This window comes from Stegodyphus dumicola, chromosome 11 (genome assembly GCF_044657685.1).
Source record: "Stegodyphus dumicola isolate Sdum_Otavi_A_Nest chromosome 11, ASM4465768v1".
Lineage (NCBI taxonomy): Eukaryota > Metazoa > Arthropoda > Arachnida > Araneae > Eresidae > Stegodyphus > Stegodyphus dumicola.
Genome location: NC_140778.1, coordinates 153390027 through 153534205, shown reverse-complemented (window position 1 = coordinate 153534205; position 144179 = coordinate 153390027). Strand labels below are relative to the sequence as shown.

Below are 144179 nucleotides of genomic sequence, written 5' to 3'. Positions count from 1 at the left end.
CTCTCCAGGACTCCCATTGGACCACGTGACCAGTAGCTCCTCCCACTCAACCATGGACCTGCCCTGCTACCCATTTCTTACTCATTTGAGCGCCGGACGTCGAAGCAGTGACAGTTACGCCTATCTCTCCTGACGAACGTTCTGACTTTACGATTCGTGTATACGCAAGGCTCAAGATTTTTAAATATCGTCAATTGCTTACCTTCCCTTATGCCATACATCAACAATAACTGACCTCTCCTGAGGAAAAATTATTCTTCCTCTTTTATCCGCTACTACATGTTATGCCAGGAAAGATATGCTTATCAGAAATGTATTATGCACAGGATTTGACTGTCCCAGCCTAGGAGCCTGCTGAAGTGCCCAGCACCTGAGCCTTCAATTGTCATTGCTTTCTAGCGTCATGCGCCCTTTGGGCCTATGTGTCATGAGCCGGAAACATTGCGTAAAAACAGCAATATGCCGGCAATATCGATGATGATGTCTTTCTCTTATAATTGAAAACAAATTATATGGAATCAAAGTTAAAAACATAGGCAGCAAATAAATAACGCTGAAGAGAATATCTTACTTAATCTTTCGCTATTTGTATTCCAGCACAATACAGAGATTTGTTTTCCTTCAAGGTCAAGCATGTGTAAGTTCACTTAGTTATATCAATTAAATTACATCAAACATATGCATCAGTTAAATAACACTGAAGGAAATATGTCACTCACTCCATTCGATGTTTGCATCATAGTGTGGCCGAGAAATTGTTGTTTCCTCATGGTGAAGCATGTATCAGTTTACTTAGTTCGCAAAGCTTAACCCAGACTCTGCTTCAATACATAGAATTACGTTTGGGATGTAAAGAAAGTAACCAAAACATGTGAATGAAGTTGGATACGCGAATTTATTAACTAATCATTCAGGTACTCAGTATTGGTAAACATGACACTGAGTTTAAATATCTCACTACTATGTAAGTCTCATACACAAAATGAAGATTATGATAAAAAATGATTTAAAATGAGAAATTTTTCAATTTTAGACGTAAAATAGCAGTAAAATGAAAAATAAATGTAAAATTAAATCACAGTTATGTATGAAAACTACATAAATTCATTAAAAAAATAGTCAGTTATTTTATCTGGTTGTAAAGGGTTTTCCGCCAAAAACGTATTGGTTTGTATAATTCTGACACAACGGTTTAGCACAATTTGCCACTTCCCACTAGGTATAATAGCAAATTAACAAATCAAATCAAACTGTTGATGCAACGAATGTAAAAAAACGCCAAGAACTAACGACTGTCACCCATGGACCTTATAAGAATTAATGTATACGTATAGCAAATGTGTAACCTAAGAATCTTCTTTGTGTGTAGCAGAATGCGAGCGCCACCTAGTGATGAACTTCGCGAAAGCCACTGAAAACTTGGAACCGGAATTTCGTTCACTCTGGCAGGCCCTGAGTATAAGTTGGCCTTGGCTATACTTTCTCTAATTGTAACGTGGCTCGTTATTAACAGGAAGTGTATTTTATTAAAACGTAACGCTGTAACTAATAGTAACATATGATGGTATATTGTGGCGTGCTATACGCAAAGTTTTCTTCCCCCCCAAAAAATTACGATTGTTTTTAAATAATTATTCACAACATATAACTGTTAGAAGCATTTCCATTTATTTCATGCAATACAGATTTAATACAAATACATAATACAAAATTTCTTAAACGAAAGCAATCATCACGTAAAATTTTAAAGTTTTAAAATTCTTTTCATATGTTTCTTTCGCTCAGCTTTTGTATATAAACAAGCTTCTTAATATGTGTGTTAAGCTTCATGTTACGTTTTCGTCTTCCTGAAATAAAAATATCATATTTTTTTTAATCATTCTAGAGATAATCTCTGTTTTCTGCATAAATGATATTTTAACTTTTCATATATATATATATTAATTTAATGCAATTAAAATTTAAGAATGCATTCACGTATATATTTTATAAGAAATGCTAATTGCGTTACCTTTTTTACGAAATTTATTACTTTTTAGCTCCCATATTCGTTATCTTTGATCCAGAAACATTTGAATGCAGTCTGTATTAGCTTCAAAACTTTAAAGCGCAAATCTCATTTTAATTAGTGTGATGCTGTGCAGGAATTTCTGTCTACCTGGTTGAGTGTTATGTGGTTGCACTTGAAGAAGTAGAGATTCATGTCGAATCCATAGATATATGTAATTAATAGAGGTAATACTTTTTGTTTTAGGGAATATGGTTTTATTTTTTAAAATATGCTGTCAATGATATTGAAATTAGCAGTCTCAAAATTGTTTTTTCCCTTCGTCCCAAACTAGTTGCTACTCTTCGGTCGAAAGTTTTGTCTCAAATTGGATGCTCCATTTCAAGTAGGTGAAGTCATAAATAACTTTCGATGCAGTTTAGTAGATGGACATCAGTAAAATTATAAGGTGTACTACAAGGAATGTAATGCTTGCATACTAGGTTTTCATTCTCAGCTCTTACTTTCCACAAACGTAAGCACTTATTTTGGGACAATTTTAGCCACGCAAATTTAGAGGGTTCGCACGCTCTTAAGCCACACCCCCAAGGTTCTTTAATATACTAAGGTTAGGCCAGGAACGGAAAAAGCGTGCCATTGGTTGCTGGTAGTGACGTCACCCGGGAGACAAGACGCATCGGCCGACGCGTCTGCTACATGATTTTGGTAATGGAAAAAATGTAAACTAAAGCAAAATGATCATTTTATATGTGGTAGATACACCGGAAATACCGGGTATATACTTTCCGATTAAGCATTTTGTTAAAGAAAATGTTTATTTTATGCACAGAATTCGTACGAATGGTGAAAATAATTGTAAACATTAAATTCTTTTCGTAAAGGATAGCATTAGAAAATGAAAAACGATATTTAAGTTAATTAAGGGAAATAAATATTGTAAAACAAGGTATTTTTCAATATATTTTCGTAGTATTGTTTGCACTAAATAAATCTTGTTGAACAGAACACATGATGGCATACCTGCTAAGACCATGGTAAAAACATAATCAAAAAGTATTATTCTATTTATTTTCATTGCTCATGCACTTTTTTTAATACAAATGAACTTTGACATTCCATGAGAAATATATGATCGTGATTTTCAGTTTAAATTACATATCTCAAGCAAAAATATATATAAAAAGATTTGACTTAAGAAATTCATATTTAAATACCATAAAATTCTACAAATTTCTTAATATCCGTCATTATACTTTTAAATAGTATACTTATCACATTCTTGTTAAAGTGAAAAGTCACTTCATACTGATTCACTTCAGATTTTAGCAGAAGTACGTATATTTTCAGTATAATCTAAAAGTACTCTTATAATCCCTTACACTCCCAAGATTTCTACATAACATTTATCCTGACGTGATTATTTGCTATAATAAATAATCTTTGATATTTGCATCCTATTCTTCCTTCCATACATTAAAAATGGAACAATTAAAATACATTTTCTTACACATATACGCACAATAATAATAATAATAAACTTGCCCTACATCTTAGTTTCGGCCCACCAGCGGCCGAGCGGTAAAGTCGCTGAACACTGGTAGTTCGGTCCGAATCCCGCGAACGGGCTGGCTGCATGGGTGTTTTCGTGGTTTTCCTCATGTGTAACGTGTATACGAGCCAGTTTCCCTGAGAAAGTCCTCCACGAAGGCATCACAATTATTACGCAGATAGCCCTAGTGCGCTTTGCCATAATTAAATAAACCACCACATCTTAATTTCAATTCAACCTATACACAAATTAAATATTTTTAATTACTAATGTTTTTTTATCATGTTGTTTCTTAAAATACTTTTGTTATACTCGAAATATGTGTTTAATATTGAATTATTTTTCTTTCTCTTATAATTAAGAACAAGTTATATGAAATCAAAATTAAAACATATGCAGCAGTTAAATAACACTGAACAGAATATCTTACTTACTCTTTCGCTATTTGTATTCTAGCATTATACACAGATTTGTTTTCCTTCAGGTTCAAGCATGTGTAAGTTATATCAATTAAATTACATCACACATACCTGTATGCATCAGTTAAAGAACACTGAAGGAAATATGTCACTCACTCATTCGATGTTTGCATCTTAGTGTGGTCGAGAAATTGTTCTTTCCTCACGGTGAGGCATGTATCAGTTTACTTAGTTCGCAAAGCTTAACCCAGACTCTGCTTCAATACATAGAATTACGTTTGGGATGTAAAGAAAGTAACCAAAACATGTGAATGAAGTTGGATACGCGAATTTATTAACTAATCATTCAGGTACTCAGTATTGGTAAACATGACACTGAGTTTAAATATCTCACTACGATGTAAGTCTCATACACAAAATGAAGATTATGATAAAAAATGATTTAAAATGAGAAATTTTTCAATTTAAATGTAAAATAGCAGTAAAATGATAAATAAATGTAAAATTACATCACAGTTATGCATGAAAACTACATAAATTCATTAAAAAAATAGTTATTTTATCTGGTTGTAAAGAGTGTTTTCCGCCAAAAAACGTATTAACGTGTATAATTCTGACACAACGCTATAGCACAATTTGCCACTTCCGCCTAGGTATAATAGCAAATTAACAACACAAATCAAATCAAACCGTTGATGCAACGAAAGTAAACAAACGCCAAGAACTAACGCTGTCACCCACATGACGTCATGCGTATGTGGCATAACTTTCTCCCTGCATTGCGCATCGCTCTTGGGCCCCCCCCTGGCCACACCCCATTTTGTAAGGACTATACCGCCCGCATATTTCACAAGTGCACATCAGCGCAGCCACTGAGGGAGGGGTTTCGAAAATGGACCATTGAGCTGCTATTGCTCTTGTGACGCTAAATCTTCATGCATGTAAGCGTGTGTTGTTTACGTTTTAATTTACATTTGTTTCCCAGTTATAAATATATGGCGTAATAGTAGAAATCTTGTAGTGCTTTCATTTTCTGAGTTTAATTAATTGCTGACATTTCACTTACGCGATTTTTATTACGCATTAATATTTGGATTGATGTTCACGGCATATTATGTGGCTTAAGATAATTCAAGTGTATATTTTTTTAATTGAGATGAGAATGACTGAAAGTGATTACTATGAATCTAGTGTTTTCTTAATTCAGTGTATGCATTCTTTTGATTTTTAAAGTGTGAGATTCAGAATACATATGATCTGATTATATTCATTGTTAAAATTAAAGTTATATGTGAATAAATTGAATATACTCGTTGTAAATAAGATAAATTCACTCTGCTTGATGAGTATTTCTTGTGTAGACAGTACATGTATAGCAGCTATTAAATGTGAACACACTAAATGTATACGAATGCAAATTAGTAAATTTCACTTTGAATAAAATTCTACATTGGTTAATATTATAGACATTTTTTTCCATATAGACTGCAATAAAAAGTGCTGACTTCTATTTACATATATAATTGGTGTAAATATTTTTCTGATACGCATAGTTTTATGTAAACATTGCATTTGCGCTCAGGTGTTTATCATATATTTCTTTCTTTATCTTATTTACCACTTATTAAGTAATATCGATATTTTTGCGAAGTATCCAACGTGTCTTTGTATTCTTCATAATTGCCTATATATGATCTAACTTTGCAATGAAAAGTTTCAGAAGCAGTCGACGATGCTTTAATCATTTTTTACAGAAAATTGCCTGGCAGAGTATTTTCAGCCATCTTGCTTAAATCTTAAAGCACATGAAAGGTCAGGTGACATGACAGAAATATTACTGTATGCTCATTGGTCCATCCTAGAAGCCACTCCCTCGGTGGCTACACAGATGTGCACTTGGGAAATATGCATACCGCCCATATTTCAGAAAGATTGTGTTTCTGTGATTATGGCAAAGCATCGAGGGCTGTCTGCCTAAAGTGATGGATGCCATTGTGGAAGAAATTCTAAGGGGAACTCGTATAGAAATACAGATAATTGAATTTACATTTAATGAGCCTGAAGATTTTAAGCGATTACTGATGGAAGAATCCCTACAAAATGGGGCGTGGCTTAAGGGTGTGCCAAAGCCGGATTTTTGAAACTAATTTGGTATTGATTTAAGGAGGGAATGCTTGGTAAATAAAGTTGTTGTTGATTGATAACGTAGCACCCTGAAATTTCTGGAAAATGTGCAAACAAAATCATAAAATCTTCAGTATCAATAATCAGTACTCAAATGTAGCAATTAATTTGGGACAGAGGGATTATATGATTCATTGTGATTAATGTCATACATGTTATTAATATATGCTGTAAAAAATTCCAGCCATAGAAGAATGGTGCGCTAAGTGGAGAATTGCGATTAACGGACAAAAATCCCAATTGATAATCATCGGTAAAAAACATTCCAGAATCCCATTGGACAGAAAAATTAATATCTTTAATGAAGAAGTGCCACTTGTTAAAAAGGCTACTTATCTTGGAATAGTTTTGAATCACTATTCCGAATGCGAAGGCCGAATGACTAGCATCATAAAACGTATGCAGAGAAATGTTTTGTCTACTTGGATCAATTGAAAAACACCGTGATACGGTCACTTCCTTCAGCAGATGAAGTTCTGAAAACCAGCTCATAAATTCTTCTTTTATAGTAGCGTTGACTTCAGAGTCCCAAGGTACGTTTTCTTTCCACATCTTTTGCAATAACAATTTGGGTTTGAGCAAAACAGGACATAATAAACCAACTGGATCGAACACCTTATGAGTGACAGAAAGAATTATTCTTTTGGGCAAAGTTTCAAATTTATAGCTGTCTAACCAGTCCAGATTTATCATCAGCATATCCTTTTTTCTATCCCATAAAAGTCCTAATACAGAAGTAAACGGTTGAGAACCATTATCATTAATGTACTGCCAGCCTTTCAAATTGAATTTTCCTTCACTCAGTATGGCTTGAGATGTCTCAATGATGGGTAATATATTACATGTATCATTTAAGCTCGTTACTAAATTATCACCATAGAAACTCGAAAGAAGAATCTTAACATAATCTTGATTATATCTGGCATCATTCAAATATTTTCCCAAATGATAATCTAAGACTGCTCCCAAAAGAAAAGCGCTGCTCTTTACACCAAAGGCCAATCTGTTGTTTTGCATTACCTTAATTTCTTTACATTCTCTATCATTCCACCAGAAGAATCTCAAATAGTTTCGTTCTTCCGGCCGAACGCTCACTTGCAAAAAGGCCTTTTCAATATCCGCAATAACGCCATATTTAAATTCTCTAAATCTCAGAAGGAGAATGAGTTCTTGGAATGAGTTCCAATAAATTGGAACCGGATTCTAGACACTGGTTCAAAGATGGAGATCCAATTTGCCTAGTAGACGCATCGAACACTGCACGTACTTTGGTAGTACCATGTTCCTTGACTACAAGTCGGTGAGGAAGAAAGTGCTGGTGTGAAACATGCACATCTGTGACATCATCTATTATTCTCAATTCAGTCAAAGTCAGCTTAAAGACATCATCATAGGTATCAAATAATTTTTCTGAATTCAGCTTTTTTGTTGAGACTTCAAGTCTTCTTATCGCTATATCTTTGCTGGTTGGGAGAGGCAAATGATCGTCTTTCCACGGTAAGGCAACTTCGTACCGCCCATCATCATTGATTCGTAGAGTCTTTTGAAAATATTTTTTCGTAAGAAATTCCTTTTCCTTTCGTGATTTTACTTCGAGTGGATCAGATATTCCTAAGATGTCTAAGGAAAAAAGGTCAGAAATATTGGTATCTTTCACAAACATTGTTACAATCGTCATCGCCGTATCTTCCCTTTCAGCATTCACTGAGGTTTTACCAATCAATGTCCAGCCCAGGTAAGTTTCTATGGCTACAATACCACTAGAAAGTACTATTTTTCTGTCCGTGAAAAGTCGACCAGCAACATCTGCACCAATTAAAAGATCAATAGGCCCTGATGAATCTTCAAGTGTCATAAAATGATATATTCATGGACTGGAGCTCTTTAATCCATGGCCCATTTAAGGCAGAAGGTGCAGCATCACAAATTGTATCTTGCTCATAAATATCAAAAGTACAAGTAAAATTATCGTCTAAACTCTTTAGCTTTATTTTGTAGACATTATGCCCATTTTTAGGTTTTCGTTTTCCTCCAAAAACGGCGTGTCTCAAAAATCTCTTGTCTAGAAGATATTAGGCTCAGAGTAGAAATTAAATCCTTCCTTAAATACGATTTTTGCGATCCTGTGTCATATAAAGCTCGAAAACAAAATGTACAATTATTTCCAATTATTTTAACTCTAAGGGTTTGCAAAAGTACTTGTGGTGTGTTGCTAATACTAGAAAGATTTACAGAATTTTCTTCCTTGCTAGTTTCTTTTTCACTGCTGTTTAACATAGGCTTCTTAACATTTGTTTTATTTTTAAGCAATTCTAAACACATAATTACGCTGTGATTTTTATGGCAAATTGCATATTTAATAGAACTCCTGCATTTATTTGTACAATGCCCAGCCTTTAAACAGCGAAAGCAGTGCCCTTTATCTTTTAAGAGTTTTTGCCTCTCCGAAAATGGCATTTTTTTTAGCCTTAAAACAATTAAATGAATCATGTTTTCCGCAGCAAAGCACGCACTTCTTAGCTGGAGAATCAGTACTTGCTGTCTTGCTGCAAACTTGCTGTCGTTGATGGTCGATCGTGAACAGTTTTAATAGATTTAATCCCACAGGTCACTTCGTTCTTCAAACCAAAACCAGCCATAGCTAAACTTATGCGTTCTTCGGATTCTACTTCTGATTTAAAAAAAATTTAATAAACTGTCCAGTCTACATTTTGGGTCTGGACCACGGTCAACTTATTTGATAGGCTCTTAAAAAATCCTCAGGCAAACAAGATTCAACTAAAGGATAAAGTAATGCTGCACTTTTATCTGTAGTGACGTCAAGGGTTTCCAGAGCCCAAATTTGTTGTTCAAAATTATCATATAATGTACATAAGTTACTACAGGAATTACTAGAATTTGCATTTCTCAGGACCAATTTCAACAATTCTCTCACATAAACTTCCACTTGCAAGTCATTTCGACCAAAACGAGCCTTCAGACATTCTATGGCCTTGGGATAATTAGCAGATGTAGGGGGAAAACTTTCTATAACCTCTCTTGCACGCGAACCCTCAACAGTCGCTTGTAATAAATATTGAAATTTATCACTATCATAAATCGTAGTATCTTTGTTAATGTTTTCAAACTGACTCCAAAAAAAATAACCATTCCTTAATTTCACTATCAAATTTTCGTAATTCAGGCTTTGGAAGTTTAAATGTACGTTTACATACATTCTCATTAACAGATTCATTCAAAATTAAATTTGAAGTACTTACATTTTGTAGAATATCTTTCACTTTAGTTTCGATTCTAACGGCCTTGTCACGATAATCTTCAATAACATCGAATTCTGCTTCAATTTCGTTTCCGGACAGTGTGCTAAGATAACGTACATGCGTATCTTCCAAACGTTGAACTTTCGAAACAAAAACATTAAGCTCCGACTGCAATTCAGAAGAATTTATCTCACTTTTCTTTAAAATTTCTTCTAAAACATTGAAGGATTTTGTAAAAGCAGCTCTGTGAATCTTCTTTTCAAGTTTAAAAACAGTTATGTGATACAAACGCCATAGGTTTTAGTGCTAAAGTAAACCAGATCGTCCCTACTCTTTCTTGCCGACATGTCTGTGACGCGCGCCCCGCCCACTGGGTTAGTCTATCTTTTATAAGGTCCATGATAATGTGCATGCGAAATTAGAGTAGTAATAAAGAAGCTTTCAGTGCATACTAAACCTGAAGAAATATTAGAAGAACTCCAACAAATAAAAATTCCAGTTAAAACGGTTAGACAGATAACCAAAAAGATTGACAATGAAACTGTCAAATTGCCAACTTTTCTTGTAGAAGTCCCACGGACTGTTGAAGGAAAAACGATATCTCAGGTAACACATATCTTGGACCTTGCGGTAAAAATTACCTCTTTCCAACCAACCCCAGGGCACAAACAGTGCCATAACTGTCAGAGATATGGACATAGTCGCTCCCACTGCAAACATAAGCCAAGATGCTTAAAGTGCGGATTAAACCATATCACCACTAGCTGTACAAAAGATAGAAATCTCCCAGGAATGTGTTGCCTTTGTGGGGGTTTCGAAATGCACCCTGACAATATTAAACGTAAGATTGCTGAAAAAGAAAATCAAAGAGATGCCTGGAGAAAGACAAGAACAAATCATCCAGAAAACAATTTGGAGAACTTCCCCCCATTACCGAGTAGGAGAAACACTAACGAAAATGTTAATGAAACCAGTCCCTCATCAGCCAACCAGAATGAAGCTCACGAAAGAGAACAATCAGGCTCCGTCCCGGATTTCCTGAAATGGATAAAAAATCTATTTATTTAAGGCAAAGCGCTATTTGAACGCTTTTTTAAAGCCAAATCAATAATGGAAAAGGTCCAAATAGGGTGGGAAGCCTTTGAACTTTCAGCAAATTTAAATTATGAATGTTAATATTGTAAATAACTATGCAAGCATCCAACTTACTGCCTCCAGCAGTTTAAATTTCGCCTTCTTTAATGCCAACGGAGTTCGCGGCAAGAACACTGAGATCATACACTTTCTTGATTGCCATGACATTGATATTTTCTTAATTAACGAGACACATTTTCGAGATAGTGATAAATTTAACATCCAAGGTTATAGAACCTTTAGAAAAGACAGAGAAAATAACAGGGGCGGTGGCACCCTGATTCTCATCAGAAGATACTTGAAGGCCACCTATTTTAATCTCCCAAGTTCTAGTAATATTGAAACTACTGCCATCATAGCTCACTCTCGCACTAATGAACATATTGTGATTATTTCTGCTTATAATCCCCCGGGACATAATATCAGCAACAGTGACATGAGCATCTTTAGCGGCATTATGCTTAACACTATACTAGCCGGAGACTTAAACGCGAAGCATCACTCTTGGAACTCTCCACGTGCAAATGCAAACGGGAACTTCCTTCATAATTATGCCCTTACAAATGATTTAAGTATCTTTGGACCAACGGATCCCACCAGATACAGCCATATTGGCAGTGCTGAAGTTCTTGATATTGTTATCACAAAAAATATTGCACAAATCCCCTTCCTACAAGTTTCACACCAGCTAACTTCCGATCATCTGCCTGTCAGGTTTACTTATTACGGCTTTGAAAAAGAAAAAAATATTCCACTTAGAAGAATCACAAACTGGGATAAATTCATTCATTCTATGGAAAAACTACCAGCGCATCCTGCTTTAGCCGATATTACTGACATTGAGTATCAAATCACTAAGTTCAATAATTGTATAAAAAGTGCTTTTGACAAATCTACTAAATATGAAGAATATAAAAAAGAAAAACTTCCGGATAACATTATTGACAAAATTAAGGACAAAAATCGCACCGCTAAAATTTGGCGCCGATCCTAATATCAAAAAGCTGCTGATCCTAATATCAAACGAATTCTTAACAGAAAAAATAGGAATATTAAAAATCTTCTAAGTGAATACAGATCGGATAGTTGGAATAATTTATTAGACTCAATGGACTTCAACCCTGATACAGTGTGGCGTATTGGGAAAGCGCTCAGAAAGACTCATAGCGACAACATTGGACCGTTGCACACCGATACTGGAATTGCATATTCTGAAAAAGATACGGCAGAAGTTCTTGCAACATATCTTGAAAAAACCTTCTCGACAAATAACTCACAAGATGAAGATACAGAAGAAGAAGTTTTTAATTTCATTATTCACCTTCCTGATAGAACAGATGAACAGCATATTGGTTACACCTCGCCCATTGAAATTCAAAACATTATAAAAAATCTAAAAAATAGAAAGGCCCCCGGCTACGACGGGATAACAAATAAAGTGCTCAAAATTCTCCCCACGAGATATATTGTCCTAATTACCAACATAATTAATGCCTGCATAAAGCTTAACTATTTTCCGCAGCAATGGAAAATGGCACATATCATTACTTTTGTTAAACCCGACAAAGATCCAAAAAATGTTAACTCTTATCGCCCAATTAGCCTGCTTCCAAGCCTTAGCAAAGTTTTTGAGCGAGTTCTACAGAAACGGCTGACCAGACACTTGGAAGATAGAGGGATAATTCAAAATGAACAGTTTGGTTTTCGCCCACAGCATAGCACAGTACATCAACTTCTCAATGTTACTGAATTTATTGCCGATTCTTTTTCCAAAAAGAATACTATTGCAAGCTGTTTCCTAGATTTAGAAAAGGCATTTGACAAGGTGTGGCATGAGGGACTCCTCTTTAAGCTACACCTTGCTCATCTGCCTATAAATTTTATCAAACTAATGCAAAGTTATCTAAAAAATCGCAATTTTCATGTCAAAATTAATAATACTTTATCCTCAAGAAAAAGAATCAAAAGCGGCGTCGCCCAGGGAAGTGTTTTGCGGCCAATTCTCTTTAATATCTTTACTAATGATATGCCAATCCCACTAAATTCAAAACTTGTGAAATATGCAGATGACACCGCTATTTTTCCAAAATCTTTAAAACCACAATTTGCTGTAGACAAATTAGAAGAAGCAGTTAGCATCATCGCACATTACCTCAAATCTTTGAAACTTAAAGTCAATCCGGCTAAATGTCAAATTCTGCTCTTTAGAAGGTATAGAAAATTTACTCCAGTAAACGTAAATATAAAGATAGAAGATCAGCCACTCTCCGTCGTCAATAGTACTAAATACCTGGGTGTCATTTTCGATTCACAACTCCTCTTACATGCATATGCCTTATGGAAAGCTACAGCCGCAAAAATGGCTCTGTACCCTCTCATCAAAAGAGACTCAAAATTAAACATTCAATTAAAGAAAAGAGTTTACATGATGCTGATTGGACCGACACTACTTTACGCAATTCCCATATGGACTACAGTGTTCAAAACGTACAGACACAAATTACAAGTCTTTCAAAACAAGATTCTAAGAGAAATAGTTAATTCTCCTTGGTTCGTTAGAAGTTTGCAGATACACAAAGAATTAAAAATCAGACCAATTGCAAATTATTTCAACCTGCCACAACTTTTATAGTAAAATTGAACAGTCTCAATATGATCATATTAAGGAACTAATCAATTATGATCCAACACTTGAAAATGCTGCTAAGCGTCCTAGGAGCCTTTTTCATAATCCAAGATGGTGAAACTTGTAAATAGCTGTACATACTGTAAATATTTCTCCACTAGAGACTTTTGTGTTTTTTTTTTCAACTTATTTAGGACTTAAAAAAGCTCAGTGGATTACTACTTTGTATCATTATTTTCATTATTTTAAGAATTTTATATATTATTAGTGTTCCTATAAAGAGACTTTGTTAGAACTATTGAACTTTGGACTTATAAACTCTTTCAGGACACACAAACTGAATTAATTATGTGTGTTTCACCATCCCGCCTTCTAAACTATGACTTATGCTGAAATATTGTGTCTTTTAAAATTACAAGTGTTTCTTAAAAAGTGTGTTTATTCCAGAACTTCGTACAGTGTGAACTATTTGTGAATACTGTTAATTTATATGACTTTAACATTTCTCATACGAGAACTCTTGAAATTGACTGTTGACTTATCTGAGACACTCCCACCAGTATAATTACGATCCATTTCATTCCGAACCTGTTTCAGAACCATACTTAATTTAAATTACTTAATGTTTATTTTTTCAAATGCTTTATTAGGCAAACCTTTCAGTTAGTTATATCTTTTGTCACAGCTCAAACCGCTCCCAGATGCTTTTTCACTCTGCATACCTTTGTGTTTGCTTCAGCTTCTCCTAATGGGCGCGGCGTTACACGCCCATTTTTCAATTACATATACCAACACCTAAGGGTTTTTTTTCCAAAAGCGGTGGTTAAAGCAGCAGAGGCTGCTAATTGCCTCCTAACCATTCAAAAGACAAAAACAGATGCAATGCGAAAACAGAAGAGGCAGCTTGTCCGACGCCTGTCGGAGAATTGAGAAGCTCCGCCAGCGAGTTAAAGTGTGAAGAATTTTTAGCCGTCGAGTGCTTGCGAGTGCCATCTTCGTTAACGTCTCTGATAGTGTCACTACCCTCGGATATCTCGTAACAGTTTTCTATATTTATTAATTAAATATTGTATCTGTGGCTGGTGTTGTAAATAAAAAAGTGATGTATCACCAATACCAGTGTTACTTCCCTTACAACTGGAGCATCCACGAAGTCACAATATTTAGAAATTGATAATTTATATAACATCAGAGATCACATTAGCTGAATTATCCGTTACATTAATTAAATTATTACTTAATTATATCTGGATTTTATTTATCATCATTTGATTGGAAAAAAAAAAAAACTTTAGTTTCCTCTTCTGTTTTTATATGTTTGTAAAAAATGAATATCGTCGGCAACGCTTACTATCGACAATATAGAGAGAATACTTAGTTCAACGCACGCGAGTTGCAGAAGCAATCTTTTATTGTTTGAATTCACGCCCTAAACTTAAGGGGTATTGGAACCCCAAAATCTTCAAAAAATTTTTATTTCGGATTTTTGCATTTTCAAATTCTCCACACTTTTATCTTTCTAAAGATACCATTCTTTAATCTCTGTGAAAATTAGAACTATAAAAAAATCTAGTTTTAATTTGTCATCTACTGCTTTGATCAACGAGGATTTTTACATAAAAACGCGTTTTCCTCCAAACGTGATTTTTTTTTATGCTCGATGTACCTTTTCTCAGAAACTACTGCTCACAGATATCTAAACTTTTTATAGCTTATTTATTAGGTTTCCTAATATTTACTGAAATGAGCTTTTTGTAGTAAACTTAGAACAAAATTTTTTTAAAAATTTTTGTGTGAGAAAAGTGCTAAATTTTACTATACCTAACAAAATATTCTGTAATTTACTCTAAAATTAAAAATGCTTCAAAAGCTCATTTCAATATAACCAGATAGGTATACTTTAATTACAGAAAATACTTCAAGCTTGTATCTACAGCAGATTTTGAGAAAAGATACATCGAAAAGGGCCAATTTAACATTGTCGGTATAGGGGTTTCTGATACCCCTTAAAGACTATTTTATGTAACTATATTTTCTGTTTTGATCGTTTTCTGTATGTTAATGATAGCTGTTAATAAAATGTTATTTAAAATTCACTCCTGATTCTTAAGGATTAATACAAGAAAGTGGCGCCCAACTCACGGCAGTAGTACAGAGTTGCAGGACGCGTCGAATTTAGTTTTGTTTCAAAACACTTCATATAGATGTTGTGATAACCATTTTGTTGTCTAACAAGAAAAGAATAGATCTTCTTACACCAGAAGTGCATTGATTATTTGTAGTATTATAATTTTAAATAATACTGTCCCTGTTGCAATCCAAGCAGATTAATTTGAAAATAAGCCCCTCATGCCAAATGTGGTCGAAGGCTTTTGCCACGTCTAGCATGAGTAAGGCGACATTTTGGTGATTTCGAAGAGCCGATCCAATGCATTCGTTCAGACGGACAAGTTGCTTGGTAGTAGGCAGTGATTTTCTAAACCCGAACTGTACGGGCGGCAGTTTAGCCAAGTAGGGATTCATTCTTCTTGATATAATTCTCTCGTGGATTTTTCCTAAACCTGGCAACAGGCTAATTGGTCTAAAGCCCTCGGGTTTGGTAATGTCTTTACCTGGTTTAGGTAGTAATATGACTTTAGCAACTTTCCCTTTTCTGGGAACGTAGTTGTTCATGATGCACACATTTAGGATACTGGTGTATTTCGTAACAATACATAAAGGTAGATATTTGATCGCGATACTCGTAATAGCGTCATAACCTGGCGCTTTTCTATTTTTTAATTTCTTTATAATATCCTTCGCCAGAAGTAGTGAAACCAGGTTTACTTCTTGGACTGGGACTATGAATCCAGTCGTGTATGAAGTATCTCATATTATAAGAAAATGTGAGGTTGCAGGGGTCCATGTTTGGCATGAACTGTTTTTCAAGATGCTCTGCCATTATATTGACTTTGTCCTTATTTGACACAGCTATTTTATTTTCTCCGTAAATGGGCTTATTCACGGTAGGCCTCGTTTTCAGATTTCTGACAAACGACCAAAAAGCATTCTTTGGCTCGTTAAAGCTGGCAACTTTGTCATTCCATTTTTCATCTCTAAACTTATAAATGTTACCTTCCATAATTCTGTTAAGCTTATTGAGTTCTCTTTTGATATTTGAGTCCCAGGGAATGTACCACCTCTTTCTGAGCTTATTTCTCTCTTTGATCTGATCACGTATATACCTTGGGAGCCTTTCTGCATTCTTATTAGTCGGGAATTTTTTCTTCGTACTATTCGGTTTTGAGGGCCGTAAAAAAATTGCAGCGAAAATGTATGCGCAAAAGCGCCAAATCTAGCAAACGCGTCCATTTAACAGCGCTCCAAATCTAGCGTACGTGTTATTTCAGATTGCGTAAGTTTATATAGTTCTATATTTGAGACGCCATTGACATACTAGTTTAATTTTTAAATCCTTTTTTGATATCCAATTTGGGAATTGTCCATGACGAAAAGTCGGCAATAGAATTTTGGGTAAAGTGCAGAATCACCCACTGCTTGACGGGTTTTTAAGAATTGCACATATTCGGTACCCATGTGCACATCGACCTATTTTCACTTAAAAAAAATCCTAGAATCGCACAAAAATGGCACTGCGCACACCCTTGACTTTATCTAGGTACACATCGACCTATTTTCATTTAAAAAGTAAAAGAAAATTGACAAATATTCAATTGTTTTTACCCTTATAAAAAGCGGCAAACAAATCAGTGAGCGATTCTGCACTTTACCGAGAATATTTAAAAAAAAAAAAAAAAAAAAAAAAAAAAAAAAAAAAAGGCATCGTTCATTATAGAAAATTACGTTTGAACAACCAACGAGATGAAATTATGCTTTAGCGATAAGTCGGTAGCGAAATAGCAATGCAGGCATTCATTCAGTTATATTTAACAATTTTAATATAAATTATAATAATGATCTGAAATAGTTATTTACTCTCATTCTTCCATTCAGTCATGTTAAGCCTTTACCATATAAATTATAATAATAAAAAGTATTATATGAAATTAACCCTTTCATCTAAATTAAAACATCAATCTTAGATAGTTATTTACTATTATACTTCCTTTCTTGCCGCAATTATTTTTGGCAGCATTGGCAACAACAATAGTTTGGCGATTTTTTACGGCCCTCGAAACCGAATAGTACCTTTTCCTTAATATAAGCAGCCAGAATACTATTCGTGAAAATCTCTATTGCAAGGTGAATGTCACAGCTATTTCTAAGATTGCCAAAATTAGGAATTTTACTAAGGTACTCATTAAACATATCCCAATCCGTAGATTTTCTGTACTTAGTATCATTACATTGATTAATGCCTAATGTGGCAATAAATGGGGCGTGGTCAGAGGTGAGCTCTACATTAACTTCCAGATACATAGGTATCGAGGCAGTAGCAAGAATGACATCTAAAATATCTCCTTTTCTGGAATTCTCTGGTAAATACGTATGTTCATTTGGGGCGAAAAAATAAATAGCATTGTGGTTAATGAAGTCATAAAGTTGTAAACTATTTTTATTCGATCTGCGACAACCCCTTTCCACATTCGTACATTTAAACAACGCAGTTCTACGTAGGATGAGGCAACTGCCTACCCACCAGAACATTTGACTGATTTTTTTTCTATAAGCTCTCCTAAAATCCTTCTTTGGAAATATCACGCCTAGACGAAACATAGTTAGCAAACAAAAACCCTTGAAACTAACGAGATAGTGAACACCTTAAATTCTTACATTATTAGATAACGCAGCTGCAGAATACAGCAACGTTTCTCTCGATTCTGAGTCTGATATACTAAACTTAAATAACATAGGTACATTTCGTAAATGAAATTTTAGGAAATCTTTATACAATATGAAAAGTGGTGGTGAAAGAAAATCATTTTTGAAAACCTTACACTTAAGCCGAATTGAAATATTTAAGAAATATAACATATTTCAGTACAGAATAATGAAGGTACAATGTAGATTAATACTATAAAATATATTTGCCTTCGAATCTCTTACCTCTGCATTTACGGATTGTCATACTGTCACAAGAAGGAGCAAGCGCCATAAAATGCAGTACTGCAAATGAGCTGGTAACACCGCTCTTTGCGCTGCATATCAGCGATAATTCAGTATTGGTTGATATTTATTTGTGGCATTTTATGAAGTTTATCAGAATTTTCCACGCAATGTAGTTTATTTCGTAGATAGAAAAACAAATAACAAGAAATGGAAGTTGATATTTGGAGTGGTGCAACAGATTAATATTATTTAAATATATCTCAGTGTGAAACATAGTTTCAGGTAGATCGGTTGCTGAGTTAACTGCAGAACAAATTACACACATCAAGTGACATTGTATTCAAATAACTAATGTTTTCTGTGTCGCAGTTTATTTAAAACGATTATGTTAACCTAATTTATGGAACGAACCTGAAAATATGTCATCTCTCCTGTTACTGATTATTCCAAAACATTCTCACACCACGAAAAAACAAAAATTGAACAAATTTGGACAACTGCACTTACTAAAATTTACAACCAGCAGCCAAAATCGTCAGTTGGGAACATTAACATCCGCGAGAAACTTTAAATAAGAATTTTTCTGAATTTATATCCATCGCATACAGTACAGTTAATATTCGTCGCTCTCATTTCTTGATTTCATTTGAATATTGGATACTTCGCTTCGAAAATATAATTTTTTGGTTTATTTCACTCTCCTCCTAAGTTCACGTATTCACCTTATATGCTATAATTCCTCTATCAAATTCATCGATTTTTTTTTATGACTTTTCCAGCTCTTCCCCACGTTATGTTCACATTTCAACGCAGTGCTGCATAGGATGGGGCAACCAGCTATGCACCAGAACATTGGGACTGAGTTTCTCTACAAACCATCCCGTTTAAACTAATGCTATCAGGATCCCGGAATTATCCCACCTAAACGAAACGTCGTCCCGCCTAACCAAACCCTTTGGATACGAAATAACTTAACCGCTTACATTACAGGTAACGCAGCTGCTCCATACAGCAACGTTTCGCAAGACAGACTTCTCGTTGTAAACTTAGTGCAGACTAAAACAACATGTCTATGTCTATGTCTTATCACTTAGTAAGAGGCAATCGACCATTAACGGCCTTTACCAATATATGATACTTGACTTTTAAATGCTTGAAGAATCGAGTAAGCTGTATCCAATAATATGGAAGTACTTACACATGCTGTGGTAGAACTCAGAGATTACTAGCGACGGAGGCTCCTGTGTCGCCGTCCGTAGAATAAGTAAACTTTGAACAAAAGTGGTGCTCGTGTGGCGCCATCTATTAGTAGTGATCAAAAGCATTTTAGTTGACTGGAGCCCTGGTTGCGCCATCTCTTGCAGGATGAATTGTAAGGCATTTTTAAAATTTCATAAAAATTGTTCTTTTGATAAGCAATAATTAGCAAGTAAAATGAGGAAAAACACAATTTGCAGTACATTGAAACGTTTCACAAGAGTAAAAACTATTTACACACAAAGTCTACCTGCTTTGGCAGAAACAAAGTCCATAGTGCTTTGTAATTTGATAAGTAAATCTATAAGTAAAGAAAATGAAGTAAAATCTTGGCTAACTAAGAAGAAAACGAAAATATATACATTACCACCGACTATTATGGTGAATAGTGCGGGGCTTCTTGTGGCGTTGTTCAATTGTGAAATCATAATTTCCTAGTTTTTTGATGATATTCTTAGGATGACTGTCACATTTCATAAAAAAGTTATGAGAAGCTTTTAGAATTTCAGAATCTGTGGGTTTAATTTCTAAATCATTGTGAAGAATGGTGTTTCGTACGAACCAATGCGCATTTGTAATTATTCGGATGGTCTTGTTTTGAATTATTTGTATTTTTTCACGATGCAGTTGCAGCCGACGCTGGGGAAGTATACAGTAAAATCGGGCGGATAGCTTGTAGATAGACAACTCTTTTTGTAGCGAGACCAAGTCTTGTTGATAAATTAGAATACAATCAGACATAAGATTCTATTTTTAGCTGCAAAGTAGAGGTAAGCATAATATTTGATAAAATAAATGTAATATTCTGTTATTCAATTCCATTTTAACGTTTAACATAGTGATTATGCTATTGTAATAGAGATACAGTAGACTTCGAATTTTTTTTCGAGGAAATTCATTTTAATGCGTAATGAAGTTTTCAAATTCTTCTTAACAGATATTTCTTATCTTTTTTCTATTGTTTATTCTCTATTTGAAGTCTTAAATGTCATCCGCCCAGCCGGTATAGTGGTTAGTGACAATAATTGCCAGAGCCATGGGCGGGTTCGAATTCCAGAGAGAGCAAAGTTGTAACTGTCCGTCTCCTCATAGAAGGGGCCCACCAGCGGCCGAGCGGTAAAGTCGCTGAACACGGGTAGTTCGGTCCGAAGTTCGAATCCCGCGAACGGGCTGGCTACATGGGCGTTTTCGTGGTTTTCCCCATGTGTAACGTGTATACGAGCCAATTTCCCTTAGAAAGTCCTCCACGAAGGCATCCCTCCTCTTAGGCAGATAGCCCTCGAGGCTTTGCCATACTCACAAACACACACACACCTCATAGAAGGCTAAAATTTGAAAAATGTTGACCCACAGGGGCATACAGCAAAATCAGTGTACAATATACATCTAGACCAGCAGCACTATTTATTCTAGAGTCATTTGTAAATACACGTATCCATTCTTGTTTAAGTGTCCAATATTATAGTTATTGTCCAATAGTGACAAGGCATTTATTCTTAGAATAATATCTAGTGTGCCTTTTGGTTCTATTATATTAACGTTTGGAAAATTAAAATCAATGAAAGCAAATCCACTACAATTTATTTCCAAAAGAACCCTATCTCAACAATATCACAATTAATAATATCTCCATCCCAAATGAAAAATGTGTTAAATATTTAGGCTTTTATCTCGATCAAAAACTAACCTTCAAAAACCATATCGAAAATATCTGTAAAAAAGCCAACCAAGCAACAGGCAGTATTTATGCACTCATAGGGAAAAATTCTAAACTTGGTCTCGCTACAAAAAGAGTTATCTATCTACAAGCTATCCGCCCGATTTTACTGTATGCTTCCCCAGCGTCGGCTGCAACTGCATCGCGAAAAAATACAAAGAATTCAAAACAAGACCATCTGAATAATTAAAAATGCGCCTTGGTTCGTACGAAACAGCATTCTTCACAATGATTTAGAAATTAAACCCACAGATTCTGAAATTCTAAAAGCTTCTCATAACTTTTTTATGAAATGTGACAGTCATCCTAAGAATATCATCAAAAAACTAGGAAATTATGATTTCACAATTGAACAACGCCACAAGAAGCCCCGCGCTATTCACCATAATAGTCGGTGGTAATGTATATATTTTCGTTTTCTTCTTAGTTAGCCAAGATTTTACTTCATTTTCTTTACTTATAGATTTACTTATCAAATTACAAAGCACTATGGACTTTGTTTCTGCCAAAGCAAGTAGACTTTGTGTGTAAATAGTTTTTACTCTTGTGAAACGTTTCAATGTACTGCAAATTGTGTTTTTCCTCATTTTACTTGCCAATTATCGCTTATCAAAAGAACAATTTTTATGAAATTTTAAAAATGCCTTACAATTCATCCTGCAAGAGATGGTGCAACCAGAGCTCCAGTCAACTAAAATGCTTTTGATCACTACTAATAGATAGCGCCACACGAGCACCTCATTTGTTCAAAGTTTACTTATTCTACGGACGGCGGCACAGGAGCCTCCGTCGGTAGTAATCTCTGAGTTGTAGCGCAGCATGTGTAGAAGTACTTCCCTATTATTGGATACAACTTACTCGATTCTTCAAGCATTTAAAAGTCAAGACTCATATATTGGTAAAGGCCGTTAATGGTCGATTGCCTCTTACTAAGTGATAAGACATAGAGATACATAGACATCGCTAAATCTTTGTCGCTTATGTCATCATTTCGCGCACACTGTCCCTGTCCAGTAGGCGGACAGTTAAGTGTATGCAAAAATTTTACTGAGTCCTTACAAATTTTCAGGTAACCCCGGGTACAACAAAAATGTCCTCTTTTAGGACACAGGAAGACTCCTCTCATGACGACGTAATGGAATCGGATAGATCCAGAATGTCTACAAATGCAATGCCTATGAAGATATCGGGCTTCGTAAAATCCTCGAAGAGGAAAATGAAAAATTCGATTACCGATAGAGTCGAGAAAAACCCAAAAATGTACCGGGAATTCACGACAGAAGAAAAGACTCAGATGCGAAAAGAAATGGAATGGCAGGAACATGCAAAATGGTTATATGGCAATCAAGAAGCAGCTCTGACCCTAGAAGAATTAAGGGATGCAAGGAACTTCTGTGCTACTACGAAAACCATGAGTAATAATACCCAACCCACCGCAAAAGTTAATGAAACAATAACGAATGCTGAACCCTGGGTTTCACAGCGTAAGACGGCGAAAAGACCTAAAGAACAAGAACAGATGGAAATCACGACTGATAATCGATTCGAGAAATTAGGGGGAAATTCGACGGTGGAAATCCCACCTCCCATAGTTTTCAGCAGGCAAAAGTGGAATGGCTCATGATTGAAAACGAACCCAGGAAAATCCGGAACGAAGAAATAGAAGCAAATATGAAAGCTAATTCAATTTTCGTGAACGTGAAAACAATAGATGACTATAAGAATGCTACGAAACGACTACAACTAAGAGGAATTCCTTTTCATACATTCCAAATGAGTGCAGAAAAACCGCTCAGAGTTATATTAAAGAATCTGCCAACTCATATTAAGGAAGAAGACATCTTCGAGACCTCGAACGAAGGAAATTTCCTAAAAAAATGGTGAAGCAATTTAACAGAAGCGCAAAATATAACTTTGAGAAACTACCGATTTGGCTGTTAGAACTGAACAAAAATAAAAATGGATATGCAATACATTCACTAAACAATATGTTTAGTTTGACATGCAGATTTCACATGGAAAAAGAAGATTTTCCTGCCTTAGTTTCCGAGAAAAGTGTAGAAAACACAAGATCCCTAAGACCTACTACTAACGATAAACCGAAGAGCCAGTTAAGAAAAATCCCAGACGAAATGACAGAAGCCTTCTCCTGGTTAAAAGATGAAAAAATTCAAGAATTACTCAGCAACATTATTGATCACGTAGAAAACATAAGAAAAGCAAAAAGAACGGCAGAAAAACTTACAGCCGGTTTCAAGGCAATCATGTATATGATGAAAATAGCTGAAGAGAAAAATTAATCTATTACGATTACTCGCAGAACTAATGGAAAACATGGACTTTATTTTATATCTCAAAAACCAAACCTTCCTGTTTCAAGATGCAGCATTCGGGGTCAGTACTTGGGTGGGTGACGTGACTGGCCTCGACAAATCAACTGCAAGAGAGGAGGATCCTTAAAGGCCCGTTCACACTAGCGGAACTTTGGTCCCAAGAAACGTACGCTAACGCTAAGTTGTTACTCCCAAGGATCCCACCCGTTTACACTTGTAAGTCTCAAAGCCTAAGAATTACTACCCCCAACCAATCAAGTCGCTTTGATTTGCGCATGGGCAATATTTCCTATTTTGGGGTACAATGTCGAAAGTTTGCGGTAGAATGTCTAAAGTTAAAAAAGCTGAAGAAAGAAAGCGCGTTATGCATTTGAGAAGTAATTTAATATGTATGTATTTGCTGTACAAAAGCGATTGTGTTCCAAGGCGGGAATGGGTTCGGTCAATTTTTCAAGAGCGAGATACGTATTCCGCTCATGCAGCATTGTTTCCATCACTGAGGCAGAAGTACCCAGAATTATTTTTCAATTATACTCGAATGACGGCAAGTTATTTTTATTTTTTAGCAAAACCTGAAAGTAAAAATTGAAGGAAAGACTGTCAAATATTTCTTTTTATATATCAGTAAATTAGTAATTTTTTCCCTTAGTAATTTATACTAAGGAAATAGGATTAATGATTACATTGCGATTTAATTACCGACAAAATGAATTATTTCAATGTTTATTTTGGTTAATCTTTGTATTATGGTAACTCGGCAATTTTTTGGCGACCAACCCTGCTACAGCAACCTGCTAGTTTTTTTTTGGGGGGACGCCATTTTGTTTTCACGAAGTAAAGGCTTTTTTTTTTTTTTTTTAACTCAACATTTTATTCCAACAATCTGCTAACCGAATTACGCTTATGCTAGAATTTTTATGACACAAAAGTGCTTAATCATGACGAAGAGTAGGTGCGAAATTGGGAGAAAGTGCAGAACCGCCCACTGCTTGCCGCATTTTTAAGAATTGCACATACACGGTATCATCCATGTACACGTCGACCTATTTTCACTTGAAAAAACATCTCAGAATTGCACAAAAATGGCATTGCGCACACTCTTGACTTTATCCATGTACACTGCTAAAGTCCTAGCTAGTAACCTTTATCGCCTTACCAAAATGTCGCCAAACTACCTGTTACCATATTCCAAAGATTAGCCTTTATTTTTTATATAATTATGGACTAGCATTAGTTATAACTAATTAGTTTAATTGGTTTATTAAGCGCATTATTAATGAAGGTTGTTTATAATTCGATTACCTTAATGAAACATAATATCAGATGGAGTATAATGTAAAATTACTAGATGTGCCAGATGTTGGACAGTCAACATTTTAATGGACTATCGTGTATTAGGATATGTTCCTCTGTTAGAAAATACCCAGCATTCTGTATCCGTAGATTTTTTAATTATTACTGTCATAAATTTTATTAGTATTGCTTCACTTTGTCATGAAAATACTTTTGTAGAACCAGAAATATAAAATAATTAGGCTTTTAAATAATATATTCTAGAGAATTTGGGAGATCCATAAAAAGACTTGCTTTTAAAAGATTTTCTGCATTCCTGTTCCACCTGTGTTTTATATTTGACAAATGAGCAATAAAATTAAATCATGTCAATATTTTAAAAAATCATTTTTGGAGAATATTGTAGTAATATGATGAAAAACACTTTACAAAGAATCCAAAAGAATGTAAGAATAATTGTATCAAAATAGATTACTTAATGAAATTCTACTACCTGAAAAATTAAGCAATTATAAGAGTGAAATTGAAATGGAGAGTAATTTTCCTTTTAATCAGAATTATCATATTTTATTTTTTCAAATTTGTAAGATAAATAACTGAATATTTTTCACTGATCATAGTTGCAGCAACACAGTATATATTTCGGCAATATAGTATATAGTGATGCCCCTCATGTTGAGCACCTTCAATAGTCAAAAGTATTCCTGAGAATATAAACAAACATTGGTAATGACAATCACAGATAACCATATTCTCTGAAGGTTGCTATAATATCTCGTCGGTGGCTAAATAAATAAAAACACTGAACATTAATTGTTCAATACCTGATGAAAGGGTTTAGAACATAAGCATTTTGTGCATATCTGTCCAAGATATGAATGTAAATTAGTTTACCTTAAAAAATCTTCCTGATGACATTATTTAGGTTAGTAGGGTTACCTTTAGGCAGGTAACTCTAGTGTGTGGTGCATAATCAAATAATCATGTTGAAGGTAATCATCTTCACAGAAGGCTGAAATCATTTCTAATTATGGAGTTTATGTTATTTTTGTTAATAACATGCGATTAATCGCTAAAAGTGTTAATTGTTAGAAATAGTAAGATTATACTTCAAGCAATTTTTCAAGACAAAATTATTTTCTCTTACTTTGGCTAATCATTTTAGCACAATATAAACTATTTCGTATTTGTTTTTATATTAATTAGATAATTAAATATAGTTCTGGTGTTCAATTTACTCATAAGTATAATATTATTGAATTTACATGTAGGGAGAACAATATGATCATCTTCTACATTTACTGCAAGATAAACTACAGAAGCAAGAAACACGTTTTAGGAAATCAATTTCAGCATCTGAGACTTGCCATCTGTTTAAGGTAAATATAAATATATACATTTGTTTTGAAAGCAGTGTCGACGCTAGACAATTTACCGCCTGGTGCAAACTCCACAAATCCAAAATTCTTCCACCTGATTCCTTCCTAAATTCTAATAATTTTGCCATCTGGTGTGGTCACCCTGGTTGCATATGCTCTGGCACCAGCTCTATTTGAAAGTCTTTATTACATCTAATTCCAGTTTTGTGTAGTATATATAATTGAAAATTAATGTTCTTGTCAGAACATTTTATACTTCTGTCTAATTGAACTTTTTAAAATTCATATTTTTTTTTTTAATTTGTAATGCATTTAAAAAATTATGAATAGGAACATAATTTTATCAAAATAAGTTACATAAATAAAGCATTTATTTTCTGTGGTTTAATAATAAGAAAGAAAATTGCAATCTCTTTGAAACTGAGCTCCCCCCAAAAAAAGAACCTTTTTTAAAACTTGCATACTGCTACAGATTGCCCTTTCTTCATTTTTATACAAGTTTTTAAAACTGCAAAAATTTAATTATTGATTCAGAATGTTTTTGTAGATTTCTAGCATCTGGAACTAATTATACAGACCTGGCATACACTTTCCATGTTTCTAAATCTTCAGTTTCACATATTATTCGCGAGACCTGTGATGTCATATGGCAAGTCTTACAGCCACTGGTTATGCCTATACCAGCATCATCAGATGAATGGGCTCTAATAGCAGAAGGTTTTGAATATAAATGGAATTTTCCCAACTGTGTTGGTGCAATCGATGGTATGTATTATGTCTTGCATTCCATATTTATTTGTCAGTGAGCACTTTTGAAATACAAAAATTGCATTATATTAAAATTAGGCAAATGAAGATTCTTTTTAAAGATAAATATAAAATATTGCAGAATCATCTAACTTGATATATGAGCTGTCTTAAAATATCAAAAGACTGGAATTGTTTCATAATAAATAAATGAAAGTGTGAAATGAAAAACAAACTTTAATATAAAAAGGAATTTTTTTGCAAGTTTCTAATTTAAGAACTGAATTTATTATTGGAAAAAGTATTTATATTAATTTTTATCATTAAAATGTATATTATTTTTCTTTAGGCAATTAATAATTGTTGCTTTTTTTTTTTTCTTGTAGGTAAGCATATCAGAATACAAGCTCCACCGTCAGCTGAATCAACATATTATAATTATAAGGGCTATAACAGCATAGTCCTAATGGCAGTGGCAGATGCTAGTTACACTTTCCTTTATGTTGATTCAGGCAACTATGGACACATCAGTGATGGTGGAATTTTCAGTAACTGTTCACTAGGTAAAGCTTTGGTTAGTGAAACTTTGTTTTCATTTCCAAATCCAACACCATTATTAAATAGTCATCGAGTTTTGCCTTTTGTATTTGTTGGAGATGAGGCTTTTCCACTCAGGAAAAATATTTTATGCCCTTATCCTGGCAAATTTCTGTCGAATGAAAGAAAAATTTTTAATTACAGACTTTCTCGAGCAAGGAGGTGCGTTGAAAATGCTTTCGGCATATTGGCGTCTAGGTGGAGAGTACTTCGTACTGAAATTGCCCTGAACCCAGAGCATGCTAATAAAGTAGTTTTGGCATGCTGTTGCCTTCATAATTACTTAATGAAAAATGAATTGGGAAAGGCAGCTAAGAAATACTGTCTAGTGAACTTTGCTGATTCTCTTCTTTCAAATGCCACCATTAAAGAAGGTATGTGGAGAACAGAAGAATTTACATGGCAACCTCTTGGCCGTCTAGGGGCCAATAATTCATCCCGTGCTGCATCTGCAGTTCGAGATAATTTTTGTGAATATTTTTCTGCAGAAGGAGCAGTACCATGGCAAGAAAGGAAAGCATTTATTGTGTAAATTTATTTTTTGAAAATATTTATGAAATATGTAAATAAAACAATAAAACAACTGATTAGTGTTATGTACAAATAATTTTATTTATTTCTTGCCATAATTTGTAAAAATTGTATTTTCGTTTCCAATTTTTTTCATCAGTCATTTTTTTCATATCACTATGGAGACTCAATAAAAATAGTTTATCATCATCATCATCATCATTTTCACATCGATGGTGATTTTTTAAATATTTATTTGTTTCATCAATAACAGAAAGCAATGAACTTTCAATTGTTTCTCTCTTTTTTCTTTTCTTCCCTCTAGGAGTATTTTCATCATTATTATTTGAATTAGTGTTATCTAAGATTTGTCTGGAGCTTAATGCAGGTGATAAAGGTGATTCACATGAGGGCATAACGTGAATAGCAGATGGCTCCACATATTCAGGTTCTGTCGGATATTCAATATTATCTGAAGACTCGGAGACAACAGATTCTACTGTGAAATTAAGCTCCTCGAATTCTTTGTTTCCTTGAAAGTTTGTCTGTGTCCTGTTTAGAAGGAAAACAAGGAAAAAAAATCAAATGCATATGAAAAATATTTTTAATACATTAATGATTATTTTGTGATATAAAGTAATTAGGTAGTGAAATAAGCAAATTTAGAATCTTATTTGTTACTGCATTAAATAGCTCATTTTTTAATTTCTATTACTTATGAACTGCAGACAATTTAAATAGATCTTAAAATTTAGCATGAAAAATAATGTAAACCAAGAGTCTTCTTGCTTCAGTGTGATTACCTGCAACTAAAAAGCTTTTTTTGTTAATTTGAATTATAACATCCCATTGGATTCTTTTCTTACATAATCTTTTGTGTTTATTAATATTTGCAAGAATAATTTCTAAAAAAATACAGTTTGTTACATCCAGTTGTATGGGGTAATTCCTAGTCATTACATTCTTGGAGCAGTGCTGGATCACATTTTGCTTTTAATTAAAATAATATTTTATCAAATATGGGGAGGGGTGAAATCATCCTCATTCTTTGAATCTTTTGTACTGCAATATACAACCAAATTGTCATATTTACTCACTAATAATTTTATCGTACAAATATGGAGAAGGCAAAATGACATGAATAATTTATTTTCCGAAGTATGGTCAAAATAAATAAGGTGTATTAGATACATTTAATTAAATTACATACATTACTGCAATAATTTATTATATGCATTAAATCTGTCATTGTATTAACAAGGGCTGAAATTTAAAACATTCTTAATTTATCCACAAAATATCTGGATAAAAAAAAGGCAGCACTAAACAATCTCGTGAAATAACAAAGCTCAGAAAATACAACAACGTGAATCATGAACTTGAACAAAGAGTGAATCGTCTATTGAACTTGAACAAAGAGTGAATCGTCTGCTTTTTTACCTCGATGCAGATTAGAAGGAAAAAAACTTACCTTTTTTCTTAAACTTTTTATGTCAATAATTTTGTATTTCCATTATGACTCATTATTATTCAGTTATTATGACGTCATTATTCGGTATGTATTTTTTCTTCGATATTTCGTACTCAATGTTGCGGTTTCCGAAACCAAGAAACTCAGAATATAAACTGAATGCTTATATTCTGAGAGGCAACGCAGATTTTCGGTATTTGACTGTATTTGTAGACATTAAGACGAAAAAATGGAACAGATTATTGGACGTAGAATCGCATCTCAGATTAAAATTATGACAATCTGTCATCTCAGCACAAACAGTTTCATCCTTCTCATTAATCCAAATAAATGTTATTTATAATGTAACATTTATTTATATTAATGCCATAGAAAATCAAATTTATAGTAGTGAAGATCAGCGGGATTATGAGTTAAATAACATGGATGTAAATATTACTATTGGAGGCTGCAATTTAACAGTTGTGATGACAGTAGTGTTTTTGACAGTAACAATAATGTAGTATGCCCTAAATAGAGATTACTTTAAATGACTTATAAAGAGTATAGTAATTATAAAGTATATAGTATATATAGTAATTATAAAGAAATCAATATTTTAGATGAAAAAGAAGAATCTCTTGCCTTCATTGAAAAAATTTTGAATATGCATACAAAGCCCTTACATAATAAATGAAAATATTGAGCCACTAATAACTCTTATTTCTTTTTATAGAAACACAATCACAAGAGAATTTTATCAAATTTTTTGTATCTTACAGTTTAAGACAAATTTTATCTAATCTTGGCTTACACATTTCACATTCTATAAATAAAAAAAGATCACTATACTTTGGAGACTGTTTTGAAAAATTTCATGCCATGAAAGATTTTAACAGTTAATTCAGTAATAAAGTATTACAACTTCATTTTTTAATTCAGTTTCATATATATTTTTGTATTTATTTTCATTATGAATTAATGTAATAATTTAAGCACAACTCCTTGATCTGATGGTATATATTATGATAATTAATCCCAGGCTTTATGTGTTAAGTGCAAAGTAACTTCATAAAATTAAAGCAGGTATGCATAATCTCAAACACTAACTTCTGAACATCAAAATGGTCAGTAACACATCAGTTTTGAGCTGTGTGAGTACAGAAATATGTGCATCAACTATAGAGGGATAAACTATAAAAAGAAATTGGCCACAAAAAGAAAAAAATATATATACAGACGAGTCCTCATTAAAATATTTAGAAACTCAGCTTTCAAAGGAAAGAGCAAGTGCTTTGTTTATATTATGCATATGCTGTACTTTGTTAATAAGTTTACATTGCAAAAATATTGGCCTATTTTTAATTGGGAAGATTAAAAAAGTACAGAACAGCAAAGTTTCTACAACATTTTTTATGGGTAAGAACTTCAGTTGGCCCAAACACGTTAGAAAAAAACTATAATGTGTAATACAGTTTTATTATAACACATTTACAAGGTGTTAAACCATTCATAACGAGTGATGAGGCAATAAATGGTAAAAAAAAATTGTGTAGAAGTTTTTGTTTTCCAGAGCATAAATATTTGGATAGAATTTGAGTTACGGCAAAGCATATAAGGTCTATCTGCCTAAGGGGAGGAATTTCTTAAGTAAATTGGTTTATATCCACATATGTGACTATCTAACATATTTAATAAATTTATATCAATAAAGTTACAATTTTTGATTGCTAGTCAACCTAGGATAACTCCAAATAATCCATTTATGCTTTATAATATTACAGACTACTAACAAGTAAGATTGTATTTTGTTAATATGAAAATTTATCATTTTATATTTAACATAACTAAATAATTTGGTTCTGAATATTTACCTTCGATGGCGGATACATGGATCCAAAAATGACATTTGGGGCATCAGATGCCATTGCTGCTCTGCAGACTCTGCACTAGCTCCACTTTTGCATTTTGTTTTTCTTCGGCTATATTGCTTACGCAGATTCTGCCACCCACCGGTAAGTAACCTCTTCAACTGTGAAATTAAAAAAAATATAGCCGAAATTTTAATTCAACCACTGTAATTAATTACTGTTTAATTATTAATACTTTATGCAATTATATTAATTATATGAGATTCAAAATGTATCCATACGAAAATGAAATATGGATCTTATATATTTTTATATATGGATATTTATATATTTAGGGATTTTTTATGTATTTCGGAATAAACATTTGCATGAGAAATGAAGAAAATGTATTTCTGAAAATTGAGGAGGAAAACTTTAATCAAATTTTTACTACTGTTGATCTTCACACTTACTACTTTTACTTTCTTCTTCTCATAAGCCTTTAGTAACATGTTGCAAAAAAGAAGAGCAAACTAATGTAAAGACAATAGCTGAAATTATGTAATCATTTGAATTGCTATAATTTGGGAAAAATTTTAAATATATATAATTGAAGGTTGCTGCATATAATTTTCATAGAACAGTGTACATTTAGATACAGTTTAAAGCAGTTAATAAACTTTAATTTTAAAAAAATCCATCTACTGAGCTTATTTAAATTTTATAAAACTCAGATTTTTCAGAAATGTTCCAAAATGCTATAATTTAATATATGTCAACAAATTTTTATCGTGTAATCGTTAATAAACCTGTTTTGTACTTGAACAATTGCGTTAGTCGAAAGAGAACTAGAATAAAAGAGAGCACATTGCAATCTGAAAGGAGCAAAAAAATAAATAAATGGATACATACCATCTCGGTTCAGTCTTTCGGCAACTAGTAGCCAAGCAACGTCTTGTCCTCTTTTCATTCGATATTCTTTTTTTCTATTATCCCATAAAATCGGATGTTGTTGTACTTCTGCAATTAATTTGCAGTCAGACGTAGTCAAATCTTCCGCCATGTTTTTCGCTTAAAGCATCAACAAAACCCTCGTGATAGTTTGTACGTCTGTGATTGGCCAAAGCTTTCATCTCATAGGTTCGGAGTTAAAATTTTCCATCTCTTGGGTTTACGTCAATTCCCTTTGAAGATTAACCGCTCGACTTAGGTTACGTTTCTTAGGACGTTAGCTTACGCTTCTTGGGACCAAAGTTCCGCTATTGTAAACGGGCCTTTACAGAGGAGAAGAAACGTCTCGCCTGACTTCGAGGCATTTGCCTTCACGACCACGACTCTCTCGCCTGCGGGCGGGGTGCTAATGCACCTTTGATTATTTAACTAAAAGCGAACGGCCTTCGGCCTCATATGAACTATACGTAAAACTCGTTTGTAGTTAAGACCTAGCTTTGAAAGGACGATTTTCATTTTCATTTTCAACGTATCGTTATCGCTGGACAGAAAGATATGAAAGGCGGATTGGAAAAAAAGAAAGTCCGACGAGAAGAAATAGATGTTGGCTGAGAAATGGTGTGAGAGCAAATCCAGCGGGTGAAAGCGGAGCTTACGGAAGAAACTGGAACCATAGAAAACGGTGGTGGAAATGAGAGAAGTGGCGTCAGAAGAATCAAAGGATGAAGCATCTGATGGTAGTAAAGAAAATACGAAGAAATGGAAGACGGGAAAGAAGCTTTTGATTCTCGAGTGAAGTGGAAGAAAGTGAAAGTGCGACTGTTAAGTTCGTCGAAACTGATAGTGCAGTTACGAAGTCGCAGGCAGTAAGCGTTGAACCATCTGAAAGTGCATGTGATGCAGGGATGGGAGGAGCTGATGTGCAGCTTAAGCAATGCCCTCCAATATTGCAAGAAAATTCACCCACTTCGCAAACTGGGTGTGTGCCTTATAGTGCAGGTTGTGCAGAAAAACCTGGTTACTTCTGCTTGTAAAGGATCGAATTATATTCACGACCCTGGTGCAAACATCGGAACTGGCTTTCAGGAAATAGAGGTAAATAAGCATGTACCATCTGCTAAAAGTATCTAGGTGAACTGTACACATGATGCGAACAAACTACAGAATGGTGAACAAACTGTCTCAGAGATTCCTGCAAATGAAAAGTCTGAAAGAAATTAATCTTCAGACTGATAATGTGATATGCAAAACAGAAATGCATCTGAGAACTGCAGTGGAAAATTATTTAACCGTGTATAACTTAATGAATAGACTGAGACTGAATTCATTCTGAACTTCAATTTCTATAGTTTAAATTTGTGATGTGATTAATTTGTGTATATACCTTTTACATAGTGTGAATAATTGTTTCTTTACTTATTTTATTGATCTATTTTAGAACGTTTTGATTGTATCGAATTTGGCTTCTGACCAAGTGTTGTACTGCCCGAGACATGCAGTCCTTGGCAGGGCACAGTGTTACGAAATGTCAAGGCGTGATAAGACAGCTTCTTCGCAAAGTAGGTTTAGAGTTGCCGACTGGGACGTTCCGTCCTTGGGAGGGGACAGTGTTACGAAATGTCCAGACGTGGTAAGATAGCTTCCCCACAAAGTAGGTTTAAGGTTGCCATAAAATGGCAAGGTTGCCACATTCGGTGAGAAATCGCCCATTTGGAGAAAAATTGGCGATATGCCATAGAGGGATGGAGAACCTTCTGGAACGAATTCTTACCGGTTTAGTCCAGAATGTTCTCGAACACAAGCCGAAAGCTATATAATCCCTGCTGGACGCGGAGGGTCAGCCAATTAGTCGTCAGTGTCTCATCTAGTTAATCCGTGCGGAGTCGATCGAGTTGACAGCCGGGCAGTGACTGCCGAGTGGGTGGTCGAGTACATCGAAAGAGCCTCAGTGTATTGCGTTGTCGAGAGAGTGTGTTGAGCTCCAGGAACGACTGAACCGAAGAGTTGGGAGCTGGACTCTTGTGTTTCCTCGAGTGCCTCTCGTGTTGTAGCGCGGAAAGTCTCAAGAGAACGTGGAGCTCCGACAACGACCAAGCAGAGTCGGGATCTGTACTGTGGTGCTTTGCAATGAAGCTGTCTGCCCCGTTATAGCCTGGTAACCTGAAGGCTGTGTCGCTGATTCTTCCAGCGAGTTTATAATAGATCTTCGACAACTCTAAAATGCGACTTTGGAGCTGTCCTGATTAATATTGGTAAATAAAGTGTGTTTCTATACTTCATCAAGTGTTGTCATTATTCCCTCCAAATCTGCACGAACCCCGTACGAACGGGAAGTGAAGGAAGGAAGGAAATAGCGTAACAATATCTAAAACTGGAGGTAATAAATTTATAGTGCGATATATGTCTTAATCAAAGGTTTAAAGATGCAGGTTTTGGTTCTTTTATATGTGCTAATGTCAATAAATAAAAAACCTCAATTAAAATTTTTAGGCTAACATTAATTGTTTTGTTTGGCAATATTTATACGAGAACAGTGGAAAATTAAGAAGCAAAAAAAAAAAAAAAAAAAACTCGATTAACCGATGAACTACTAAAATCCATCATGAGGATAATTTCTAGCAATTCTCCTCTAAGATTAGGAACTTATTGAGAATCGAAATCCCATGAAATATGAAATGGTAAGTGATGAAAAAGTTTATTATTATTTAAATAGAAACGTATCATTTTCTAGATTAGAAAACGTTTTGTAAATAACAGAGAGAGGCTAGGTTGTCTTCGCGGATTCTTAAATTTTGTCCACTTGGAAAATTTCTACAAGAACTTAGAAAGTTTCCTTTTTTTTTTCTTTTTAGTTTACATAAAAGCAACAGTATACAATGTGTTAAGTACTGTATGGGACTTGATATATCAGTTTCGTTATTCCATCAATCTGCTAATGAAGGCCCCTATTGCTTGATGTCTCAAGTTTTTCAAATCTGACCTCTCGAAATTTAAACCAGCTGCCAAATCTTCTCTTATACTCAGTTTAAAAAATCACTTTCTTGACCTATTGCTAACTGTGCCAGATTTTATGTTGTCTCAAAAGTCCACAAAAGTGAATATTCCTTTTCAGCGTATAGGTTTCACTTTGAAAGCACATTATATATTTTCGACATATAATTAGTTACCCCATTTTTTCTTTTAGGCTCTAATCTTATACGCACTGTAAAATATTCTTTTGAAGTTGTCGGTATACTGAGAGATATTTCTTCCTTATTCTCCATTATGCCTTTCATTTGATGTTAAATCACTGTTTACTAGTGTTCCAATCGAAAGAACACTATATAGACTTGAAACTAGGCTTCGAGAATTCCTTTTCACATATATTGAAATTGAAATGTTAATACATCTTACTAAAGTCTTGTTTCCCAAAAGAATATTATCGGCAAACTGAAATGTTAGTTATAGGTAATCCTTTCAGTCTAGTATTTGCTGACATTTATATGCCTCATTTTCAGGTCAACTTGTTTGAAAAACTCGGTTATCGTCTCTGGATTCGCTACGTAGTACAAGCATTCACTCTTTTAATCTTAATTTAGAAGATTTATGCCAGGTTTTATCTATTATAAATTCGATTGATGCAGGCACCCAGTTCACTTTCGAAACAGAATGTGACAGTTTCTTTTCCTTCTTTTACATTCTTATAATCAACGGTGAATCTGATTTCAGCACTAATCTTCACCGGAAGCACTTTCCTCCCCATCCCAAGTCACGTATCTTGGCTCTGCTTAAGTAAAAATTCACAGTATTATGTTATTCTTGCTCTCTAAGTTTATTCTAAGTTATTGTTTGCTAATAACTCAATTATTTGAGAGGAGTTGCCACTGACAGAGTATTTTCTCGCGTGGTCTTTTATAAAACCTTTAAGAAATTTTCATCTTGACATCAAAAAAGATATTCCGTTGTTGAAGTAACATTAAAAATCTTCTACGTCTTCAGTTTCGTCCTTTTATCAGTTACAAAATTTTAAAATCCTTTTCTTGCTTATGATCGAAATCCATGTTTCGATCCTTAAAGATTCCACATCTGGCCTTAATTCTTGGGGAATTTAACATTATAACTTTATAATAATCAGAAATCGTTCGGTATAGTGCTGTTTTGAATATGTGAATGAGTTGGCTGTATTTGTGTAATATGCTCTGTACATCTTGGATTATTTCTCGTCTCAGTACATTGATGTTTGTGCATCATTGATCAATTTCTTTTTCGTCATTTCCGATGTAATATACTTGCAGAAATTTATAGTTTTCGTTGGGTAGCGGTAGTAAGGATCACATTTTGTGATAGATTTGTCCTTGAATGTAAAAAACATAAATCTTTGTTACTGTTGATCAAAAAAACACCGAAAACATTCATTTGGCAGTACGCTATGTACTCTTTTATATTTTGGAGAAAGTGTTTTGATTCTGAAGTTACACCAGTAATGTATTGTAGAAATTCTTGCGGAGGGCTTCCAGAGAAGATAATCGAATCTTTTCATACATGCTACAAATTCTGGGTGTATCTCTACTGAATTTTTTCGCTGTGCACAATTGGCAGATGTTATCCATTATTCCGATTAGGACGTGCTTGTGTTTGTTATATTCTCTCGCAAGGTCGTAGCGGAATGATTCATTTATTATGTTGCACTGTTTTCTTGCCTTTGTCCGCGCTTCTCGTACGATAATGTTTTCATGGGTGGCTAGCGTTCCAAGTCTTTTATTATAAGATTGTGTCGCAATTTTTGATTCGTTCATTTCTTTGTTCTTCCGTTTCTCTGCTTCTTACGGTGCCCATTCTCATTTGTTGGGAATGTAAATATGGTTTGCGCTCTTCGAATGTTGAGATTTTTCGCTGTTCCTTTTGTTTTCACCTTTTTGCTTCAGAACAGGCGAGATCTCCTCCTCTTTTACTCTTCAACCAAACGTTCAACTTTCATATCTGCTTTTTATTACGAAATACACTTAGTACACTTTACACACATTATTTTCGATTTAGATTATCACTGTATCGCTTCGATTAATCACACTTCACTGTTTGTTTTTATTCACTCACTGCACTTCACTGATAAGTGACTTCACTTCACGACGTTCACTTCACGACGGATCGGGCTTTATATTCCCTTACCAATGTGTTGCCTCACCCATCCATGAAAGGCGTTAGATGGACCACAATGTTCCAGAGCATTTTACAGTACTCGATAGTGTTCTGGAATGTTCGACAAGGCCTGGGGTTTTCCTGAACGTTCCAGACTATTCATGAACATCGTACAACATACCAGAATGTTCCGAAATGTTCTGGAACGTTGTAGAATGCCCTCGAATGTTTTAGGTACTGTTTTAGCTCTTTCTAGAGGGCGAAACGTCCAGCTCTTATATCTTTAAAAGCCCGCCGTTCAGGTAAAAACGGGAATATTCTTCAGGGATGGGACATACTGGACTGAAATGCCATATAACTCCTTTGATCGTACCGTGACTCGTTTCTGAGTTTTAGCGGTACGCACATTGCACACTTACTTTTATAATATACATTGATTATGCTTACTTCTTGCTTGCTGCTAAGGAACAAAAACCGATATTTGCCGAAATTGACAATTGTTTGTTCAAAATTTTCACTACAATATAGCTTCATTTTACACAAAAAAAGTTCTTTCTTTTTCGCCACTAGTTTATGTCTTGTATAAAGTCTACCTAAAATTTCTTATAACGTTGCCAAGTTTCGCCTAGTTGGCGCGGCGTATATCGCCTTAATTAAAAACTTAAGTACCAACGCCTTAGGGCAATTTACCAACAGAGACGGTTAAAGTAGCGGTTGGCTACTAATTGCCGCCTAGCCATTGACTCGATTTTGATTTCGAAGAATAGGTTAATTATGAGGTCTAGAAAATGGTTGCTGAGAGATGCGGTAGGTTGGTTTGTGATCAAAGTTCTTTAACCGCTTGCCAGATTATCCCGAGTTATCCCGGGTTCGTATATATTGCAGTTAATTATTATCCCGAGAAAACTCGGGCAAAGCAGAATTTGTCAGTACGATTTGTTTTATCACGGTTTCACTCGGCTTGGAGGAAACGAAAGGAAATATTCATCTTTTATTGGCAATTCGCCAAGTTTTGATGGTTTCGCGGTTCTTTTGGCGGGACTGGTCACGTGTTTTCCCTATTGTCTAGTATACGTCGGCTTGTGGATTAGTAATGTATAAAGAATGATAGTTGCGTTGAAAAAAGTAAAATAATGGCGATAATGCAAGATAGCGAAAGCGATGATTTTTCAGATAGTGATTATAACCTCAAGGCATTTTCCAGATGTTATTCTTGCTACTTAAAAAAAAAATCAAATCGTATGAGACAGTGTCCTCTGTGCTCCCGCAAAAGAGATTCCAGGGGTAAACCAGTAAGAAAAGAGACCAGATACCAGTGTATAGAATGTTAGATATCACTTTGTGTTGTCCCTTGTTTCAAAAACTCTCATACTACGACTAATATTTAATTTTTTTTATTTGCCCGAGATAACTCGGGATAGTAAACTAATAGAAAAACTAAATGCTTTCACACCTGTAAAAAATTAAAAATTCAACTTAAAAACCTATATATTTTGTTTTGTTTCGTTTCCTAGTATTTAATAATAAAATAAAAAAATGTTATGATTATTTGCAATTTTTTTCAAAAAAATGTGTAAGGGAAGCGGTTAATATTAAAAGGTAGGCCTGAAACGAAAAACGTGGCTTTGGTTGCTGGTAGTGGCGGCATCTGGGTGATAAGACACATGCGTCGCCGCGTCTGCTACATGTTTTTTGGTAATGAACTTTGGAACTTTGTGGTTATACTGGCTTTCAGCAGGAAATTAAAGTCCTGCTCTTCCTGATGTGATCCCATGTGGGGCCTGACAGAGTAGAAACCTGAAAGAAATTTTCTCTCGTGGAGGTAGAAGTGTGCTGGAGAGAGAAAAAGAAGCACTTTGCTCCTGTACTGCTACATCTTGGATGGAATCCGCCAAGCAGGGGCCGGAGAAAGAAACTTCGGATGACCTGTGTAAGATACCCCGAATACTAACTGTTCATTCGTCGGAGCCAGTCACGTGGGAGGTCACCCTCCCAGAAACTGACCCCGATCGATGCTGCTTGAAAGAATTCTGAACTCAAGAGGTGGGCGGCGAATGGGCGGAGGTTTCTGTCTTCAGTCAGGATTTTGTAGATAAGAACGTCCGTGAAATTAGCGGGATTCACATTGATAATGTTATTAAAAACGTTGTTGTTTATTCTGCTGAGGTAATCCTGAATAGTATCTATTTTCAAGTCGGAGTGGAGAGTCCTATTCCGAACATAGTAAGGAGCTTTTGTGATGATTCTTAGCACCTTATTTTGGAGCACTTGGAGTTTGCTAATTTCGCGTGCTTTGTAGTTTGCCCAGGCTGGGGAAGAATACGTGAGAATGGGTCGGATTACAGTTTCATAAATCCTCTTTTTCAGTCTGAGGGGGAGGTTTTCATTCTTTAGGAGAGGGAAAAGCCTGAAAATGATCCCGTGTGCTTTTCCGCTTACTCTAAGCATATGATCTTTCCAATTGTAGTTCTTGTTAAGGGTAACTCCCAGGTAATTAGCTTTATCAACTGTAGGGATGATTTTGCCAAAAGGTTTAACCTCAGTTCTGACCCGTTTCCTCTGTCTGCGATTTCGAATGAGTAGAATCTTGGACTTTTCTGGCTGAATGCACGTTTTCCAGCGACTGCACCACCCCTCAATAGCAGGGATTTTGGCCTGAATTCTTGACAAGACATACTCTGGGTTTAGAGACTTGGTGGCTATCGCTGTATCATCAGCGTAGCTGGCTGCGAGAACATTTGTATCCTCAGAAAAGCAAGGGAAATCGTTGGTATAGATGATGTAAAAAAGCGGGCTTAAAATTGACCCTTGAGGAATACCTGCGTAAATATTTTTGACACATGAAGTTGCTTTTCCAACTCCAACGGTGTAAGTTCTATTTTCAAGGAAGGACTTGATAATGAGTATCAGATTTCTGGGGAAACCGAGATGAATTAGCTTATAGATTAGCCCTGGATGCCAGACGCAGTCAAAAGCCTTTGCCACGTCTAGCATCAGGATAGCAACACTCATTCTGTTGTGCATAGCCGCGCCGATGAACTCCGTGAACCTGACTAACTGCGTTGTGGTCGAAAGTCCTTTCCGGAAACCGTGCTGGTGATCAACGAGAAAGTCCAAGTTTCCTTGCATTCTGAGATAAATAATACGTTCCAGGATCTTGCTTATGGAGGACAGCAGGCTGATGGGTCTAAAGTTTGCCGGGTAATCCTGTGTTTTCCCTGGCTTAGGAATCATCAGGATGCTTGCTTGCTTCCAGAAAAGCGGGAAATAATTTTGACACAAACATGCATTGAGAATGCCTGTTAATTTGCATACGGTCTTAAAAGGCATGTTTTTCAGCATCTGGTTCGTGATCTTGTCCTTTCCTGGAGCTTTCTTTAATTTAAGTCCCTTAATAATGTTCTGCACTTCGTGCGGCGTGGTTAGTTTGATAGAAGGTTCCGTAGAAGGGGAGTGCAGCCATTGATCGTTAAGGTAATGAACTTGAATGTCCGAACTATGATCTGAGGGGAAGGAATTTGTAATGAACTGTTTAGAAAGTAAGCAAATCCGTTATCGCATTTAAGCGGTTTTTTGGAAGAGCAGGGGCGTTTTAGTGTCCTTGTATGACGCCAGGTTCGTCTTTGATCTTTTCCATCTTATCCTGCCATAAGCTAGAACGATGGTCCTGAATCTTTTGCTTGATCTTCCTATTAAGCCTGTTAATTTGAGTTTTGATAGCAGGATCCCAGGTGAAATTAAATTCCTTTCGGAGATGATTTCGAAAGCAGATTATTTCGCCAATATTGGCAGGAAGCGTGTGCTCATGTCTGACACGGTCAACCACAGTCGTAGCTAGGGACTTAGCAGAATGCAGGTACGAAGTAAAGTCTGTTATAGCACGTTCAATATCCGTAGTGCTTTGTAACGAGTCACAATTAAAATCAGTGGTCATCAAAGTATTATGATAAAGATTCCAATCAGTATGCTTAATTGGCGGTAGGTTCTTAGCATTTTCCACTCCAAGGTAAGCAAGCACAGGTACATGATCAGAAGACATGTCACATGTTACCGTAATAGCCATAGGAATATTGAACGTCGTAATAAAAATATCCAGAATGTCAGGCCGATGGTTGAGTATATTTGGCCTATAGGTAGGCTCATCAGGCACATGCAGAAAGACAGGGTAATTACACACAAAATCATGCACTATGTGTCCATTATAATTCGAGTTGCGGCATTCCCAGTCGAGATGCTTTTGGTAATGAATGCCAATGCCAATGATTTAAAAATTTCGGAGTTCCTATGGTTCAAAACCATCTACCTCCACATCAGAATTACTAAAAGCGAGCAGAAATAAGAAAAATTTGGCATAAGTGATTTACTTGATGCACATTAGAGGGAGCCACAGGCTCGAGAAAGTTTAGGGATAGAGATGAAAAAAATAAAAACTTAAGTTTCATAATTTTTTTTATAAGTTTTTAGGTTTTTAAAATTTTTTTTGTATTTTATATTTTATACTTTTTTTGGTTTTTTATAATTTTTTTATACACAGTACAAACACTAAAGCAAAAAGTGGATAGGAAAGATTTTACGATTAATAGGCTCATTGGCATGTGGCTTGTGTTAGGGAGTGCAAATAATTATTGAGATCCCGATGAAAATATTCATAGGCAGATTTGAAATCTGCGGGAGATGTGATTCTTAAGTAAACAGATTGATAACTTTGCTTGAAGATCTTGATAGTAGTAGCAGAGGATGAAATAAGCAATTATATGGCAGCTCGCTGAAGAGACGTCCTTCCTATGTGGCGCGGGAGCTGGAACTGATGTTGAGAGGGCGTGTCTTGCCCTTTTGAATGGGGGGTAGATGCCGAACTCTCGGCCAATCACAGCTCTTGGTCTCTTCTGTGAGCTGCGAATAGCAGGATCGTATGCTGGAATCTGCTGAAGTGCTCGGTTATCAATCTGTTCAATTTTGAGGAATAAATTTTGACTAAGCTTTTTGATAAGATAATCCACAGGTTTAATATATAGGTCCGAATGAATCACATCTGTACGGACGTACCAGGCTGCATTCAGGGCCATACGTAAGGTTTTACTTTGAAAAGATTGAAGTTTTTTCACATGAGTTTTTGCAGCAGTACCCCAGATTGTACATGCATACATAAAGACAGGTCTTATAATGGATGTATAGAGAAGGATTTTGTTTTTAATTGACAGATTGCTCTTTCGAGCTAAAAATGGGTAAAGTTGGGCTCTAGCAACCTTTCGCTTTGTTGAGAACATTTTCAATGTGAAGGCGCCAGGTTAATTTTGAATCAAGTACAACTCCTAGGTACTTGTAAGAATTTGACCAGGGAACATAGTCATCAAAGAATTTAATATTAATGGAAGGGTACGGGAGGGGGCTACGTTTGAATATCATAGCAGCACATTTAGCAACATTAATTTTGATTTTCCAAGTGATGAGCCAGTGTTCAAGGCTAGAGAGATAACTCTGAATGGTTTGGACCAAGTTTTCGAGGCGTTTGTGTTGAGCTAGGATGGCCGTATCATCTGCATAGAGTGCAAGAGTGATACTAGGTGATTTTGGTATGTCATTTATGAAAATGTTGAACAAAATTGGGCCTAAAAGTGACCCTTGGGGGACGCCGCTTAGTATAGGACGGGGTGCCGAAATGAAAGAATTAACTCGTACAGAAAAAGATCTATTAGTGAGGTACGAATTAATTATATGAATTAAATGGGCCGAAACGTCAAAAAAGCAAAATTATTTTTTTATATGTCCTAATTATAATAACATACTTCTGATTAAGCATTTTGTTAAAGCAAATGTTTATTTTATGCACAGAATTCGTACAAATGCTAAAAATAATTGTAAATATTACATCCTTTTCTTAAAGGAAAGCATTAGAAAATGAAAAAAGGTATATTATATTAGTTAATTAAGGGAAATAAATGTTGTAAAACAAGGTATTTCAATATTTTTGTGTTGTATTGTCTGCATTAAATAAATCTTGTTGACTAGAACACATGAAGGCATAATTGCTAAAACAATGGTAATAACATAATTAAAAAGTAATTTCCTATTTATTTTCATTGCTCATGCATATTTTTAATACAAATGAACTTTGACATTCCATCAGAAATATATGATCGTGATTTTCAGCTTAAATTACATAACACAAGCAAAACTATACATAAAAATATTTAAATCAAGAAATTCATATTTAATTACCCTAAAATTCTCCAAATTTCTTAATATCACATCCTTATACTTTTAAATAGACATATCACATTCTCTTAAAGTCACTTAACTTATACTGATTCACTTCAGATGTCAGCAGAGGTGCATATATATTCAGTATTATCTAAATAGCACTCTTATAATCCCTTACACTCCTAAGATTTCTATATAACATTTATCCTGGCGTGTTTATTTGCTATAGCAAATAATCTTCGATTTTCACACCCTATTCATCCCTCCATACATTAAAAATGGAATAATTAAAATACATTTCTTACACATAAGTGCACAATAATAATAATAATAATAAACTTGCCTACATCTTAATTTCAATTCAGCCTGTATTCAAATTAAATATTTTTAATCACCAATATATTTATATCAGGTTGTTTCTTAAACTCTTTTGTTATTATTAGGATCTATTCTTGGCCCAATTTTGTATACCTTTTATGTTTATGATCTACCCAATAGTTCCGATCTCAATACGTACCTCGGATGTTATGCAGATGATACCGCCCTTGCCGTGAAGTCGCATAGTAAAACTTCAAGAAAAAATTCCAGCCATAGAAGAATGGTGCGCTAAGTGGAGAATTGCGATTAACGGACAAAAATCCCAATTGATAATCATCGGTAAAAAACATTCCAGAATCCCATTGGACAGAAAAATTAATATCTTTAATGAAGAAGTGCCACTTGTTAAAAAGGCTACTTATCTTGGAATAGTTTTGAATCACAGATTTACCTGGAAAGACCATATTCACAGTATTAAATGGAAGACCTCCTATACTATTAAAAAATCTCCTCCCTCTAATATTTAAAAACTCTAGACTTGATCTCAAACGGAAACGACACATCTATACTGCAATTATCAGACCAATTTTCTGTTACGCATCACCTGCCTGGGCGACCTACACTCAAAGTGACATGAAAAAACTCCAAATTACGCAAAACAAACTTCTCAGAATAATTACTAATGCACACTTTTATGTTTCAAATGAGACCTTACATAGAGACCTACGTATAGACAGAGTTGAAGAGTTCCTTCATAAAACTAATAGAAAATTCTTTGAAAAAGCAAAAAATTGTCCTCATATGAAACACTTCAAAGTATTTGATTACCAGATTTTTGCAGAAGACGCATGTATTCGACCGCTTGCGGCCTTCACCGCTCGAGATTCGAACTTCCCTACATAACTTTATCACGAGTGCAACGTCGCTGTATATATGTATATAGACTTTTTGCCGTATTTTATTTTATACTCTTTTCTTTTTATTTGTATGTATTTTATTATTCTAATAAATTGTATTTGTTTCAGCATATTTGTATAACTTTATTATGACATGTACCTATCATGAACAACAGAACAAGTCTGATTTTCACCCTGTCTTTGCCTCTCCTGGTTCTGAGCTTCGTCTGTGTGTTTAAATGGACTTGTGATGTCATGCTGTCACCCCCTCTTCGCACTACTGACGCCTCCTTTCAATTGTCAGCCGCAAGGAAGTTTGCTTTCGCCCACACTATTTTCTATTTATACGAACGACATCCCTCACCACCCTCTCACAACACTGGCACTCTATGCAGACGACACTGCGATCCTCTATCAAGCTGCGTCTATGGCCGCAGTCGTACAGGCATTACAAGAACACATCCATGCACTAGAGTCCTGGATGATTAAGTGGAAAATCAAGATCAACGTTGAAAAGTCGGAAGCTGTCTATTTCACGAGAGAGAGAGAGAGAGAGAAGATCATATGCTTTGTAATAGTGTCAGAGCGCGAAGCGCTCTTTTACTATGTTTCATATTAAAAATATCAGGAGTTAGAGTTCGTTAATGAGCTGTCCGAGACTGGTGTTTGAGCATAGAATTGAGGTGAGCCGTTCTTCAACCGGCGAGGCGGTGGTGGCGGGGCCACAGTAGTCTAGCAGTGACGTGAAAGGTAATGTAGTGCTTTTGTATAGTGGTAGCTGTAGTGACGGTGTCAGTATTAAAGCCTGTGTTATGGGGCAAGTATATGTGCTGGGTACCTGTGTTTTTCAACAGGGATTGGAGTATATCGAAGGTTTGATATTTCTGGATTATGATGAAATTGGACTGATTGAAAGAAGTTGGTGGAGAGTTTGCGTATATATTCTGCAATGGTATTGATATTGAGATCTGTGTGAATGGTGTTATTTGGGATAAACCAAGGTGCATTTACAATTTCACGAAGCATTTTGTTTTGAAGAATTTGTAGTTTTTTGATGTGCATTTTTGCCGCTTGTCCCCATATAGGGCAGGCATAGAGTAGAGCAGGTCTGAGTATCATTTTGTAAAGTATGACTTTGTTGGATATGGAAAGTACACTGTGTCTGCCTAAGAGAGGCCGCATAGTGGCCGCTGTCATTTTAAATTTTTCTGTGACAGCACTGAAGTGTTGCCTAAAGGTGAGTTTGCTATCCAGAGTGATCCCTAGGTATTTCACCTCGGAGACCCATTCTATATCATCATCAAAAATTTGGGGTGGTGCTGGGGTGTAATTCGAGGTACCTTTACGAAAGATGATTGCTTTTGATTTATTTGTGTTGATTGCTATTCTCCAAAGTGTGAACCAGTGCTCGAGTGCTATGAGGTAATGCTGTAATTGAAGTCGAATGTGATTTGTATGTATTGCCCTCGTGAGAATGGCCGTATCATCGGCGAACAGTGCTAGTGTGATAGTGTCATCTTTGGGTATGTCATATGTATAGATATTATAGAGTAGGGGGGAAAGAACTGCTCCCTGGGGGACGCCAGCTGTAATGGGTCGTATGGAGGAGTGCGTATTGCGAATTTTGATGGTAAATGTGCGATTACTAAGATATGCAGCTATAAGTCGAATAAGATGATCTGGGAAGTCCAACTTGATAAGTTTGTAGATGAGTCCTTTATGCCATACTCTGTCAAATGCTTTTGACACGTCTAAGAAAATTGCTCCTGTGGGGATTTTGGCATTGTAACCATCTGTAATGTAATTGATGACTCTTAGAAGCTGATGTGTAGTGCTGTGTGAATGACGAAAACCAAACTGTTCTGAGGGTGTGTAATGGCTGACTGGAATGTTTTTGTGAATGAAATACAAAATAATTTTTTCCGTGATTTTAGATAGGCTGCTAAGCAGGCTTATTGGCCTGTAGTTCTGTGGAAATGTATTATTCTGTTTGGGTTTTGGGAATACTATGATAGATGCATTTTTCCAGGCTGATGGGAAATGTGAGTATTTGATAATGGCATTGATGAGTTTAGTAATGTATGTAATTCCATTTATGGGGAGATTTTTTAATGCCTTATTTGGGATCCTGTCTTGGCCAGAGGCTTTCTTATTTTTAAGTGCACTGATAAATTGTGCAACAAGTGTTGGTGTGGCAAGAAAGGTGAAATTTAGTGGAGCTGGAATGCCAAGATAGCTATCAACCACTGTGTTGACGTGATCAATTTGATCATTGTCATAAGGGACTGGATTTGGTGTAAAAGAGTCTTGAATGACATCTGCTATTGTGTTGGCTTTGTCAAGATCAGAGTAAACCATTCCCGACGGTCCATGTAAGGGGGGATTTGCTTATAAGAGTTTTTAAGTTTACGAGAGATGTCGTACAGTGAGTTATCTTCAGTGGATAGTGTATTTAGAAAATTTGTCCATTTGCTGCTTTTGTACTCCTTGATTGCTCTTTTTATACTGTTTTGGAGTGAATTTAGTCTGCGTTTGGCCTGAGGGTCTCGTGTGTTTTGCCAGAATTTGCGTACTCTATTTTTTATGATAATCTGCTCCCTTATGTTGCGTGGAAGGGGTTGGAAACGTCTGTTGACATAGAATGTATTAGTAGCGTCATTAATGGCTGCTTTGATCTGATTGGTGAATTGTTCAATTTCCTTATCAATATCCTCTTTATTATTAATGAGGGGGTTGCCTGGGACTGTACTGGAAATAATATTAGTAAATTTGGGCCAGTTTGTAACACCAATTGAGCGTAGTAGTGAAGGAGGGCTAGCATTTGTAAAAATTTTCAGTAATACTGGATTGTGATCTGAAGAAAGTGCTGGGATTGAGGTAATTTCATGCTGGTATGGAAAATCCCTTGCGATGAAGAAATCAATAATTGTAGATCTGTTTAGGGAGAAATGCGTGGGTTCTTCTGGTGCTATCAGTGAGTAATGATTTTGATTAATGAGATCAAAAAGTAAGTTGCCGTTTCTGTTTGCTCGTCCAGGATTCCAGCTAGGGTGCTTTGCATTATAGTCACCTCCTGCTATTGATTTGGGGTGTATAGTGATCAGGCTATTGAGTTCTGTAATGTTAAGGTGATTTGTGGGTGGTATGTAAATATTGGTAATTGCAAATGAGGTATTGTCAATTGTGATAATGACGTTGACGTTTTCAAAGCTGTTTGTGAGCACTGGCTTGTGGAAGTGTGAGATACTGCTTTTAACATACGTGAGGACCCCGCCGCCTCGTCCTGAGAGTCTATCACATCTGTAGGCAAAGTAATTTGGAAAGAGGACCGTCCTGGCTGGCTTGAGATGAGTTTCCTGCACTAAAATAACATCCGGCTCGAATTCTAATATGAGATCGCTTAATTCATCTTTTCTGGAGTAAAGTCCATTGGCATTCCAAGTGAGAATGCTGTAGTATCTGTTATTATTTGCTGCTGGAGAGTTAAATGTGACTAGTGATTTTTTCAATAATGTCCACTATTATTTCTATTTTGTCAAATATTGAAGTTTTTTGTTTGATTGTTTTTATTCCGTTTTTGATGTCATTCCATATGACTTTTAGCGATTGGAGACTGAAGAGGTCATCAGAGCTTTGCATTGTCTCTGAGGTTTCTGTCTGGGCTGCAGCAGCTGGTTCTGTGAGTGGCGGGAAATTTTCTGAATTGCTTGTCCAGGGGTTATTGGCAGGCGGCTGGCTTGGGATGAAATTGTCAGTTTTCCTTTTCGTCTTTGGTATAGCCGGGCAACCGGAAAAGGACGCAGGATGTGGTCCCCCGCAGTGACAGCACCTTGCAGGTTCTTCTGGTTTTAGTTTACATTCGCCGGACGTCGATCGATGTGGGCCCCCACATCTCACACACACCCATTCTCTTGTACATAATAATGAGTTGTGGAAGAACCCCTGGCACCTATAGCACTGTGGAGGTCCTGGTTTTCTTTTAAGTGCCTCTACGGTAACTCTGAGATAGCCAATGTAAGTGAGGTTGTAAATGGTTTTGTTTTGCTCGTTTCTTGGCAAATGCACTAGAAAGAGCGGCATTGGTTTGTTCTCACGTCTATTTCTAAGATTAGATATATAGGTAGCTCCATATCCTTGATTTCTTAATTCTTGTACTATGTACTGATGGTCCATAGTAACAGGAAGTCCTCGTATGACAATTTTTAAAACCTTTTCATCTTGAAGTTGGTAAGTGTGTGATTTTAACTTTTTCTCCTTAATGACTTCTCTCACATATCTGTGAGCATCTGCATCAGGGAGAGTCACATGCAATTTGGTGCCTTTTAATTGGCCTGTAATTGTTTTCCCTGTTTGAACACTAAGCTCAGCCAGGAATTTATCAGCTTGAGGGACATCATCTATAATAATTGGCGGGACTCTGATTTTTCTACTGTTCAAGGGCTCAGGGGCCGCCGGATTATGTGTACCCTCACTTTCATTATCCATTTTTTCCTCATTGTTGTTTATATTAATTTCGCTCATTTCTGTTTCTAGTCCACTGTATCTGTTAGCGGTTTTAATGGCAGGTTCAAGTTGTTCTGTGTCGGAGTTTGTAGAAGCCGAAGAACGGCGCCTATGTCTTTTACGTTGCTCCTTATATGGTTCTCCATGTAAGGCGTTCATTAAGTGGTCGACTTTTTGTTCTAATTCTTTAATTTTTTGGTCACGATATTCAATTTCAGTAATTGCTTGGTTTTCTTCTAATACACATGTTTTGTTTAAGATGCATATTAGGAAGTGTTTCAGTCTATGTGAAACATGATAAGTAATTGTTTCACTAGTTAATATGTCTTGAGCTAGTGCAGAGACTCTAGCGCATTCCTCAACAGTGGAGAGGATGTGTAATTGTTTTTCCAGATACGTGATGAACTGATCAGTTTCTACTTCATTTTGGAATAGCTTTTTTCTTTCTTCCGGATAAGCAATGATCTTTGAAATTGGTGAGCTAGGTGGTGAGTGCGACATTTTTTCTCTATTCTTTTCTGGGCTGATATCTGGTGGAATTGCAGCAGAATTCTTAAAATGATCTGTCATTGTGTATCATGTAATACTCAAAGAGAGTATCGACCGCAGGAACAGGAGAAAAAAAAACAAAAAATCGAAGAGCCACTTTGCCCGCACCGCGCCGGGTGTGCAATAGGCGGAATCTCCGATGAATACAACCAGTGCCTCTGTCAAGCGCCGACACGCAAGCTTGGAGGGTACTCTGGTTGCAGAACGACCAAAATTCTAAGAAATTTCTTGTTAATCACAAGAAATTATTTGCACAGAGTGATTCTGTGCGATAAGCAAATATGGCACAATTGCTTCGTCGATACCAAAGCTGCCACGTGTTAGTCCTAGTAACTCCACGAGACGAGCGAGGGGACGGAGCACCTTCACGCTCGGAAGTCAGGAGACGAATGTCTATTTCACGAAGAAAAGGATCTTCGACTTAAGTACCACCCTCAAAATGTATGACATCAGTATTCCCTGGGCCAAGCAAGCCAAATATCTCGGAGTCATTTTAGACCAAAAACTCACTTGGGCCCCACACATAACATTTGTTTTGAACAAGTTTCGGGGTACTAAAGCCTTACTCAACCCCCTAATTGCCCGAAACTCCGTTTTATCTATACAAAATAAACTTCATGTATATAGATCCATGCTGCGACCCATTATCACTTATGCCTGCCCAGTCTGGGGTTATGTGTGCAAAACCCACATGCTTAAAATTCAGCAAAGCCAAAATGTCTTGCTGAGGATCATATCTAACAGTCCCTGGTTCTTCAGGAACGAGGCTATACAGAACGAATTAAAGATTGAAAGTATTAGCATACATATAGCTAAAATAGCACAGAAATTCTTCAATAACATAGAAAAAATTAACAACAGTTCCATCCCAAGACTAAACTATGATTATAATAGCGAAGCTAACAAAAAAAGACCCGGAGCAGTTCTCCGGCACTTAATTTAATCTACGGTTTTATTTACTGATTCTTTGCATCTCAATAGCTGTTTTATGTTTACATTCCCTCACCATACCTAGGCAATTCTTAAAAGCACACGCACATGTGTCGCCATCTATCATACAGAATAGGAACCAATAATTCATCACACCGTCACCTGATATGTCAAATTTTTCCTATTTTTCTACGTAGTTCTGAACTCATTAAAATTAGACCAACTTATTTCAGTCCAGAATCCCTTTACTTTTTGTTACTGTATTGTATCTAGACAACTCTCTTTTTTCTTTTTATTTTATTAAATAAATTTACCCAAGATCTAAACGAAGCTTAAACTTTCAAATTTTCCCCCACCAATGCCTGTCGAGCAAGGAAATGCACTCTCTCTCCAGGACTCCCATTGGACCACGTGACCAGTAGCTCCTCCCACTCAACCATGGACCTGCCCTGCTACCCATTTCTTACTCATTTGAGCGCCGGACGTCGAAGCAGTGACAGTTACGCCTATCTCTCCTGACGAACGTTCTGACTTTACGATTCGTGTATACGCAAGGCTCAAGATTTTTAAATATCGTCAATTGCTTACCTTCCCTTATGCCATACATCAACAATAACTGACCTCTCCTGAGGAAAAATTATTCTTCCTCTTTTATCCGCTACTACATGTTATGCCAGGAAAGATATGCTTATCAGAAATGTATTATGCACAGGATGTGACTGTCCCAGCCTAGGAGCCTGCTGAAGTGCCCAGCACCTGAGCCTTCAATTGTCATTGCTTTCTACCGTCATGCGCCCTTTGGGCCTATGTGTCATGAGCCGGAAACATTGCGTAAAAACAGCAATATGCCGGCAATATCGATGATGATGTCTTTCTCTTATAATTGAAAACAAATTATATGGAATCAAAGTTAAAAACATAGGCAGCAAATAAATAACGCTGAAGAGAATATCTTACTTAATCTTTCGCTATTTGTATTCCAGCACAATACAGAGATTTGTTTTCCTTCAAGGTCAAGCATGTGTAAGTTCACTTAGTTATATCAATTAAATTACATCAAACATATGCATCAGTTAAATAACACTGAAGGAAATATGTCACTCACTCCATTCGATGTTTGCATCATAGTGTGGCCGAGAAATTGTTGTTTCCTCATGGTGAAGCATGTATCAGTTTACTTAGTTCGCAAAGCTTAACCCAGACTCTGCTTCAATACATAGAATTACGTTTGGGATGTAAAGAAAGTAACCAAAACATGTGAATGAAGTTGGATACGCGAATTTATTAACTAATCATTCAGGTACTCAGTATTGGTAAACATGACACTGAGTTTAAATATCTCACTACTATGTAAGTCTCATACACAAAATGAAGATTATGATAAAAAATGATTTAAAATGAGAAATTTTTCAATTTTAGACGTAAAATAGCAGTAAAATGAAAAATAAATGTAAAATTAAATCACAGTTATGTATGAAAACTACATAAATTCATTAAAAAAATAGTCAGTTATTTTATCTGGTTGTAAAGGGTTTTCCGCCAAAAACGTATTGGTTTGTATAATTCTGACACAACGGTTTAGCACAATTTGCCACTTCCCACTAGGTATAATAGCAAATTAACAAATCAAATCAAACTGTTGATGCAACGAATGTAAAAAAACGCCAAGAACTAACGACTGTCACCCATGGACCTTATAAGAATTAATGTATACGTATAGCAAATGTGTAACCTAAGAATCTTCTTTGTGTGTAGCAGAATGCGAGCGCCACCTAGTGATGAACTTCGCGAAAGCCACTGAAAACTTGGAACCGGAATTTCGTTCACTCTGGCAGGCCCTGAGTATAAGTTGGCCTTGGCTATACTTTCTCTAATTGTAACGTGGCTCGTTATTAACAGGAAGTGTATTTTATTAAAACGTAACGCTGTAACTAATAGTAACATATGATGGTATATTGTGGCGTGCTATACGCAAAGTTTTCTTCCCCCCCAAAAAATTACGATTGTTTTTAAATAATTATTCACAACATATAACTGTTAGAAGCATTTCCATTTATTTCATGCAATACAGATTTAATACAAATACATAATACAAAATTTCTTAAACGAAAGCAATCATCACGTAAAATTTTAAAGTTTTAAAATTCTTTTCATATGTTTCTTTCGCTCAGCTTTTGTATATAAACAAGCTTCTTAATATGTGTGTTAAGCTTCATGTTACGTTTTCGTCTTCCTGAAATAAAAATATCATATTTTTTTTAATCATTCTAGAGATAATCTCTGTTTTCTGCATAAATGATATTTTAACTTTTCATATATATATATATTAATTTAATGCAATTAAAATTTAAGAATGCATTCACGTATATATTTTATAAGAAATGCTAATTGCGTTACCTTTTTTACGAAATTTATTACTTTTTAGCTCCCATATTCGTTATCTTTGATCCAGAAACATTTGAATGCAGTCTGTATTAGCTTCAAAACTTTAAAGCGCAAATCTCATTTTAATTAGTGTGATGCTGTGCAGGAATTTCTGTCTACCTGGTTGAGTGTTATGTGGTTGCACTTGAAGAAGTAGAGATTCATGTCGAATCCATAGATATATGTAATTAATAGAGGTAATACTTTTTGTTTTAGGGAATATGGTTTTATTTTTTAAAATATGCTGTCAATGATATTGAAATTAGCAGTCTCAAAATTGTTTTTTCCCTTCGTCCCAAACTAGTTGCTACTCTTCGGTCGAAAGTTTTGTCTCAAATTGGATGCTCCATTTCAAGTAGGTGAAGTCATAAATAACTTTCGATGCAGTTTAGTAGATGGACATCAGTAAAATTATAAGGTGTACTACAAGGAATGTAATGCTTGCATACTAGGTTTTCATTCTCAGCTCTTACTTTCCACAAACGTAAGCACTTATTTTGGGACAATTTTAGCCACGCAAATTTAGAGGGTTCGCACGCTCTTAAGCCACACCCCCAAGGTTCTTTAATATACTAAGGTTAGGCCAGGAACGGAAAAAGCGTGCCATTGGTTGCTGGTAGTGACGTCACCCGGGAGACAAGACGCATCGGCCGACGCGTCTGCTACATGATTTTGGTAATGGAAAAAATGTAAACTAAAGCAAAATGATCATTTTATATGTGGTAGATACACCGGAAATACCGGGTATATACTTTCCGATTAAGCATTTTGTTAAAGAAAATGTTTATTTTATGCACAGAATTCGTACGAATGGTGAAAATAATTGTAAACATTAAATTCTTTTCGTAAAGGATAGCATTAGAAAATGAAAAACGATATTTAAGTTAATTAAGGGAAATAAATATTGTAAAACAAGGTATTTTTCAATATATTTTCGTAGTATTGTTTGCACTAAATAAATCTTGTTGAACAGAACACATGATGGCATACCTGCTAAGACCATGGTAAAAACATAATCAAAAAGTATTATTCTATTTATTTTCATTGCTCATGCACTTTTTTTAATACAAATGAACTTTGACATTCCATGAGAAATATATGATCGTGATTTTCAGTTTAAATTACATATCTCAAGCAAAAATATATATAAAAAGATTTGACTTAAGAAATTCATATTTAAATACCATAAAATTCTACAAATTTCTTAATATCCGTCATTATACTTTTAAATAGTATACTTATCACATTCTTGTTAAAGTGAAAAGTCACTTCATACTGATTCACTTCAGATTTTAGCAGAAGTACGTATATTTTCAGTATAATCTAAAAGTACTCTTATAATCCCTTACACTCCCAAGATTTCTACATAACATTTATCCTGACGTGATTATTTGCTATAATAAATAATCTTTGATATTTGCATCCTATTCTTCCTTCCATACATTAAAAATGGAACAATTAAAATACATTTTCTTACACATATACGCACAATAATAATAATAATAAACTTGCCCTACATCTTAGTTTCGGCCCACCAGCGGCCGAGCGGTAAAGTCGCTGAACACTGGTAGTTCGGTCCGAATCCCGCGAACGGGCTGGCTGCATGGGTGTTTTCGTGGTTTTCCTCATGTGTAACGTGTATACGAGCCAGTTTCCCTGAGAAAGTCCTCCACGAAGGCATCACAATTATTACGCAGATAGCCCTAGTGCGCTTTGCCATAATTAAATAAACCACCACATCTTAATTTCAATTCAACCTATACACAAATTAAATATTTTTAATTACTAATGTTTTTTTATCATGTTGTTTCTTAAAATACTTTTGTTATACTCGAAATATGTGTTTAATATTGAATTATTTTTCTTTCTCTTATAATTAAGAACAAGTTATATGAAATCAAAATTAAAACATATGCAGCAGTTAAATAACACTGAACAGAATATCTTACTTACTCTTTCGCTATTTGTATTCTAGCATTATACACAGATTTGTTTTCCTTCAGGTTCAAGCATGTGTAAGTTATATCAATTAAATTACATCACACATACCTGTATGCATCAGTTAAAGAACACTGAAGGAAATATGTCACTCACTCATTCGATGTTTGCATCTTAGTGTGGTCGAGAAATTGTTCTTTCCTCACGGTGAGGCATGTATCAGTTTACTTAGTTCGCAAAGCTTAACCCAGACTCTGCTTCAATACATAGAATTACGTTTGGGATGTAAAGAAAGTAACCAAAACATGTGAATGAAGTTGGATACGCGAATTTATTAACTAATCATTCAGGTACTCAGTATTGGTAAACATGACACTGAGTTTAAATATCTCACTACGATGTAAGTCTCATACACAAAATGAAGATTATGATAAAAAATGATTTAAAATGAGAAATTTTTCAATTTAAATGTAAAATAGCAGTAAAATGATAAATAAATGTAAAATTACATCACAGTTATGCATGAAAACTACATAAATTCATTAAAAAAATAGTTATTTTATCTGGTTGTAAAGAGTGTTTTCCGCCAAAAAACGTATTAACGTGTATAATTCTGACACAACGCTATAGCACAATTTGCCACTTCCGCCTAGGTATAATAGCAAATTAACAACACAAATCAAATCAAACCGTTGATGCAACGAAAGTAAACAAACGCCAAGAACTAACGCTGTCACCCACATGACGTCATGCGTATGTGGCATAACTTTCTCCCTGCACTGCGCATCGCTCTTGGGCCCCCCCTGGCCACACCCCATTTTGTAAGGACTATACCGCCCGCATATTTCACAAGTGCACATCAGCGCAGCCACTGAGGGAGGGGTTTCGAAAATGGACCATTGAGCTGCTATTGCTCTTGTGACGCTAAATCTTCATGCATGTAAGCGTGTGTTGTTTACGTTTTAATTTACATTTGTTTCCCAGTTATAAATATATGGCGTAATAGTAGAAATCTTGTAGTGCTTTCATTTTCTGAGTTTAATTAATTGCTGACATTTCACTTACGCGATTTTTATTACGCATTAATATTTGGATTGATGTTCACGGCATATTATGTGGCTTAAGATAATTCAAGTGTATATTTTTTTAATTGAGATGAGAATGACTGAAAGTGATTACTATGAATCTAGTGTTTTCTTAATTCAGTGTATGCATTCTTTTGATTTTTAAAGTGTGAGATTCAGAATACATATGATCTGATTATATTCATTGTTAAAATTAAAGTTATATGTGAATAAATTGAATATACTCGTTGTAAATAAGATAAATTCACTCTGCTTGATGAGTATTTCTTGTGTAGACAGTACATGTATAGCAGCTATTAAATGTGAACACACTAAATGTATACGAATGCAAATTAGTAAATTTCACTTTGAATAAAATTCTACATTGGTTAATATTATAGACATTTTTTTCCATATAGACTGCAATAAAAAGTGCTGACTTCTATTTACATATATAATTGGTGTAAATATTTTTCTGATACGCATAGTTTTATGTAAACATTGCATTTGCGCTCAGGTGTTTATCATATATTTCTTTCTTTATCTTATTTACCACTTATTAAGTAATATCGATATTTTTGCGAAGTATCCAACGTGTCTTTGTATTCTTCATAATTGCCTATATATGATCTAACTTTGCAATGAAAAGTTTCAGAAGCAGTCGACGATGCTTTAATCATTTTTTACAGAAAATTGCCTGGCAGAGTATTTTCAGCCATCTTGCTTAAATCTTAAAGCACATGAAAGGTCAGGTGACATGACAGAAATATTACTGTATGCTCATTAGTCCATCCTAGAAGCCACTCCCTCGGTGGCTACACAGATGTGCACTTGGGAAATATGCATACCGCCCATATTTCAGAAAGATTGTGTTTCTGTGATTATGGCAAAGCATCGAGGGCTGTCTGCCTAAAGTGATGGATGCCATTGTGGAAGAAATTCTAAGGGGAACTCGTATAGAAATACAGATAATTGAATTTACATTTAATGAGCCTGAAGATTTTAAGCGATTACTGATGGAAGAATCCCTACAAAATGGGGCGTGGCTTAAGGGTGTGCCAAAGCCGGATTTTTGAAACTAATTTGGTATTGATTTAAGGAGGGAATGCTTGGTAAATAAAGTTGTTGTTGATTGATAACGTAGCACCCTGAAATTTCTGGAAAATGTGCAAACAAAATCATAAAATCTTCAGTATCAATAATCAGTACTCAAATGTAGCAATTAATTTGGGACAGAGGGATTATATGATTCATTGTGATTAATGTCATACATGTTATTAATATATGCTGTAAAAAATTGCAGCCATAGAAGAATGGTGCGCTAAGTGGAGAATTGCGATTAACGGACAAAAATCCCAATTGATAATCATCGGTAAAAAACATTCCAGAATCCCATTGGACAGAAAAATTAATATCTTTAATGAAGAAGTGCCACTTGTTAAAAAGGCTACTTATCTTGGAATAGTTTTGAATCACTATTCCGAATGCGAAGGCCGAATGACTAGCATCATAAAACGTATGCAGAGAAATGTTTTGTCTACTTGGATCAATTGAAAAACACCGTGATACGGTCACTTCCTTCAGCAGATGAAGTTCTGAAAACCAGCTCATAAATTCTTCTTTTATAGTAGCGTTGACTTCAGAGTCCCAAGGTACGTTTTCTTTCCACATCTTTTGCAATAACAATTTGGGTTTGAGCAAAACAGGACATAATAAACCAACTGGATCGAACACCTTATGAGTGACAGAAAGAATTATTCTTTTGGGCAAAGTTTCAAATTTATAGCTGTCTAACCAGTCCAGATTTATCATCAGCATATCCTTTTTTCTATCCCATAAAAGTCCTAATACAGAAGTAAACGGTTGAGAACCATTATCATTAATGTACTGCCAGCCTTTCAAATTGAATTTTCCTTCACTCAGTATGGCTTGAGATGTCTCAATGATGGGTAATATATTACATGTATCATTTAAGCTCGTTACTAAATTATCACCATAGAAACTCGAAAGAAGAATCTTAACATAATCTTGATTATATCTGGCATCATTCAAATATTTTCCCAAATGATAATCTAAGACTGCTCCCAAAAGAAAAGCGCTGCTCTTTACACCAAAGGCCAATCTGTTGTTTTGCATTACCTTAATTTCTTTACATTCTCTATCATTCCACCAGAAGAATCTCAAATAGTTTCGTTCTTCCGGCCGAACGCTCACTTGCAAAAAGGCCTTTTCAATATCCGCAATAACGCCATATTTAAATTCTCTAAATCTCAGAAGGAGAATGAGTTCTTGGAATGAGTTCCAATAAATTGGAACCGGATTCTAGACACTGGTTCAAAGATGGAGATCCAATTTGCCTAGTAGACGCATCGAACACTGCACGTACTTTGGTAGTACCATGTTCCTTGACTACAAGTCGGTGAGGAAGAAAGTGCTGGTGTGAAACATGCACATCTGTGACATCATCTATTATTCTCAATTCAGTCAAAGTCAGCTTAAAGACATCATCATAGGTATCAAATAATTTTTCTGAATTCAGCTTTTTTGTTGAGACTTCAAGTCTTCTTATCGCTATATCTTTGCTGGTTGGGAGAGGCAAATGATCGTCTTTCCACGGTAAGGCAACTTCGTACCGCCCATCATCATTGATTCGTAGAGTCTTTTGAAAATATTTTTTCGTAAGAAATTCCTTTTCCTTTCGTGATTTTACTTCGAGTGGATCAGATATTCCTAAGATGTCTAAGGAAAAAAGGTCAGAAATATTGGTATCTTTCACAAACATTGTTACAATCGTCATCGCCGTATCTTCCCTTTCAGCATTCACTGAGGTTTTACCAATCAATGTCCAGCCCAGGTAAGTTTCTATGGCTACAATACCACTAGAAAGTACTATTTTTCTGTCCGTGAAAAGTCGACCAGCAACATCTGCACCAATTAAAAGATCAATAGGCCCTGATGAATCTTCAAGTGTCATAAAATGATATATTCATGGACTGGAGCTCTTTAATCCATGGCCCATTTAAGGCAGAAGGTGCAGCATCACAAATTGTATCTTGCTCATAAATATCAAAAGTACAAGTAAAATTATCGTCTAAACTCTTTAGCTTTATTTTGTAGACATTATGCCCATTTTTAGGTTTTCGTTTTCCTCCAAAAACGGCGTGTCTCAAAAATCTCTTGTCTAGAAGATATTAGGCTCAGAGTAGAAATTAAATCCTTCCTTAAATACGATTTTTGCGATCCTGTGTCATATAAAGCTCGAAAACAAAATGTACAATTATTTCCAATTATTTTAACTCTAAGGGTTTGCAAAAGTACTTGTGGTGTGTTGCTAATACTAGAAAGATTTACAGAATTTTCTTCCTTGCTAGTTTCTTTTTCACTGCTGTTTAACATAGGCTTCTTAACATTTGTTTTATTTTTAAGCAATTCTAAACACATAATTACGCTGTGATTTTTATGGCAAATTGCATATTTAATAGAACTCCTGCATTTATTTGTACAATGCCCAGCCTTTAAACAGCGAAAGCAGTGCCCTTTATCTTTTAAGAGTTTTTGCCTCTCCGAAAATGGCATTTTTTTTAGCCTTAAAACAATTAAATGAATCATGTTTTCCGCAGCAAAGCACGCACTTCTTAGCTGGAGAATCAGTACTTGCTGTCTTGCTGCAAACTTGCTGTCGTTGATGGTCGATCGTGAACAGTTTTAATAGATTTAATCCCACAGGTCACTTCGTTCTTCAAACCAAAACCAGCCATAGCTAAACTTATGCGTTCTTCGGATTCTACTTCTGATTTAAAAAAAATTTAATAAACTGTCCAGTCTACATTTTGGGTCTGGACCACGGTCAACTTATTTGATAGGCTCTTAAAAAATCCTCAGGCAAACAAGATTCAACTAAAGGATAAAGTAATGCTGCACTTTTATCTGTAGTGACGTCAAGGGTTTCCAGAGCCCAAATTTGTTGTTCAAAATTATCATATAATGTACATAAGTTACTACAGGAATTACTAGAATTTGCATTTCTCAGGACCAATTTCAACAATTCTCTCACATAAACTTCCACTTGCAAGTCATTTCGACCAAAACGAGCCTTCAGACATTCTATGGCCTTGGGATAATTAGCAGATGTAGGGGGAAAACTTTCTATAACCTCTCTTGCACGCGAACCCTCAACAGTCGCTTGTAATAAATATTGAAATTTATCACTATCATAAATCGTAGTATCTTTGTTAATGTTTTCAAACTGACTCCAAAAAAAAATAACCATTCCTTAATTTCACTATCAAATTTTCGTAATTCAGGCTTTGGAAGTTTAAATGTACGTTTACATACATTCTCATTAACAGATTCATTCAAAATTAAATTTGAAGTACTTACATTTTGTAGAATATCTTTCACTTTAGTTTCGATTCTAACGGCCTTGTCACGATAATCTTCAATAACATCGAATTCTGCTTCAATTTCGTTTCCGGACAGTGTGCTAAGATAACGTACATGCGTATCTTCCAAACGTTGAACTTTCGAAACAAAAACATTAAGCTCCGACTGCAATTCAGAAGAATTTATCTCACTTTTCTTTAAAATTTCTTCTAAAACATTGAAGGATTTTGTAAAAGCAGCTCTGTGAATCTTCTTTTCAAGTTTAAAAACAGTTATGTGATACAAACGCCATAGGTTTTAGTGCTAAAGTAAACCAGATCGTCCCTACTCTTTCTTGCCGACATGTCTGTGACGCGCGCCCCGCCCACTGGGTTAGTCTATCTTTTATAAGGTCCATGATAATGTGCATGCGAAATTAGAGTAGTAATAAAGAAGCTTTCAGTGCATACTAAACCTGAAGAAATATTAGAAGAACTCCAACAAATAAAAATTCCAGTTAAAACGGTTAGACAGATAACCAAAAAGATTGACAATGAAACTGTCAAATTGCCAACTTTTCTTGTAGAAGTCCCACGGACTGTTGAAGGAAAAACGATATCTCAGGTAACACATATCTTGGACCTTGCGGTAAAAATTACCTCTTTCCAACCAACCCCAGGGCACAAACAGTGCCATAACTGTCAGAGATATGGACATAGTCGCTCCCACTGCAAACATAAGCCAAGATGCTTAAAGTGCGGATTAAACCATATCACCACTAGCTGTACAAAAGATAGAAATCTCCCAGGAATGTGTTGCCTTTGTGGGGGTTTCGAAATGCACCCTGACAATATTAAACGTAAGATTGCTGAAAAAGAAAATCAAAGAGATGCCTGGAGAAAGACAAGAACAAATCATCCAGAAAACAATTTGGAGAACTTCCCCCCATTACCGAGTAGGAGAAACACTAACGAAAATGTTAATGAAACCAGTCCCTCATCAGCCAACCAGAATGAAGCTCACGAAAGAGAACAATCAGGCTCCGTCTCGGATTTCCTGAAATGGATAAAAAATCTATTTATTTAAGGCAAAGCGCTATTTGAACGCTTTTTTAAAGCCAAATCAATAATGGAAAAGGTCCAAATAGGGTGGGAAGCCTTTGAACTTTCAGCAAATTTAAATTATGAATGTTAATATTGTAAATAACTATGCAAGCATCCAACTTACTGCCTCCAGCAGTTTAAATTTCGCCTTCTTTAATGCCAACGGAGTTCGCGGCAAGAACACTGAGATCATACACTTTCTTGATTGCCATGACATTGATATTTTCTTAATTAACGAGACACATTTTCGAGATAGTGATAAATTTAACATCCAAGGTTATAGAACCTTTAGAAAAGACAGAGAAAATAACAGGGGCGGTGGCACCCTGATTCTCATCAGAAGATACTTGAAGGCCACCTATTTTAATCTCCCAAGTTCTAGTAATATTGAAACTACTGCCATCATAGCTCACTCTCGCACTAATGAACATATTGTGATTATTTCTGCTTATAATCCCCCGGGACATAATATCAGCAACAGTGACATGAGCATCTTTAGCGGCATTATGCTTAACACTATACTAGCCGGAGACTTAAACGCGAAGCATCACTCTTGGAACTCTCCACGTGCAAATGCAAACGGGAACTTCCTTCATAATTATGCCCTTACAAATGATTTAAGTATCTTTGGACCAACGGATCCCACCAGATACAGCCATATTGGCAGTGCTGAAGTTCTTGATATTGTTATCACAAAAAATATTGCACAAATCCCCTTCCTACAAGTTTCACACCAGCTAACTTCCGATCATCTGCCTGTCAGGTTTACTTATTACGGCTTTGAAAAAGAAAAAAATATTCCACTTAGAAGAATCACAAACTGGGATAAATTCATTCATTCTATGGAAAAACTACCAGCGCATCCTGCTTTAGCCGATATTACTGACATTGAGTATCAAATCACTAAGTTCAATAATTGTATAAAAAGTGCTTTTGACAAATCTACTAAATATGAAGAATATAAAAAAGAAAAACTTCCGGATAACATTATTGACAAAATTAAGGACAAAAATCGCACCGCTAAAATTTGGCGCCGATCCTAATATCAAAAAGCTGCTGATCCTAATATCAAACGAATTCTTAACAGAAAAAATAGGAATATTAAAAATCTTCTAAGTGAATACAGATCGGATAGTTGGAATAATTTATTAGACTCAATGGACTTCAACCCTGATACAGTGTGGCGTATTGGGAAAGCGCTCAGAAAGACTCATAGCGACAACATTGGACCGTTGCACACCGATACTGGAATTGCATATTCTGAAAAAGATACGGCAGAAGTTCTTGCAACATATCTTGAAAAAACCTTCTCGACAAATAACTCACAAGATGAAGATACAGAAGAAGAAGTTTTTAATTTCATTATTCACCTTCCTGATAGAACAGATGAACAGCATATTGGTTACACCTCGCCCATTGAAATTCAAAACATTATAAAAAATCTAAAAAATAGAAAGGCCCCCGGCTACGACGGGATAACAAATAAAGTGCTCAAAATTCTCCCCACGAGATATATTGTCCTAATTACCAACATAATTAATGCCTGCATAAAGCTTAACTATTTTCCGCAGCAATGGAAAATGGCACATATCATTACTTTTGTTAAACCCGACAAAGATCCAAAAAATGTTAACTCTTATCGCCCAATTAGCCTGCTTCCAAGCCTTAGCAAAGTTTTTGAGCGAGTTCTACAGAAACGGCTGACCAGACACTTGGAAGATAGAGGGATAATTCAAAATGAACAGTTTGGTTTTCGCCCACAGCATAGCACAGTACATCAACTTCTCAATGTTACTGAATTTATTGCCGATTCTTTTTCCAAAAAGAATACTATTGCAAGCTGTTTCCTAGATTTAGAAAAGGCATTTGACAAGGTGTGGCATGAGGGACTCCTCTTTAAGCTACACCTTGCTCATCTGCCTATAAATTTTATCAAACTAATGCAAAGTTATCTAAAAAATCGCAATTTTCATGTCAAAATTAATAATACTTTATCCTCAAGAAAAAGAATCAAAAGCGGCGTCGCCCAGGGAAGTGTTTTGCGGCCAATTCTCTTTAATATCTTTACTAATGATATGCCAATCCCACTAAATTCAAAACTTGTGAAATATGCAGATGACACCGCTATTTTTCCAAAATCTTTAAAACCACAATTTGCTGTAGACAAATTAGAAGAAGCAGTTAGCATCATCGCACATTACCTCAAATCTTTGAAACTTAAAGTCAATCCGGCTAAATGTCAAATTCTGCTCTTTAGAAGGTATAGAAAATTTACTCCAGTAAACGTAAATATAAAGATAGAAGATCAGCCACTCTCCGTCGTCAATAGTACTAAATACCTGGGTGTCATTTTCGATTCACAACTCCTCTTACATGCATATGCCTTATGGAAAGCTACAGCCGCAAAAATGGCTCTGTACCCTCTCATCAAAAGAGACTCAAAATTAAACATTCAATTAAAGAAAAGAGTTTACATGATGCTGATTGGACCGACACTACTTTACGCAATTCCCATATGGACTACAGTGTTCAAAACGTACAGACACAAATTACAAGTCTTTCAAAACAAGATTCTAAGAGAAATAGTTAATTCTCCTTGGTTCGTTAGAAGTTTGCAGATACACAAAGAATTAAAAATCAGACCAATTGCAAATTATTTCAACCTGCCACAACTTTTATAGTAAAATTGAACAGTCTCAATATGATCATATTAAGGAACTAATCAATTATGATCCAACACTTGAAAATGCTGCTAAGCGTCCTAGGAGCCTTTTTCATAATCCAAGATGGTGAAACTTGTAAATAGCTGTACATACTGTAAATATTTCTCCACTAGAGACTTTTGTGTTTTTTTTTTCAACTTATTTAGGACTTAAAAAAGCTCAGTGGATTACTACTTTGTATCATTATTTTCATTATTTTAAGAATTTTATATATTATTAGTGTTCCTATAAAGAGACTTTGTTAGAACTATTGAACTTTGGACTTATAAACTCTTTCAGGACACACAAACTGAATTAATTATGTGTGTTTCACCATCCCGCCTTCTAAACTATGACTTATGCTGAAATATTGTGTCTTTTAAAATTACAAGTGTTTCTTAAAAAGTGTGTTTATTCCAGAACTTCGTACAGTGTGAACTATTTGTGAATACTGTTAATTTATATGACTTTAACATTTCTCATACGAGAACTCTTGAAATTGACTGTTGACTTATCTGAGACACTCCCACCAGTATAATTACGATCCATTTCATTCCGAACCTGTTTCAGAACCATACTTAATTTAAATTACTTAATGTTTATTTTTTCAAATGCTTTATTAGGCAAACCTTTCAGTTAGTTATATCTTTTGTCACAGCTCAAACCGCTCCCAGATGCTTTTTCACTCTGCATACCTTTGTGTTTGCTTCAGCTTCTCCTAATGGGCGCGGCGTTACACGCCCATTTTTCAATTACATATACCAACACCTAAGGGTTTTTTTTCCAAAAGCGGTGGTTAAAGCAGCAGAGGCTGCTAATTGCCTCCTAACCATTCAAAAGACAAAAACAGATGCAATGCGAAAACAGAAGAGGCAGCTTGTCCGACGCCTGTCGGAGAATTGAGAAGCTCCGCCAGCGAGTTAAAGTGTGAAGAATTTTTAGCCGTCGAGTGCTTGCGAGTGCCATCTTCGTTAACGTCTCTGATAGTGTCACTACCCTCGGATATCTCGTAACAGTTTTCTATATTTATTAATTAAATATTGTATCTGTGGCTGGTGTTGTAAATAAAAAAGTGATGTATCACCAATACCAGTGTTACTTCCCTTACAACTGGAGCATCCACGAAGTCACAATATTTAGAAATTGATAATTTATATAACATCAGAGATCACATTAGCTGAATTATCCGTTACATTAATTAAATTATTACTTAATTATATCTGGATTTTATTTATCATCATTTGATTGGAAAAAAAAAAAAACTTTAGTTTCCTCTTCTGTTTTTATATGTTTGTAAAAAATGAATATCGTCGGCAACGCTTACTATCGACAATATAGAGAGAATACTTAGTTCAACGCACGCGAGTTGCAGAAGCAATCTTTTATTGTTTGAATTCACGCCCTAAACTTAAGGGGTATTGGAACCCCAAAATCTTCAAAAAATTTTTATTTCGGATTTTTGCATTTTCAAATTCTCCACACTTTTATCTTTCTAAAGATACCATTCTTTAATCTCTGTGAAAATTAGAACTATAAAAAAATCTAGTTTTAATTTGTCATCTACTGCTTTGATCAACGAGGATTTTTACATAAAAACGCGTTTTCCTCCAAACGTGATTTTTTTTTATGCTCGATGTACCTTTTCTCAGAAACTACTGCTCACAGATATCTAAACTTTTTATAGCTTATTTATTAGGTTTCCTAATATTTACTGAAATGAGCTTTTTGTAGTAAACTTAGAACAAAATTTTTTTAAAAATTTTTGTGTGAGAAAAGTGCTAAATTTTACTATACCTAACAAAATATTCTGTAATTTACTCTAAAATTAAAAATGCTTCAAAAGCTCATTTCAATATAACCAGATAGGTATACTTTAATTACAGAAAATACTTCAAGCTTGTATCTACAGCAGATTTTGAGAAAAGATACATCGAAAAGGGCCAATTTAACATTGTCGGTATAGGGGTTTCTGATACCCCTTAAAGACTATTTTATGTAACTATATTTTCTGTTTTGATCGTTTTCTGTATGTTAATGATAGCTGTTAATAAAATGTTATTTAAAATTCACTCCTGATTCTTAAGGATTAATACAAGAAAGTGGCGCCCAACTCACGGCAGTAGTACAGAGTTGCAGGACGCGTCGAATTTAGTTTTGTTTCAAAACACTTCATATAGATGTTGTGATAACCATTTTGTTGTCTAACAAGAAAAGAATAGATCTTCTTACACCAGAAGTGCATTGATTATTTGTAGTATTATAATTTTAAATAATACTGTCCCTGTTGCAATCCAAGCAGATTAATTTGAAAATAAGCCCCTCATGCCAAATGTGGTCGAAGGCTTTTGCCACGTCTAGCATGAGTAAGGCGACATTTTGGTGATTTCGAAGAGCCGATCCAATGCATTCGTTCAGACGGACAAGTTGCTTGGTAGTAGGCAGTGATTTTCTAAACCCGAACTGTACGGGCGGCAGTTTAGCCAAGTAGGGATTCATTCTTCTTGATATAATTCTCTCGTGGATTTTTCCTAAACCTGGCAACAGGCTAATTGGTCTAAAGCCCTCGGGTTTGGTAATGTCTTTACCTGGTTTAGGTAGTAATATGACTTTAGCAACTTTCCCTTTTCTGGGAACGTAGTTGTTCATGATGCACACATTTAGGATACTGGTGTATTTCGTAACAATACATAAAGGTAGATATTTGATCGCGATACTCGTAATAGCGTCATAACCTGGCGCTTTTCTATTTTTTAATTTCTTTATAATATCCTTCGCCAGAAGTAGTGAAACCAGGTTTACTTCTTGGACTGGGACTATGAATCCAGTCGTGTATGAAGTATCTCATATTATAAGAAAATGTGAGGTTGCAGGGGTCCATGTTTGGCATGAACTGTTTTTCAAGATGCTCTGCCATTATATTGACTTTGTCCTTATTTGACACAGCTATTTTATTTTCTCCGTAAATGGGCTTATTCACGGTAGGCCTCGTTTTCAGATTTCTGACAAACGACCAAAAAGCATTCTTTGGCTCGTTAAAGCTGGCAACTTTGTCATTCCATTTTTCATCTCTAAACTTATAAATGTTACCTTCCATAATTCTGTTAAGCTTATTGAGTTCTCTTTTGATATTTGAGTCCCAGGGAATGTACCACCTGTTTCTGAGCTTATTTCTCTCTTTGATCTGATCACGTATATACCTTGGGAGCCTTTCTGCATTCTTATTAGTCGGGAATTTTTTCTTCGTACTATTCGGTTTTGAGGGCCGTAAAAAAATTGCAGCGAAAATGTATGCGCAAAAGCGCCAAATCTAGCAAACGCGTCCATTTAACAGCGCTCCAAATCTAGCGTACGTGTTATTTCAGATTGCGTAAGTTTATATAGTTCTATATTTGAGACGCCATTGACATACTAGTTTAATTTTTAAATCCTTTTTTGATATCCTATGGATTTAACAATTTGGGAATTGTCCATGACGAAAAGTCGGCAATAGAATTTTGGGTAAAGTGCAGAATCACCCACTGCTTGACGGGTTTTTAAGAATTGCACATATTCGGTACCCATGTGCACATCGACCTATTTTCACTTAAAAAAAATCCTAGAATCGCACAAAAATGGCACTGCGCACACCCTTGACTTTATCTAGGTACACATCGACCTATTTTCATTTAAAAAGTAAAAGAAAATTGACAAATATTCAATTGTTTTTACCCTTATAAAAAGCGGCAAACAAATCAGTGAGCGATTCTGCACTTTACCGAGAATATTTAAAAAAAAAAAAAAAAAAAAAAAGGCATCGTTCATTATAGAAAATTACGTTTGAACAACCAACGAGATGAAATTATGCTTTAGCGATAAGTCGGTAGCGAAATAGCAATGCAGGCATTCATTCAGTTATATTTAACAATTTTAATATAAATTATAATAATGATCTGAAATAGTTATTTACTCTCATTCTTCCATTCAGTCATGTTAAGCCTTTACCATATAAATTATAATAATAAAAAGTATTATATGAAATTAACCCTTTCATCTAAATTAAAACATCAATCTTAGATAGTTATTTACTATTATACTTCCTTTCTTGCCGCAATTATTTTTGGCAGCATTGGCAACAACAATAGTTTGGCGATTTTTTACGGCCCTCGAAACCGAATAGTACCTTTTCCTTAATATAAGCAGCCAGAATACTATTCGTGAAAATCTCTATTGCAAGGTGAATGTCACAGCTATTTCTAAGATTGCCAAAATTAGGAATTTTACTAAGGTACTCATTAAACATATCCCAATCCGTAGATTTTCTGTACTTAGTATCATTACATTGATTAATGCCTAATGTGGCAATAAATGGGGCGTGGTCAGAGGTGAGCTCTACATTAACTTCCAGATACATAGGTATCGAGGCAGTAGCAAGAATGACATCTAAAATATCTCCTTTTCTGGAATTCTCTGGTAAATACGTATGTTCATTTGGGGCGAAAAAATAAATAGCATTGTGGTTAATGAAGTCATAAAGTTGTAAACTATTTTTATTCGATCTGCGACAACCCCTTTCCACATTCGTACATTTAAACAACGCAGTTCTACGTAGGATGAGGCAACTGCCTACCCACCAGAACATTTGACTGATTTTTTTTCTATAAGCTCTCCTAAAATCCTTCTTTGGAAATATCACGCCTAGACGAAACATAGTTAGCAAACAAAAACCCTTGAAACTAACGAGATAGTGAACACCTTAAATTCTTACATTATTAGATAACGCAGCTGCAGAATACAGCAACGTTTCTCTCGATTCTGAGTCTGATATACTAAACTTAAATAACATAGGTACATTTCGTAAATGAAATTTTAGGAAATCTTTATACAATATGAAAAGTGGTGGTGAAAGAAAATCATTTTTGAAAACCTTACACTTAAGCCGAATTGAAATATTTAAGAAATATAACATATTTCAGTACAGAATAATGAAGGTACAATGTAGATTAATACTATAAAATATATTTGCCTTCGAATCTCTTACCTCTGCATTTACGGATTGTCATACTGTCACAAGAAGGAGCAAGCGCCATAAAATGCAGTACTGCAAATGAGCTGGTAACACCGCTCTTTGCGCTGCATATCAGCGATAATTCAGTATTGGTTGATATTTATTTGTGGCATTTTATGAAGTTTATCAGAATTTTCCACGCAATGTAGTTTATTTCGTAGATAGAAAAACAAATAACAAGAAATGGAAGTTGATATTTGGAGTGGTGCAACAGATTAATATTATTTAAATATATCTCAGTGTGAAACATAGTTTCAGGTAGATCGGTTGCTGAGTTAACTGCAGAACAAATTACACACATCAAGTGACATTGTATTCAAATAACTAATGTTTTCTGTGTCGCAGTTTATTTAAAACGATTATGTTAACCTAATTTATGGAACGAACCTGAAAATATGTCATCTCTCCTGTTACTGATTATTCCAAAACATTCTCACACCACGAAAAAACAAAAATTGAACAAATTTGGACAACTGCACTTACTAAAATTTACAACCAGCAGCCAAAATCGTCAGTTGGGAACATTAACATCCGCGAGAAACTTTAAATAAGAATTTTTCTGAATTTATATCCATCGCATACAGTACAGTTAATATTCGTCGCTCTCATTTCTTGATTTCATTTGAATATTGGATACTTCGCTTCGAAAATATAATTTTTTGGTTTATTTCACTCTCCTCCTAAGTTCACGTATTCACCTTATATGCTATAATTCCTCTATCAAATTCATCGATTTTTTTTTATGACTTTTCCAGCTCTTCCCCACGTTATGTTCACATTTCAACGCAGTGCTGCATAGGATGGGGCAACCAGCTATGCACCAGAACATTGGGACTGAGTTTCTCTACAAACCATCCCGTTTAAACTAATGCTATCAGGATCCCGGAATTATCCCACCTAAACGAAACGTCGTCCCGCCTAACCAAACCCTTTGGATACGAAATAACTTAACCGCTTACATTACAGGTAACGCAGCTGCTCCATACAGCAACGTTTCGCAAGACAGACTTCTCGTTGTAAACTTAGTGCAGACTAAAACAACATGTCTATGTCTATGTCTTATCACTTAGTAAGAGGCAATCGACCATTAACGGCCTTTACCAATATATGATACTTGACTTTTAAATGCTTGAAGAATCGAGTAAGCTGTATCCAATAATATGGAAGTACTTACACATGCTGTGGTAGAACTCAGAGATTACTAGCGACGGAGGCTCCTGTGTCGCCGTCCGTAGAATAAGTAAACTTTGAACAAAAGTGGTGCTCGTGTGGCGCCATCTATTAGTAGTGATCAAAAGCATTTTAGTTGACTGGAGCCCTGGTTGCGCCATCTCTTGCAGGATGAATTGTAAGGCATTTTTAAAATTTCATAAAAATTGTTCTTTTGATAAGCAATAATTAGCAAGTAAAATGAGGAAAAACACAATTTGCAGTACATTGAAACGTTTCACAAGAGTAAAAACTATTTACACACAAAGTCTACCTGCTTTGGCAGAAACAAAGTCCATAGTGCTTTGTAATTTGATAAGTAAATCTATAAGTAAAGAAAATGAAGTAAAATCTTGGCTAACTAAGAAGAAAACGAAAATATATACATTACCACCGACTATTATGGTGAATAGTGCGGGGCTTCTTGTGGCGTTGTTCAATTGTGAAATCATAATTTCCTAGTTTTTTGATGATATTCTTAGGATGACTGTCACATTTCATAAAAAAGTTATGAGAAGCTTTTAGAATTTCAGAATCTGTGGGTTTAATTTCTAAATCATTGTGAAGAATGGTGTTTCGTACGAACCAATGCGCATTTGTAATTATTCGGATGGTCTTGTTTTGAATTATTTGTATTTTTTCACGATGCAGTTGCAGCCGACGCTGGGGAAGTATACAGTAAAATCGGGCGGATAGCTTGTAGATAGACAACTCTTTTTGTAGCGAGACCAAGTCTTGTTGATAAATTAGAATACAATCAGACATAAGATTCTATTTTTAGCTGCAAAGTAGAGGTAAGCATAATATTTGATAAAATAAATGTAATATTCTGTTATTCAATTCCATTTTAACGTTTAACATAGTGATTATGCTATTGTAATAGAGATACAGTAGACTTCGAATTTTTTTTCGAGGAAATTCATTTTAATGCGTAATGAAGTTTTCAAATTCTTCTTAACAGATATTTCTTATCTTTTTTCTATTGTTTATTCTCTATTTGAAGTCTTAAATGTCATCCGCCCAGCCGGTATAGTGGTTAGTGACAATAATTGCCAGAGCCATGGGCGGGTTCGAATTCCAGAGAGAGCAAAGTTGTAACTGTCCGTCTCCTCATAGAAGGGGCCCACCAGCGGCCGAGCGGTAAAGTCGCTGAACACGGGTAGTTCGGTCCGAAGTTCGAATCCCGCGAACGGGCTGGCTACATGGGCGTTTTCGTGGTTTTCCCCATGTGTAACGTGTATACGAGCCAATTTCCCTTAGAAAGTCCTCCACGAAGGCATCCCTCCTCTTAGGCAGATAGCCCTCGAGGCTTTGCCATACTCACAAACACACACACACCTCATAGAAGGCTAAAATTTGAAAAATGTTGACCCACAGGGGCATACAGCAAAATCAGTGTACAATATACATCTAGACCAGCAGCACTATTTATTCTAGAGTCATTTGTAAATACACGTATCCATTCTTGTTTAAGTGTCCAATATTATAGTTATTGTCCAATAGTGACAAGGCATTTATTCTTAGAATAATATCTAGTGTGCCTTTTGGTTCTATTATATTAACGTTTGGAAAATTAAAATCAATGAAAGCAAATCCACTACAATTTATTTCCAAAAGAACCCTATCTCAACAATATCACAATTAATAATATCTCCATCCCAAATGAAAAATGTGTTAAATATTTAGGCTTTTATCTCGATCAAAAACTAACCTTCAAAAACCATATCGAAAATATCTGTAAAAAAGCCAACCAAGCAACAGGCAGTATTTATGCACTCATAGGGAAAAATTCTAAACTTGGTCTCGCTACAAAAAGAGTTATCTATCTACAAGCTATCCGCCCGATTTTACTGTATGCTTCCCCAGCGTCGGCTGCAACTGCATCGCGAAAAAATACAAAGAATTCAAAACAAGACCATCTGAATAATTAAAAATGCGCCTTGGTTCGTACGAAACAGCATTCTTCACAATGATTTAGAAATTAAACCCACAGATTCTGAAATTCTAAAAGCTTCTCATAACTTTTTTATGAAATGTGACAGTCATCCTAAGAATATCATCAAAAAACTAGGAAATTATGATTTCACAATTGAACAACGCCACAAGAAGCCCCGCGCTATTCACCATAATAGTCGGTGGTAATGTATATATTTTCGTTTTCTTCTTAGTTAGCCAAGATTTTACTTCATTTTCTTTACTTATAGATTTACTTATCAAATTACAAAGCACTATGGACTTTGTTTCTGCCAAAGCAAGTAGACTTTGTGTGTAAATAGTTTTTACTCTTGTGAAACGTTTCAATGTACTGCAAATTGTGTTTTTCCTCATTTTACTTGCCAATTATCGCTTATCAAAAGAACAATTTTTATGAAATTTTAAAAATGCCTTACAATTCATCCTGCAAGAGATGGTGCAACCAGAGCTCCAGTCAACTAAAATGCTTTTGATCACTACTAATAGATAGCGCCACACGAGCACCTCATTTGTTCAAAGTTTACTTATTCTACGGACGGCGGCACAGGAGCCTCCGTCGGTAGTAATCTCTGAGTTGTAGCGCAGCATGTGTAGAAGTACTTCCCTATTATTGGATATAACTTACTCGATTCTTCAAGCATTTAAAAGTCAAGACTCATATATTGGTAAAGGCCGTTAATGGTCGATTGCCTCTTACTAAGTGATAAGACATAGAGATACATAGACATCGCTAAATCTTTGTCGCTTATGTCATCATTTCGCGCACACTGTCCCTGTCCAGTAGGCGGACAGTTAAGTGTATGCAAAAATTTTACTGAGTCCTTACAAATTTTCAGGTAACCCCGGGTACAACAAAAATGTCCTCTTTTAGGACACAGGAAGACTCCTCTCATGACGACGTAATGGAATCGGATAGATCCAGAATGTCTACAAATGCAATGCCTATGAAGATATCGGGCTTCGTAAAATCCTCGAAGAGGAAAATGAAAAATTCGATTACCGATAGAGTCGAGAAAAACCCAAAAATGTACCGGGAATTCACGACAGAAGAAAAGACTCAGATGCGAAAAGAAATGGAATGGCAGGAACATGCAAAATGGTTATATGGCAATCAAGAAGCAGCTCTGACCCTAGAAGAATTAAGGGATGCAAGGAACTTCTGTGCTACTACGAAAACCATGAGTAATAATACCCAACCCACCGCAAAAGTTAATGAAACAATAACGAATGCTGAACCCTGGGTTTCACAGCGTAAGACGGCGAAAAGACCTAAAGAACAAGAACAGATGGAAATCACGACTGATAATCGATTCGAGAAATTAGGGGGAAATTCGACGGTGGAAATCCCACCTCCCATAGTTTTCAGCAGGCAAAAGTGGAATGGCTCATGATTGAAAACGAACCCAGGAAAATCCGGAACGAAGAAATAGAAGCAAATATGAAAGCTAATTCAATTTTCGTGAACGTGAAAACAATAGATGACTATAAGAATGCTACGAAACGACTACAACTAAGAGGAATTCCTTTTCATACATTCCAAATGAGTGCAGAAAAACCGCTCAGAGTTATATTAAAGAATCTGCCAACTCATATTAAGGAAGAAGACATCTTCGAGACCTCGAACGAAGGAAATTTCCTAAAAAAATGGTGAAGCAATTTAACAGAAGCGCAAAATATAACTTTGAGAAACTACCGATTTGGCTGTTAGAACTGAACAAAAATAAAAATGGATATGCAATACATTCACTAAACAATATGTTTAGTTTGACATGCAGATTTCACATGGAAAAAGATTTTCCTGCCTTAGTTTCCGAGAAAAGTGTAGAAAACACAAGATCCCTAAGACCTACTACTAACGATAAACCGAAGAGCCAGTTAAGAAAAATCCCAGACGAAATGACAGAAGCCTTCTCCTGGTTAAAAGATGAAAAAATTCAAGAATTACTCAGCAACATTATTGATCACGTAGAAAACATAAGAAAAGCAAAAAGAACGGCAGAAAAACTTACAGCCGGTTTCAAGGCAATCATGTATATGATGAAAATAGCTGAAGAGAAAAATTAATCTATTACGATTACTCGCAGAACTAATGGAAAACATGGACTTTATTTTATATCTCAAAAACCAAACCTTCCTGTTTCAAGATGCAGCATTCGGGGTCAGTACTTGGGTGGGTGACGTGACTGGCCTCGACAAATCAACTGCAAGAGAGGAGGATCCTTAAAGGCCCGTTCACACTAGCGGAACTTTGGTCCCAAGAAACGTACGCTAACGCTAAGTTGTTACTCCCAAGGATCCCACCCGTTTACACTTGTAAGTCTCAAAGCCTAAGAATTACTACCCCCAACCAATCAAGTCGCTTTGATTTGCGCATGGGCAATATTTCCTATTTTGGGGTACAATGTCGAAAGTTTGCGGTAGAATGTCTAAAGTTAAAAAAGCTGAAGAAAGAAAGCGCGTTATGCATTTGAGAAGTAATTTAATATGTATGTATTTGCTGTACAAAAGCGATTGTGTTCCAAGGCGGGAATGGGTTCGGTCAATTTTTCAAGAGCGAGATACGTATTCCGCTCATGCAGCATTGTTTCCATCACTGAGGCAGAAGTACCCAGAATTATTTTTCAATTATACTCGAATGACGGCAAGTTATTTTTATTTTTTAGCAAAACCTGAAAGTAAAAATTGAAGGAAAGACTGTCAAATATTTCTTTTTATATATCAGTAAATTAGTAATTTTTTCCCTTAGTAATTTATACTAAGGAAATAGGATTAATGATTACATTGCGATTTAATTACCGACAAAATGAATTATTTCAATGTTTATTTTGGTTAATCTTTGTATTATGGTAACTCGGCAATTTTTTGGCGACCAACCCTGCTACAGCAACCTGCTAGTTTTTTTTTGGGGGGACGCCATTTTGTTTTCACGAAGTAAAGGCTTTTTTTTTTTTTTTTTAACTCAACATTTTATTCCAACAATCTGCTAACCGAATTACGCTTATGCTAGAATTTTTATGACACAAAAGTGCTTAATCATGACGAAGAGTAGGTGCGAAATTGGGAGAAAGTGCAGAACCGCCCACTGCTTGCCGCATTTTTAAGAATTGCACATACACGGTATCATCCATGTACACGTCGACCTATTTTCACTTGAAAAAACATCTCAGAATTGCACAAAAATGGCATTGCGCACACTCTTGACTTTATCCATGTACACTGCTAAAGTCCTAGCTAGTAACCTTTATCGCCTTACCAAAATGTCGCCAAACTACCTGTTACCATATTCCAAAGATTAGCCTTTATTTTTTATATAATTATGGACTAGCATTAGTTATAACTAATTAGTTTAATTGGTTTATTAAGCGCATTATTAATGAAGGTTGTTTATAATTCGATTACCTTAATGAAACATAATATCAGATGGAGTATAATGTAAAATTACTAGATGTGCCAGATGTTGGACAGTCAACATTTTAATGGACTATCGTGTATTAGGATATGTTCCTCTGTTAGAAAATACCCAGCATTCTGTATCCGTAGATTTTTTAATTATTACTGTCATAAATTTTATTAGTATTGCTTCACTTTGTCATGAAAATACTTTTGTAGAACCAGAAATATAAAATAATTAGGCTTTTAAATAATATATTCTAGAGAATTTGGGAGATCCATAAAAAGACTTGCTTTTAAAAGATTTTCTGCATTCCTGTTCCACCTGTGTTTTATATTTGACAAATGAGCAATAAAATTAAATCATGTCAATATTTTAAAAAATCATTTTTGGAGAATATTGTAGTAATATGATGAAAAACACTTTACAAAGAATCCAAAAGAATGTAAGAATAATTGTATCAAAATAGATTACTTAATGAAATTCTACTACCTGAAAAATTAAGCAATTATAAGAGTGAAATTGAAATGGAGAGTAATTTTCCTTTTAATCAGAATTATCATATTTTATTTTTTCAAATTTGTAAGATAAATAACTGAATATTTTTCACTGATCATAGTTGCAGCAACACAGTATATATTTCGGCAATATAGTATATAGTGATGCCCCTCATGTTGAGCACCTTCAATAGTCAAAAGTATTCCTGAGAATATAAACAAACATTGGTAATGACAATCACAGATAACCATATTCTCTGAAGGTTGCTATAATATCTCGTCGGTGGCTAAATAAATAAAAACACTGAACATTAATTGTTCAATACCTGATGAAAGGGTTTAGAACATAAGCATTTTGTGCATATCTGTCCAAGATATGAATGTAAATTAGTTTACCTTAAAAAATCTTCCTGATGACATTATTTAGGTTAGTAGGGTTACCTTTAGGCAGGTAACTCTAGTGTGTGGTGCATAATCAAATAATCATGTTGAAGGTAATCATCTTCACAGAAGGCTGAAATCATTTCTAATTATGGAGTTTATGTTATTTTTGTTAATAACATGCGATTAATCGCTAAAAGTGTTAATTGTTAGAAATAGTAAGATTATACTTCAAGCAATTTTTCAAGACAAAATTATTTTCTCTTACTTTGGCTAATCATTTTAGCACAATATAAACTATTTCGTATTTGTTTTTATATTAATTAGATAATTAAATATAGTTCTGGTGTTCAATTTACTCATAAGTATAATATTATTGAATTTACATGTAGGGAGAACAATATGATCATCTTCTACATTTACTGCAAGATAAACTACAGAAGCAAGAAACACGTTTTAGGAAATCAATTTCAGCATCTGAGACTTGCCATCTGTTTAAGGTAAATATAAATATATACATTTGTTTTGAAAGCAGTGTCGACGCTAGACAATTTACCGCCTGGTGCAAACTCCACAAATCCAAAATTCTTCCACCTGATTCCTTCCTAAATTCTAATAATTTTGCCATCTGGTGTGGTCACCCTGGTTGCATATGCTCTGGCACCAGCTCTATTTGAAAGTCTTTATTACATCTAATTCCAGTTTTGTGTAGTATATATAATTGAAAATTAATGTTCTTGTCAGAACATTTTATACTTCTGTCTAATTGAACTTTTTAAAATTCATATTTTTTTTTTTAATTTGTAATGCATTTAAAAAATTATGAATAGGAACATAATTTTATCAAAATAAGTTACATAAATAAAGCATTTATTTTCTGTGGTTTAATAATAAGAAAGAAAATTGCAATCTCTTTGAAACTGAGCTCCCCCCAAAAAAAGAACCTTTTTTAAAACTTGCATACTGCTACAGATTGCCCTTTCTTCATTTTTATACAAGTTTTTAAAACTGCAAAAATTTAATTATTGATTCAGAATGTTTTTGTAGATTTCTAGCATCTGGAACTAATTATACAGACCTGGCATACACTTTCCATGTTTCTAAATCTTCAGTTTCACATATTATTCGCGAGACCTGTGATGTCATATGGCAAGTCTTACAGCCACTGGTTATGCCTATACCAGCATCATCAGATGAATGGGCTCTAATAGCAGAAGGTTTTGAATATAAATGGAATTTTCCCAACTGTGTTGGTGCAATCGATGGTATGTATTATGTCTTGCATTCCATATTTATTTGTCAGTGAGCACTTTTGAAATACAAAAATTGCATTATATTAAAATTAGGCAAATGAAGATTCTTTTTAAAGATAAATATAAAATATTGCAGAATCATCTAACTTGATATATGAGCTGTCTTAAAATATCAAAAGACTGGAATTGTTTCATAATAAATAAATGAAAGTGTGAAATGAAAAACAAACTTTAATATAAAAAGGAATTTTTTTGCAAGTTTCTAATTTAAGAACTGAATTTATTATTGGAAAAAGTATTTATATTAATTTTTATCATTAAAATGTATATTATTTTTCTTTAGGCAATTAATAATTGTTGCTTTTTTTTTTTTCTTGTAGGTAAGCATATCAGAATACAAGCTCCACCGTCAGCTGAATCAACATATTATAATTATAAGGGCTATAACAGCATAGTCCTAATGGCAGTGGCAGATGCTAGTTACACTTTCCTTTATGTTGATTCAGGCAACTATGGACACATCAGTGATGGTGGAATTTTCAGTAACTGTTCACTAGGTAAAGCTTTGGTTAGTGAAACTTTGTTTTCATTTCCAAATCCAACACCATTATTAAATAGTCATCGAGTTTTGCCTTTTGTATTTGTTGGAGATGAGGCTTTTCCACTCAGGAAAAATATTTTATGCCCTTATCCTGGCAAATTTCTGTCGAATGAAAGAAAAATTTTTAATTACAGACTTTCTCGAGCAAGGAGGTGCGTTGAAAATGCTTTCGGCATATTGGCGTCTAGGTGGAGAGTACTTCGTACTGAAATTGCCCTGAACCCAGAGCATGCTAATAAAGTAGTTTTGGCATGCTGTTGCCTTCATAATTACTTAATGAAAAATGAATTGGGAAAGGCAGCTAAGAAATACTGTCTAGTGAACTTTGCTGATTCTCTTCTTTCAAATGCCACCATTAAAGAAGGTATGTGGAGAACAGAAGAATTTACATGGCAACCTCTTGGCCGTCTAGGGGCCAATAATTCATCCCGTGCTGCATCTGCAGTTCGAGATAATTTTTGTGAATATTTTTCTGCAGAAGGAGCAGTACCATGGCAAGAAAGGAAAGCATTTATTGTGTAAATTTATTTTTTGAAAATATTTATGAAATATGTAAATAAAACAATAAAACAACTGATTAGTGTTATGTACAAATAATTTTATTTATTTCTTGCCATAATTTGTAAAAATTGTATTTTCGTTTCCAATTTTTTTCATCAGTCATTTTTTTCATATCACTATGGAGACTCAATAAAAATAGTTTATCATCATCATCATCATCATTTTCACATCGATGGTGATTTTTTAAATATTTATTTGTTTCATCAATAACAGAAAGCAATGAACTTTCAATTGTTTCTCTCTTTTTTCTTTTCTTCCCTCTAGGAGTATTTTCATCATTATTATTTGAATTAGTGTTATCTAAGATTTGTCTGGAGCTTAATGCAGGTGATAAAGGTGATTCACATGAGGGCATAACGTGAATAGCAGATGGCTCCACATATTCAGGTTCTGTCGGATATTCAATATTATCTGAAGACTCGGAGACAACAGATTCTACTGTGAAATTAAGCTCCTCGAATTCTTTGTTTCCTTGAAAGTTTGTCTGTGTCCTGTTTAGAAGGAAAACAAGGAAAAAAAATCAAATGCATATGAAAAATATTTTTAATACATTAATGATTATTTTGTGATATAAAGTAATTAGGTAGTGAAATAAGCAAATTTAGAATCTTATTTGTTACTGCATTAAATAGCTCATTTTTTAATTTCTATTACTTATGAACTGCAGACAATTTAAATAGATCTTAAAATTTAGCATGAAAAATAATGTAAACCAAGAGTCTTCTTGCTTCAGTGTGATTACCTGCAACTAAAAAGCTTTTTTTGTTAATTTGAATTATAACATCCCATTGGATTCTTTTCTTACATAATCTTTTGTGTTTATTAATATTTGCAAGAATAATTTCTAAAAAAATACAGTTTGTTACATCCAGTTGTATGGGGTAATTCCTAGTCATTACATTCTTGGAGCAGTGCTGGATCACATTTTGCTTTTAATTAAAATAATATTTTATCAAATATGGGGAGGGGTGAAATCATCCTCATTCTTTGAATCTTTTGTACTGCAATATACAACCAAATTGTCATATTTACTCACTAATAATTTTATCGTACAAATATGGAGAAGGCAAAATGACATGAATAATTTATTTTCCGAAGTATGGTCAAAATAAATAAGGTGTATTAGATACATTTAATTAAATTACATACATTACTGCAATAATTTATTATATGCATTAAATCTGTCATTGTATTAACAAGGGCTGAAATTTAAAACATTCTTAATTTATCCACAAAATATCTGGATAAAAAAAAGGCAGCACTAAACAATCTCGTGAAATAACAAAGCTCAGAAAATACAACAACGTGAATCATGAACTTGAACAAAGAGTGAATCGTCTATTGAACTTGAACAAAGAGTGAATCGTCTGCTTTTTTACCTCGATGCAGATTAGAAGGAAAAAAACTTACCTTTTTTCTTAAACTTTTTATGTCAATAATTTTGTATTTCCATTATGACTCATTATTATTCAGTTATTATGACGTCATTATTCGGTATGTATTTTTTCTTCGATATTTCGTACTCAATGTTGCGGTTTCCGAAACCAAGAAACTCAGAATATAAACTGAATGCTTATATTCTGAGAGGCAACGCAGATTTTCGGTATTTGACTGTATTTGTAGACATTAAGACGAAAAAATGGAACAGATTATTGGACGTAGAATCGCATCTCAGATTAAAATTATGACAATCTGTCATCTCAGCACAAACAGTTTCATCCTTCTCATTAATCCAAATAAATGTTATTTATAATGTAACATTTATTTATATTAATGCCATAGAAAATCAAATTTATAGTAGTGAAGATCAGCGGGATTATGAGTTAAATAACATGGATGTAAATATTACTATTGGAGGCTGCAATTTAACAGTTGTGATGACAGTAGTGTTTTTGACAGTAACAATAATGTAGTATGCCCTAAATAGAGATTACTTTAAATGACTTATAAAGAGTATAGTAATTATAAAGTATATAGTATATATAGTAATTATAAAGAAATCAATATTTTAGATGAAAAAGAAGAATCTCTTGCCTTCATTGAAAAAATTTTGAATATGCATACAAAGCCCTTACATAATAAATGAAAATATTGAGCCACTAATAACTCTTATTTCTTTTTATAGAAACACAATCACAAGAGAATTTTATCAAATTTTTTGTATCTTACAGTTTAAGACAAATTTTATCTAATCTTGGCTTACACATTTCACATTCTATAAATAAAAAAAGATCACTATACTTTGGAGACTGTTTTGAAAAATTTCATGCCATGAAAGATTTTAACAGTTAATTCAGTAATAAAGTATTACAACTTCATTTTTTAATTCAGTTTCATATATATTTTTGTATTTATTTTCATTATGAATTAATGTAATAATTTAAGCACAACTCCTTGATCTGATGGTATATATTATGATAATTAATCCCAGGCTTTATGTGTTAAGTGCAAAGTAACTTCATAAAATTAAAGCAGGTATGCATAATCTCAAACACTAACTTCTGAACATCAAAATGGTCAGTAACACATCAGTTTTGAGCTGTGTGAGTACAGAAATATGTGCATCAACTATAGAGGGATAAACTATAAAAAGAAATTGGCCACAAAAAGAAAAAAATATATATACAGACGAGTCCTCATTAAAATATTTAGAAACTCAGCTTTCAAAGGAAAGAGCAAGTGCTTTGTTTATATTATGCATATGCTGTACTTTGTTAATAAGTTTACATTGCAAAAATATTGGCCTATTTTTAATTGGGAAGATTAAAAAAGTACAGAACAGCAAAGTTTCTACAACATTTTTTATGGGTAAGAACTTCAGTTGGCCCAAACACGTTAGAAAAAAACTATAATGTGTAATACAGTTTTATTATAACACATTTACAAGGTGTTAAACCATTCATAACGAGTGATGAGGCAATAAATGGTAAAAAAAAATTGTGTAGAAGTTTTTGTTTTCCAGAGCATAAATATTTGGATAGAATTTGAGTTACGGCAAAGCATATAAGGTCTATCTGCCTAAGGGGAGGAATTTCTTAAGTAAATTGGTTTATATCCACATATGTGACTATCTAACATATTTAATAAATTTATATCAATAAAGTTACAATTTTTGATTGCTAGTCAACCTAGGATAACTCCAAATAATCCATTTATGCTTTATAATATTACAGACTACTAACAAGTAAGATTGTATTTTGTTAATATGAAAATTTATCATTTTATATTTAACATAACTAAATAATTTGGTTCTGAATATTTACCTTCGATGGCGGATACATGGATCCAAAAATGACATTTGGGGCATCAGATGCCATTGCTGCTCTGCAGACTCTGCACTAGCTCCACTTTTGCATTTTGTTTTTCTTCGGCTATATTGCTTACGCAGATTCTGCCACCCACCGGTAAGTAACCTCTTCAACTGTGAAATTAAAAAAAATATAGCCGAAATTTTAATTCAACCACTGTAATTAATTACTGTTTAATTATTAATACTTTATGCAATTATATTAATTATATGAGATTCAAAATGTATCCATACGAAAATGAAATATGGATCTTATATATTTTTATATATGGATATTTATATATTTAGGGATTTTTTATGTATTTCGGAATAAACATTTGCATGAGAAATGAAGAAAATGTATTTCTGAAAATTGAGGAGGAAAACTTTAATCAAATTTTTACTACTGTTGATCTTCACACTTACTACTTTTACTTTCTTCTTCTCATAAGCCTTTAGTAACATGTTGCAAAAAAGAAGAGCAAACTAATGTAAAGACAATAGCTGAAATTATGTAATCATTTGAATTGCTATAATTTGGGAAAAATTTTAAATATATATAATTGAAGGTTGCTGCATATAATTTTCATAGAACAGTGTACATTTAGATACAGTTTAAAGCAGTTAATAAACTTTAATTTTAAAAAAATCCATCTACTGAGCTTATTTAAATTTTATAAAACTCAGATTTTTCAGAAATGTTCCAAAATGCTATAATTTAATATATGTCAACAAATTTTTATCGTGTAATCGTTAATAAACCTGTTTTGTACTTGAACAATTGCGTTAGTCGAAAGAGAACTAGAATAAAAGAGAGCACATTGCAATCTGAAAGGAGCAAAAAAATAAATAAATGGATACATACCATCTCGGTTCAGTCTTTCGGCAACTAGTAGCCAAGCAACGTCTTGTCCTCTTTTCATTCGATATTCTTTTTTTCTATTATCCCATAAAATCGGATGTTGTTGTACTTCTGCAATTAATTTGCAGTCAGACGTAGTCAAATCTTCCGCCATGTTTTTCGCTTAAAGCATCAACAAAACCCTCGTGATAGTTTGTACGTCTGTGATTGGCCAAAGCTTTCATCTCATAGGTTCGGAGTTAAAATTTTCCATCTCTTGGGTTTACGTCAATTCCCTTTGAAGATTAACCGCTCGACTTAGGTTACGTTTCTTAGGACGTTAGCTTACGCTTCTTGGGACCAAAGTTCCGCTATTGTAAACGGGCCTTTACAGAGGAGAAGAAACGTCTCGCCTGACTTCGAGGCATTTGCCTTCACGACCACGACTCTCTCGCCTGCGGGCGGGGTGCTAATGCACCTTTGATTATTTAACTAAAAGCGAACGGCCTTCGGCCTCATATGAACTATACGTAAAACTCGTTTGTAGTTAAGACCTAGCTTTGAAAGGACGATTTTCATTTTCATTTTCAACGTATCGTTATCGCTGGACAGAAAGATATGAAAGGCGGATTGGAAAAAAAGAAAGTCCGACGAGAAGAAATAGATGTTGGCTGAGAAATGGTGTGAGAGCAAATCCAGCGGGTGAAAGCGGAGCTTACGGAAGAAACTGGAACCATAGAAAACGGTGGTGGAAATGAGAGAAGTGGCGTCAGAAGAATCAAAGGATGAAGCATCTGATGGTAGTAAAGAAAATACGAAGAAATGGAAGACGGGAAAGAAGCTTTTGATTCTCGAGTGAAGTGGAAGAAAGTGAAAGTGCGACTGTTAAGTTCGTCGAAACTGATAGTGCAGTTACGAAGTCGCAGGCAGTAAGCGTTGAACCATCTGAAAGTGCATGTGATGCAGGGATGGGAGGAGCTGATGTGCAGCTTAAGCAATGCCCTCCAATATTGCAAGAAAATTCACCCACTTCGCAAACTGGGTGTGTGCCTTATAGTGCAGGTTGTGCAGAAAAACCTGGTTACTTCTGCTTGTAAAGGATCGAATTATATTCACGACCCTGGTGCAAACATCGGAACTGGCTTTCAGGAAATAGAGGTAAATAAGCATGTACCATCTGCTAAAAGTATCTAGGTGAACTGTACACATGATGCGAACAAACTACAGAATGGTGAACAAACTGTCTCAGAGATTCCTGCAAATGAAAAGTCTGAAAGAAATTAATCTTCAGACTGATAATGTGATATGCAAAACAGAAATGCATCTGAGAACTGCAGTGGAAAATTATTTAACCGTGTATAACTTAATGAATAGACTGAGACTGAATTCATTCTGAACTTCAATTTCTATAGTTTAAATTTGTGATGTGATTAATTTGTGTATATACCTTTTACATAGTGTGAATAATTGTTTCTTTACTTATTTTATTGATCTATTTTAGAACGTTTTGATTGTATCGAATTTGGCTTCTGACCAAGTGTTGTACTGCCCGAGACATGCAGTCCTTGGCAGGGCACAGTGTTACGAAATGTCAAGGCGTGATAAGACAGCTTCTTCGCAAAGTAGGTTTAGAGTTGCCGACTGGGACGTTCCGTCCTTGGGAGGGGACAGTGTTACGAAATGTCCAGACGTGGTAAGATAGCTTCCCCACAAAGTAGGTTTAAGGTTGCCATAAAATGGCAAGGTTGCCACATTCGGTGAGAAATCGCCCATTTGGAGAAAAATTGGCGATATGCCATAGAGGGATGGAGAACCTTCTGGAACGAATTCTTACCGGTTTAGTCCAGAATGTTCTCGAACACAAGCCGAAAGCTATATAATCCCTGCTGGACGCGGAGGGTCAGCCAATTAGTCGTCAGTGTCTCATCTAGTTAATCCGTGCGGAGTCGATCGAGTTGACAGCCGGGCAGTGACTGCCGAGTGGGTGGTCGAGTACATCGAAAGAGCCTCAGTGTATTGCGTTGTCGAGAGAGTGTGTTGAGCTCCAGGAACGACTGAACCGAAGAGTTGGGAGCTGGACTCTTGTGTTTCCTCGAGTGCCTCTCGTGTTGTAGCGCGGAAAGTCTCAAGAGAACGTGGAGCTCCGACAACGACCAAGCAGAGTCGGGATCTGTACTGTGGTGCTTTGCAATGAAGCTGTCTGCCCCGTTATAGCCTGGTAACCTGAAGGCTGTGTCGCTGATTCTTCCAGCGAGTTTATAATAGATCTTCGACAACTCTAAAATGCGACTTTGGAGCTGTCCTGATTAATATTGGTAAATAAAGTGTGTTTCTATACTTCATCAAGTGTTGTCATTATTCCCTCCAAATCTGCACGAACCCCGTACGAACGGGAAGTGAAGGAAGGAAGGAAATAGCGTAACAATATCTAAAACTGGAGGTAATAAATTTATAGTGCGATATATGTCTTAATCAAAGGTTTAAAGATGCAGGTTTTGGTTCTTTTATATGTGCTAATGTCAATAAATAAAAAACCTCAATTAAAATTTTTAGGCTAACATTAATTGTTTTGTTTGGCAATATTTATACGAGAACAGTGGAAAATTAAGAAGCAAAAAAAAAAAAAAAAAAAACTCGATTAACCGATGAACTACTAAAATCCATCATGAGGATAATTTCTAGCAATTCTCCTCTAAGATTAGGAACTTATTGAGAATCGAAATCCCATGAAATATGAAATGGTAAGTGATGAAAAAGTTTATTATTATTTAAATAGAAACGTATCATTTTCTAGATTAGAAAACGTTTTGTAAATAACAGAGAGAGGCTAGGTTGTCTTCGCGGATTCTTAAATTTTGTCCACTTGGAAAATTTCTACAAGAACTTAGAAAGTTTCCTTTTTTTTTTCTTTTTAGTTTACATAAAAGCAACAGTATACAATGTGTTAAGTACTGTATGGGACTTGATATATCAGTTTCGTTATTCCATCAATCTGCTAATGAAGGCCCCTATTGCTTGATGTCTCAAGTTTTTCAAATCTGACCTCTCGAAATTTAAACCAGCTGCCAAATCTTCTCTTATACTCAGTTTAAAAAATCACTTTCTTGACCTATTGCTAACTGTGCCAGATTTTATGTTGTCTCAAAAGTCCACAAAAGTGAATATTCCTTTTCAGCGTATAGGTTTCACTTTGAAAGCACATTATATATTTTCGACATATAATTAGTTACCCCATTTTTTCTTTTAGGCTCTAATCTTATACGCACTGTAAAATATTCTTTTGAAGTTGTCGGTATACTGAGAGATATTTCTTCCTTATTCTCCATTATGCCTTTCATTTGATGTTAAATCACTGTTTACTAGTGTTCCAATCGAAAGAACACTATATAGACTTGAAACTAGGCTTCGAGAATTCCTTTTCACATATATTGAAATTGAAATGTTAATACATCTTACTAAAGTCTTGTTTCCCAAAAGAATATTATCGGCAAACTGAAATGTTAGTTATAGGTAATCCTTTCAGTCTAGTATTTGCTGACATTTATATGCCTCATTTTCAGGTCAACTTGTTTGAAAAACTCGGTTATCGTCTCTGGATTCGCTACGTAGTACAAGCATTCACTCTTTTAATCTTAATTTAGAAGATTTATGCCAGGTTTTATCTATTATAAATTCGATTGATGCAGGCACCCAGTTCACTTTCGAAACAGAATGTGACAGTTTCTTTTCCTTCTTTTACATTCTTATAATCAACGGTGAATCTGATTTCAGCACTAATCTTCACCGGAAGCACTTTCCTCCCCATCCCAAGTCACGTATCTTGGCTCTGCTTAAGTAAAAATTCACAGTATTATGTTATTCTTGCTCTCTAAGTTTATTCTAAGTTATTGTTTGCTAATAACTCAATTATTTGAGAGGAGTTGCCACTGACAGAGTATTTTCTCGCGTGGTCTTTTATAAAACCTTTAAGAAATTTTCATCTTGACATCAAAAAAGATATTCCGTTGTTGAAGTAACATTAAAAATCTTCTACGTCTTCAGTTTCGTCCTTTTATCAGTTACAAAATTTTAAAATCCTTTTCTTGCTTATGATCGAAATCCATGTTTCGATCCTTAAAGATTCCACATCTGGCCTTAATTCTTGGGGAATTTAACATTATAACTTTATAATAATCAGAAATCGTTCGGTATAGTGCTGTTTTGAATATGTGAATGAGTTGGCTGTATTTGTGTAATATGCTCTGTACATCTTGGATTATTTCTCGTCTCAGTACATTGATGTTTGTGCATCATTGATCAATTTCTTTTTCGTCATTTCCGATGTAATATACTTGCAGAAATTTATAGTTTTCGTTGGGTAGCGGTAGTAAGGATCACATTTTGTGATAGATTTGTCCTTGAATGTAAAAAACATAAATCTTTGTTACTGTTGATCAAAAAAACACCGAAAACATTCATTTGGCAGTACGCTATGTACTCTTTTATATTTTGGAGAAAGTGTTTTGATTCTGAAGTTACACCAGTAATGTATTGTAGAAATTCTTGCGGAGGGCTTCCAGAGAAGATAATCGAATCTTTTCATACATGCTACAAATTCTGGGTGTATCTCTACTGAATTTTTTCGCTGTGCACAATTGGCAGATGTTATCCATTATTCCGATTAGGACGTGCTTGTGTTTGTTATATTCTCTCGCAAGGTCGTAGCGGAATGATTCATTTATTATGTTGCACTGTTTTCTTGCCTTTGTCCGCGCTTCTCGTACGATAATGTTTTCATGGGTGGCTAGCGTTCCAAGTCTTTTATTATAAGATTGTGTCGCAATTTTTGATTCGTTCATTTCTTTGTTCTTCCGTTTCTCTGCTTCTTACGGTGCCCATTCTCATTTGTTGGGAATGTAAATATGGTTTGCGCTCTTCGAATGTTGAGATTTTTCGCTGTTCCTTTTGTTTTCACCTTTTTGCTTCAGAACAGGCGAGATCTCCTCCTCTTTTACTCTTCAACCAAACGTTCAACTTTCATATCTGCTTTTTATTACGAAATACACTTAGTACACTTTACACACATTATTTTCGATTTAGATTATCACTGTATCGCTTCGATTAATCACACTTCACTGTTTGTTTTTATTCACTCACTGCACTTCACTGATAAGTGACTTCACTTCACGACGTTCACTTCACGACGGATCGGGCTTTATATTCCCTTACCAATGTGTTGCCTCACCCATCCATGAAAGGCGTTAGATGGACCACAATGTTCCAGAGCATTTTACAGTACTCGATAGTGTTCTGGAATGTTCGACAAGGCCTGGGGTTTTCCTGAACGTTCCAGACTATTCATGAACATCGTACAACATACCAGAATGTTCCGAAATGTTCTGGAACGTTGTAGAATGCCCTCGAATGTTTTAGGTACTGTTTTAGCTCTTTCTAGAGGGCGAAACGTCCAGCTCTTATATCTTTAAAAGCCCGCCGTTCAGGTAAAAACGGGAATATTCTTCAGGGATGGGACATACTGGACTGAAATGCCATATAACTCCTTTGATCGTACCGTGACTCGTTTCTGAGTTTTAGCGGTACGCACATTGCACACTTACTTTTATAATATACATTGATTATGCTTACTTCTTGCTTGCTGCTAAGGAACAAAAACCGATATTTGCCGAAATTGACAATTGTTTGTTCAAAATTTTCACTACAATATAGCTTCATTTTACACAAAAAAAGTTCTTTCTTTTTCGCCACTAGTTTATGTCTTGTATAAAGTCTACCTAAAATTTCTTATAACGTTGCCAAGTTTCGCCTAGTTGGCGCGGCGTATATCGCCTTAATTAAAAACTTAAGTACCAACGCCTTAGGGCAATTTACCAACAGAGACGGTTAAAGTAGCGGTTGGCTACTAATTGCCGCCTAGCCATTGACTCGATTTTGATTTCGAAGAATAGGTTAATTATGAGGTCTAGAAAATGGTTGCTGAGAGATGCGGTAGGTTGGTTTGTGATCAAAGTTCTTTAACCGCTTGCCAGATTATCCCGAGTTATCCCGGGTTCGTATATATTGCAGTTAATTATTATCCCGAGAAAACTCGGGCAAAGCAGAATTTGTCAGTACGATTTGTTTTATCACGGTTTCACTCGGCTTGGAGGAAACGAAAGGAAATATTCATCTTTTATTGGCAATTCGCCAAGTTTTGATGGTTTCGCGGTTCTTTTGGCGGGACTGGTCACGTGTTTTCCCTATTGTCTAGTATACGTCGGCTTGTGGATTAGTAATGTATAAAGAATGATAGTTGCGTTGAAAAAAGTAAAATAATGGCGATAATGCAAGATAGCGAAAGCGATGATTTTTCAGATAGTGATTATAACCTCAAGGCATTTTCCAGATGTTATTCTTGCTACTTCAAAAAAAAATCAAATCGTATGAGACAGTGTCCTCTGTGCTCCCGCAAAAGAGATTCCAGGGGTAAACCAGTAAGAAAAGAGACCAGATACCAGTGTATAGAATGTTAGATATCACTTTGTGTTGTCCCTTGTTTCAAAAACTCTCATACTACGACTAATATTTAATTTTTTTTATTTGCCCGAGATAACTCGGGATAGTAAACTAATAGAAAAACTAAATGCTTTCACACCTGTAAAAAATTAAAAATTCAACTTAAAAACCTATATATTTTGTTTTGTTTCGTTTCCTAGTATTTAATAATAAAATAAAAAAATGTTATGATTATTTGCAATTTTTTTCAAAAAAATGTGTAAGGGAAGCGGTTAATATTAAAAGGTAGGCCTGAAACGAAAAACGTGGCTTTGGTTGCTGGTAGTGGCGGCATCTGGGTGATAAGACACATGCGTCGCCGCGTCTGCTACATGTTTTTTGGTAATGAACTTTGGAACTTTGTGGTTATACTGGCTTTCAGCAGGAAATTAAAGTCCTGCTCTTCCTGATGTGATCCCATGTGGGGCCTGACAGAGTAGAAACCTGAAAGAAATTTTCTCTCGTGGAGGTAGAAGTGTGCTGGAGAGAGAAAAAGAAGCACTTTGCTCCTGTACTGCTACATCTTGGATGGAATCCGCCAAGCAGGGGCCGGAGAAAGAAACTTCGGATGACCTGTGTAAGATACCCCGAATACTAACTGTTCATTCGTCGGAGCCAGTCACGTGGGAGGTCACCCTCCCAGAAACTGACCCCGATCGATGCTGCTTGAAAGAATTCTGAACTCAAGAGGTGGGCGGCGAATGGGCGGAGGTTTCTGTCTTCAGTCAGGATTTTGTAGATAAGAACGTCCGTGAAATTAGCGGGATTCACATTGATAATGTTATTAAAAACGTTGTTGTTTATTCTGCTGAGGTAATCCTGAATAGTATCTATTTTCAAGTCGGAGTGGAGAGTCCTATTCCGAACATAGTAAGGAGCTTTTGTGATGATTCTTAGCACCTTATTTTGGAGCACTTGGAGTTTGCTAATTTCGCGTGCTTTGTAGTTTGCCCAGGCTGGGGAAGAATACGTGAGAATGGGTCGGATTACAGTTTCATAAATCCTCTTTTTCAGTCTGAGGGGGAGGTTTTCATTCTTTAGGAGAGGGAAAAGCCTGAAAATGATCCCGTGTGCTTTTCCGCTTACTCTAAGCATATGATCTTTCCAATTGTAGTTCTTGTTAAGGGTAACTCCCAGGTAATTAGCTTTATCAACTGTAGGGATGATTTTGCCAAAAGGTTTAACCTCAGTTCTGACCCGTTTCCTCTGTCTGCGATTTCGAATGAGTAGAATCTTGGACTTTTCTGGCTGAATGCACGTTTTCCAGCGACTGCACCACCCCTCAATAGCAGGGATTTTGGCCTGAATTCTTGACAAGACATACTCTGGGTTTAGAGACTTGGTGGCTATCGCTGTATCATCAGCGTAGCTGGCTGCGAGAACATTTGTATCCTCAGAAAAGCAAGGGAAATCGTTGGTATAGATGATGTAAAAAAGCGGGCTTAAAATTGACCCTTGAGGAATACCTGCGTAAATATTTTTGACACATGAAGTTGCTTTTCCAACTCCAACGGTGTAAGTTCTATTTTCAAGGAAGGACTTGATAATGAGTATCAGATTTCTGGGGAAACCGAGATGAATTAGCTTATAGATTAGCCCTGGATGCCAGACGCAGTCAAAAGCCTTTGCCACGTCTAGCATCAGGATAGCAACACTCATTCTGTTGTGCATAGCCGCGCCGATGAACTCCGTGAACCTGACTAACTGCGTTGTGGTCGAAAGTCCTTTCCGGAAACCGTGCTGGTGATCAACGAGAAAGTCCAAGTTTCCTTGCATTCTGAGATAAATAATACGTTCCAGGATCTTGCTTATGGAGGACAGCAGGCTGATGGGTCTAAAGTTTGCCGGGTAATCCTGTGTTTTCCCTGGCTTAGGAATCATCAGGATGCTTGCTTGCTTCCAGAAAAGCGGGAAATAATTTTGACACAAACATGCATTGAGAATGCCTGTTAATTTGCATACGGTCTTAAAAGGCATGTTTTTCAGCATCTGGTTCGTGATCTTGTCCTTTCCTGGAGCTTTCTTTAATTTAAGTCCCTTAATAATGTTCTGCACTTCGTGCGGCGTGGTTAGTTTGATAGAAGGTTCCGTAGAAGGGGAGTGCAGCCATTGATCGTTAAGGTAATGAACTTGAATGTCCGAACTATGATCTGAGGGGAAGGAATTTGTAATGAACTGTTTAGAAAGTAAGCAAATCCGTTATCGCATTTAAGCGGTTTTTTGGAAGAGCAGGGGCGTTTTAGTGTCCTTGTATGACGCCAGGTTCGTCTTTGATCTTTTCCATCTTATCCTGCCATAAGCTAGAACGATGGTCCTGAATCTTTTGCTTGATCTTCCTATTAAGCCTGTTAATTTGAGTTTTGATAGCAGGATCCCAGGTGAAATTAAATTCCTTTCGGAGATGATTTCGAAAGCAGATTATTTCGCCAATATTGGCAGGAAGCGTGTGCTCATGTCTGACACGGTCAACCACAGTCGTAGCTAGGGACTTAGCAGAATGCAGGTACGAAGTAAAGTCTGTTATAGCACGTTCAATATCCGTAGTGCTTTGTAACGAGTCACAATTAAAATCAGTGGTCATCAAAGTATTATGATAAAGATTCCAATCAGTATGCTTAATTGGCGGTAGGTTCTTAGCATTTTCCACTCCAAGGTAAGCAAGCACAGGTACATGATCAGAAGACATGTCACATGTTACCGTAATAGCCATAGGAATATTGAACGTCGTAATAAAAATATCCAGAATGTCAGGCCGATGGTTGAGTATATTTGGCCTATAGGTAGGCTCATCAGGCACATGCAGAAAGACAGGGTAATTACACACAAAATCATGCACTATGTGTCCATTATAATTCGAGTTGCGGCATTCCCAGTCGAGATGCTTTTGGTAATGAATGCCAATGCCAATGATTTAAAAATTTCGGAGTTCCTATGGTTCAAAACCATCTACCTCCACATCAGAATTACTAAAAGCGAGCAGAAATAAGAAAAATTTGGCATAAGTGATTTACTTGATGCACATTAGAGGGAGCCACAGGCTCGAGAAAGTTTAGGGATAGAGATGAAAAAAATAAAAACTTAAGTTTCATAATTTTTTTTATAAGTTTTTAGGTTTTTAAAATTTTTTTTGTATTTTATATTTTATACTTTTTTTGGTTTTTTATAATTTTTTTATACACAGTACAAACACTAAAGCAAAAAGTGGATAGGAAAGATTTTACGATTAATAGGCTCATTGGCATGTGGCTTGTGTTAGGGAGTGCAAATAATTATTGAGATCCCGATGAAAATATTCATAGGCAGATTTGAAATCTGCGGGAGATGTGATTCTTAAGTAAACAGATTGATAACTTTGCTTGAAGATCTTGATAGTAGTAGCAGAGGATGAAATAAGCAATTATATGGCAGCTCGCTGAAGAGACGTCCTTCCTATGTGGCGCGGGAGCTGGAACTGATGTTGAGAGGGCGTGTCTTGCCCTTTTGAATGGGGGGTAGATGCCGAACTCTCGGCCAATCACAGCTCTTGGTCTCTTCTGTGAGCTGCGAATAGCAGGATCGTATGCTGGAATCTGCTGAAGTGCTCGGTTATCAATCTGTTCAATTTTGAGGAATAAATTTTGACTAAGCTTTTTGATAAGATAATCCACAGGTTTAATATATAGGTCCGAATGAATCACATCTGTACGGACGTACCAGGCTGCATTCAGGGCCATACGTAAGGTTTTACTTTGAAAAGATTGAAGTTTTTTCACATGAGTTTTTGCAGCAGTACCCCAGATTGTACATGCATACATAAAGACAGGTCTTATAATGGATGTATAGAGAAGGATTTTGTTTTTAATTGACAGATTGCTCTTTCGAGCTAAAAATGGGTAAAGTTGGGCTCTAGCAACCTTTCGCTTTGTTGAGAACATTTTCAATGTGAAGGCGCCAGGTTAATTTTGAATCAAGTACAACTCCTAGGTACTTGTAAGAATTTGACCAGGGAACATAGTCATCAAAGAATTTAATATTAATGGAAGGGTACGGGAGGGGGCTACGTTTGAATATCATAGCAGCACATTTAGCAACATTAATTTTGATTTTCCAAGTGATGAGCCAGTGTTCAAGGCTAGAGAGATAACTCTGAATGGTTTGGACCAAGTTTTCGAGGCGTTTGTGTTGAGCTAGGATGGCCGTATCATCTGCATAGAGTGCAAGAGTGATACTAGGTGATTTTGGTATGTCATTTATGAAAATGTTGAACAAAATTGGGCCTAAAAGTGACCCTTGGGGGACGCCGCTTAGTATAGGACGGGGTGCCGAAATGAAAGAATTAACTCGTACAGAAAAAGATCTATTAGTGAGGTACGAATTAATTATATGAATTAAATGGGCCGAAACGTCAAAAAAGCAAAATTATTTTTTTATATGTCCTAATTATAATAACATACTTCTGATTAAGCATTTTGTTAAAGCAAATGTTTATTTTATGCACAGAATTCGTACAAATGCTAAAAATAATTGTAAATATTACATCCTTTTCTTAAAGGAAAGCATTAGAAAATGAAAAAAGGTATATTATATTAGTTAATTAAGGGAAATAAATGTTGTAAAACAAGGTATTTCAATATTTTTGTGTTGTATTGTCTGCATTAAATAAATCTTGTTGACTAGAACACATGAAGGCATAATTGCTAAAACAATGGTAATAACATAATTAAAAAGTAATTTCCTATTTATTTTCATTGCTCATGCATATTTTTAATACAAATGAACTTTGACATTCCATCAGAAATATATGATCGTGATTTTCAGCTTAAATTACATAACACAAGCAAAACTATACATAAAAATATTTAAATCAAGAAATTCATATTTAATTACCCTAAAATTCTCCAAATTTCTTAATATCACATCCTTATACTTTTAAATAGACATATCACATTCTCTTAAAGTCACTTAACTTATACTGATTCACTTCAGATGTCAGCAGAGGTGCATATATATTCAGTATTATCTAAATAGCACTCTTATAATCCCTTACACTCCTAAGATTTCTATATAACATTTATCCTGGCGTGTTTATTTGCTATAGCAAATAATCTTCGATTTTCACACCCTATTCATCCCTCCATACATTAAAAATGGAATAATTAAAATACATTTCTTACACATAAGTGCACAATAATAATAATAATAATAAACTTGCCTACATCTTAATTTCAATTCAGCCTGTATTCAAATTAAATATTTTTAATCACCAATATATTTATATCAGGTTGTTTCTTAAACTCTTTTGTTATTATTAGGATCTATTCTTGGCCCAATTTTGTATACCTTTTATGTTTATGATCTACCCAATAGTTCCGATCTCAATACGTACCTCGGATGTTATGCAGATGATACCGCCCTTGCCGTGAAGTCGCATAGTAAAACTTCAAGAAAAAATTCCAGCCATAGAAGAATGGTGCGCTAAGTGGAGAATTGCGATTAACGGACAAAAATCCCAATTGATAATCATCGGTAAAAAACATTCCAGAATCCCATTGGACAGAAAAATTAATATCTTTAATGAAGAAGTGCCACTTGTTAAAAAGGCTACTTATCTTGGAATAGTTTTGAATCACAGATTTACCTGGAAAGACCATATTCACAGTATTAAATGGAAGACCTCCTATACTATTAAAAAATCTCCTCCCTCTAATATTTAAAAACTCTAGACTTGATCTCAAACGGAAACGACACATCTATACTGCAATTATCAGACCAATTTTCTGTTACGCATCACCTGCCTGGGCGACCTACACTCAAAGTGACATGAAAAAACTCCAAATTACGCAAAACAAACTTCTCAGAATAATTACTAATGCACACTTTTATGTTTCAAATGAGACCTTACATAGAGACCTACGTATAGACAGAGTTGAAGAGTTCCTTCATAAAACTAATAGAAAATTCTTTGAAAAAGCAAAAAATTGTCCTCATATGAAACACTTCAAAGTATTTGATTACCAGATTTTTGCAGAAGACGCATGTATTCGACCGCTTGCGGCCTTCACCGCTCGAGATTCGAACTTCCCTACATAACTTTATCACGAGTGCAACGTCGCTGTATATATGTATATAGACTTTTTGCCGTATTTTATTTTATACTCTTTTCTTTTTATTTGTATGTATTTTATTATTCTAATAAATTGTATTTGTTTCAGCATATTTGTATAACTTTATTATGACATGTACCTATCATGAACAACAGAACAAGTCTGATTTTCACCCTGTCTTTGCCTCTCCTGGTTCTGAGCTTCGTCTGTGTGTTTAAATGGACTTGTGATGTCATGCTGTCACCCCCTCTTCGCACTACTGACGCCTCCTTTCAATTGTCAGCCGCAAGGAAGTTTGCTTTCGCCCACACTATTTTCTATTTATACGAACGACATCCCTCACCACCCTCTCACAACACTGGCACTCTATGCAGACGACACTGCGATCCTCTATCAAGCTGCGTCTATGGCCGCAGTCGTACAGGCATTACAAGAACACATCCATGCACTAGAGTCCTGGATGATTAAGTGGAAAATCAAGATCAACGTTGAAAAGTCGGAAGCTGTCTATTTCACGAGAGAGAGAGAGAAGATCATATGCTTTGTAATAGTGTCAGAGCGCGAAGCGCTCTTTTACTATGTTTCATATTAAAAATATCAGGAGTTAGAGTTCGTTAATGAGCTGTCCGAGACTGGTGTTTGAGCATAGAATTGAGGTGAGCCGTTCTTCAACCGGCGAGGCGGTGGTGGCGGGGCCACAGTAGTCTAGCAGTGACGTGAAAGGTAATGTAGTGCTTTTGTATAGTGGTAGCTGTAGTGACGGTGTCAGTATTAAAGCCTGTGTTATGGGGCAAGTATATGTGCTGGGTACCTGTGTTTTTCAACAGGGATTGGAGTATATCGAAGGTTTGATATTTCTGGATTATGATGAAATTGGACTGATTGAAAGAAGTTGGTGGAGAGTTTGGGTATATATTCTGCAATGGTATTGATATTGAGATCTGTGTGAATGGTGTTATTTGGGATAAACCAAGGTGCATTTACAATTTCACGAAGCATTTTGTTTTGAAGAATTTGTAGTTTTTTGATGTGCATTTTTGCCGCTTGTCCCCATATAGGGCAGGCATAGAGTAGAGCAGGTCTGAGTATCATTTTGTAAAGTATGACTTTGTTGGATATGGAAAGTACACTGTGTCTGCCTAAGAGAGGCCGCATAGTGGCCGCTGTCATTTTAAATTTTTCTGTGACAGCACTGAAGTGTTGCCTAAAGGTGAGTTTGCTATCCAGAGTGATCCCTAGGTATTTCACCTCGGAGACCCATTCTATATCATCATCAAAAATTTGGGGTGGTGCTGGGGTGTAATTCGAGGTACCTTTACGAAAGATGATTGCTTTTGATTTATTTGTGTTGATTGCTATTCTCCAAAGTGTGAACCAGTGCTCGAGTGCTATGAGGTAATGCTGTAATTGAAGTCGAATGTGATTTGTATGTATTGCCCTCGTGAGAATGGCCGTATCATCGGCGAACAGTGCTAGTGTGATAGTGTCATCTTTGGGTATGTCATATGTATAGATATTATAGAGTAGGGGGGAAAGAACTGCTCCCTGGGGGACGCCAGCTGTAATGGGTCGTATGGAGGAGTGCGTATTGCGAATTTTGATGGTAAATGTGCGATTACTAAGATATGCAGCTATAAGTCGAATAAGATGATCTGGGAAGTCCAACTTGATAAGTTTGTAGATGAGTCCTTTATGCCATACTCTGTCAAATGCTTTTGACACGTCTAAGAAAATTGCTCCTGTGGGGATTTTGGCATTGTAACCATCTGTAATGTAATTGATGACTCTTAGAAGCTGATGTGTAGTGCTGTGTGAATGACGAAAACCAAACTGTTCTGAGGGTGTGTAATGGCTGACTGGAATGTTTTTGTGAATGAAATACAAAATAATTTTTTCCGTGATTTTAGATAGGCTGCTAAGCAGGCTTATTGGCCTGTAGTTCTGTGGAAATGTATTATTCTGTTTGGGTTTTGGGAATACTATGATAGATGCATTTTTCCAGGCTGATGGGAAATGTGAGTATTTGATAATGGCATTGATGAGTTTAGTAATGTATGTAATTCCATTTATGGGGAGATTTTTTAATGCCTTATTTGGGATCCTGTCTTGGCCAGAGGCTTTCTTATTTTTAAGTGCACTGATAAATTGTGCAACAAGTGTTGGTGTGGCAAGAAAGGTGAAATTTAGTGGAGCTGGAATGCCAAGATAGCTATCAACCACTGTGTTGACGTGATCAATATGATCATTGTCATAAGGGACTGGATTTGGTGTAAAAGAGTCTTGAATGACATCTGCTATTGTGTTGGCTTTGTCAAGATCAGAGTAAACCATTCCCGACGGTCCATGTAAGGGGGGGATTTGCTTATAAGAGTTTTTAAGTTTACGAGAGATGTCGTACAGTGAGTTATCTTCAGTGGATAGTGTATTTAGAAAATTTGTCCATTTGCTGCTTTTGTACTCCTTGATTGCTCTTTTTATACTGTTTTGGAGTGAATTTAGTCTGCGTTTGGCCTGAGGGTCTCGTGTGTTTTGCCAGAATTTGCGTACTCTATTTTTTATGATAATCTGCTCCCTTATGTTGCGTGGAAGGGGTTGGAAACGTCTGTTGACATAGAATGTATTAGTAGCGTCATTAATGGCTGCTTTGATCTGATTGGTGAATTGTTCAATTTCCTTATCAATATCCTCTTTATTATTAATGAGGGGGTTGCCTGGGACTGTACTGGAAATAATATTAGTAAATTTGGGCCAGTTTGTAACACCAATTGAGCGTAGTAGTGAAGGAGGGCTAGCATTTGTAAAAATTTTCAGTAATACTGGATTGTGATCTGAAGAAAGTGCTGGGATTGAGGTAATTTCATGCTGGTATGGAAAATCCCTTGCGATGAAGAAATCAATAATTGTAGATCTGTTTAGGGAGAAATGCGTGGGTTCTTCTGGTGCTATCAGTGAGTAATGATTTTGATTAATGAGATCAAAAAGTAAGTTGCCGTTTCTGTTTGCTCGTCCAGGATTCCAGCTAGGGTGCTTTGCATTATAGTCACCTCCTGCTATTGATTTGGGGTGTATAGTGATCAGGCTATTGAGTTCTGTAATGTTAAGGTGATTTGTGGGTGGTATGTAAATATTGGTAATTGCAAATGAGGTATTGTCAATTGTGATAATGACGTTGACGTTTTCAAAGCTGTTTGTGAGCACTGGCTTGTGGAAGTGTGAGATACTGCTTTTAACATACGTGAGGACCCCGCCGCCTCGTCCTGAGAGTCTATCACATCTGTAGGCAAAGTAATTTGGAAAGAGGACCGTCCTGGCTGGCTTGAGATGAGTTTCCTGCACTAAAATAACATCCGGCTCGAATTCTAATATGAGATCGCTTAATTCATCTTTTCTGGAGTAAAGTCCATTGGCATTCCAAGTGAGAATGCTGTAGTATCTGTTATTATTTGCTGCTGGAGAGTTAAATGTGACTAGTGATTTTTTCAATAATGTCCACTATTATTTCTATTTTGTCAAATATTGAAGTTTTTTGTTTGATTGTTTTTATTCCGTTTTTGATGTCATTCCATATGACTTTTAGCGATTGGAGACTGAAGAGGTCATCAGAGCTTTGCATTGTCTCTGAGGTTTCTGTCTGGGCTGCAGCAGCTGGTTCTGTGAGTGGCGGGAAATTTTCTGAATTGCTTGTCCAGGGGTTATTGGCAGGCGGCTGGCTTGGGATGAAATTGTCAGTTTTCCTTTTCGTCTTTGGTATAGCCGGGCAACCGGAAAAGGACGCAGGATGTGGTCCCCCGCAGTGACAGCACCTTGCAGGTTCTTCTGGTTTTAGTTTACATTCGCCGGACGTCGATCGATGTGGGCCCCCACATCTCACACACACCCATTCTCTTGTACATAATAATGAGTTGTGGAAGAACCCCTGGCACCTATAGCACTGTGGAGGTCCTGGTTTTCTTTTAAGTGCCTCTACGGTAACTCTGAGATAGCCAATGTAAGTGAGGTTGTAAATGGTTTTGTTTTGCTCGTTTCTTGGCAAATGCACTAGAAAGAGCGGCATTGGTTTGTTCTCACGTCTATTTCTAAGATTAGATATATAGGTAGCTCCATATCCTTGATTTCTTAATTCTTGTACTATGTACTGATGGTCCATAGTAACAGGAAGTCCTCGTATGACAATTTTTAAAACCTTTTCATCTTGAAGTTGGTAAGTGTGTGATTTTAACTTTTTCTCCTTAATGACTTCTCTCACATATCTGTGAGCATCTGCATCAGGGAGAGTCACATGCAATTTGGTGCCTTTTAATTGGCCTGTAATTGTTTTCCCTGTTTGAACACTAAGCTCAGCCAGGAATTTATCAGCTTGAGGGACATCATCTATAATAATTGGCGGGACTCTGATTTTTCTACTGTTCAAGGGCTCAGGGGCCGCCGGATTATGTGTACCCTCACTTTCATTATCCATTTTTTCCTCATTGTTGTTTATATTAATTTCGCTCATTTCTGTTTCTAGTCCACTGTATCTGTTAGCGGTTTTAATGGCAGGTTCAAGTTGTTCTGTGTCGGAGTTTGTAGAAGCCGAAGAACGGCGCCTATGTCTTTTACGTTGCTCCTTATATGGTTCTCCATGTAAGGCGTTCATTAAGTGGTCGACTTTTTGTTCTAATTCTTTAATTTTTTGGTCACGATATTCAATTTCAGTAATTGCTTGGTTTTCTTCTAATACACGTGTTTTGTTTAAGATGCATATTAGGAAGTGTTTCAGTCTATGTGAAACATGATAAGTAATTGTTTCACTAGTTAATATGTCTTGAGCTAGTGCAGAGACTCTAGCGCATTCCTCAACAATGGAGAGGATGTGTAATTGTTTTTCCAGATACGTGATGAACTGATCAGTTTCTACTTCATTTTGGAATAGCTTTTTTCTTTCTTCCGGATAAGCAATGATCTTTGAAATTGGTGAGCTAGGTGGTGAGTGCGACATTTTTTCTCTATTCTTTTCTGGGCTGATATCTGGTGGAATTGCAGCAGAATTCTTAAAATGATCTGTCATTGTGTATCATGTAATACTCAAAGAGAGTATCGACCGCAGGAACAGGAGAAAAAAAAACAAAAAATCGAAGAGCCACTTTGCCCGCACCGCGCCGGGTGTGCAATAGGCGGAATCTCCGATGAATACAACCAGTGCCTCTGTCAAGCGCCGACACGCAAGCTTGGAGGGTACTCTGGTTGCAGAACGACCAAAATTCTAAGAAATTTCTTGTTAATCACAAGAAATTATTTGCACAGAGTGATTCTGTGCGATAAGCAAATATGGCACAATTGCTTCGTCGATACCAAAGCTGCCACGTGTTAGTCCTAGTAACTCCACGAGACGAGCGAGGGGACGGAGCACCTTCACGCTCGGAAGTCAGGAGACGAATGTCTATTTCACGAAGAAAAGGATCTTCGACTTAAGTACCACCCTCAAAATGTATGACATCAGTATTCCCTGGGCCAAGCAAGCCAAATATCTCGGAGTCATTTTAGACCAAAAACTCACTTGGGCCCCACACATAACATTTGTTTTGAACAAGTTTCGGGGTACTAAAGCCTTACTCAACCCCCTAATTGCCCGAAACTCCGTTTTATCTATACAAAATAAACTTCATGTATATAGATCCATGCTGCGACCCATTATCACTTATGCCTGCCCAGTCTGGGGTTATGTGTGCAAAACCCACATGCTTAAAATTCAGCAAAGCCAAAATGTCTTGCTGAGGATCATATCTAACAGTCCCTGGTTCTTCAGGAACGAGGCTATACAGAACGAATTAAAGATTGAAAGTATTAGCATACATATAGCTAAAATAGCACAGAAATTCTTCAATAACATAGAAAAAATTAACAACAGTTCCATCCCAAGACTAAACTATGATTATAATAGCGAAGCTAACAAAAAAAGACCCGGAGCAGTTCTCCGGCACTTAATTTAATCTACGGTTTTATTTACTGATTCTTTGCATCTCAATAGCTGTTTTATGTTTACATTCCCTCACCATACCTAGGCAATTCTTAAAAGCACACGCACATGTGTCGCCATCTATCATACAGAATAGGAACCAATAATTCATCACACCGTCACCTGATATGTCAAATTTTTCCTATTTTTCTACGTAGTTCTGAACTCATTAAAATTAGACCAACTTATTTCAGTCCAGAATCCCTTTACTTTTTGTTACTGTATTGTATCTAGACAACTCTCTTTTTTCTTTTTATTTTATTAAATAAATTTACCCAAGATCTAAACGAAGCTTAAACTTTCAAATTTTCCCCCACCAATGCCTGTCGAGCAAGGAAATGCACTCTCTCTCCAGGACTCCCATTGGACCACGTGACCAGTAGCTCCTCCCACTCAACCATGGACCTGCCCTGCTACCCATTTCTTACTCATTTGAGCGCCGGACGTCGAAGCAGTGACAGTTACGCCTATCTCTCCTGACGAACGTTCTGACTTTACGATTCGTGTATACGCAAGGCTCAAGATTTTTAAATATCGTCAATTGCTTACCTTCCCTTATGCCATACATCAACAATAACTGACCTCTCCTGAGGAAAAATTATTCTTCCTCTTTTATCCGCTACTACATGTTATGCCAGGAAAGATATGCTTATCAGAAATGTATTATGCACAGGATGTGGCTGTCCCAGCCTAGGAGCCTGCTGAAGTGCCCAGCACCTGAGCCTTCAATTGTCATTGCTTTCTACCGTCATGCGCCCTTTGGGCCTATGTGTCATGAGCCGGAAACATTGCGTAAAAACAGCAATATGCCGGCAATATCGATGATGATGTCTTTCTCTTATAATTGAAAACAAATTATATGGAATCAAAGTTAAAAACATAGGCAGCAAATAAATAACGCTGAAGAGAATATCTTACTTAATCTTTCGCTATTTGTATTCCAGCACAATACAGAGATTTGTTTTCCTTCAAGGTCAAGCATGTGTAAGTTCACTTAGTTATATCAATTAAATTACATCAAACATATGCATCAGTTAAATAACACTGAAGGAAATATGTCACTCACTCCATTCGATGTTTGCATCATAGTGTGGCCGAGAAATTGTTGTTTCCTCATGGTGAAGCATGTATCAGTTTACTTAGTTCGCAAAGCTTAACCCAGACTCTGCTTCAATACATAGAATTACGTTTGGGATGTAAAGAAAGTAACCAAAACATGTGAATGAAGTTGGATACGCGAATTTATTAACTAATCATTCAGGTACTCAGTATTGGTAAACATGACACTGAGTTTAAATATCTCACTACTATGTAAGTCTCATACACAAAATGAAGATTATGATAAAAAATGATTTAAAATGAGAAATTTTTCAATTTTAGACGTAAAATAGCAGTAAAATGAAAAATAAATGTAAAATTAAATCACAGTTATGTATGAAAACTACATAAATTCATTAAAAAAATAGTCAGTTATTTTATCTGGTTGTAAAGGGTTTTCCGCCAAAAACGTATTGGTTTGTATAATTCTGACACAACGGTTTAGCACAATTTGCCACTTCCCACTAGGTATAATAGCAAATTAACAAATCAAATCAAACTGTTGATGCAACGAATGTAAAAAAACGCCAAGAACTAACGACTGTCACCCATGGACCTTATAAGAATTAATGTATACGTATAGCAAATGTGTAACCTAAGAATCTTCTTTGTGTGTAGCAGAATGCGAGCGCCACCTAGTGATGAACTTCGCGAAAGCCACTGAAAACTTGGAACCGGAATTTCGTTCACTCTGGCAGGCCCTGAGTATAAGTTGGCCTTGGCTATACTTTCTCTAATTGTAACGTGGCTCGTTATTAACAGGAAGTGTATTTTATTAAAACGTAACGCTGTAACTAATAGTAACATATGATGGTATATTGTGGCGTGCTATACGCAAAGTTTTCTTCCCCCCCAAAAAATTACGATTGTTTTTAAATAATTATTCACAACATATAACTGTTAGAAGCATTTCCATTTATTTCATGCAATACAGATTTAATACAAATACATAATACAAAATTTCTTAAACGAAAGCAATCATCACGTAAAATTTTAAAGTTTTAAAATTCTTTTCATATGTTTCTTTCGCTCAGCTTTTGTATATAAACAAGCTTCTTAATATGTGTGTTAAGCTTCATGTTACGTTTTCGTCTTCCTGAAATAAAAATATCATATTTTTTTTAATCATTCTAGAGATAATCTCTGTTTTCTGCATAAATGATATTTTAACTTTTCATATATATATATATTAATTTAATGCAATTAAAATTTAAGAATGCATTCACGTATATATTTTATAAGAAATGCTAATTGCGTTACCTTTTTTACGAAATTTATTACTTTTTAGCTCCCATATTCGTTATCTTTGATCCAGAAACATTTGAATGCAGTCTGTATTAGCTTCAAAACTTTAAAGCGCAAATCTCATTTTAATTAGTGTGATGCTGTGCATGAATTTCTGTCTACCTGGTTGAGTGTTATGTGGTTGCACTTGAAGAAGTAGAGATTCATGTCGAATCCATAGATATATGTAATTAATAGAGGTAATACTTTTTGTTTTAGGGAATATGGTTTTATTTTTTAAAATATGCTGTCAATGATATTGAAATTAGCAGTCTCAAAATTGTTTTTTCCCTTCGTCCCAAACTAGTTGCTACTCTTCGGTCGAAAGTTTTGTCTCAAATTGGATGCTCCATTTCAAGTAGGTGAAGTCATAAATAACTTTCGATGCAGTTTAGTAGATGGACATCAGTAAAATTATAAGGTGTACTACAAGGAATGTAATGCTTGCATACTAGGTTTTCATTCTCAGCTCTTACTTTCCACAAACGTAAGCACTTATTTTGGGACAATTTTAGCCACGCAAATTTAGAGGGTTCGCACGCTCTTAAGCCACACCCCCAAGGTTCTTTAATATACTAAGGTTAGGCCAGGAACGGAAAAAGCGTGCCATTGGTTGCTGGTAGTGACGTCACCCGGGAGACAAGACGCATCGGCCGACGCGTCTGCTACATGATTTTGGTAATGGAAAAAATGTAAACTAAAGCAAAATGATCATTTTATATGTGGTAGATACACCGGAAATACCGGGTATATACTTTCCGATTAAGCATTTTGTTAAAGAAAATGTTTATTTTATGCACAGAATTCGTACGAATGGTGAAAATAATTGTAAACATTAAATTCTTTTCGTAAAGGATAGCATTAGAAAATGAAAAACGATATTTAAGTTAATTAAGGGAAATAAATATTGTAAAACAAGGTATTTTTCAATATATTTTCGTAGTATTGTTTGCACTAAATAAATCTTGTTGAACAGAACACATGATGGCATACCTGCTAAGACCATGGTAAAAACATAATCAAAAAGTATTATTCTATTTATTTTCATTGCTCATGCACTTTTTTTAATACAAATGAACTTTGACATTCCATGAGAAATATATGATCGTGATTTTCAGTTTAAATTACATATCTCAAGCAAAAATATATATAAAAAGATTTGACTTAAGAAATTCATATTTAAATACCATAAAATTCTACAAATTTCTTAATATCCGTCATTATACTTTTAAATAGTATACTTATCACATTCTTGTTAAAGTGAAAAGTCACTTCATACTGATTCACTTCAGATTTTAGCAGAAGTACGTATATTTTCAGTATAATCTAAAAGTACTCTTATAATCCCTTACACTCCCAAGATTTCTACATAACATTTATCCTGACGTGATTATTTGCTATAATAAATAATCTTTGATATTTGCATCCTATTCTTCCTTCCATACATTAAAAATGGAACAATTAAAATACATTTTCTTACACATATACGCACAATAATAATAATAAAAAACTTGCCCTACATCTTAGTTTCGGCCCACCAGCGGCCGAGCGGTAAAGTCGCTGAACACTGGTAGTTCGGTCCGAATCCCGCGAACGGGCTGGCTGCATGGGTGTTTTCGTGGTTTTCCTCATGTGTAACGTGTATACGAGCCAGTTTCCCTGAGAAAGTCCTCCACGAAGGCATCACAATTATTACGCAGATAGCCCTAGTGCGCTTTGCCATAATTAAATAAACCACCACATCTTAATTTCAATTCAGCCTATACACAAATTAAATATTTTTAATTACTAATGTTTTTTTATCATGTTGTTTCTTAAAATACTTTTGTTATACTCGAAATATGTGTTTAATATTGAATTATTTTTCTTTCTCTTATAATTAAGAACAAGTTATATGAAATCAAAATTAAAACATATGCAGCAGTTAAATAACACTGAACAGAATATCTTACTTACTCTTTCGCTATTTGTATTCTAGCATTATACACAGATTTGTTTTCCTTCAGGTTCAAGCATGTGTAAGTTATATCAATTAAATTACATCACACATACCTGTATGCATCAGTTAAAGAACACTGAAGGAAATATGTCACTCACTCATTCGATGTTTGCATCTTAGTGTGGTCGAGAAATTGTTCTTTCCTCACGGTGAGGCATGTATCAGTTTACTTAGTTCGCAAAGCTTAACCCAGACTCTGCTTCAATACATAGAATTACGTTTGGGATGTAAAGAAAGTAACCAAAACATGTGAATGAAGTTGGATACGCGAATTTATTAACTAATCATTCAGGTACTCAGTATTGGTAAACATGACACTGAGTTTAAATATCTCACTACGATGTAAGTCTCATACACAAAATGAAGATTATGATAAAAAATGATTTAAAATGAGAAATTTTTCAATTTAAATGTAAAATAGCAGTAAAATGATAAATAAATGTAAAATTACATCACAGTTATGCATGAAAACTACATAAATTCATTAAAAAAATAGTTATTTTATCTGGTTGTAAAGAGTGTTTTCCGCCAAAAAACGTATTAACGTGTATAATTCTGACACAACGCTATAGCACAATTTGCCACTTCCGCCTAGGTATAATAGCAAATTAACAACACAAATCAAATCAAACCGTTGATGCAACGAAAGTAAACAAACGCCAAGAACTAACGCTGTCACCCACATGACGTCATGCGTATGTGGCATAACTTTCTCCCTGCATTGCGCATCGCTCTTGGGCCCCCCCCTGGCCACACCCCATTTTGTAAGGACTATACCGCCCGCATATTTCACAAGTGCACATCAGCGCAGCCACTGAGGGAGGGGTTTCGAAAATGGACCATTGAGCTGCTATTGCTCTTGTGACGCTAAATCTTCATGCATGTAAGCGTGTGTTGTTTACGTTTTAATTTACATTTGTTTCCCAGTTATAAATATATGGCGTAATAGTAGAAATCTTGTAGTGCTTTCATTTTCTGAGTTTAATTAATTGCTGACATTTCACTTACGCGATTTTTATTACGCATTAATATTTGGATTGATGTTCACGGCATATTATGTGGCTTAAGATAATTCAAGTGTATATTTTTTTAATTGAGATGAGAATGACTGAAAGTGATTACTATGAATCTAGTGTTTTCTTAATTCAGTGTATGCATTCTTTTGATTTTTAAAGTGTGAGATTCAGAATACATATGATCTGATTATATTCATTGTTAAAATTAAAGTTATATGTGAATAAATTGAATATACTCGTTGTAAATAAGATAAATTCACTCTGCTTGATGAGTATTTCTTGTGTAGACAGTACATGTATAGCAGCTATTAAATGTGAACACACTAAATGTATACGAATGCAAATTAGTAAATTTCACTTTGAATAAAATTCTACATTGGTTATTATTATAGACATTTTTTTCCATATAGACTGCAATAAAAAGTGCTGACTTCTATTTACATATATAATTGGTGTAAATATTTTTCTGATACGCATAGTTTTATGTAAACATTGCATTTGCGCTCAGGTGTTTATCATATATTTCTTTCTTTATCTTATTTACCACTTATTAAGTAATATCGATATTTTTGCGAAGTATCCAACGTGTCTTTGTATTCTTCATAATTGCCTATATATGATCTAACTTTGCAATGAAAAGTTTCAGAAGCAGTCGACGATGCTTTAATCATTTTTTACAGAAAATTGCCTGGCAGAGTATTTTCAGCCATCTTGCTTAAATCTTAAAGCACATGAAAGGTCAGGTGACATGACAGAAATATTACTGTATGCTCATTGGTCCATCCTAGAAGCCACTCCCTCGGTGGCTACACAGATGTGCACTTGGGAAATATGCATACCGCCCATATTTCAGAAAGATTGTGTTTCTGTGATTATGGCAAAGCATCGAGGGCTGTCTGCCTAAAGTGATGGATGCCATTGTGGAAGAAATTCTAAGGGGAACTCGTATAGAAATACAGATAATTGAATTTACATTTAATGAGCCTGAAGATTTTAAGCGATTACTGATGGAAGAATCCCTACAAAATGGGGCGTGGCTTAAGGGTGTGCCAAAGCCGGATTTTTGAAACTAATTTGGTATTGATTTAAGGAGGGAATGCTTGGTAAATAAAGTTGTTGTTGATTGATAACGTAGCACCCTGAAATTTCTGGAAAATGTGCAAACAAAATCATAAAATCTTCAGTATCAATAATCAGTACTCAAATGTAGCAATTAATTTGGGACAGAGGGATTATATGATTCATTGTGATTAATGTCATACATGTTATTAATATATGCTGTAAAAAATTGCAGCCATAGAAGAATGGTGCGCTAAGTGGAGAATTGCGATTAACGGACAAAAATCCCAATTGATAATCATCGGTAAAAAACATTCCAGAATCCCATTGGACAGAAAAATTAATATCTTTAATGAAGAAGTGCCACTTGTTAAAAAGGCTACTTATCTTGGAATAGTTTTGAATCACTATTCCGAATGCGAAGGCCGAATGACTAGCATCATAAAACGTATGCAGAGAAATGTTTTGTCTACTTGGATCAATTGAAAAACACCGTGATACGGTCACTTCCTTCAGCAGATGAAGTTCTGAAAACCAGCTCATAAATTCTTCTTTTATAGTAGCGTTGACTTCAGAGTCCCAAGGTACGTTTTCTTTCCACATCTTTTGCAATAACAATTTGGGTTTGAGCAAAACAGGACATAATAAACCAACTGGATCGAACACCTTATGAGTGACAGAAAGAATTATTCTTTTGGGCAAAGTTTCAAATTTATAGCTGTCTAACCAGTCCAGATTTATCATCAGCATATCCTTTTTTCTATCCCATAAAAGTCCTAATACAGAAGTAAACGGTTGAGAACCATTATCATTAATGTACTGCCAGCCTTTCAAATTGAATTTTCCTTCACTCAGTATGGCTTGAGATGTCTCAATGATGGGTAATATATTACATGTATCATTTAAGCTCGTTACTAAATTATCACCATAGAAACTCGAAAGAAGAATCTTAACATAATCTTGATTATATCTGGCATCATTCAAATATTTTCCCAAATGATAATCTAAGACTGCTCCCAAAAGAAAAGGGCTGCTCTTTACACCAAAGGCCAATCTGTTGTTTTGCATTACCTTAATTTCTTTACATTCTCTATCATTCCACCAGAAGAATCTCAAATAGTTTCGTTCTTCCGGCCGAACGCTCACTTGCAAAAAGGCCTTTTCAATATCCGCAATAACGCCATATTTAAATTCTCTAAATCTCAGAAGGAGAATGAGTTCTTGGAATGAGTTCCAATAAATTGGAACCGGATTCTAGACACTGGTTCAAAGATGGAGATCCAATTTGCCTACGGTAAGGCAACTTCGTACCGCCCATCATCATTGATTCGTAGAGTCTTTTGAAAATATTTTTTCGTAAGAAATTCCTTTTCCTTTCGTGATTTTACTTCGAGTGGATCAGATATTCCTAAGATGTCTAAGGAAAAAAGGTCAGAAATATTGGTATCTTTCACAAACATTGTTACAATCGTCATCGCCGTATCTTCCCTTTCAGCATTCACTGAGGTTTTACCAATCAATGTCCAGCCCAGGTAAGTTTCTATGGCTACAATACCACTAGAAAGTACTATTTTTCTGTCCGTGAAAAGTCGACCAGCAACATCTGCACCAATTAAAAGATCAATAGGCCCTGATGAATCTTCAAGTGTCATAAAATGATATATTCATGGACTGGAGCTCTTTAATCCATGGCCCATTTAAGGCAGAAGGTGCAGCATCACAAATTGTATCTTGCTCATAAATATCAAAAGTACAAGTAAAATTATCGTCTAAACTCTTTAGCTTTATTTTGTAGACATTATGCCCATTTTTAGGTTTTCGTTTTCCTCCAAAAACGGCGTGTCTCAAAAATCTCTTGTCTAGAAGATATTAGGCTCAGAGTAGAAATTAAATCCTTCCTTAAATACGATTTTTGCGATCCTGTGTCATATAAAGCTCGAAAACAAAATGTACAATTATTTCCAATTATTTTAACTCTAAGGGTTTGCAAAAGTACTTGTGGTGTGTTGCTAATACTAGAAAGATTTACAGAATTTTCTTCCTTGCTAGTTTCTTTTTCACTGCTGTTTAACATAGGCTTCTTAACATTTGTTTTATTTTTAAGCAATTCTAAACACATAATTACGCTGTGATTTTTATGGCAAATTGCATATTTAATAGAACTCCTGCATTTATTTGTACAATGCCCAGCCTTTAAACAGCGAAAGCAGTGCCCTTTATCTTTTAAGAGTTTTTGCCTCTCCGAAAATGGCATTTTTTTTAGCCTTAAAACAATTAAATGAATCATGTTTTCCGCAGCAAAGCACGCACTTCTTAGCTGGAGAATCAGTACTTGCTGTCTTGCTGCAAACTTGCTGTCGTTGATGGTCGATCGTGAACAGTTTTAATAGATTTAATCCCACAGGTCACTTCGTTCTTCAAACCAAAACCAGCCATAGCTAAACTTATGCGTTCTTCGGATTCTACTTCTGATTTAAAAAAAATTTAATAAACTGTCCAGTCTACATTTTGGGTCTGGACCACGGTCAACTTATTTGATAGGCTCTTAAAAAATCCTCAGGCAAACAAGATTCAACTAAAGGATAAAGTAATGCTGCACTTTTATCTGTAGTGACGTCAAGGGTTTCCAGAGCCCAAATTTGTTGTTCAAAATTATCATATAATGTACATAAGTTACTACAGGAATTACTAGAATTTGCATTTCTCAGGACCAATTTCAACAATTCTCTCACATAAACTTCCACTTGCAAGTCATTTCGACCAAAACGAGCCTTCAGACATTCTATGGCCTTGGGATAATTAGCAGATGTAGGGGGAAAACTTTCTATAACCTCTCTTGCACGCGAACCCTCAACAGTCGCTTGTAATAAATATTGAAATTTATCACTATCATAAATCGTAGTATCTTTGTTAATGTTTTCAAACTGACTCCAAAAAAAATAACCATTCCTTAATTTCACTATCAAATTTTCGTAATTCAGGCTTTGGAAGTTTAAATGTACGTTTACATACATTCTCATTAACAGATTCATTCAAAATTAAATTTGAAGTACTTACATTTTGTAGAATATCTTTCACTTTAGTTTCGATTCTAACGGCCTTGTCACGATAATCTTCAATAACATCGAATTCTGCTTCAATTTCGTTTCCGGACAGTGTGCTAAGATAACGTACATGCGTATCTTCCAAACGTTGAACTTTCGAAACAAAAACATTAAGCTCCGACTGCAATTCAGAAGAATTTATCTCACTTTTCTTTAAAATTTCTTCTAAAACATTGAAGGATTTTGTAAAAGCAGCTCTGTGAATCTTCTTTTCAAGTTTAAAAACAGTTATGTGATACAAACGCCATAGGTTTTAGTGCTAAAGTAAACCAGATCGTCCCTACTCTTTCTTGCCGACATGTCTGTGACGCGCGCCCCGCCCACTGGGTTAGTCTATCTTTTATAAGGTCCATGATAATGTGCATGCGAAATTAGAGTAGTAATAAAGAAGCTTTCAGTGCATACTAAACCTGAAGAAATATTAGAAGAACTCCAACAAATAAAAATTCCAGTTAAAACGGTTAGACAGATAACCAAAAAGATTGACAATGAAACTGTCAAATTGCCAACTTTTCTTGTAGAAGTCCCACGGACTGTTGAAGGAAAAAAGATATCTCAGGTAACACATATCTTGGACCTTGCGGTAAAAATTACCTCTTTCCAACCAACCCCAGGGCACAAACAGTGCCATAACTGTCAGAGATATGGACATAGTCGCTCCCACTGCAAACATAAGCCAAGATGCTTAAAGTGCGGATTAAACCATATCACCACTAGCTGTACAAAAGATAGAAATCTCCCAGGAATGTGTTGCCTTTGTGGGGGTTTCGAAATGCACCCTGACAATATTAAACGTAAGATTGCTGAAAAAGAAAATCAAAGAGATGCCTGGAGAAAGACAAGAACAAATCATCCAGAAAACAATTTGGAGAACTTCCCCCCATTACCGAGTAGGAGAAACACTAACGAAAATGTTAATGAAACCAGTCCCTCATCAGCCAACCAGAATGAAGCTCACGAAAGAGAACAATCAGGCTCCGTCCCGGATTTCCTGAAATGGATAAAAAATCTATTTATTTAAGGCAAAGCGCTATTTGAACGCTTTTTTAAAGCCAAATCAATAATGGAAAAGGTCCAAATAGGGTGGGAAGCCTTTGAACTTTCAGCAAATTTAAATTATGAATGTTAATATTGTAAATAACTATGCAAGCATCCAACTTACTGCCTCCAGCAGTTTAAATTTCGCCTTCTTTAATGCCAACGGAGTTCGCGGCAAGAACACTGAGATCATACACTTTCTTGATTGCCATGACATTGATATTTTCTTAATTAACGAGACACATTTTCGAGATAGTGATAAATTTAACATCCAAGGTTATAGAACCTTTAGAAAAGACAGAGAAAATAACAGGGGCGGTGGCACCCTGATTCTCATCAGAAGATACTTGAAGGCCACCTATTTTAATCTCCCAAGTTCTAGTAATATTGAAACTACTGCCATCATAGCTCACTCTCGCACTAATGAACATATTGTGATTATTTCTGCTTATAATCCCCCGGGACATAATATCAGCAACAGTGACATGAGCATCTTTAGCGGCATTATGCTTAACACTATACTAGCCGGAGACTTAAACGCGAAGCATCACTCTTGGAACTCTCCACGTGCAAATGCAAACGGGAACTTCCTTCATAATTATGCCCTTACAAATGATTTAAGTATCTTTGGACCAACGGATCCCACCAGATACAGCCATATTGGCAGTGCTGAAGTTCTTGATATTGTTATCACAAAAAATATTGCACAAATCCCCTTCCTACAAGTTTCACACCAGCTAACTTCCGATCATCTGCCTGTCAGGTTTACTTATTACGGCTTTGAAAAAGAAAAAAATATTCCACTTAGAAGAATCACAAACTGGGATAAATTCATTCATTCTATGGAAAAACTACCAGCGCATCCTGCTTTAGCCGATATTACTGACATTGAGTATCAAATCACTAAGTTCAATAATTGTATAAAAAGTGCTTTTGACAAATCTACTAAATATGAAGAATATAAAAAAGAAAAACTTCCGGATAACATTATTGACAAAATTAAGGACAAAAATCGCACCGCTAAAATTTGGCGCCGATCCTAATATCAAAAAGCTGCTGATCCTAATATCAAACGAATTCTTAACAGAAAAAATAGGAATATTAAAAATCTTCTAAGTGAATACAGATCGGATAGTTGGAATAATTTATTAGACTCAATGGACTTCAACCCTGATACAGTGTGGCGTATTGGGAAAGCGCTCAGAAAGACTCATAGCGACAACATTGGACCGTTGCACACCGATACTGGAATTGCATATTCTGAAAAAGATACGGCAGAAGTTCTTGCAACATATCTTGAAAAAACCTTCTCGACAAATAACTCACAAGATGAAGATACAGAAGAAGAAGTTTTTAATTTCATTATTCACCTTCCTGATAGAACAGATGAACAGCATATTGGTTACACCTCGCCCATTGAAATTCAAAACATTATAAAAAATCTAAAAAATAGAAAGGCCCCCGGCTACGACGGGATAACAAATAAAGTGCTCAAAATTCTCCCCACGAGATATATTGTCCTAATTACCAACATAATTAATGCCTGCATAAAGCTTAACTATTTTCCGCAGCAATGGAAAATGGCACATATCATTACTTTTGTTAAACCCGACAAAGATCCAAAAAATGTTAACTCTTATCGCCCAATTAGCCTGCTTCCAAGCCTTAGCAAAGTTTTTGAGCGAGTTCTACAGAAACGGCTGACCAGACACTTGGAAGATAGAGGGATAATTCAAAATGAACAGTTTGGTTTTCGCCCACAGCATAGCACAGTACATCAACTTCTCAATGTTACTGAATTTATTGCCGATTCTTTTTCCAAAAAGAATACTATTGCAAGCTGTTTCCTAGATTTAGAAAAGGCATTTGACAAGGTGTGGCATGAGGGACTCCTCTTTAAGCTACACCTTGCTCATCTGCCTATAAATTTTATCAAACTAATGCAAAGTTATCTAAAAAATCGCAATTTTCATGTCAAAATTAATAATACTTTATCCTCAAGAAAAAGAATCAAAAGCGGCGTCGCCCAGGGAAGTGTTTTGCGGCCAATTCTCTTTAATATCTTTACTAATGATATGCCAATCCCACTAAATTCAAAACTTGTGAAATATGCAGATGACACCGCTATTTTTCCAAAATCTTTAAAACCACAATTTGCTGTAGACAAATTAGAAGAAGCAGTTAACATCATCGCACATTACCTCAAATCTTTGAAACTTAAAGTCAATCCGGCTAAATGTCAAATTCTGCTCTTTAGAAGGTATAGAAAATTTACTCCAGTAAACGTAAATATAAAGATAGAAGATCAGCTACTCTCCGTCGTCAATAGTACTAAATACCTGGGTGTCATTTTCGATTCACAACTCCTCTTACATGCATATGCCTTATGGAAAGCTACAGCCGCAAAAATGGCTCTGTACCCTCTCATCAAAAGAGACTCAAAATTAAACATTCAATTAAAGAAAAGAGTTTACATGATGCTGATTGGACCGACACTACTTTACGCAATTCCCATATGGACTACAGTGTTCAAAACGTACAGACACAAATTACAAGTCTTTCAAAACAAGATTCTAAGAGAAATAGTTAATTCTCCTTGGTTCGTTAGAAGTTTGCAGATACACAAAGAATTAAAAATCAGACCAATTGCAAATTATTTCAACCTGCCACAACTTTTATAGTAAAATTGAACAGTCTCAATATGATCATATTAAGGAACTAATCAATTATGATCCAACACTTGAAAATGCTGCTAAGCGTCCTAGGAGCCTTTTTCATAATCCAAGAGGGTGAAACTTGTAAATAGCTGTACATACTGTAAATATTTCTCCACTAGAGACTTTTGTGTTTTTTTTTTCAACTTATTTAGGACTTAAAAAAGCTCAGTGGATTACTACTTTGTATCATTATTTTCATTATTTTAAGAATTTTATGTATTATTAGTGTTCCTATAAAGAGACTTTGTTAGAACTATTGAACTTTGGACTTATAAACTCTTTCAGGACACACAAACTGAATTAATTATGTGTGTTTCACCATCCCGCCTTCTAAACTATGACTTATGCTGAAATATTGTGTCTTTTAAAATTACAAGTGTTTCTTAAAAAGTGTGTTTATTCCAGAACTTCGTACAGTGTGAACTATTTGTGAATACTGTTAATTTATATGACTTTAACATTTCTCATACGAGAACTCTTGAAATTGACCAGAACTATATTACTGTTGACTTATTTGAGACACTCCCACCAGTATAATTACGATCCATTTCATTCCGAACCTGTTTCAGAACCATACTTAATTTAAATTACTTAATGTTTATTTTTTCAAATGCTTTATTAGGCAAACCTTTCAGTTAGTTATATCTTTTGTCACAGCTCAAACCGCTCCCAGATGCTTTTTCACTCTGCATACCTTTGTGTTTGCTTCAGCTTCTCCTAATGGGCGCGGCGTTACACGCCCATTTTTCAATTACATATACCAACACCTAAGGGTTTTTTTTCCAAAAGCGGTGGTTAAAGCAGCAGAGGCTGCTAATTGCCTCCTAACCATTCAAAAGACAAAAACAGATGCAATGCGAAAACAGAAGAGGCAGCTTGTCCGACGCCTGTCGGAGAATTGAGAAGCTCCGCCAGCGAGTTAAAGTGTGAAGAATTTTTAGCCGTCGAGTGCTTGCGAGTGCCATCTTCGTTAACGTCTCTGATAGTGTCACTACCCTCGGATATCTCGTAACAGTTTTCTATATTTATTAATTAAATATTGTATCTGTGGCTGGTGTTGTAAATAAAAAAGTGATGTATCACCAATACCAGTGTTACTTCCCTTACAACTGGAGCATCCACGAAGTCACAATATTTAGAAATTGATAATTTATATAACATCAGAGATCACATTAGCTGAATTATCCGTTACATTAATTAAATTATTACTTAATTATATCTGGATTTTATTTATCATCATTTGATTGGAAAAAAAAAAAAACTTTAGTTTCCTCTTCTGTTTTTATATGTTTGTAAAAAATGAATATCGTCGGCAACGCTTACTATCGACAATATAGAGAGAATACTTAGTTCAACGCACGCGAGTTGCAGGAGTAATCTTTTATTCTTTGAATTCACGCCCTAAACTTAAGGGGTATTGGAACCCCAAAATCTTCAAAAAATTTTTATTTCGGATTTTTGCATTTTCAAATTCTCTACACTTTTATCTTTCTAAAGATACCATTCTTTAATCTCTGTGAAAATTAGAACTATAAAAAAATCTAGTTTTAATTTGTCATCTACTGCTTTGATCAACGAGGATTTTTACATAAAAACGCGTTTTTCTCCAAACGTGATTTTTTTTTATGCTCGATGTACCTTTTCTCAGAAACTACTGCTCACAGATATCTAAACTTTTTATAGCTTATTTATTAGGTTTCCTAATATTTACTGAAATGAGCTTTTTGTAGTAAACTTAGAACAAAATTTTTTTAAAAATTTTTGTGTGAGAAAAGTGCTAAATTTTACTATACCTAACAAAATATTCTGTAATTTACTCTAAAATTAAAAATGCTTCAAAAGCTCATTTCAATATAACCAGATAGGTATACTTTAATTACAGAAAATACTTCAAGCTTGTATCTACAGCAGATTTTGAGAAAAGATACATCGAAAAGGGCCAATTTAACATTGTCGGTATAGGGGTTTCTGATACCCCTTAAAGACTATTTTATGTAACTATATTTTCTGTTTTGATCGTTTTCTGTATGTTAATGATAGCTGTTAATAAAATGTTATTTAAAATTCACTCCTGATTCTTAAGGATTAATACAAGAAAGTGGCGCCCAACTCACGGCAGTAGTACAGAGTTGCAGGACGCGTCGAATTTAGTTTTGTTTCAAAACACTTCATATAGATGTTGTGATAACCATTTTGTTGTCTAACAAGAAAAGAATAGATCTTCTTACACCAGAAGTGCATTGATTATTTGTAGTATTATAATTTTAAATAATACTGTCCCTGTTGCAATCCAAGCAGATTAATTTGAAAATAAGCCCCTCATGCCAAATGTGGTCGAAGGCTTTTGCCACGTCTAGCATGAGTAAGGCGACATTTTGGTGATTTCGAAGAGCCGATCCAATGCATTCGTTCAGACGGACAAGTTGCTTGGTAGTAGGCAGTGATTTTCTAAACCCGAACTGTACGGGCGGCAGTTTAGCCAAGTAGGGATTCATTCTTCTTGATATAATTCTCTCGTGGATTTTTCCTAAACCTGGCAACAGGCTAATTGGTCTAAAGCCCTCGGGTTTGGTAATGTCTTTACCTGGTTTAGGTAGTAATATGACTTTAGCAACTTTCCCTTTTCTGGGAACGTAGTTGTTCATGATGCACACATTTAGGATACTGGTGTATTTCGTAACAATACATAAAGGTAGATATTTGATCGCGATACTCGTAATAGCGTCATAACCTGGCGCTTTTCTATTTTTTAATTTCTTTATAATATCCTTCGCCAGAAGTAGTGAAACCAGGTTTACTTCTTGGACTGGGACTATGAATCCAGTCGTGTATGAAGTATCTCATATTATAAGAAAATGTGAGGTTGCAGGGGTCCATGTTTGGCATGAACTGTTTTTCAAGATGCTCTGCCATTATATTGACTTTGTCCTTATTTGACACAGCTATTTTATTTTCTCCGTAAATGGGCTTATTCACGGTAGGCCTCGTTTTCAGATTTCTGACAAACGACCAAAAAGCATTCTTTGGCTCGTTAAAGCTGGCAACTTTGTCATTCCATTTTTCATCTCTAAACTTATAAATGTTACCTTCCATAATTCTGTTAAGCTTATTGAGTTCTCTTTTGATATTTGAGTCCCAGGGAATGTACCACCTGTTTCTGAGCTTATTTCTCTCTTTGATCTGATCACGTATATACCTTGGGAGCCTTTCTGCATTCTTATTAGTCGGGAATTTTTTCTTCGTACTATTCGGTTTTGAGGGCCGTAAAAAAATTGCAGCGAAAATGTATGCGCAAAAGCGCCAAATCTAGCAAACGCGTCCATTTAACAGCGCTCCAAATCTAGCGTACGTGTTATTTCAGATTGCGTAAGTTTATATAGTTCTATATTTGAGACGCCATTGACATACTAGTTTAATTTTTAAATCCTTTTTTGATATCCTATGGATTTAACAATTTGGGAATTGTCCATGACGAAAAGTCGGCAATAGAATTTTGGGTAAAGTGCAGAATCACCCACTGCTTGACGGGTTTTTAAGAATTGCACATATTCGGTACCCATGTGCACATCGACCTATTTTCACTTAAAAAAAATCCTAGAATCGCACAAAAATGGCACTGCGCACACCCTTGACTTTATCTAGGTACACATCGACCTATTTTCATTTAAAAAGTAAAAGAAAATTGACAAATATTCAATTGTTTTTACCCTTATAAAAAGCGGCAAACAAATCAGTGAGCGATTCTGCACTTTACCGAGAATATTTAAAAAAAAAAAAAAAAAAAAAAAAGGCATCGTTCATTATAGAAAATTACGTTTGAACAACCAACGAGATGAAATTATGCTTTAGCGATAAGTCGGTAGCGAAATAGCAATGCAGGCATTCATTCAGTTATATTTAACAATTTTAATATAAATTATAATAATGATCTGAAATAGTTATTTACTCTCATTCTTCCATTCAGTCATGTTAAGCCTTTACCATATAAATTATAATAATAAAAAGTATTATATGAAATTAACCCTTTCATCTAAATTAAAACATCAATCTTAGATAGTTATTTACTATTATACTTCCTTTCTTGCCGCAATTATTTTTGGCAGCATTGGCAACAACAATAGTTTGGCGATTTTTTACGGCCCTCGAAACCGAATAGTACCTTTTCCTTAATATAAGCAGCCAGAATACTATTCGTGAAAATCTCTATTGCAAGGTGAATGTCACAGCTATTTCTAAGATTGCCAAAATTAGGAATTTTACTAAGGTACTCATTAAACATATCCCAATCCGTAGATTTTCTGTACTTAGTATCATTACATTGATTAATGCCTAATGTGGCAATAAATGGGGCGTGGTCAGAGGTGAGCTCTACATTAACTTCCAGATACATAGGTATCGAGGCAGTAGCAAGAATGACATCTAAAATATCTCCTTTTCTGGAATTCTCTGGTAAATACGTATGTTCATTTGGGGCGAAAAAATAAATAGCATTGTGGTTAATGAAGTCATAAAGTTGTAAACTATTTTTATTCGATCTGCGACAACCCCTTTCCACATTCGTACATTTAAACAACGCAGTTCTACGTAGGATGAGGCAACTGCCTACCCACCAGAACATTTGACTGATTTTTTTTCTATAAGCTCTCCTAAAATCCTTCTTTGGAAATATCACGCCTAGACGAAACATAGTTAGCAAACAAAAACCCTTGAAACTAACGAGATAGTGAACACCTTAAATTCTTACATTATTAGATAACGCAGCTGCAGAATACAGCAACGTTTCTCTCGATTCTGAGTCTGATATACTAAATTTAAATAACATAGGTGCATTTCGTAAATGAAATTTTAGGAAATCTTTATACAATATGAAAAGTGGTGGTGAAAGAAAATCATTTTTGAAAACCTTACACTTAAGCCGAATTGAAATATTTAAGAAATATAACATATTTCAGTACAGAATAATGAAGGTACAATGTAGATTAATACTATAAAATATATTTGCCTTCGAATCTCTTACCTCTGCATTTACGGATTGTCATACTGTCACAAGAAGGAGCAAGCGCCATAAAATGCAGTACTGCAAATGAGCTGGTAACACCGCTCTTTGCGCTGCATATCAGCGATAATTCAGTATTGGTTGATATTTATTTGTGGCATTTTATGAAGTTTATCAGAATTTTCCACGCAATGTAGTTTATTTCGTAGATAGAAAAACAAATAACAAGAAATGGAAGTTGATATTTGGAGTGGTGCAACAGATTAATATTATTTAAATATATCTCAGTGTGAAACATAGTTTCAGGTAGATCGGTTGCTGAGTTAACTGCAGAACAAATTACACACATCAAGTGACATTGTATTCAAATAACTAATGTTTTCTGTGTCGCAGTTTATTTAAAACGATTATGTTAACCTAATTTATGGAACGAACCTGAAAATATGTCATCTCTCCTGTTACTGATTATTCCAAAACATTCTCACACCACGAAAAAACAAAAATTGAACAAATTTGGACAACTGCACTTACTAAAATTTACAACCAGCAGCCAAAATCGTCAGTTGGGAACATTAACATCCGCGAGAAACTTTAAATAAGAATTTTTCTGAATTTATATCCATCGCATACAGTACAGTTAATATTCGTCGCTCTCATTTCTTGATTTCATTTGAATATTGGATACTTCGCTTCGAAAATATAATTTTTTGGTTTATTTCACTCTCCTCCTAAGTTCACGTATTCACCTTATATGCTATAATTCCTCTATCAAATTCATCGATTTTTTTTATGACTTTTCCAGCTCTTCCCCACGTTATGTTCACATTTCAACGCAGTGCTGCATAGGATGGGGCAACCAGCTATGCACCAGAACATTGGGACTGAGTTTCTCTACAAACCATCCCGTTTAAACTAATGCTATCAGGATCCCGGAATTATCCCACCTAAACGAAACGTCGTCCCGCCTAACCAAACCCTTTGGATACGAAATAACTTAACCGCTTACATTACAGGTAACGCAGCTGCTCCATACAGCAACGTTTCGCAAGACAGACTTCTCGTTGTAAACTTAGTGCAGACTAAAACAACATGTCTATGTCTATGTCTTATCACTTAGTAAGAGGCAATCGACCATTAACGGCCTTTACCAATATATGATACTTGACTTTTAAATGCTTGAAGAATCGAGTAAGCTGTATCCAATAATATGGAAGTACTTACACATGCTGTGCTAGAACTCAGAGATTACTAGCGACGGAGGCTCCTGTGTCGCCGTCCGTAGAATAAGTAAACTTTGAACAAAAGTGGTGCTCGTGTGGCGCCATCTATTAGTAGTGATCAAAAGCATTTTAGTTGACTGGAGCCCTGGTTGCGCCATCTCTTGCAGGATGAATTGTAAGGCATTTTTAAAATTTCATAAAAATTGTTCTTTTGATAAGCAATAATTAGCAAGTAAAATGAGGAAAAACACAATTTGCAGTACATTGAAACGTTTCACAAGAGTAAAAACTATTTACACACAAAGTCTACCTGCTTTGGCAGAAACAAAGTCCATAGTGCTTTGTAATTTGATAAGTAAATCTATAAGTAAAGAAAATGAAGTAAAATCTTGGCTAACTAAGAAGAAAACGAAAATATATACATTACCACCGACTATTATGGTGAATAGTGCGGGGCTTCTTGTGGCGTTGTTCAATTGTGAAATCATAATTTCCTAGTTTTTTGATGATATTCTTAGGATGACTGTCACATTTCATAAAAAAGTTATGAGAAGCTTTTAGAATTTCAGAATCTGTGGGTTTAATTTCTAAATCATTGTGAAGAATGGTGTTTCGTACGAACCAATGCGCATTTGTAATTATTCGGATGGTCTTGTTTTGAATTATTTGTATTTTTTCACGATGCAGTTGCAGCCGACGCTGGGGAAGTATACAGTAAAATCGGGCGGATAGCTTGTAGATAGACAACTCTTTTTGTAGCGAGACCAAGTCTTGTTGATAAATTAGAATACAATCAGACATAAGATTCTATTTTTAGCTGCAAAGTAGAGGTAAGCATAATATTTGATAAAATAAATGTAATATTCTGTTATTCAATTCCATTTTAACGTTTAACATAGTGATTATGCTATTGTAATAGAGATACAGTAGACTTCGAATTTTTTTTCGAGGAAATTCATTTTAATGCGTAATGAAGTTTTCAAATTCTTCTTAACAGATATTTCTTATCTTTTTTCTATTGTTTATTCTCTATTTGAAGTCTTAAATGTCATCCGCCCAGCCGGTATAGTGGTTAGTGACAATAATTGCCAGAGCCATGGGCGGGTTCGAATTCCAGAGAGAGCAAAGTTGTAACTGTCCGTCTCCTCATAGAAGGGGCCCACCAGCGGCCGAGCGGTAAAGTCGCTGAACACGGGTAGTTCGGTCCGAAGTTCGAATCCCGCGAACGGGCTGGCTACATGGGCGTTTTCGTGGTTTTCCCCATGTGTAACGTGTATACGAGCCAATTTCCCTTAGAAAGTCCTCCACGAAGGCATCCCTCCTCTTAGGCAGATAGCCCTCGAGGCTTTGCCATACTCACAAACACACACACACCTCATAGAAGGCTAAAATTTGAAAAATGTTGACCCACAGGGGCATACAGCAAAATCAGTGTACAATATACATCTAGACCAGCAGCACTATTTATTCTAGAGTCATTTGTAAATACACGTATCCATTCTTGTTTAAGTGTCCAATATTATAGTTATTGTCCAATAGTGACAAGGCATTTATTCTTAGAATAATATCTAGTGTGCCTTTTGGTTCTATTATATTAACGTTTGGAAAATTAAAATCAATGAAAGCAAATCCACTACAATTTATTTCCAAAAGAACCCTATCTCAACAATATCACAATTAATAATATCTCCATCCCAAATGAAAAATGTGTTAAATATTTAGGCTTTTATCTCGATCAAAAACTAACCTTCAAAAACCATATCGAAAATATCTGTAAAAAAGCCAACCAAGCAATAGGCAGTATTTATGCACTCATAGGGAAAAATTCTAAACTTGGTCTCGCTACAAAAAGAGTTATCTATCTACAAGCTATCCGCCCGATTTTACTGTATGCTTCCCCAGCGTCGGCTGCAACTGCATCGCGAAAAAATACAAAGAATTCAAAACAAGACCATCTGAATAATTAAAAATGCGCCTTGGTTCGTACGAAACAGCATTCTTCACAATGATTTAGAAATTAAACCCACAGATTCTGAAATTCTAAAAGCTTCTCATAACTTTTTTATGAAATGTGACAGTCATCCTAAGAATATCATCAAAAAACTAGGAAATTATGATTTCACAATTGAACAACGCCACAAGAAGCCCCGCGCTATTCACCATAATAGTCGGTGGTAATGTATATATTTTCGTTTTCTTCTTAGTTAGCCAAGATTTTACTTCATTTTCTTTACTTATAGATTTACTTATCAAATTACAAAGCACTATGGACTTTGTTTCTGCCAAAGCAGGTAGACTTTGTGTGTAAATAGTTTTTACTCTTGTGAAACGTTTCAATGTACTGCAAATTGTGTTTTTCCTCATTTTACTTGCCAATTATCGCTTATCAAAAGAACAATTTTTATGAAATTTTAAAAATGCCTTACAATTCATCCTGCAAGAGGTGGTGCAACCAGAGCTCCAGTCAACTAAAATGCTTTTGATCACTACTAATAGATAGCGCCACACGAGCACCTCATTTGTTCAAAGTTTACTTATTCTACGGACGGCGGCACAGGAGCCTCCGTCGGTAGTAATCTCTGAGTTGTAGCACAGCATGTGTAGAAGTACTTCCCTATTATTGGATACAACTTACTCGATTCTTCAAGCATTTAAAAGTCAAGACTCATATATTGGTAAAGGCCGTTAATGGTCGATTGCCTCTTACTAAGTGATAAGACATAGAGATACATAGACATCGCTAAATCTTTGTCGCTTATGTCATCATTTCGCGCACACTGTCCCTGTCCAGTAGGCGGACAGTTAAGTGTATGCAAAAATTTTACTGAGTCCTTACAAATTTTCAGGTAACCCCGGGTACAACAAAAATGTCCTCTTTTAGGACACAGGAAGACTCCTCTCATGACGACGTAATGGAATCGGATAGATCCAGAATGTCTACAAATGCAATGCCTATGAAGATATCGGGCTTCGTAAAATCCTCGAAGAGGAAAATGAAAAATTCGATTACCGATAGAGTCGAGAAAAACCCAAAAATGTACCGGGAATTCACGACAGAAGAAAAGACTCAGATGCGAAAAGAAATGGAATGGCAGGAACATGCAAAATGGTTATATGGCAATCAAGAAGCAGCTCTGACCCTAGAAGAATTAAGGGATGCAAGGAACTTCTGTGCTACTACGAAAACCATGAGTAATAATACCCAACCCACCGCAAAAGTTAATGAAACAATAACGAATGCTGAACCCTGGGTTTCACAGCGTAAGACGGCGAAAAGACCTAAAGAACAAGAACAGATGGAAATCACGACTGATAATCGATTCGAGAAATTAGGGGGAAATTCGACGGTGGAAATCCCACCTCCCATAGTTTTCAGCAGGCAAAAGTGGAATGGCTCATGATTGAAAACGAACCTAGGAAAATCCGGAACGAAGAAATAGAAGCAAATATGAAAGCTAATTCAATTTTCGTGAACGTGAAAACAATAGATGACTATAAGAATGCTACGAAACGACTACAACTAAGAGGAATTCCTTTTCATACATTCCAAATGAGTGCAGAAAAACCGCTCAGAGTTATATTAAAGAATCTGCCAACTCATATTAAGGAAGAAGACATCTTCGAGACCTCGAACGAAGGAAATTTCCTAAAAAAATGGTGAAGCAATTTAACAGAAGCGCAAAATATAACTTTGAGAAACTACCGATTTGGCTGTTAGAACTGAACAAAAATAAAAATGGATATGCAATACATTCACTAAACAATATGTTTAGTTTGACATGCAGATTTCACATGGAAAAAGAAGATTTTCCTGCCTTAGTTTCCGAGAAAAGTGTAGAAAACACAAGATCCCTAAGACCTACTACTAACGATAAACCGAAGAGCCAGTTAAGAAAAATCCCAGACGAAATGACAGAAGCCTTCTCCTGGTTAAAAGATGAAAAAATTCAAGAATTACTCAGCAACATTATTGATCACGTAGAAAACATAAGAAAAGCAAAAAGAACGGCAGAAAAACTTACAGCCGGTTTCAAGGCAATCATGTATATGATGAAAATAGCTGAAGAGAAAAATTAATCTATTACGATTACTCGCAGAACTAATGGAAAACATGGACTTTATTTTATATCTCAAAAACCAAACCTTCCTGTTTCAAGATGCAGCATTCGGGGTCAGTACTTGGGTGGGTGACGTGACTGGCCTCGACAAATCAACTGCAAGAGAGGAGGATCCTTAAAGGCCCGTTCACACTAGCGGAACTTTGGTCCCAAGAAACGTACGCTAACGCTAAGTTGTTACTCCCAAGGATCCCACCCGTTTACACTTGTAAGTCTCAAAGCCTAAGAATTACTACCCCCAACCAATCAAGTCGCTTTGATTTGCGCATGGGCAATATTTCCTATTTTGGGGTACAATGTCGAAAGTTTGCGGTAGAATGTCTAAAGTTAAAAAAGCTGAAGAAAGAAAGCGCGTTATGCATTTGAGAAGTAATTTAATATGTATGTATTTGCTGTACAAAAGCGATTGTGTTCCAAGGCGGGAATGGGTTCGGTCAATTTTTCAAGAGCGAGATACGTATTCCGCTCATGCAGCATTGTTTCCATCACTGAGGCAGAAGTACCCAGAATTATTTTTCAATTATACTCGAATGACGGCAAGTTATTTTTATTTTTTAGCAAAACCTGAAAGTAAAAATTGAAGGAAAGACTGTCAAATATTTCTTTTTATATATCAGTAAATTAGTAATTTTTTCCCTTAGTAATTTATACTAAGGAAATAGGATTAATGATTACATTGCGATTTAATTACCGACAAAATGAATTATTTCAATGTTTATTTTGGTTAATCTTTGTATTATGGTAACTCGGCAATTTTTTGGCGACCAACCCTGCTACAGCAACCTGCTAGTTTTTTTGGGGGGGACGCCATTTTGTTTTCACGAAGTAAAAGCTTTTTTTTTTTTTTTTTTAACTCAACATTTTATTCCAACAATCTGCTAACCGAATTACGCTTATGCTAGAATTTTTATGACACAAAAGTGCTTAATCATGACGAAGAGTAGGTGCGAAATTGGGAGAAAGTGCAGAACCGCCCACTGCTTGCCGCATTTTTAAGAATTGCACATACACGGTATCATCCATGTACACGTCGACCTATTTTCACTTGAAAAAACATCTCAGAATTGCACAAAAATGGCATTGCGCACACTCTTGACTTTATCCATGTACACTGCTAAAGTCCTAGCTAGTAACCTTTATCGCCTTACCAAAATGTCGCCAAACTACCTGTTACCATATTCCAAAGATTAGCCTTTATTTTTTATATAATTATGGACTAGCATTAGTTATAACTAATTAGTTTAATTGGTTTATTAAGCGCATTATTAATGAAGGTTGTTTATAATTCGATTACCTTAATGAAACATAATATCAGATGGAGTATAATGTAAAATTACTAGATGTGCCAGATGTTGGACAGTCAACATTTTAATGGACTATCGTGTATTAGGATATGTTCCTCTGTTAGAAAATACCCAGCATTCTGTATCCGTAGATTTTTTAATTATTACTGTCATAAATTTTATTAGTATTGCTTCACTTTGTCATGAAAATACTTTTGTAGAACCAGAAATATAAAATAATTAGGCTTTTAAATAATATATTCTAGAGAATTTGGGAGATCCATAAAAAGACTTGCTTTTAAAAGATTTTCTGCATTCCTGTTCCACCTGTGTTTTATATTTGACAAATGAGCAATAAAATTAAATCATGTCAATATTTTAAAAAATCATTTTTGGAGAATATTGTAGTAATATGATGAAAAACACTTTACAAAGAATCCAAAAGAATGTAAGAATAATTGTATCAAAATAGATTACTTAATGAAATTCTACTACCTGAAAAATTAAGCAATTATAAGAGTGAAATTGAAATGGAGAGTAATTTTCCTTTTAATCAGAATTATCATATTTTATTTTTTCAAATTTGTAAGATAAATAACTGAATATTTTTCACTGATCATAGTTGCAGCAACACAGTATATATTTCGGCAATATAGTATATAGTGATGCCCCTCATGTTGAGCACCTTCAATAGTCAAAAGTATTCCTGAGAATATAAACAAACATTGGTAATGACAATCACAGATAACCATATTCTCTGAAGGTTGCTATAATATCTCGTCGGTGGCTAAATAAATAAAAACACTGAACATTAATTGTTCAATACCTGATGAAAGGGTTTAGAACATAAGCATTTTGTGCATATCTGTCCAAGATATGAATGTAAATTAGTTTACCTTAAAAAATCTTCCTGATGACATTATTTAGGTTAGTAGGGTTACCTTTAGGCAGGTAACTCTAGTGTGTGGTGCATAATCAAATAATCATGTTGAAGGTAATCATCTTCACAGAAGGCTGAAATCATTTCTAATTATGGAGTTTATGTTATTTTTGTTAATAACATGCGATTAATCGCTAAAAGTGTTAATTGTTAGAAATAGTAAGATTATACTTCAAGCAATTTTTCAAGACAAAATTATTTTCTCTTACTTTGGCTAATCATTTTAGCACAATATAAACTATTTCGTATTTGTTTTTATATTAATTAGATAATTAAATATAGTTCTGGTGTTCAATTTACTCATAAGTATAATATTATTGAATTTACATGTAGGGAGAACAATATGATCATCATTATAATGATCAATATGATCATCTACATTTACTGCAAGATAAACTACAGAAGCAAGAAACACGTTTTAGGAAATCAATTTCAGCATCTGAGACTTGCCATCTGTTTAAGGTAAATATAAATATATACATTTGTTTTGAAAGCAGTGTCGACGCTAGACAATTTACCGCCTGGTGCAAACTCCACAAATCCAAAATTCTTCCACCTGATTCCTTCCTAAATTCTAATAATTTTGCCATCTGGTGTGGTCACCCTGGTTGCATATGCTCTGGCACCAGCTCTATTTGAAAGTCTTTATTACATCTAATTCCAGTTTTGTGTAGTATATATAATTGAAAATTAATGTTCTTGTCAGAACATTTTATACTTCTGTCTAATTGAACTTTTTAAAATTCATATTTTTTTTTAATTTGTAATGCATTTAAAAAATTATGAATAGGAACATAATTTTATCAAAATAAGTTACATAAATAAAGCATTTATTTTCTGTGGTTTAATAATAAGAAAGAAAATTGCAATCTCTTTGAAACTGAGCTCCCCCCAAAAAAAGAACCTTTTTTAAAACTTGCATACTGCTACAGATTGCCCTTTCTTCATTTTTATACAAGTTTTTAAAACTGCAAAAATTTAATTATTGATTCAGAATGTTTTTGTAGATTTCTAGCATCTGGAACTAATTATACAGACCTGGCATACACTTTCCATGTTTCTAAATCTTCAGTTTCACATATTATTCGCGAGACCTGTGATGTCATATGGCAAGTCTTACAGCCACTGGTTATGCCTATACCAGCATCATCAGATGAATGGGCTCTAATAGCAGAAGGTTTTGAATATAAATGGAATTTTCCCAACTGTGTTGGTGCAATCGATGGTATGTATTATGTCTTGCATTCCATATTTATTTGTCAGTGAGCACTTTTGAAATACAAAAATTGCATTATATTAAAATTAGGCAAATGAAGATTCTTTTTAAAGATAAATATAAAATATTGCAGAATCATCCAACTTGATATATGAGCTGTCTTAAAATATCAAAAGACTGGAATTGTTTCATAATAAATAAATGAAAGTGTGAAATGAAAAACAAACTTTAATATAAAAAGGAATTTTTTTGCAAGTTTCTAATTTAAGAACTGAATTTATTATTGGAAAAAGTATTTATATTAATTTTTATCATTAAAATGTATATTATTTTTCTTTAGGCAATTAATAATTGTTGCTTTTTTTTTTCTTGTAGGTAAGCATATCAGAATACAAGCTCCACCGTCAGCTGAATCAACATATTATAATTATAAGGGCTATAACAGCATAGTCCTAATGGCAGTGGCAGATGCTAGTTACACTTTCCTTTATGTTGATTCAGGCAACTATGGACACATCAGTGATGGTGGAATTTTCAGTAACTGTTCACTAGGTAAAGCTTTGGTTAGTGAAACTTTGTTTTCATTTCCAAATCCAACACCATTATTAAATAGTCATCGAGTTTTGCCTTTTGTATTTGTTGGAGATGAGGCTTTTCCACTCAGGAAAAATATTTTATGCCCTTATCCTGGCAAATTTCTGTCGAATGAAAGAAAAATTTTTAATTACAGACTTTCTCGAGCAAGGAGGTGCGTTGAAAATGCTTTCGGCATATTGGCGTCTAGGTGGAGAGTACTTCGTACTGAAATTGCCCTGAACCCAGAGCATGCTAATAAAGTAGTTTTGGCATGCTGTTGCCTTCATAATTACTTAATGAAAAATGAATTGGGAAAGGCAGCTAAGAAATACTGTCTAGTGAACTTTGCTGATTCTCTTCTTTCAAATGCCACCATTAAAGAAGGTATGTGGAGAACAGAAGAATTTACATGGCAACCTCTTGGCCGTCTAGGGGCCAATAATTCATCCCGTGCTGCATCTGCAGTTCGAGATAATTTTTGTGAATATTTTTCTGCAGAAGGAGCAGTACCATGGCAAGAAAGGAAAGCATTTATTGTGTAAATTTATTTTTTGAAAATATTTATGAAATATGTAAATAAAACAATAAAACAACTGATTAGTGTTATGTACAAATAATTTTATTTATTTCTTGCCATAATTTGTAAAAATTGTATTTTCGTTTCCAATTTTTTTCATCAGTCATTTTTTTCATATCACTATGGAGACTCAATAAAAATAGTTTATCATCATCATCATCATCATTTTCACATCGATGGTGATTTTTTAAATATTTATTTGTTTCATCAATAACAGAAAGCAATGAACTTTCAATTGTTTCTCTCTTTTTTCTTTTCTTCCCTCTAGGAGTATTTTCATCATTATTATTTGAATTAGTGTTATCTAAGATTTGTCTGGAGCTTAATGCAGGTGATAAAGGTGATTCACATGAGGGCATAACGTGAATAGCAGATGGCTCCACATATTCAGGTTCTGTCGGATATTCAATATTATCTGAAGACTCGGAGACAACAGATTCTACTGTGAAATTAAGCTCCTCGAATTCTTTGTTTCCTTGAAAGTTTGTCTGTGTCCTGTTTAGAAGGAAAACAAGGAAAAAAAATCAAATGCATATGAAAAATATTTTTAATACATTAATGATTATTTTGTGATATAAAGTAATTAGGTAGTGAAATAAGCAAATTTAGAATCTTATTTGTTACTGCATTAAATAGCTCATTTTTTAATTTCTATTACTTATGAACTGCAGACAATTTAAATAGATCTTAAAATTTAGCATGAAAAATAATGTAAACCAAGAGTCTTCTTGCTTCAGTGTGATTACCTGCAACTAAAAAGCTTTTTTTGTTAATTTGAATTATAACATCCCATTGGATTCTTTTCTTACATAATCTTTTGTGTTTATTAATATTTGCAAGAATAATTTCTAAAAAAATACAGTTTGTTACATCCAGTTGTATGGGGTAATTCCTAGTCATTACATTCTTGGAGCAGTGCTGGATCACATTTTGCTTTTAATTAAAATAATATTTTATCAAATATGGGGAGGGGTGAAATCATCCTCATTCTTTGAATCTTTTGTACTGCAATATACAACCAAATTGTCATATTTAGTCACTAATAATTTTATCGTACAAATATGGAGAAGGCAAAATGACATGAATAATTTATTTTCCGAAGTATGGTCAAAATAAATAAGGTGTATTAGATACATTTAATTAAATTACATACATTACTGCAATAATTTATTATATGCATTAAATCTGTCATTGTATTAACAAGGGCTGAAATTTAAAACATTCTTAATTTATCCACAAAATATCTGGATAAAAAAAAGGCAGCACTAAACAATCTCGTGAAATAACAAAGCTCAGAAAATACAACAACGTGAATCATGAACTTGAACAAAGAGTGAATCGTCTATTGAACTTGAACAAAGAGTGAATCGTCTGCTTTTTTACCTCGATGCAGATTAGAAGGAAAAAAACTTACCTTTTTTCTTAAACTTTTTATGTCAATAATTTTGTATTTCCATTATGACTCATTATTATTCAGTTATTATGACGTCATTATTCGGTATGTATTTTTTCTTCGATATTTCGTACTCAATGTTGCGGTTTCCGAAACCAAGAAACTCAGAATATAAACTGAATGCTTATATTCTGAGAGGCAACGCAGATTTTCGGTATTTGACTGTATTTGTAGACATTAAGACGAAAAAATGGAACAGATTATTGGACGTAGAATCGCATCTCAGATTAAAATTATGACAATCTGTCATCTCAGCACAAACAGTTTCATCCTTCTCATTAATCCAAATAAATGTTATTTATAATGTAACATTTATTTATATTAATGCCATAGAAAATCAAATTTATAGTAGTGAAGATCAGCGGGATTATGAGTTAAATAACATGGATGTAAATATTACTATTGGAGGCTGCAATTTAACAGTTGTGATGACAGTAGTGTTTTTGACAGTAACAATAATGTAGTATGCCCTAAATAGAGATTACTTTAAATGACTTATAAAGAGTATAGTAATTATAAAGTATATAGTATATATAGTAATTATAAAGAAATCAATATTTTAGATGAAAAAGAAGAATCTCTTGCCTTCATTGAAAAAATTTTGAATATGCATACAAAGCCCTTACATAATAAATGAAAATATTGAGCCACTAATAACTCTTATTTCTTTTTATAGAAACACAATCACAAGAGAATTTTATCAAATTTTTTGTATCTTACAGTTTAAGACAAATTTTATCTAATCTTGGCTTACACATTTCACATTCTATAAATAAAAAAAGATCACTATACTTTGGAGACTGTTTTGAAAAATTTCATGCCATGAAAGATTTTAACAGTTAATTCAGTAATAAAGTATTACAACTTCATTTTTTAATTCAGTTTCATATATATTTTTGTATTTATTTTCATTATGAATTAATGTAATAATTTAAGCACAACTCCTTGATCTGATGGTATATATTATGATAATTAATCCCAGGCTTTATGTGTTAAGTGCAAAGTAACTTCATAAAATTAAAGCAGGTATGCATAATCTCAAACACTAACTTCTGAACATCAAAATGGTCAGTAACACATCAGTTTTGAGCTGTGTGAGTACAGAAATATGTGCATCAACTATAGAGGGATAAACTATAAAAAGAAATTGGCCACAAAAAGAAAAAAATATATATACAGACGAGTCCTCATTAAAATATTTAGAAACTCAGCTTTCAAAGGAAAGAGCAAGTGCTTTGTTTATATTATGCATATGCTGTACTTTGTTAATAAGTTTACATTGCAAAAATATTGGCCTATTTTTAATTGGGAAGATTAAAAAAGTACAGAACAGCAAAGTTTCTACAACATTTTTTATGGGTAAGAACTTCAGTTGGCCCAAACACGTTAGAAAAAAACTATAATGTGTAATACAGTTTTATTATAACACATTTACAAGGTGTTAAACCATTCATAACGAGTGATGAGGCAATAAATGGTAAAAAAAAATTGTGTAGAAGTTTTTGTTTTCCAGAGCATAAATATTTGGATAGAATTTGAGTTACGGCAAAGCATATAAGGTCTATCTGCCTAAGGGGAGGAATTTCTTAAGTAAATTGGTTTATATCCACATATGTGACTATCTAACATATTTAATAAATTTATATCAATAAAGTTACAATTTTTGATTGCTAGTCAACCTAGGATAACTCCAAATAATCCATTTATGCTTTATAATATTACAGACTACTAACAAGTAAGATTGTATTTTGTTAATATGAAAATTTATCATTTTATATTTAACATAACTAAATAATTTGGTTCTGAATATTTACCTTCGATGGCGGATACATGGATCCAAAAATGACATTTGGGGCATCAGATGCCATTGCTGCTCTGCAGACTCTGCACTAGCTCCACTTTTGCATTTTGTTTTTCTTCGGCTATATTGCTTACGCAGATTCTGCCACCCACCGGTAAGTAACCTCTTCAACTGTGAAATTAAAAAAAATATAGCCGAAATTTTAATTCAACCACTGTAATTAATTACTGTTTAATTATTAATACTTTATGCAATTATATTAATTATATGAGATTCAAAATGTATCCATACGAAAATGAAATATGGATCTTATATATTTTTATATATGGATATTTATATATTTAGGGATTTTTTATGTATTTCGGAATAAACATTTGCATGAGAAATGAAGAAAATGTATTTCTGAAAATTGAGGAGGAAAACTTTAATCAAATTTTTACTACTGTTGATCTTCACACTTACTACTTTTACTTTCTTCTTCTCATAAGCCTTTAGTAACATGTTGCAAAAAAGAAGAGCAAACTAATGTAAAGACAATAGCTGAAATTATGTAATCATTTGAATTGCTATAATTTGGGAAAAATTTTAAATATATATAATTGAAGGTTGCTGCATATAATTTTCATAGAACAGTGTACATTTAGATACAGTTTAAAGCAGTTAATAAACTTTAATTTTAAAAAAATCCATCTACTGAGCTTATTTAAATTTTATAAAACTCAGATTTTTCAGAAATGTTCCAAAATGCTATAATTTAATATATGTCAACAAATTTTTATCGTGTAATCGTTAATAAACCTGTTTTGTACTTGAACAATTGCGTTAGTCGAAAGAGAACTAGAATAAAAGAGAGCACATTGCAATCTGAAAGGAGCAAAAAAATAAATAAATGGATACATACCATCTCGGTTCAGTCTTTCGGCAACTAGTAGCCAAGCAACGTCTTGTCCTCTTTTCATTCGATATTCTTTTTTTCTATTATCCCATAAAATCGGATGTTGTTGTACTTCTGCAATTAATTTGCAGTCAGACGTAGTCAAATCTTCCGCCATGTTTTTCGCTTAAAGCATCAACAAAACCCTCGTGATAGTTTGTACGTCTGTGATTGGCCAAAGCTTTCATCTCATAGGTTCGGAGTTAAAATTTTCCATCTCTTGGGTTTACGTCAATTCCCTTTGAAGATTAACCGCTCGACTTAGGTTACGTTTCTTAGGACGTTAGCTTACGCTTCTTGGGACCAAAGTTCCGCTATTGTAAACGGGCCTTTACAGAGGAGAAGAAACGTCTCGCCTGACTTCGAGGCATTTGCCTTCACGACCACGACTCTCTCGCCTGCGGGCGGGGTGCTAATGCACCTTTGATTATTTAACTAAAAGCGAACGGCCTTCGGCCTCATATGAACTATACGTAAAACTCGTTTGTAGTTAAGACCTAGCTTTGAAAGGACGATTTTCATTTTCATTTTCAACGTATCGTTATCGCTGGACAGAAAGATATGAAAGGCGGATTGGAAAAAAAGAAAGTCCGACGAGAAGAAATAGATGTTGGCTGAGAAATGGTGTGAGAGCAAATCCAGCGGGTGAAAGCGGAGCTTACGGAAGAAACTGGAACCATAGAAAACGGTGGTGGAAATGAGAGAAGTGGCGTCAGAAGAATCAAAGGATGAAGCATCTGATGGTAGTAAAGAAAATACGAAGAAATGGAAGACGGGAAAGAAGCTTTTGATTCTCGAGTGAAGTGGAAGAAAGTGAAAGTGCGACTGTTAAGTTCGTCGAAACTGATAGTGCAGTTACGAAGTCGCAGGCAGTAAGCGTTGAACCATCTGAAAGTGCATGTGATGCAGGGATGGGAGGAGCTGATGTGCAGCTTAAGCAATGCCCTCCAATATTGCAAGAAAATTCACCCACTTCGCAAACTGGGTGTGTGCCTTATAGTGCAGGTTGTGCAGAAAAACCTGGTTACTTCTGCTTGTAAAGGATCGAATTATATTCACGACCCTGGTGCAAACATCGGAACTGGCTTTCAGGAAATAGAGGTAAATAAGCATGTACCATCTGCTAAAAGTATCTAGGTGAACTGTACACATGATGCGAACAAACTACAGAATGGTGAACAAACTGTCTCAGAGATTCCTGCAAATGAAAAGTCTGAAAGAAATTAATCTTCAGACTGATAATGTGATATGCAAAACAGAAATGCATCTGAGAACTGCAGTGGAAAATTATTTAACCGTGTATAACTTAATGAATAGACTGAGACTGAATTCATTCTGAACTTCAATTTCTATAGTTTAAATTTGTGATGTGATTAATTTGTGTATATACCTTTTACATAGTGTGAATAATTGTTTCTTTACTTATTTTATTGATCTATTTTAGAACGTTTTGATTGTATCGAATTTGGCTTCTGACCAAGTGTTGTACTGCCCGAGACATGCAGTCCTTGGCAGGGCACAGTGTTACGAAATGTCAAGGCGTGATAAGACAGCTTCTTCGCAAAGTAGGTTTAGAGTTGCCGACTGGGACGTTCCGTCCTTGGGAGGGGACAGTGTTACGAAATGTCCAGACGTGGTAAGATAGCTTCCCCACAAAGTAGGTTTAAGGTTGCCATAAAATGGCAAGGTTGCCACATTCGGTGAGAAATCGCCCATTTGGAGAAAAATTGGCGATATGCCATAGAGGGATGGAGAACCTTCTGGAACGAATTCTTACCGGTTTAGTCCAGAATGTTCTCGAACACAAGCCGAAAGCTATATAATCCCTGCTGGACGCGGAGGGTCAGCCAATTAGTCGTCAGTGTCTCATCTAGTTAATCCGTGCGGAGTCGATCGAGTTGACAGCCGGGCAGTGACTGCCGAGTGGGTGGTCGAGTACATCGAAAGAGCCTCAGTGTATTGCGTTGTCGAGAGAGTGTGTTGAGCTCCAGGAACGACTGAACCGAAGAGTTGGGAGCTGGACTCTTGTGTTTCCTCGAGTGCCTCTCGTGTTGTAGCGCGGAAAGTCTCAAGAGAACGTGGAGCTCCGACAACGACCAAGCAGAGTCGGGATCTGTACTGTGGTGCTTTGCAATGAAGCTGTCTGCCCCGTTATAGCCTGGTAACCTGAAGGCTGTGTCGCTGATTCTTCCAGCGAGTTTATAATAGATCTTCGACAACTCTAAAATGCGACTTTGGAGCTGTCCTGATTAATATTGGTAAATAAAGTGTGTTTCTATACTTCATCAAGTGTTGTCATTATTCCCTCCAAATCTGCACGAACCCCGTACGAACGGGAAGTGAAGGAAGGAAGGAAATAGCGTAACAATATCTAAAACTGGAGGTAATAAATTTATAGTGCGATATATGTCTTAATCAAAGGTTTAAAGATGCAGGTTTTGGTTCTTTTATATGTGCTAATGTCAATAAATAAAAAACCTCAATTAAAATTTTTAGGCTAACATTAATTGTTTTGTTTGGCAATATTTATACGAGAACAGTGGAAAATTAAGAAGCAAAAAAAAAAAAAAAAAAAAAAAAAAAACTCGATTAACCGATGAACTACTAAAATCCATCATGAGGATAATTTCTAGCAATTCTCCTCTAAGATTAGGAACTTATTGAGAATCGAAATCCCATGAAATATGAAATGGTAAGTGATGAAAAAGTTTATTATTATTTAAATAGAAACGTATCATTTTCTAGATTAGAAAACGTTTTGTAAATAACAGAGAGAGGCTAGGTTGTCTTCGCGGATTCTTAAATTTTGTCCACTTGGAAAATTTCTACAAGAACTTAGAAAGTTTCCTTTTTTTTTTTCTTTTTAGTTTACATAAAAGCAACAGTATACAATGTGTTAAGTACTGTATGGGACTTGATATATCAGTTTCGTTATTCCATCAATCTGCTAATGAAGGCCCCTATTGCTTGATGTTTCAAGTTTTTCAAATCTGACCTCTCGAAATTTAAACCAGCTGCCAAATCTTCTCTTATACTCAGTTTAAAAAATCACTTTCTTGACCTATTGCTAACTGTGCCAGATTTTATGTTGTCTCAAAAGTCCACAAAAATGAATATTCCTTTTCAGCGTATAGGTTTCACTTTGAAAGCACATTATATATTTTCGACATATAATTAGTTACCCCATTTTTTCTTTTAGGCTCTAATCTTATACGCACTGTAAAATATTCTTTTGAAGTTGTCGGTATACTGAGAGATATTTCTTCCTTATTCTCCATTATGCCTTTCATTTGATGTTAAATCACTGTTTACTAGTGTTCCAATCGAAAGAACACTATATAGACTTGAAACTAGGCTTCGAGAATTCCTTTTCACATATATTGAAATTGAAATGTTAATACATCTTACTAAAGTCTTGTTTCCCAAAAGAATATTATCGGCAAACTGAAATGTTAGTTATAGGTAATCCTTTCAGTCTAGTATTTGCTGACATTTATATGCCTCATTTTCAGGTCAACTTGTTTGAAAAACTCGGTTATCGTCTCTGGATTCGCTACGTAGTACAAGCATTCACTCTTTTAATCTTAATTTAGAAGATTTATGCCAGGTTTTATCTATTATAAATTCGATTGATGCAGGCACCCAGTTCACTTTCGAAACAGAATGTGACAGTTTCTTTTCCTTCTTTTACATTCTTATAATCAACGGTGAATCTGATTTCAGCACTAATCTTCACCGGAAGCACTTTCCTCCCCATCCCAAGTCACGTATCTTGGCTCTGCTTAAGTAAAAATTCACAGTATTATGTTATTCTTGCTCTCTAAGTTTATTCTAAGTTATTGTTTGCTAATAACTCAATTATTTGAGAGGAGTTGCCACTGACAGAGTATTTTCTCGCGTGGTCTTTTATAAAACCTTTAAGAAATTTTCATCTTGACATCAAAAAAGATATTCCGTTGTTGAAGTAACATTAAAAATCTTCTACGTCTTCAGTTTCGTCCTTTTATCAGTTACAAAATTTTAAAATCCTTTTCTTGCTTATGATCGAAATCCATGTTTCGATCCTTAAAGATTCCACATCTGGCCTTAATTCTTGGGGAATTTAACATTATAACTTTATAATAATCAGAAATCGTTCGGTATAGTGCTGTTTTGAATATGTGAATGAGTTGGCTGTATTTGTGTAATATGCTCTGTACATCTTGGATTATTTCTCGTCTCAGTACATTGATGTTTGTGCATCATTGATCAATTTCTTTTTCGTCATTTCCGATGTAATATACTTGCAGAAATTTATAGTTTTCGTTGGGTAGCGGTAGTAAGGATCACATTTTGTGATAGATTTGTCCTTGAATGTAAAAAACATAAATCTTTGTTACTGTTGATCAAAAAAACACCGAAAACATTCATTTGGCAGTACGCTATGTACTCTTTTATATTTTGGAGAAAGTGTTTTGATTCTGAAGTTACACCAGTAATGTATTGTAGAAATTCTTGCGGAGGGCTTCCAGAGAAGATAATCGAATCTTTTCATACATGCTACAAATTCTGGGTGTATCTCTACTGAATTTTTTCGCTGTGCACAATTGGCAGATGTTATCCATTATTCCGATTAGGACGTGCTTGTGTTTGTTATATTCTCTCTCAAGGTCGTAGCGGAATGATTCATTTATTATGTTGCACTGTTTTCTTGCCTTTGTCCGCGCTTCTCGTACGATAATGTTTTCATGGGTGGCTAGCGTTCCAAGTCTTTTATTATAAGATTGTGTCGCAATTTTTGATTCGTTCATTTCTTTGTTCTTCCGTTTCTCTGCTTCTTACGGTGCCCATTCTCATTTGTTGGGAATGTAAATATGGTTTGCGCTCTTCGAATGTTGAGATTTTTCGCTGTTCCTTTTGTTTTCACCTTTTTGCTTCAGAACAGGCGAGATCTCCTCCTCTTTTACTCTTCAACCAAACGTTCAACTTTCATATCTGCTTTTTATTACGAAATACACTTAGTACACTTTACACACATTATTTTCGATTTAGATTATCACTGTATCGCTTCGATTAATCACACTTCACTGTTTGTTTTTATTCACTCACTGCACTTCACTGATAAGTGACTTCACTTCACGACGTTCACTTCACGACGGATCGGGCTTTATATTCCCTTACCAATGTGTTGCCTCACCCATCCATGAAAGGCGTTAGATGGACCACAATGTTCCAGAGCATTTTACAGTACTCGATAGTGTTCTGGAATGTTCGACAAGGCCTGGGGTTTTCCTGAACGTTCCAGACTATTCATGAACATCGTACAACATACCAGAATGTTCCGAAATGTTCTGGAACGTTGTAGAATGCCCTCGAATGTTTTAGGTACTGTTTTAGCTCTTTCTAGAGGGCGAAACGTCCAGCTCTTATATCTTTAAAAGCCCGCCGTTCAGGTAAAAACGGGAATATTCTTCAGGGATGGGACATACTGGACTGAAATGCCATATAACTCCTTTGATCGTACCGTGACTCGTTTCTGAGTTTTAGCGGTACGCACATTGCACACTTACTTTTATAATATACATTGATTATGCTTACTTCTTGCTTGCTGCTAAGGAACAAAAACCGATATTTGCCGAAATTGACAATTGTTTGTTCAAAATTTTCACTACAATATAGCTTCATTTTACACAAAAAAAGTTCTTTCTTTTTCGCCACTAGTTTATGTCTTGTATAAAGTCTACCTAAAATTTCTTATAACGTTGCCAAGTTTCGCCTAGTTGGCGCGGCGTATATCGCCTTAATTAAAAACTTAAGTACCAACGCCTTAGGGCAATTTACCAACAGAGACGGTTAAAGTAGCGGTTGGCTACTAATTGCCGCCTAGCCATTGACTCGATTTTGATTTCTAAGAATAGGTTAATTATGAGGTCTAGAAAATGGTTGCTGAGAGATGCGGTAGGTTGGTTTGTGATCAAAGTTCTTTAACCGCTTGCCAGATTATCCCGAGTTATCCCGGGTTCGTATATATTGCAGTTAATTATTATCCCGAGAAAACTCGGGCAAAGCAGAATTTGTCAGTACGATTTGTTTTATCACGGTTTCACTCGGCTTGGAGGAAACGAAAGGAAATATTCATCTTTTATTGGCAATTCGCCAAGTTTTGATGGTTTCGCGGTTCTTTTGGCGGGACTGGTCACGTGTTTTCCCTATTGTCTAGTATACGTCGGCTTGTGGATTAGTAATGTATAAAGAATGATAGTTGCGTTGAAAAAAGTAAAATAATGGCGATAATGCAAGATAGCGAAAGCGATGATTTTTCAGATAGTGATTATAACCTCAAGGCATTTTCCAGATGTTATTCTTGCTACTTAAAAAAAAAATCAAATCGTATGAGACAGTGTCCTCTGTGCTCCCGCAAAAGAGATTCCAGGGGTAAACCAGTAAGAAAAGAGACCAGATACCAGTGTATAGAATGTTAGATATCACTTTGTGTTGTCCCTTGTTTCAAAAACTCTCATACTACGACTAATATTTAATTTTTTTTATTTGCCCGAGATAACTCGGGATAGTAAACTAATAGAAAAACTAAATGCTTTCACACCTGTAAAAAATTAAAAATTCAACTTAAAAACCTATATATTTTGTTTTGTTTCGTTTCCTAGTATTTAATAATAAAATAAAAAAATGTTATGATTATTTGCAATTTTTTTCAAAAAAATGTGTAAGGGAAGCGGTTAATATTAAAAGGTAGGCCTGAAACGAAAAACGTGGCTTTGGTTGCTGGTAGTGGCGGCATCTGGGTGATAAGACACATGCGTCGCCGCGTCTGCTACATGTTTTTGGTAATGAACTTTGGAACTTTGTGGTTATACTGGCTTTCAGCAGGAAATTAAAGTCCTGCTCTTCCTGATGTGATCCCATGTGGGGCCTGACAGAGTAGAAACCTGAAAGAAATTTTCTCTCGTGGAGGTAGAAGTGTGCTGGAGAGAGAAAAAGAAGCACTTTGCTCCTGTACTGCTACATCTTGGATGGAATCCGCCAAGCAGGGGCCGGAGAAAGAAACATCGGATGACCTGTGTAAGATACCCCGAATACTAACTGTTCATTCGTCGGAGCCAGTCACGTGGGAGGTCACCCTCCCAGAAACTGACCCCGATCGATGCTGCTTGAAAGAATTCTGAACTCAAGAGGTGGGCGGCGAATGGGCGGAGGTTTCTGTCTTCAGTCAGGATTTTGTAGATAAGAACGTCCGTGAAATTAGCGGGATTCACATTGATAATGTTATTAAAAACGTTGTTGTTTATTCTGCTGAGGTAATCCTGAATAGTATCTATTTTCAAGTCGGAGTGGAGAGTCCTATTCCGAACATAGTAAGGAGCTTTTGTGATGATTCTTAGCACCTTATTTTGGAGCACTTGGAGTTTGCTAATTTCGCGTGCTTTGTAGTTTGCCCAGGCTGGGGAAGAATACGTGAGAATGGGTCGGATTACAGTTTCATAAATCCTCTTTTTCAGTCTGAGGGGGAGGTTTTCATTCTTTAGGAGAGGGAAAAGCCTGAAAATGATCCCGTGTGCTTTTCCGCTTACTCTAAGCATATGATCTTTCCAATTGTAGTTCTTGTTAAGGGTAACTCCCAGGTAATTAGCTTTATCAACTGTAGGGATGATTTTGCCAAAAGGTTTAACCTCAGTTCTGACCCGTTTCCTCTGTCTGCGATTTCGAATGAGTAGAATCTTGGACTTTTCTGGCTGAATGCACGTTTTCCAGCGACTGCACCACCCCTCAATAGCAGGGATTTTGGCCTGAATTCTTGACAAGACATACTCTGGGTTTAGAGACTTGGTGGCTATCGCTGTATCATCAGCGTAGCTGGCTGCGAGAACATTTGTATCCTCAGAAAAGCAAGGGAAATCGTTGGTATAGATGATGTAAAAAAGCGGGCTTAAAATTGACCCTTGAGGAATACCTGCGTAAATATTTTTGACACATGAAGTTGCTTTTCCAACTCCAACGGTGTAAGTTCTATTTTCAAGGAAGGACTTGATAATGAGTATCAGATTTCTGGGGAAACCGAGATGAATTAGCTTATAGATTAGCCCTGGATGCCAGACGCAGTCAAAAGCCTTTGCCACGTCTAGCATCAGGATAGCAACACTCATTCTGTTGTGCATAGCCGCGCCGATGAACTCCGTGAACCTGACTAACTGCGTTGTGGTCGAAAGTCCTTTCCGGAAACCGTGCTGGTGATCAACGAGAAAGTCCAAGTTTCCTTGCATTCTGAGATAAATAATACGTTCCAGGATCTTGCTTATGGAGGACAGCAGGCTGATGGGTCTAAAGTTTGCCGGGTAATCCTGTGTTTTCCCTGGCTTAGGAATCATCAGGATGCTTGCTTGCTTCCAGAAAAGCGGGAAATAATTTTGACACAAACATGCATTGAGAATGCCTGTTAATTTGCATACGGTCTTAAAAGGCATGTTTTTCAGCATCTGGTTCGTGATCTTGTCCTTTCCTGGAGCTTTCTTTAATTTAAGTCCCTTAATAATGTTCTGCACTTCGTGCGGCGTGGTTAGTTTGATAGAAGGTTCCGTAGAAGGGGAGTGCAGCCATTGATCGTTAAGGTAATGAACTTGAATGTCCGAACTATGATCTGAGGGGAAGGAATTTGTAATGAACTGTTTAGAAAGTAAGCAAATCCGTTATCGCATTTAAGCGGTTTTTTGGAAGAGCAGGGGCGTTTTAGTGTCCTTGTATGACGCCAGGTTCGTCTTTGATCTTTTCCATCTTATCCTGCCATAAGCTAGAACGATGGTCCTGAATCTTTTGCTTGATCTTCCTATTAAGCCTGTTAATTTGAGTTTTGATAGCAGGATCCCAGGTGAAATTAAATTCCTTTCGGAGATGATTTCGAAAGCAGATTATTTCGCCAATATTGGCAGGAAGCGTGTGCTCATGTCTGACACGGTCAACCACAGTCGTAGCTAGGGACTTAGCAGAATGCAGGTACGAAGTAAAGTCTGTTATAGCACGTTCAATATCCGTAGTGCTTTGTAACGAGTCACAATTAAAATCAGTGGTCATCAAAGTATTATGATAAAGATTCCAATCAGTATGCTTAATTGGCGGTAGGTTCTTAGCATTTTCCACTCCAAGGTAAGCAAGCACAGGTACATGATCAGAAGACATGTCACATGTTACCGTAATAGCCATAGGAATATTGAACGTCGTAATAAAAATATCCAGAATGTCAGGCCGATGGTTGAGTATATTTGGCCTATAGGTAGGCTCATCAGGCACATGCAGAAAGACAGGGTAATTACACACAAAATCATGCACTATGTGTCCATTATAATTCGAGTTGCGGCATTCCCAGTCGAGATGCTTTTGGTAATGAATGCCAATGCCAATGATTTAAAAATTTCGGAGTTCCTATGGTTCAAAACCATCTACCTCCACATCAGAATTACTAAAAGCGAGCAGAAATAAGAAAAATTTGGCATAAGTGATTTACTTGATGCACATTAGAGGGAGCCACAGGCTCGAGAAAGTTTAGGGATAGAGATGAAAAAAATAAAAACTTAAGTTTCATAATTTTTTTATAAGTTTTTAGGTTTTTAAAATTTTTTTTGTATTTTATATTTTATACTTTTTTTGGTTTTTTATAATTTTTTTATACACAGTACAAACACTAAAGCAAAAAGTG

At 35.3% G+C, this 144179-nt stretch overlaps 4 protein-coding genes across 4 annotated transcripts; 1 reads left to right on the top strand and 3 right to left on the bottom strand.

Annotated features, from left to right (window-relative positions):
* The first annotated feature begins 26790 nt into the window (after positions 1–26790).
* Positions 26791–130326, top strand: LOC146994443 (uncharacterized). Its single transcript, XM_085827336.1, has 4 exons — positions 26791–26973; positions 27342–27518; positions 78548–78724; positions 129529–130326. Exons 1-4 carry the CDS (start codon positions 26880–26882, stop codon positions 130269–130271), a joined length of 1191 nt encoding a protein of 396 aa, XP_085683462.1. The 5' UTR covers positions 26791–26879; the 3' UTR covers positions 130272–130326.
* Positions 28146–32425, bottom strand: LOC146994445 (uncharacterized). The gene is made up of 3 exons (XM_085826513.1): positions 32183–32425; positions 31387–31544; positions 28146–28614 (listed from the first exon to the last, which is right to left on the bottom strand). The coding sequence occupies exons 1-3, from the start codon at positions 32423–32425 to the stop codon at positions 28146–28148; spliced, it is 870 nt and encodes a 289-aa protein (XP_085682639.1).
* LOC146994444 (uncharacterized) lies at positions 79352–83631 on the bottom strand. Its single transcript, XM_085826512.1, has 3 exons — positions 83389–83631; positions 82593–82750; positions 79352–79820 (listed from the first exon to the last, which is right to left on the bottom strand). Exons 1-3 carry the CDS (start codon positions 83629–83631, stop codon positions 79352–79354), a joined length of 870 nt encoding a protein of 289 aa, XP_085682638.1.
* A 6-nt stretch (positions 130327–130332) lies between the features above and the next one.
* LOC146994442 (uncharacterized) lies at positions 130333–134612 on the bottom strand. The gene is made up of 3 exons (XM_085826380.1): positions 134370–134612; positions 133574–133731; positions 130333–130801 (listed from the first exon to the last, which is right to left on the bottom strand). The coding sequence occupies exons 1-3, from the start codon at positions 134610–134612 to the stop codon at positions 130333–130335; spliced, it is 870 nt and encodes a 289-aa protein (XP_085682506.1).
* Between the last annotated feature and the right edge of the window lie 9567 nt (positions 134613–144179).

Excerpts from the sequence above, each read along its gene's own strand:
- LOC146994442 (XM_085826380.1), bottom strand. The coding sequence starts at position 134,612 with ATGGCGGAAGATTTGACTACGTCTGACTGCAAATTAATTGCAGAAGTA. Across the intron at positions 133,732-134,369 it reads CGACTAACGCAATTGTTCAA|TTGAAGAGGTTACTTACCGG; the intron begins GTACAAAACAGG and ends TTAATTTCACAG. Across the intron at positions 130,802-133,573 it reads CCATGTATCCGCCATCGAAG|GACACAGACAAACTTTCAAG; the intron begins GTAAATATTCAG and ends CCTTCTAAACAG.
- LOC146994443 (XM_085827336.1), top strand. The coding sequence starts at position 26,880 with ATGCCTATACCAGCATCATCAGATGAATGGGCTCTAATAGCAGAAGGT. Across the intron at positions 26,974-27,341 it reads CTGTGTTGGTGCAATCGATG|GTAAGCATATCAGAATACAA; the intron begins GTATGTATTATG and ends TTTTTCTTGTAG. Across the intron at positions 78,725-129,528 it reads TTTCAGTAACTGTTCACTAG|GTAAGCATATCAGAATACAA; the intron begins GTAAAGCTTTGG and ends TTTTTCTTGTAG.
- LOC146994444 (XM_085826512.1), bottom strand. The coding sequence starts at position 83,631 with ATGGCGGAAGATTTGACTACGTCTGACTGCAAATTAATTGCAGAAGTA. Across the intron at positions 82,751-83,388 it reads CGACTAACGCAATTGTTCAA|TTGAAGAGGTTACTTACCGG; the intron begins GTACAAAACAGG and ends TTAATTTCACAG. Across the intron at positions 79,821-82,592 it reads CCATGTATCCGCCATCGAAG|GACACAGACAAACTTTCAAG; the intron begins GTAAATATTCAG and ends CCTTCTAAACAG.
- LOC146994445 (XM_085826513.1), bottom strand. The coding sequence starts at position 32,425 with ATGGCGGAAGATTTGACTACGTCTGACTGCAAATTAATTGCAGAAGTA. Across the intron at positions 31,545-32,182 it reads CGACTAACGCAATTGTTCAA|TTGAAGAGGTTACTTACCGG; the intron begins GTACAAAACAGG and ends TTAATTTCACAG. Across the intron at positions 28,615-31,386 it reads CCATGTATCCGCCATCGAAG|GACACAGACAAACTTTCAAG; the intron begins GTAAATATTCAG and ends CCTTCTAAACAG.